The sequence below is a fragment of the Pygocentrus nattereri genome, chromosome 17, assembly GCF_015220715.1.
Source record: "Pygocentrus nattereri isolate fPygNat1 chromosome 17, fPygNat1.pri, whole genome shotgun sequence".
NCBI classification, from domain to species: domain Eukaryota; kingdom Metazoa; phylum Chordata; class Actinopteri; order Characiformes; family Serrasalmidae; genus Pygocentrus; species Pygocentrus nattereri.
In genome coordinates, this window is record NC_051227.1 from 39,179,867 (window position 1) to 39,324,045 (window position 144,179).

At 42.8% G+C, this 144,179-nt stretch overlaps 3 protein-coding genes and 1 pseudogene across 6 annotated transcripts; 2 read left to right on the top strand and 2 right to left on the bottom strand.

Moving 5' to 3' along the window:
- Positions 1-9,840: 9,840 nt before the first annotated feature.
- On the top strand, positions 9,841-96,358 carry caln1 (calneuron 1). Of its 2 annotated transcripts, none has more exons than XM_017724527.2 (6): positions 9,841-10,539; positions 25,702-25,826; positions 45,212-45,355; positions 53,240-53,352; positions 90,513-90,669; positions 95,338-96,358. In XM_017724527.2, exons 2-6 carry the CDS (start codon positions 25,709-25,711, stop codon positions 95,463-95,465), a joined length of 660 nt encoding a protein of 219 aa, XP_017580016.1. In that variant the 5' UTR covers positions 9,841-10,539; positions 25,702-25,708; the 3' UTR covers positions 95,466-96,358. The 2 variants fall into 2 exon arrangements, with proteins under 2 accessions (XP_017580016.1, XP_017580015.1); XM_017724526.2 differs by lacking the exon at positions 9,841-10,539 and adding an exon at positions 11,805-12,336.
- On the top strand, positions 87,665-87,804 carry LOC119265813 (annotated as a pseudogene).
- Positions 96,359-101,145: 4,787 nt separating the features above from the next.
- galnt17 (polypeptide N-acetylgalactosaminyltransferase 17) lies at positions 101,146-114,433 on the bottom strand. Of its 3 annotated transcripts, none has more exons than XM_037546343.1 (12): positions 114,053-114,433; positions 113,513-113,792; positions 112,942-113,125; positions 111,746-111,912; positions 108,884-109,058; positions 107,199-107,396; positions 105,883-106,003; positions 105,522-105,704; positions 105,294-105,431; positions 104,924-105,019; positions 103,164-103,325; positions 101,146-102,382 (listed from the first exon to the last, which is right to left on the bottom strand). In XM_037546343.1, exons 1-12 carry the CDS (start codon positions 114,053-114,055, stop codon positions 102,236-102,238), a joined length of 1,854 nt encoding a protein of 617 aa, XP_037402240.1. In that variant the 5' UTR covers positions 114,056-114,433; the 3' UTR covers positions 101,146-102,235. The 3 variants fall into 3 exon arrangements, with proteins under 3 accessions (XP_037402240.1, XP_017538864.1, XP_017538863.1); XM_017683375.2 differs by having other exon boundaries at positions 105,522-105,707; positions 105,886-106,003; positions 113,989-114,432; XM_017683374.2 differs by having other exon boundaries at positions 105,522-105,707; positions 105,886-106,003; positions 114,053-114,431.
- Positions 114,434-127,865: 13,432 nt separating this feature from the next.
- On the bottom strand, positions 127,866-140,112 carry flot2b (flotillin 2b). Its single transcript, XM_017683372.2, has 11 exons — positions 140,064-140,112; positions 139,099-139,180; positions 135,680-135,770; positions 134,511-134,634; positions 134,282-134,400; positions 133,413-133,526; positions 133,210-133,329; positions 132,052-132,266; positions 131,724-131,907; positions 131,440-131,589; positions 127,866-130,325 (listed from the first exon to the last, which is right to left on the bottom strand). The coding sequence occupies exons 1-11, from the start codon at positions 140,110-140,112 to the stop codon at positions 130,287-130,289; spliced, it is 1,287 nt and encodes a 428-aa protein (XP_017538861.1). The 3' UTR covers positions 127,866-130,286.
- Between the last annotated feature and the right edge of the window lie 4,067 nt (positions 140,113-144,179).

Genomic DNA, 144,179 nt, shown 5'->3' on the forward strand with positions numbered 1-144,179 from the left:
GAGATAGTGGATCAGGAAGTGCAGAGAATTAGTAAGGTGGAAGTGAGGGCAGCTTTAAAAAGGATGAAGAATGGAAAGGCAGTTGGTCCAGATGACAGACCTGTGGAGGTATGGAGATGTTTAGGAGAGAAGGCAGTGGACTTTTAACCAGGTTTTTTAACAGAATCCTGGAGAGTGAGAGGATGCCTGATGAGTGGAGAAGCAGTGCACTGGTCCCCATTTTTAAGAACAAGGGTGATGTGCAGAGCTGCAGTAACTACAGAGGTATAAAGTTGATGAGCCACACCATGAAGGTATGGGAAAGAGTTGTTGAAGCAAGGCTAAGGCGAGAGGTCCAGATCAGTGAGCAGCAGTTTGGTTTCATGCCCAGAAAGAGAACCACAGATGCTATGTTTGCGTTGAGTGTTGGTAGAGAAGTACAGAGAAGGTCAGAAGGAGCTGCATTGTGTCTTTGTGGATCTAGAGAAGGCAGATGATAGGGTGCCAAGAGAGGAACTGTGGTACTGTATGAGGAAGTCAGGTGTAGCTGAAAAGTATGTTAGGGTGGTGCAGGACATGTATGAGGATAGTGAGACAGTGGTGAGGTGTGCAGTTGGAGTGGTTTCAAGGTGAAGGTAGGGTTACATCAGGGATCAGCTTTGAGCCCTTTCTTGTTTGCAATGGTGATGGACAGGTTGACAGATGAGGTCAGGCAGGAGGCTCCATGGACCATGATGTTTGCAGATGACATTGTAATCTGTGGTGAGAGTAGAGAGCAGGTGGAAGAGAATCTGGAGAGGTGGAGGTTTGCACTGGAGAGGAGAGGAATGAAGGTCAGTAGAGACAAGACGGAATACATGTGTGTGAATGAGAGGGAGGCAGGTGGAAAGGTGAAGATGCAAGGAGTAGAGGTCGTAAAGGTGGATGACATCAAATATCTTGGGTCAACCATCCAGAGCAATGGACAGTGCAAAAAAGAGGTGAAGAAGAGGGTGCAGGCAGGATGGAGTGGGTGGAGACGGGTGTCAGGGCTGATGTGTGACAGAAGGATAGCAGCAAGAGTGAAAGGGAAGGTTTACAAGACAGCAGTGCGTCCTGCTATGATGTCTGGTTTGGAGACTGTGGCTCTGTCTAAAAGACAGGAGGCTGAGCTGGAGGTGGCGGAGATGAAGATGCTGAGATTTTCACTGGGAGTGACAAGGATGGACAAGATTAGAAATGAGCAGATCAGAGGGACGGTGAAGATGGAGCAGTTTGGAGATAAAGCCAGAGAGGCCAGGTTGAGATGGTTTGGACATGTGTTGAGGAGGAATAGTGGATATATTGGGCAAAGAATGTTGGAGATGGAGCTGCCGGGTAGAAGGAGAAGAGGTAGACCTCAGAGAAGGTTTATGGATGTAGTGAAGGTGGACATGGAGATGGTTGGTGTGAAAGTAGAGGAGGCAGTGGATAGGGCAAGATGGAGGCAGATGATCCGCTGTGGCGACCCCTAAAGAGCGGGCAGCCGAAAGAAGAAGAAGACGATGAGTTTCAGTTTTAAGTAAAAGCGCTTACTGTCCCATGTTTTTGTGTCACTACCGAAACTCAAAGATTTTTTTTGTTCTTATTTTAGCTACATCCCTGCATTTTAGGGCAGAAAGTGAGACCGCATGCCAGTCCCTCGCGACCGCATGGTGAGCAGGTGTGCAAATGTTCAAAGCTGTGTCTGGTACTGGCTAGTTTTGGTCAAAAAGTGGAGTGTTCAATCATTTATTCAGATAAAATAAACATTATTAAGATACAGCTAAGGTCAGTATAAAGTTCACAGTGTGCTTAGGCTCTGACTTTGAACCAGTTTGTTAGGATGATCCATATACTGTCCATGAGCTTTCAGTGGTGAATGTGATTTTCAAGGTTGAATATGAACAGCATGAAAATGTTTTTGGTGATGAAGCTACTTGGTATGCCAAGTCTGGATCGTCTAGCGACAGGTTTGAATATTTACAGGCTTAGAAGAGAATTAAAGATGTTAGCGTAGATGGAGGGATCTTTGATTCGATTAATTCAAGGCATGTAGCTCAACAGTGGAGAAACGACTTTTCCTTTTGAGTGTTTTGCCAGCCTCATCAGAGCGTGGTGTCCTTAAGAGTAATGATGTTTGTTTTTAGCAGAGTCCAAATTAGCCCAGGGACGGCCTTGCTTTAACAAAGATGCACTGTTTTGCTCGCACATGTGGACATGCTCGGGGAAAAACTGGTCACGACTGGATGGGCTGACACCCAGGGGTTCAGAAAAAACATAACAGAGAACTCTGCACCTGCCTGTCATCCATCTAGCTTATCCTCTACCTGACAACATCCCATAAAACTGCTAGGCATCTGAATTCTAGTTAGGAATATGTGTGGCTGTTTACATAAACATTTACAGTTGGTTTTATCCAAAAAGCCACAATATAAGAAACGTATGACCTTTATATGTGTAACATGCAATTATAGCCATTTTTCAATCAAAATGATAGAGAGTAATGTCTCAGGTAAAAGGCAATGTATTCATAACTGTTGTGTAATTACTTTTCTTTAAAGTAGCTTTTAAAGCCATTGGACAACTCAGACTGTTTTAAGCAACTCTAAGCAAAAAGCCCCATTCCTTTCATTTTCTTGCACTCTGTTTTGTCCTAAAATACAATAAACAAGATGTTTTTGTTGCTGTGCCTTGAAGAAAGTCCAGTCTGAAACATTCCTTACAACATGAGGTGGCCTTGAGGTGGTCGTAGGCTGAAAACGCAGATGTGGGTCATTGACGTCTCAAAAATATTATTGCAGAATAATAAACGCATCACTTTTATCAAATTATTCAACAACACCTCGTTTACACTAAACAATTTTCACTGCATCCACATGAAATTCACTTTAGTCTCTTTTTGCCTCAAAGTCTAAAAGTGATAGGTGGCGATTATGGAAATAAAAAAAGGTTATGTGAAATTGCAAATGAGAATCTGGCCTGATTTTATGTTTTAAATCTTTAAAACAAAAACTGTTAGGGCGAAATAAGGCATCTTTCAAAGCCCTCAAGTCACGGAAAAACTTTTGTCTGCAAGTTCTTTCTTCTTCAGATGTCAGGTGGCACAACCAAGAACAAATTTGTTTGAAAATTTGTTTTATTTTGACATGCTTTTATGGAAGAGTGGCCAGGGTACTGTATCATAAGGAAAGCCTTCAGGGGTCAATACCAAGGTCAGTAGCCCTTTCATAAGTTTAGAGTGTAATTTTTGGTTAGAATGGTTCAGTTTACCATGTCATGTGGTCTGACCTCAGGAACACCACGAAAATGTGTCATTATTATACTAATGTTTATTTATTTGAAAAAAAAATGTAAGTATAAACTCAAGTTCAAGGACCAAGGGTTCTGTGAGTGTCTAGGTAGGTGTTTAATTTGATGTCTGAAAAGTCAGATGGCATAACCAGATAGGTCAAATGGTGTAACCAGACCAGTACAGTTTTAATAGCTTGTGTGTGTGTGTGTGTGTGTGTGTGTGTGTGTGTGTGTGTGTGTGTGTGTGTGTGTGTGTGTGTGTGTTTTCATGCCATCACAAACAATGAATTCAGAGCGGGCTGTTATTTCAGGACTGTGTAGGCAACTGAGTGAATGGTGAAAAGGATGTTTTACTCTAACAATACCTATTATAGACGATTAATATAGACAACAACAGACAGTCACTCACACCCAGGGGCAATGTAGCACGTCCAATTGGCCTGACTGCATGTTTTTGGACTGTGGGAGGAAACCAGAGAACCTGGAGGAAACCCACGCAGACACGGGGAGAACATGCAAACTCCACACAGAGAAGACCCTGGTCACCCGGCCGGGGAATCGAACCCAGACCTTCCGTGCTGTGAGGCGACAGCGCCACCCAACCTTGAACCTCAAACCATTCTAAATGACTTTTTTTCCCTGTTGCTTAATCAATTATGTAGAATTTTGGAAATATATACAGAACTCCCCTGCAAGTGATCCTGTGACATCTAAACAGAGCAACATGTGAAAATGTGAATTCAGCTAAAAACCTGTGACAAGTTTGTACAGACAGGTTATCATTGCGTCAGTCAACTGGTAGTTGCTGTGTTAAATTATATGCACCTGAAACATGAGGATAAAGAGCAAAAGCAAACCTAATCATCAGCTGTGGATCCTGTCTTATGCTATAGCTGCACACAGTAAAGCAGTGTTCACCTTTGCCTCAGTTCAGGCACAATAGACTATAAACTTACGCGATCCACTATGTACATCGTTATCTAGTGCCTGGATTTTTGTCAGACAGAATCATCTCAAATCTGACAAACTGTTTCGCCCTAAACTAAAATGACAAATTGAATATCTAGGTTAAAGGTCATACAAAGAAATACAACCAACTCTTATTTGAAAGTTCCTCGCCTTCTGCCACGTGTGGCTGCTGAGGGCTAACAGTGTGCAACGTTCCCTTATAGTACTACCACTGTGTACATGTGGACGGTTCCATCTGCTTGCTGTTAATTCAGATAGATGCATTTTCCCGTGCATCGTGCAGCCGTCACTGGAGTTGGGAAGTGTTGGATCGGTGTGGATGCGTGACTTGCCTGGTTGTTTGTCACTGTTTATGGATTAAATGCTTTCTTCATTTGCCAAGATGGTTCATTTGGTTGCATGCAGCAGGAAGGCTGTGTTACTCTAACAGCACTCTGTTCCGCCTCTCGGTCCACATCTGTCAGTGAGCACAAGGTTGCCCTACTTTGCTAATGAGAATGAATGAATCCTTGTTTTGCAGTAATTTCTTTATGGCAAAGTTTCGACTTCTGCGCTCTCTCAGTCACGCACTACATACCACATAGCGTGAGTGATAGAGGTGTTAAAGGTACTGCGGCTCACGTAATTCGGTTTTTTTTGCAGGTAGTTGGTAGACAGCTGTGTTTGTGCTTTCCTTAGGTATTTTTTGGACCGTTTGTTCACACCCCACATTTTCACCCCTGTATGAATTTCCAATTTTAGCAGTCTAATGCCACGGATAATCCAGTATTAAAATGTTCCTCTTCTGTGATTGTCACATCACTGAACCTGCTTCAAGAAAGTGCTTTTTGGAGGCGTCCTCAATATCAGCAGTTGGTAGAAACTTTTAGGGCTTAATTCTTGGGTCAGCTAATCCTGTTCACCTCTGTATGACTGGTGATGTCTGAAGAAAAATCCAGCTCGGGGTGCAGGATGGATTACTGACTGCGCCAGTCCCCAAGGGCTTCTGACTTCCATAAGGCCTGAGGAGGCTCAAAGGCTCAGGACAGTCCACTGCAGATGTAAACATTAGATGACTGAATATGAAATGTTATCTGTTCTCAGGCCTCACATGTTTTGTATTGTTATTGGCTGTTGGGATTTTGTTGCTGCTGCTCGAATATGATGTTTTAGATGGTGCACGATAGTGGCGTTGGCATTTAACCTTAAACGCGTGTAGAACTACCTCTGCTTTTGCCGTCAAACAAGGATTCAAGGAGATTTTATTGTCATTCGCATCACATGGTACATGAGGTGGAACGAAATTAAGATCTCATGGTCCAGTTTACACCCAAGAGCTGTTATTAAAATAGATAAATAAATAGAAAGTACACAAGAGAGGGAGAGTAGGAGAGTAGGCAGTTAGCAGCAATATGAAGTCCAGAGTGCAAGTTTGCTATAGCAGCATGATATTGACTTAGAGCAGTGGATAAAGTGTCTAGATAAAGTGTCTCAGTGCGGTTTAAAGTGTCTCAGTGCGGTTTAAAGTGACAGAAACTCAGCCTGGCTTAAAGAAAAAAGAAGAAATGAGCACTGAAACTTGACTTTTCTCATTTGACAGATCAGCAGCACTTAAAGCGTTCGTCTTTGAGAGAGAGGAGAAAGTCAAGCTCCACTTTTGTCTCAGGTCTGAGAAAATCCACAGGTGTTTCTGTCCATCCTTCTGCTGTGAGAAGACCACTCAACAGTCTAGAAAGGATAAAAACCAGAAAAGAAACACATTTTCATGCTGAAAGTGAACGCAAACATTGATATGGACTATTGTTTAACCTAAGTTAATTTGATCGTTATGTGTTATTGCTCAAGTTTGAGGGTTATTGCAACACATTGATCCGTCCCTGCTCGTGTGTGTGTGAGGGACTGACTGATTCAATGTGTGTGAGTCAGCTGGTGGAAGCATTTAGAAGACGCTGAGGCAGAGAAGTGAGGGGGACTCTAATTATCACATCATAATATCATGGAGCTGTTCAGTGCGTGAGCAAGTGAGAGAATAATTCCGTGCGTGTTTCAGTGCGACCGGCCGAAATGGCTCATAATGTTCTCTCCGTGTTTTGGCTTTGTTTGCACTAATCACTTTCAGACGCTCCAGATCTTTTGTCTCATAACACAATTATGGTTAAAGCGGGTTCATTTTGGTTAGGCAATTATGCTGAATGACTGTAAATACTGTGGGGGGGGGGGCTCTGCGAGATGCGAGGGGTTCTTATCCAGAGCTCCTTACAGTGAAAAAGTGGAGTGAGGAGAGCCGGTGTTTGGAGGGTGATGTATGAGCCTGATCTGCTGCTCCTCCTCACCCAGCGCTGATTAATGAATACACACTGTCCCCTACTCGCCCCCTCTGGAGTGTGCGGAGCTCTCTGAGGCTGAACGTTACGGCTGGGGAGTCGAGTGTGTGTGAATGCCCCTCTCTGTCCTGCCTGGACCCCAAACGTCCCTCAACACATTCCTGACCTTGAGATGCTGATGTTTTCTCTTTTGCTCTCTCTCTCTTTCTCTTTTCTCTCGACCCTCTTACTTCTTCCCCTTTTCTCTCTTCCTCTCTTTCTCTTTCTTACACATTCTCTCTCTCCTGTCTTACTTTCTCTCTCTGTTTCTAACCCCTTCTTTCGCTCTCCCTCTCTTGCCTTCTATGCCCCCTTTCTTTATCCCTCTCCATCTGTGTTTCTGTTCTTTCACTTTCTTCTTCTCTTGCTTTCTCTGTTCCCTCTCTGTTCCCCTTCCCCTTTACCTCTCTGTCCCTGCTTTTCTCACCTTCTTTTGCTTTATTTCCTCTTATTCTGTTTCTTGTTTTCTCTCTGCCCATCTCTCTCTCTCTTTCTCTCGCTCTCTCTCTCTAACACACAGTAACACTCAGTGCTTTTTCCTCAGCGTCACATAAACATTCCTTGCAGTGTTAGAAAGGCAGCTTTCTAAGAATCTCTGATCTCAGTGCATGAGGAGACACGTGTTGTGGTTGAGGTGAGGATGTTAGGCTACACTAGCCTGGAGTCCATTAGAGATGGACAATATAACCTTTCTTACTCTTGTCATAATAAATTACATTAATTTATGCTTTTCTGAGCACTTTGAGTACTTAAGGATCACTGACCAGCTGCATGATTCTTTACCAAGAGAGTATAATTAGTCCTGTTTGTCTGGATCAAGCGCAGTACAAAAATCTTCTTTCGATGGGGAATGCGCTGGCGCCTCACAGTAGGAACGGCCTGGGTTCGATTCCCCGGCTGGGCCACCACGGTCCGTTCTGTGTGGAGTTTGCATGTTCTCCCTGTGTCTGTGTGTGTGTTTCCTCCCACAGTGCAAAGGCGTGCAGTCAGGCTAAATTGCCCCTAGGTGTGAGTGTGGGTGTGAATGTATATGTCTGTCTGCCCTGTGATGGACTTGTGACCAGTCCAGGGCGTATCCTGCCTTCCACACAGTGACTGCTGGCACAGGCTCCTGCTCTTCCCGTGACCCAGAAGAATAAGCGGTTTAGAAGATGATCTATTCTTTGAGCTGTCCTACCATGCACACACATTGCTGTTGTAACACAGAAACGTTTATTCCATCCTTTTTATTGTGTTTTTAAATGTTATTTCAGCTTTGCTGAAACCACAATCTAGCACAATCTAGCACAATCTAGCACATTTTTCAGTTTTTTTACCTACTTTGAAAATACCCTTTTATACCCATTTATATATAAAGAAACGGCCCAAAACGACTTGGAAAAAACTCCGGTTCCTTTGACTTGCATTAAAAATAAAGAAGGTTTGTTCTGTAAATTTACGATGTTTTCTTCCGACAGCAGCGAGATGTTTGAGCAGATCAAAAACTAGTTAGACCCTGTGCGCAGGACAGTAATCTGGGCTGTCTGAGAATGAACCAACACTGGCATGCTATCAGCAGGGTGCTGACCTCATCAAACCAGTGGACCAATATACACTGAACTCCTTGTTTCTACACTCATTCCCCATTTTACCAGCTCCGCTTACCATTTACGTGCACTTTATAGCTCTACAATTACAGGTGGGCCAACAAAGACAGTGGACACTTTTAAAAATGTTAGCAGCACTGCTGTGTCTGATCCACTCGTACCAGCAACACACACGAACACACCACCACCACTGCAATGCTGAGAATGACCCACCACCCAGATAATACCTCCTCTATGGTGGGGGTCCAGAGTGTTGAAGAGCATTGGTGATGAATGTGTGCTTGCTATGTAGGAGAGATGATTTAGGCTTTTAATGCTAGTAGCCATCCATCCATCCATTCTCTAAGCCTCTTCTCCATCAGGGTCGCGGGGGGTGCTGGAGTCTATCCCAGCGGTCATTGGGCAGCGGTCATTGGGCAGAAGGCAGGATACACCCTGGACAGGTCACCAGTCCATCACAGGGCAGACAGACAGACAGACAGTCACTCACACCCAGGGGCCATTGCAGCAATTGGCCTGACTGCATGGCTTTGGACTGTGGGAGGAAACCGGAGAACCCAGAGGAACCCCACACAGACACGGTCACCCGGCCAGGGAATCGAACCCCAGGCCCTCCTCGCTGTGAGGCGACAGCCTATGCTAGTAGCATTTTCTGATAAGCTGGTTTATCCTGTCAAAATATCTTATACACAGATTTATGTCGGGAACTACATATAAGCGTGTGCTATGGTGTGACCACTGTGAACAATGTTCTGACTCGGTCCAGTTGCTCTAGAACAGAGTATTTCACACCAAACCACTCTGAAAGACTTTGTTTACATCTTAACAGTTTGGTTACGCAGGAGGTGGAATTGTCCTCTGATCTACTTGCTGATTAGACGAACCAATTAAAAACACTGAAACCATTCCACCCATTAGAAAATGAACTGATGTTGACCAGTGACTCTACTGTTCATGTCCGTCCAGCTCGAACTGTATTGCCTCCTCGCGTAAGCTCTTAAAAACATGATTTACATGAAGCCACAAGACTGCAGAGCTTTAAACTGATCTGGGTCAGACTGAAGCTGGGCAGAACGGCAAAATGCAATGTCACAGTACTTAAAGACGTTTATGACGATATGCACGATATGACGCAATGATATATTTCTATCACATCTGTCAAGTTACACACTTAAAACCAGATGATTCTTCAAGGGTTCTTTAGTAAATGGTGAAGGGGTTTTTCAGACTGATGGAGAACGTGCTTTTTGAAAAAGGTTCTGTATAACACCAAAAAGTCTTCTTCGATTGCTACAGGCTTGACATCATAACAACAGAAGAACCCTTTTTGGTGCTATATGGAACCGTTTCCCAAAAGGTTCTATGTAGAGCCATCTACAGCACATTCTGAAGAACTAAATTACTAAAGAACCTTCGAGGAACCATGATTTTAAAGGTGTAGAACAGACAAAGTGAGCCCACATTTTAAAAATACTGAGGATTTCAGTCATTTGTATTATAAATTCACCCACTGCGCTGAACTGAATCCGGTTAAACTGGATCAAACCGTCTCTGTGACCAGCCGCGCAGTTGGTAAGTGGTTTGTAAGTACTGTCAATATTCACGACACACTCAGGAAAGCACGCTGTGATGTCATTCATCACGATGATGATAGATATCGTTGGATTGCCCAGCTCTAAGGCGCAGACAGGTTCAGTCTGCGGCTGTTGAAAACCTCGCTCTTGAGCAGCTCTGGTATCTTCCCACTTCTCTCTCCCTCAGTGAGGAGCGCAGGAGGGACCACCAGCACGGCTGAATGATGATGTGAGGTGGTCTGGGCAGCCATTCACGGGTTAACAGGAGCTGGAGGAGAAGACATCCGAGACAGCACGCGTCGAGCCTGCAGTGGCCCCTGACTGGAGATACACGCTCCAAATAGCTGGCGGGAAGCGGTCAGGAGTCCAGCTCCTGCTCTGACAGGGATTTATGGACTGTTTTTGGAATACTTTCCTGTCAGCCGACTGCTAGCGGTGAACACCAAAGCGTGCGTCCTGCTTTCCCTCAGCAGTGAATCAGCTGAGGCGCAGAAATTCGAGCTCCTCTCGCTCAACAATGTGGAGATAAGGGTCTGAACTGAGGGGAAGTTTGAGGGGGAAATTAAAACGGGACAACTGCTCGGTTCTCCTGACTGGACCTGGGACGTGTCTGAGCTCATGCTGGTGTGGAGAGAGGAGCAGAGCAGGGTTCGCTGAGGGAGCGGTAGATGCTGATCTGCCCGCTTCACCTGGTCAGAGGTAGCGGAGAAATTGATGAGCTCGCTTCTGGATGCCAAGGCGACGAGCAGCGAGTCGACGGCTCTGAATCGCTTCCAGACACTGGATTTCACTCTAAAGGTAAGAGAGGCTGTTGGGGTCTGGGAGTTGTGTCCCTGGTGCTGCGGTGGTCGCTGAAGGCTTGCAGGGGCGTGTGGCTCAGGTTACTGCGTGTGAGCTGCACCTGTTGGCTGAGTGCGGAGTCAGAGCTCGGTGTGGAGTCACAGCCTGCAGGGCGCTGGATTGGCCAATTAAGGTGGTGCCGTTGTTAAAAGCCCCCCAGGTTTGAAGGAGGACTGCGCTCGTCTGTCCTTCTCCTGTTTGCTGGTGCTCTTTCTTGGCTGTGGCGCGGAGCATTTGGGTCTGACTTGTCCTGATTCTGCTGCTGACGGCATTAATGTGGCAGTACCTGCAATAACGTTGCTGTACTAACCTGGGGTGTAATTTCAGTGTGTCTGTATATATATATATGTGTGTGTGTGTGTGTGTGTGTGTGTGTGTGTGTGTGTGTGTATAAGTGTATATATGTATATGTATGTATGTATACACACACACACACACACATATAAAATATATATATATAATTGACCTGAAAATTGATGGATGGACCAAAAGACTTGGGGAAAAAACTCTGGTTCCATTGATTTACATTAAAAGTTTTTTTTATATATTATATAAAATATGTAGTCATATAATTATGTCTGTATGTATGTACGTACACACACACACACACACGCACACACACACACACACACACACACACACACACATATATACATATATATGTATGTATATGTGTGTGTGTGTGTGTGTGTGTGTGTATAATCCATGTGTGTGTATGGAATATACATATTTATGACTTACATGTGAAGTATTAAGCCCACACCCAACATCATATAGCATGAGGAAAAAAAGAAAACTTATTTTTCTTAAAAATTCCAGTTGCATTTTACATTGTGGTGCCAATTTGTGATTAATGGTGCAATAAAATGTTTCAAAATAACTTACAATAAAATACTGTACGTTCACTTGCATTGAAAATTCCTTCTCCTGTAAAGTTAGCATTTTGGAGATGCAGAGTGTCGATCTAACCGAGACAGCATGCAGTGTGAGCCTCTCACAGTGTTTTCTCAGCAAAAAGCAATAAAATTGGTCGTAAAATTACAGCTCATGAAAGCTCTGGTTGCGTTTTCTGCAGGCCTAATATGTGGAACACATTAAACAAGCGATTATAATCAAGGCTGCATCCAGGTAACAGTGTCCTATTGATTTCTCCATCCTGCTGATTATAGCTCACAACTCAAGTGAGCTCCTCTTATAGACCGCCGGCGACCGCTCTGACAATTACAGGAGTGCTCTGCGCGAGCGCTGAAAGGGAAAGGAGAGAGCCTTCGCTCACAAATCACTTGAGGAGCAGGAGGGTGTGTGGCAGGCGGGCTCGCTGTGCCTCCGCTCTGAACTGCAGAGGAAGAGCTGCTAATGCCCCTGAATTCCTCTAAGGAACCTGCTGCTGCTGCTGCTGGCTGTGCAGTGTGCGTGGAGCATGAGAGAGTGAGTGACTGACTGAGGGGGGATATAGAGGACTCTACCTCGTCCCAGCTGCTGAAATATTAACTCTGGCTTTGCGGGCGCAGCTCGATGCTGCTGCTTCAGGAGTGGAGCGAGTCCAGCAGGCAGTCAGGCTGAGCCGCCCCAGAGGACCAGCCTGACTGCTTGTTTTGCTGAAGCCGGAGCAGGAGAGGAGGTCGGCCGTCGGATGGAGGTCACCGGTGCGGACCCCCGGACGCAGGAGGAGGGCTCGGAGGGAGACGGGACGCCAGAGAGCCGGGACAAAGAGGATGGAGTGCTGCAGTACCCCAGAGAGTGCGATCAGTATGGGTAAGAAACAGCAAGGGATCCAAGCACTCTTTTAGAACGTTTGCAGCAAGATGGCTTTTTGAGGTGGTGGAGCTGGATGGGGATACTTTTCATGCTTTTAAACATTTGACCTCAAATGAAGAAGTAGCTTACTCCGTTTTCTCTCTCCTCTTCATGGGCTTGCCTAGAGCTGTGAATTTGAAATGTGCTCACTCAGTAATATCTTGGATCAAGTAATGTGGCGTTCAGCTGATTCAGTGTCTCAGTGCTTTGGACTGTCGGTATGAGGAAGCTTTTTTTTTCTAGTTTAGAGGGGTGGACTTGATGTGGAAGTGGACTTTTGTATTGTGTGTTGCTCTTTATTTGTTTCCACTGATGCATTTTCCCCGTTAAAGACAGTTCAGGCTTTCCTTATAATAACGAGCTCCATTTGAATCACTTGCAGGCACCGCACGCCTCCTGTATCACTTCAAAACGGTCGTTTCCTCTTCTGAACTCCTTGATATTGATGTATGCTATGGAGAAGTTATTCCGACACATCAGAAGGATTAGCTTGTAAGGATTATTTGACAAAAATGCTGGCCTGGAAAGTTTTGTCCTTAGCTTAACACCATCAGAGTGCCTGTGATCAATGTGGCTTGTCTCTCTCAGTTTTACTCGTAGTTGGTAAATATTCCATTATCCCTTCTGAACATGGATCGATAAGCATTTCCTCTTTTTGTTTTGGTGAACACATCAGCATTAGTGCCACCCCCCCCATACCCCCCCCCCCACCCCCACCCCCGCCCGCCAAAATCAATGTCTACTTTCACTACTTTTTCCCTCTGTGCACCTTGTCACTGTGTGTTGTGCCTTGTTTCATTTTAATAGCGCGAAATGTGACACATGTGACCTTTCGTGCAAAAAAGTGAAGCATAGCATTTCGCTCTTTAGCGTGATGGCAGGTGGATTAGTCATGCTCTCCTCAGTGCTCCCTCAGGACACCTCCTGGCTCGGGGTTGCGTGCTCTCACACTTTGCCTGGAGGGCTCTGCTCTGTGCCCTCCTCTCCGTGTGCATCAAGAAGCAGACACAGCCGCTGTCTTATCCTAAACTGTAATCAACCAGGCAAGACTTTGTTGTCATGTCTTTAGTAAGGTTGCATGCTTGGTACAAGATATGCACATATTTATTTATTCATTCTGTGGTCATCATACATCACGTGTAAATTCTTGTACAGTCGTTGTTGCACTGCATCTCTCATCTCAGGTTATAGATATGATCACAGACTGTGGGATTTTTTTCTATTTCTATATCTGCCTGTAGAGAGGATCTGGTTTATTTATCCTTGTTATTTGTCTACACCCGTTTACGGTTACTGTGTAGAGTTCTGCGTCTGCTACTGGCTGCTAAATTTCCTTCAGGATCAATAAAGTATCTATCTATCTATATATCCATCCATCCATCCATCCATCCATCCATCCATCCATCCATGCATCCATCCATCCATCCAAGCAAGCTTGTATCCTACCGCAAAGCACTTCGCAACTAAATGCCTTTCATGACATGTTTGCCTAAAACATAGCCCTGCAATGAATATTTGTAAATTTGCTAAATGTAATAGTTTTTTAATAATTTGATAATAAAATACTGAAAAACTGAAAAGCCACTCGAAACGCCAGTCAGTAGCTCTTAAATGAGACCACGCTCTGCTGTGCACTGTTTTATGTCAGTCTGATGGAGTAAAAAGTTTGTTTATCCAACTAAATGCTAGCTAGTCAGTAGCCGTGCAGTAGCAGAGCAGAGTTTCTCAAATAGGGATGCACCGATATGCGAATTGTGGTCCAGTATTTTTTATGTACATATCTGTCAATATCAAATAACTTATTAAATGTAGAAATTGATATTACATCTGCTTAGATTAGCATTACAGAGTGTAATAAACTGCCTGAAAAGCAGATGTTTTAGCCTCTGATAGTACACAGTACTTATAATACATCACCGGATCATCCGTTTAAAATAACAGCTAAATCTGCCCGGTGCTGTTTTTTTAAAGCAAACATTGTCTGATGCTGACATGATCCTGATATCATTGGGAATCATTTACCGGCCGTTCTTCTTCAAAGCCACTTGCATAGTTTCATTCAGTGTCTTCTTATTTGGGATTTGTTCTACGATAAGAACAGAATCTACACTCAAGACCACAAAGGTGTGAACAGTTCTGCGGTTTAAGAACATGTCATTAAACAAATTTGAGAAAAAAAAAACTTAGGAAGACGCTGGGAATGTCTGTCTCTAGTCTTCAGAAAGCATCTGCCTGCGTGACACATCAAACAGGACGTGTGTATTTTTAAGAGGAATTCCCCAAATCTTTCAAAATTTCTTCAGAATTTAGCATTTAAGTCGTAAACAAGGTACCAACACAGCACCAATATTTTACTTGCTGTCCCAAACCACCAGTGAAGCCACACATGTCTGAGTTTTTATATGTCGTGTTGTAAGAAAAATAATTTTTTGGGGGGACTATTTTGCCTCACGGTGCCCTCCATGCAGAGCATTGTGAGGCACAAAGCTTCTCAGAACTACAGTAACACCGTGTCTCTGGCATCCGGCAGCGTATTCATAACCACTTCATCTAATAACCTTCTGTCAAGCAGCTTTTAGAGGCATTAAACTCTCCTGGTTCCTGTCACCACCACTGTGAACAGTTCTGTCACTGCGTCTCTCTAGAATGAAGCATTTCGCGTCAAACCACTCTGAGTGACTTTGTTCACATCTTTCCCATTTAATTCTGCGGATATTTCTGTTCTCCATTAAGGCCAGATGCCAATTTATCTTGTGCTTCAGTAGAAATCTCTTATTAAGCAGCTTCAGCAAGCGCTGACCCTGATATAGGGACTTGGTTATATTATCTTATGATAATATTGTGCTCGATATAATATATAATGGAATATTAAAAAATAACGTATTTGTTAGCCATACTACTGTTATCTAGAAAAAACAAAATTACGGGCAAATTACAGTGAAGTTTTGTCATTTAAGCTTAATTTTACTTGTTACTTGTTGTTACTTAAGTTGTATTGAACTCAGCTCCAGCGGAGAAGCAAGTTTGGAGCACCAGACGTTACTTTAAGACCTGGATTTCGCTTTTAATCTTGTGCTGCTTTTGTGTACGATACATGCATGACTTGTTTTTTTTCGTAGCTTCATGATTGATGACGTTTGCATGCAAAGTAAAATTCTGCTGTAATGATTCAAAAATGCTTTAGAGTGGTTTGTGTGCACTAAGCTGCTGTATGTTGGTGTCAGACGTGAACTGAAGCCAATATGAAATTGATTACAACTCTGCATCTTGATAATTAGCTTAATTAAATGTGCCGACCCAAACCGCTCAGCTGGGCTGTTATCATTCCAGGCACATGATTTATGTCCCCCTTTCAGCTGTTTGGACAAAATGTACACAAAGTGTATTGTAGTTTATTGGGAGCGCACAGAGCATTAAAAAGAAGAAAGACTTGGAAGCGTTCAGTGTAAAGCTTCTTTGATCTTGAAAATGTAGACAAACTCTGTTTTGTTCCTTATGATGGAAGGCCCTCGTCCTAAGCCCCCAGAAACTGCTAAAGCACTGTGTCCAGCGCCAGCAGCGTTCTCACTTTAGTCTTGAAGTGTTGTCCAAACAATATGCAAACTGCAGCCAGTGCTCCTTAAACCTACTTGAAATAAAGGATCCAGTAGTGTAAATAATAATAAAGTAGCTCTTAAGGATTAACGTTTAACCTAGAGCTGCAAGCTATAGACAAAATAGTGTTGCGATGATATGGCTAAATATGGCAGGTCACTTTGCATTATGTCATAACATGGATTTTTTCCTTCTTGGAAAAAAAAAGATTTTGAGGTTGAATGTTTCAAAACGTGCCCTTCATGAGTTGTTTTTTAAAATTCATCGTTTTTACGATGTCATGAAAACATTTACAGATCCCTCTGTTCAGCCTACAGCACATTAGCCGCCCAGTCTCATGAGGTCATTGAGTTTCAACAGCTTTTTTTTTTCAAAAGAGGGACAATAACAAAAGGCACAGTAACAAAAAACAACTTGTTTCATTCTAAGGGATAAAGAAAAGTTGGGAAAAAAAATATTATGATATGTTTTTGATACAAAAATGGTGCAGATGTCATAAGTGGACCTCAGGGGAAAAATAGTAAAAGAAATATAAGAACCCATGTAACACAGTAAGGATGAGATAAGATAAGATAAGATAAGATAAGATAAGATAATATGAGATAAGATAATTAAAGCTAAATCTCGACTATTTACAGGAAAATAAGGATAATAATAAAATAAAATAAGAGTTGCATAGGAATCTGTATTGCACTTAGCATATTGCACAATGAAAAATGTTCGCATTCTGAATGTAAGTGTATATTGTATGTGTGTATATTGTGTGTGTGTGTGTGTGTGTGTGTGTGTGTGGCCTACTGGGAGCAGTGCTAGTTGAATAGTCTCACAGCAGCAGGAAGGAAGGACCTGTGATGGCGCTCCCTCACACACTTGAAAACATGGTAAAAGACTGGTCTGCGTTATTTTGACCAAAATAATTTACCATTGATGGATTATATGAATACCTTGACTCATCAAATTGCAAGATATTGCAGCCTTCCACAATATCAGCTGTGAAAGTCATCACTGTAATACCAATTAATAAAGGGTAAATGTTGCTGAAGAGCAAATTATAAAGAGGTGAACTGGAAAAGTCTGGGAGAGAAGTATAATGTCCAGATGTTGTTACTGTTTGAATGAGACTAATAATAGGAACCATATTGAAGACACGATCAGACTTTATTGAGCGTCTCTTTCACCTCAGAGGACGATACATCTGCACGGCCAGCTGATTTAATTTCACCTTCTGATTTACAATCACCAATTCCATTAGGTCCACCTAGCCCGCTGTGGGTTCTGTGGGGACTGCAACCGTCTTTTATAGGCAGCGGCCAGCAATTAGCTGAATGTCCTTCAGCGGCCTGACGGCAGTCTGGGCCGAGTGAACTGGCCCACGTTTTACTCTGATTTGCACCTGGCTGTGACCCAGCGCCCATGCTGGTCCTGCACACTGTGTACTGGCTTTGATGCCAGAGCCTAGTGTTCTGGAGCCTATGAAGCTTCTATACTGTGGCCTTTCCTTCAGAGAATGTCTGCAGATCCGGGGGGACTCCCCTACTGGGTGTCTAGATTGTCCTCAGAGCCCAGACAAATTAACTTTACTTTAAATTTCCATCAATTGCTGTTGAACTCTGAAGAGCGTATATAACTCTGTTGGCATTGGGTCACTGCAAGTGGAGGAGACGGAGACCTTATGAGCGTTCTCACTTTAGTCTTGAAGTGTTGTCCAAACAATATGCAAACTGCAGCCAGTGCTCCTTAAACCTACTTGAAATAAAGGATCCAGTAGTGTAAATAATAATAAAGTAGCTCTTAAGGATTAACGTTTAACCTAGAGCTGCAAGCTATAGACAAAATAGTGTTGCGATGATATGGCTAAATATGGCAGGTCACTTTGCATTATGTCATAACATGGATTTTTTCCTTCTTGGAAAAAAAAAGATTTTGAGGTTGAATGTTTCAAAACGTGCCCTTCATGAGTTGTTTTTTAAAATTCATCGTTTTTACGATGTCATGAAAACATTTACAGATCCCTCTGTTCAGCCTACAGCACATTAGCCGCCCAGTCTCATGAGGTCATTGAGTTTCAACAGCTTTTTTTTTTCAAAAGAGGGACAATAACAAAAGGCACAGTAACAAAAAACAACTTGTTTCATTCTAAGGGATAAAGAAAAGTTGGGAAAAAAAATATTATGATATGTTTTTGATACAAAAATGGTGCAGATGTCATAAGTGGACCTCAGGGGAAAAATAGTAAAAGAAATATAAGAACCCATGTAACACAGTAAGGATGAGATAAGATAAGATAAGATAAGATAAGATAAGATAATATGAGATAAGATAATTAAAGCTAAATCTCGACTATTTACAGGAAAATAAGGATAATAATAAAATAAAATAAGAGTTGCATAGGAATCTGTATTGCACTTAGCATATTGCACAATGAAAAATGTTCGCATTCTGAATGTAAGTGTATATTGTATGTGTGTATATTGTGTGTGTGTGTGTGTGTGTGTGTGTGTGTGGCCTACTGGGAGCAGTGCTAGTTGAATAGTCTCACAGCAGCAGGAAGGAAGGACCTGTGATGGCGCTCCCTCACACACTTGAAAACATGGTAAAAGACTGGTCTGCGTTATTTTGACCAAAATAATTTACCATTGATGGATTATATGAATACCTTGACTCATCAAATTGCAAGATATTGCAGCCTTCCACAATATCAGCTGTGAAAGTCATCACTGTAATACCAATTAATAAAGGGTAAATGTTGCTGAAGAGCAAATTATAAAGAGGTGAACTGGAAAAGTCTGGGAGAGAAGTATAATGTCCAGATGTTGTTACTGTTTGAATGAGACTAATAATAGGAACCATATTGAAGACACGATCAGACTTTATTGAGCGTCTCTTTCACCTCAGAGGACGATACATCTGCACGGCCAGCTGATTTAATTTCACCTTCTGATTTACAATCACCAATTCCATTAGGTCCACCTAGCCCGCTGTGGGTTCTGTGGGGACTGCAACCGTCTTTTATAGGCAGCGGCCAGCAATTAGCTGAATGTCCTTCAGCGGCCTGACGGCAGTCTGGGCCGAGTGAACTGGCCCACGTTTTACTCTGATTTGCACCTGGCTGTGACCCAGCGCCCATGCTGGTCCTGCACACTGTGTACTGGCTTTGATGCCAGAGCCTAGTGTTCTGGAGCCTATGAAGCTTCTATACTGTGGCCTTTCCTTCAGAGAATGTCTGCAGATCCGGGGGGACTCCCCTACTGGGTGTCTAGATTGTCCTCAGAGCCCAGACAAATTAACTTTACTTTAAATTTCCATCAATTGCTGTTGAACTCTGAAGAGCGTATATAACTCTGTTGGCATTGGGTCACTGCAAGTGGAGGAGACGGAGACCTTATGAGCAATAGAGATGAGCTTTTCATGAAGTTACTGGATATATTCTGTCTTAAATAATGCCTTAAATTTAAGAGTAAATTTAGGTAGTGAATTTATTACAGGAGATTGTTATGGTTCCCCTAAATAATTCAAATACTGTGTAATAATTCAAAGTATCCACTTGCTACATTGGTATTTGTTTATTTAATATTTGGAAGCGTTGAGGCTTTTCAAGCCACAAAAACAGCCTAAAATTAATTTTCCTCAACAAGGACACTTTGAACATTTTTTTTAATGTACACTATATTGCCAAAAGTATTCACTCATCCGTCCAAATCATTGAATTCAGTCACTTCTGTGGCCACATGTATATAAAATCAAGCCCCTAGGCCTGCAGACTGCTTCTACAGACATTAGTGAAAGAATGGGTCGCTCTCTGGAGCTCAGTGAATTCCAGCGTGCTGATGTGTCCTCTGGAGTGACCAATCACGCTTCTCCGTCTGGAAATCTGATGGATGAGTCTAGGTTTGACGGTTGCCAGGAGACGGTACTTGTCTGACTGCATTGTGCTGAGTGTAAAGTTTGGTGGAGGGGGGATCATGGTGTGGGGGTGTTTTTCAGGAGTTGGGCTCGGCCCCTTAGTTCCAGTGAAAGGAACTCTTAAAGCTTCAGCACCAAGAGATTTTGGACAATTTCATGCTCCCAACTTTGTGGGAACAGTTTGGGGACGGCCCCTTCCTGTTCCAACATGACTGCACACCAGTGCACAAAGCAGGTCCGTAAAGACACGGATGAGCCAGTTTGGTGTGGAAGAACTTGACTGGCCCGCACAGAGTCCTGACCTCAACCCCATAGAACACCTTTGGGATGAATTAGAGCGGAGACTGTGAGCCAGGCCTTCTCGTCCAACATCAGCGTCTGACCTCACAAACGTGCTTCTGGAAGAACGGTCAGAAATTCCCATAAACACTCCTAACCCTTGTGGAAAGCCCTATGGTTTAAGAATGGGATGTCACTCAAGTCCATATGCGAGTGAAGGCAGATGAGCCAATACTTCTGGCAATATAGTGTATGTAAAATCATTTCACCTCAGAACAACTGCACTGCTTCCATGTGGCAATTTAAGCAAGAAGAGCAGAAATGCTTTAGAAAGTTTAAAGAGTTCACATCTGGTAAAAAATCTGACGCTATGAAAAATGCATAGAATTTGTGTAGTGATCCTTATCCAAGTACCAGCGATGTGTCCAGTCCATGCTGGCTCCAACTAAGCTCCATCCTGTAGCTGCTCTGGGTGGAATATTAGCTCTTTTGCATCCCTTTCTTTCCTAATTAAACAACTTCAAAGCGGATTAAAACTTGACAGCACAAACAGCAGATCTGTTCAACAAAACTCGAACACACAAGTTTTTACCGCTGTTGCTGAAGAGAAGAGAAGCTTTCACACATCGCTGGTACAGCACAGGAGCTGCTCTGCAACCACCACGCCAGCAAGATCATCACATTTTAGTGATGTTTTAAATTTAGTTTAGAACTAATTATTATATTATTTATTATTTATAATTTAGAACGTATTAAAGTGGGAGTGTAAGACGCACGTGTAGCACAGCCAGTGTGGACCAAAACGTTAAAATAGAAGCGCTTGTGTTGCATCAGATGGACGTCTATAAACACCTCAGATCCTGTTTTAAGCTTGCTTTTGAGTACTTCTTCAAAAAATATCAGCAAGTATTCAAAGTCTGTTTAGACCATCCCTGAATAATATTGAATAAAGTATGTATCATTATCACAGTAAATGATTGTAATTTATCAATCAAATTTAAAATTTGTGGATGGTTACAGTGTAAATAGTGTAACGGGGAGCGAGGAGGTGGACGCATATGTGGAGATAAGCGAGATTTATTAAGGGCAAATCCAGGGTCATAGTCGTAACAGTCCAGGGTCATAGAGCCAACACAGATGGATTGGGGGACAGACACCAGAACCAAACCAGCAGAACAGTACAAAGACTAATACAAACACCACCAGTACAACCAACACAGCAGATAACAGCTCAGACAAAGACCAGGGCCAAACACAGGGCTTAAATAATAACAGGGTAAACGAGGGACAGGCGGGAAACAGGTGGAGACTATCAGGGGTGGAGTCATGAAACGAGGGGGCTGGACCAAAACAAACGCACATGAAAGACCAAAACAAACGCACATGAAGTGGGAGGACCAATCGTGACAAATAGTCTCTCCAGTCATGCAAAAAGCTTTCTTAATTGCATGAAAACAATCACTCATTCAGTGGTTTCCTGAAGAATCATCAGTCAGATCATTGTGAGGTCAGAGATTTACAGCCGTACTTGAATCATCTTCATACCTCATATAGGTTTTTCTCTTATGAAAGGCTTAAATTTGGAGATGCTGAGTTGGGCTTTCACATTTCAGTGTTGTGCACTGGAGCAGGTGGGTAACCAGCCCACTGCAGGCGGGGGCGGGGCTTAGCACAGATATCCTGCAAATTAATGAACGGCCTAAATAAAGTCGAACGATCGTTAAATCATATTTATAAACAATATAAAATGACAACAATAAAACTATTCAAATGAATGAAGTCATTTGGTAGAGTTGTGAAGCAACCAGTCATATGAACAGCATGCAAATTGTCGTAGCTAACAGAGACATCGGAGCCTTCGGTCAGACGGCCGGCCACAGCTGCTGAGCCCAACACAACGCCAAAAATAACTATTCTGTGGTTCAGTTCCCGCTTTGCTTTTGCTAGGAATAAATGACGGATGGTGAAGCTCCTTCGCAGTAAGCCTGATGACCATGACTGCCGTGTTGTGAATACACTGTCAAACGTCTGATGTCCGATTGCCTTGGTGGAACTGCACCAGCCTGTGATCAGAATGACTGAGGGAACTGCACTTTTGTGCTGCCTTTTAGGTGAACTTGCTGAAAATGGGTGAAGAGATCCAGGCTAACCTCAAATGTGCCAAATAATGATGATCCATTGCTCTGAGTCTCTACTGTCACCATGCCCTCACAGGTTTTTGAGCTCATCTGTTCTATATAAAGACTAGCTAAGGTTTACAGATTGTTATTGCAGAGCAGAAGACACTGTCTGTATTTTCCTGATGTACATATTGTGTATTTTGTGGCATCTGCACAGGATACGACGTGGGAAACATTGTGCTTTAAATCCAAATGCTCTTTAACTGAACAGGCAGCAGGGGAGAATTGCCGGTCAGCCCTACTCAAGTGGCCGCGATAGCACACAGATCACTTCTAGCCGTACGGTTTCACCTGAAGGCAGGTACTGACGCTGCACTAACTACCCCACAGCCCAGCACAGAATAGCACTATAACACATCTGCACATCATTAAGCTAACGGCAACTTATTTAAAATAGATGTCTCTCCTACCATGAGCATGGCTCCTCCCAAGAGCCTCCTTGCCTCCCACACTCCCTTGGCAACACAAGCCAGTAATGGCACGCCACAATATAATTTCCAGTGTTGAGTTCATACAGTCTTTTATTTGTATCAAGCTAGACTTAAACTTAGAGAGCGCTACTGTAGTTTATTTCAGTAGCGATGCTGTGAAGGTGAAGGAAGAAACTCTTCGGTGACACCCGTCTCTTGCATGAAAAAGAAGTTTATTTGCATTTAGAGATCAAAGTCAGGATGAAGCTTTGACGAACCAACTTGGAGAGAAACGTGCCAAATGTTCTCTGCCCAGTCTCTTCAGGAGCAGAAATTACCCCAGTTGTTTTGGTCTTTAAGGTGTAGCTCACACCTGGTTCCTATTATAATAGCTTCAGCTTATTCTAAAGTGAGGGTCCCATCTCTCCCCTGGGACCCCAGAGCCCCAAACTCGGGCTCCGTCGACACACAGAGGCTTCTCTTTTCAGCCAGGGCTCCGTTGAAACATATGGAGCCTTCTGTACTTTCAGACAGCAAACAGCTACATGTGTATTAGAGCCCAATATCATATCAATATCATATATAACATTTTATCAAGCCTGATACACTTCACTATCTAACACATCAGTCCAAATCTCCCATGGGTGTTTAATTAGGTTGAAATTTGTTGACTGGAAAGGCAGCAGCAGATGATTTACGTCATTGTCGTACATCAGTCAGATTAACTTTGTACTGATTTGTAGTGAAACTTCCATCTAGGGCAGGGCTCGTCAACCCCAACGTCGAGAAGAGCCATTATGTCCTGTCAACAAAAATCAAACCACCTTAAGAGCCGCAACATTTTGCCATCTTGGCTGTAAACATGTCTCAAGATGTGCTAATGGACTAGTATAGGCATTTAAATATAAATGAAAACGTGGACCTACTTTGCTCTGCCTTAATCTTCAACGAGGTACTTTTCAGCAAAAGTGGAACAGTTTCCTGTAAAGCGATCTGTGAAGGCTGAAGTCAGCTTTTCATTCGGCGGCTTCTTGTTTGAATATTCCCGCTCCACCTTAAATGGTGCCTGTGGATGCCAGAATGTAACTACTGCACCACTTAAGGTGGAGCAGGAGAATTCAAACTAGAAGCTGGTGAATGAGAAACTGAGTTTTTAGTGTTGGAGAGTTTCTCATTGCAGATTAAACATTTCAGGAAACCGGCTGGAGTGCTTATAAACGCAAACTCCATGTTTCTCTGAATTATCAGTTCGTCTTAAATCTTTCTCTTTGCCTTTTTGTTAGCTACTAGCTACAGTGACCAGCAGTCTGTGTGCCAGGCTGCAGGGTTAAATTAAATTAAGAGACCCTTATTAGTCCCACAACAGGGAAATTTCACCTCCCCATTTAACCCATCCATGACATGAAACACCACATACACTCTAGTGAGCACACACACTAGGGGGCAGTGAGCACACTTGCCCAGAGCGGTGGGCAGCCCAATCCGCAGCGCCCGGGGAGCAGTTGGGGGTTAGGTGTCTTGCTCAAGGACACCTCAGTCATGTGCTGTCGGCTCTGGGGATCGAACCGGCGACCGTCCGGTCATGAGGCTGGTTCCGTAACCTCCAGTCCACGACTGCCCCAAAGGGTGAGTTAGCAGATATATGCTACATTAACTCCAGTGTTAAAGACCATTTAATGTGAAAGCTGTGTGATCAGCTTATTTGATTTTAGCCTAAAAACCGAATTCTGCTGTGGAGCCACAACCGGGCATTTAAGGAGCCACATGTTGCCGGCCGCTGGTCTTAAGGGCACAAACGGACACAAACCATGCCAGCAAAATGCCCCACAATATAACAGAGCTCAACACTCTTGGTGTAAAGCATTCAGGCCTGTTCTGTTCTCTACCACACATGCAATCGCTCACTTGTGGAGAATATGGTGATGGATGACTCATCTGACCAGATCACATTTGTCCACATCTGTTGACCAGTGGCTAAGGTTTGTCACCACTCTTAGATGTTCATTCATCTTTGAAACGACGTACGGTTTATGCTGAGAGTTTCTCTTTTGTTTTTTTTTCTTTTTTTTCACAAGCATCAGGCTCATCGAAGATGTACTTTCAACCAAAATTTCCAACCCTGTTTTTTTTCCATAAATCAAATAATAGCAGCCATCTGCTAGTTTGAATCTGTACATTGTATACAGTGTTTCATATACACAAAAAATTCTGTGACTCACAGTCTCGCAGATGTATTCTGCATCTTGTATCATTTGTTTACCAATTCGTGAATCAGCTGAGCTCATTAGGTTTACCTGTAGGCCTCTAAAAGAATTTTGATGATTGTTGATTTGGTTTCAGCGGTCATTCTGGCCAGTAATTCCCTTCAACAGACTTTATGATATTGGAGGACACAGGCCACCCAAAAGGCCCTTACAGTAAGCAGTTTTAAGAGCTCGAGCTTTCACTTTTGGAAATTGCCTTTTGATAAACATTACATGAGCAGCATTGAAATTAAATGTACCCAAATTGGAGGAAACAGGCCTAGTTCCACTGCAGAATCTGTGCTCCTGTTTGTGTTGCTCTCCTATTTGTGGATTTGTGTTTTGCAAAGTTACTGTGAAAAAAGCTACGACTTACTGCTTGCACTTATTTTGTTGTGAAAGAATTTCTAAATGAAAAAAGAGTGAAGCTGTGGGCTGCTGGTCGAAATCTGTTCAGTCTTGTGTTTACTTGTGAGATGGATGGTGGTATGCTGCAGGAAATCCTTTGTAAGCTGATTGTAATGGAACTTCTTTGATACAGAGCATTCTCAAGTGTCTCCCGTATAAATGCCCTCTTTAAAGTCCAGCTTTAGTGCAGCGAGCTCCTGAGAAATAACCCCAAGAAGCAGCTTTTTGGCAAGCATGGAAAAATCATCTCCAGGCTCTACTGTAAATGTACTGTCTCTAAACCTCTGGCCTTGTTTTGCTGTTTAGGGAGAAGATGCCCTTCCACCATGTGACGGCAGGGCTGCTCTATAAGGGGAACTACCTGAGTCGCTCTCTGTCCGAACGCAGTGAGAGTGACCAGCTTGCAAGCATCTCTGTGGAGGAACTGGACGGTGAGTATAGATGCTTCATGGTCTCGGAAGATACACAAAAACACATAACAGTTAAACACAATATGTTAAATGTGTTCTGCTGTGGAACCTCTGTTTGGGCAAATGACTATTCTCTGAGTCCTTCGCTGTTAAATACCGGCTGATACTCCCCACGAGGGACAAATGTAGCAGAAGTGTATTTTGTACGTGTTGCATCAGGGATGTAAATCTTTGAACTAACATGGAATCAATTCCATTCACGATTCATTGGTTTACAGTTTGATTCCAAAGTGAATTTTGTTAACAACGAGTTGATTTGATTCACTAAACCACCGTTCAGATTGGCACTTTCAGCAACTCAGGTACCTTTTAAGACGTTAGAATATTAAAAATATCAAAATATTAGCTGATCAGGCCACAGATGGCTTCTGAACTTGCTGTATTATGGATGGCATATTTCTGAGAATGACTGTTATGATATTGTGGCAGTGCCTCTTCTGCTTCTCTGCATGTCAGGAGGATATGCTGTTCACCTGCTCAGTTCAGTTTAGCCTGTGTTTCACCAAATAAAGCACTGAGTTTGGGTTCACTGCAGTGCCTTATGCTTAATTCTTATGATTAAGTGACCCTTATTAGTCCCACAACAGGGAAATTTCACCTCTGCATTTAACCCATCCATGAAGTGAAACACCACATACACACTAGTGAGCACACACACACTAGGGGGCAGTGAGCACACTCTCCCAGAGCGGTGGGCAGCCCGATCCACAGCGCCCGGGGAGCAGTTGGGGGTTAGGTGCCTCGCTCAAGGACACCTCAGTCATGTGCTGTCGGCCCTGGGTGTTGAACCGGTGACCTTCTGGTCATGAGGCTGGTTCCCTAACCTCCAGCCCAGGACTGCCCCACAATGAGTTAAGATGCTTTCTTAAATGTGTGAATCGGGTGGCGAGCAACGAGTGAGATCATCTTCACCATCATCTCTATGATATCCTGCCATCTAAGTGAGTTCAGAGCGTGATGGGTGGGTGAGTTAGGGCCCAAGTTCACCAAGTAAAAGCATGAAAGTGTCTAATGGGTGCAGCTGAACTAACTTCATGGCTTCACTATTCTAATTAGCTAACTCCTGTACAGCGCATCCACAAATGGAGAGTTGGCACGTCAAAGTCCAATGATAAAATTACATTCAAGCCAAAGTAAATGTAATTAGCTGGGTTTTTGTTGATATCGCAGTGCCTCAGCAGTCTATCTATCTCTCTGAGTTTCCTTTTGTCATTCGCAGTATTGATTTGCTTGTGGCTGCTTGAGCCACTCAGTCGGAAGAGAATATTACATGCATGTGTTAGCACTGCCATTTGTTTAGGTTTCTTTTGTTAATCAATTCATAACATTTAAAATGAGTTAATGGCAAACAAGTCAGCGTTATCCTGTTTTCATTTATGGTTGTTGCAGCTGCACTAGAAGGAATTCTAAATGCTGCAATGAGAAAGTGACACAGTGGTTACACCACTAGGTGGCTTGCTGCTTGTGGCAAAAAATAAACTCGAAGCACGCAAAAACACGCGCCTCCTAATTAACATAAACTCACAGGTAACACTGGCATTGCAGATATTCACAGTTTTCATTTTCCACTTTTCCATATTGGAGACCTATTTTTGAGTCCTGCTCCACACAGATATCCCTGGATTGGCTCTATCAGCCACTCAGAGCATAGCAGCTCTGTACAGAGCCCAATTTGAGTTCACTTAGATGATCAGTTCAGTTTGAGTTGAACTTCTTCTTCTTCTTCTTTCGGCTGCTCCCTTTAGGGGTCGCCACAGCGGATCATCTGCCTCCATCTTGCCCTATCCACTGCCTCCTCTACTGTCACACCAACCATCTCCATGTCCACCTTCACTACATCCATAAACCTTCTCTGAGGTCTACCTCTTCTCCTTCTACCCGGCAGCTCCATCTCCAACATTCTTTGCCCAAAATATCCACTATTCCTCCTCAACACATGTCCAAACCATCTCAACCTGGCCTCTCTGGCTTTATCTCCAAACTGCTCCATCTTCACTGTCCCTCTGATCTGCTCATTTCTAATCTTGTCCAGCCTCGTCACTCCCAATGAAAATCTCAGCATCAGTTTGAGTTGAACAACGACAGATAAAGATGGGCAACGGTGAAGTGCAACAAATACAAAGTGTGAAGAAAACGTAAGACCCAAGAAGGGCAGTGTTTGTAATTAGGAGACACTTTGGCTTTTAAATAAATGATGAAACATTAACACAAAGTGATATAATATTGAAAGGAACAAGTTTTTCTCATTAATGAAATAAACGTGTTCATGCCCACTAGCATTAGCCGTGCTAGCGACAATGATTTCAGCAGTAAAGTATTGTATTATGTATGAACGCCACCGCAGAGAGATTAATGAGTTTCCCTTTTTCCTCATAGTTGTAGACATATTCATTGTTATTGAGGACGTTTGTTAAAATATTTATTGCCACATATGTTTTTTTCTGTAGCACCCAGCTGTAGTAATACATCATATGCTTATATTTAATGCTTTAATTTGTTACATACATATGTTTGTGTGCTGGTGATTCAGGCCCAGTGTGGGTCTTGGTTTAATGAGCGGTTTTATTATTCAGAAGTGCTTTTGGTGTTTTGTTTTATTATTTATTGATAAAACATTTTCATAAATACCCTTTTCTATTACTCAGCATAAAACTCACAGCGGTTGCTGTCATCAGCACAGGGTTCATGAGAGGCAATGAAACAAACGCTCCAAGGTCCAATTACCCATGTTAGAAAGGAGCACTGGGTGTCTTGGGGCACTGTGGATATATAGCACTGGTACAAGTCATTTACCTGGGAGGTATTATTTCAGTATTCCTGCAAATATATATATATATATTTTACCACAGTGATGATATTAATCAAACAAAATATAGAAGAGTTCTGTATCATGACTTTGTGGCTTGTTTTTGTCAGTATTATGATGATGCATGCACTGTAAGATTCCTATCATTCCAATCATAATAGTACTACTAATGACAGAAAGCCTAACTGACAGGGTTGGGTTGTAACGGGATACAAGTGTCGGGAATACATATTCAGAATACAGAAATTCCGTATCTCTATTCAATCAAAGTGACATTTTAAAGGGAGTATTCAGAAGAGAGTCATGCTTTACATTTTTAGGAGAATAGTTTTATAATACTTAAAAAATATAACATTATATATCATCCATCGTCATTTATTAACCACCATGCACAGCATGTAAAGACATACTCTAGTAGGTTCCTTTTAGTAGTTAAGTCCTTGCTAAAGCCTGAGTAGACTGATAAATCAATGTGATCGGTTATTAATCTCAGTGTTATTGAGCTCTGCTAAAGCCTGAGTAGACTGATAAATCAATGTGATCGGTTATTAATCTCAGCGTTACTGAGCTCTGCTAAAGCCTGAGTAGACTGATAAATCAATGTGATCGGTTATTAATCTCAGTGTTACTGAGCTCTGCTAAAGCCTGAGTAGACTGATAAATCAATGTGATCGGTTATTAATCTCAGCGTTACTGAGCTCTGCTAAAGCCTGAGTAGACTGATAAATCAATGTGATCGGTTATTAATCTCAGCGTTACTGAGCTCTGCTAAAGTCTGAGTAGACTGATAAATCAATGTGATCGGTTATTAATCTCAGTGTTACTGAGCTCTGCTAAAGCCTGAGTAGACTGATAAATCAATGTGATCGGTTATTAATCTCAGTGTTACTGAGCTCTGCTAAAACCTGAGTAGACTGATAAATCAATGTGATCAGTTATTAATCTCAGCGTTACTGAGCTCTGCTAAAGCCTGAGTAGACTGATAAATCAATGTGATCAGTTATTAATCTCAGCGTTACTGAGCTCTGCTAAAGCCTGAGTAGACTGATAAATCAATGTGATCGGTTATTAATCTCAGCGTTACTGAGCTCTGCTAAAGCCTGAGTAGACTGATAAATCAATGTGATCGGTTATTAATCTCAGTGTTACTGAGCTCTGCTAAAGCCTGAGTAGACTGATAAATCAATGTGATCGGTTATTAATCTCAGCGTTACTGAGCTCTGCTAAAGCCTGAGTAGACTGATAAATCAATGTGATCAGTTATTAATCTCAGCGTTACTGAGCTCTGCTAAAGCCTGAGTAGACTGATAAATCAATGTGATCGGTTATTAATCTCAGCGTTACTGAGCTCTGCTAAAGCCTGAGTAGACTGATAAATCAATGTAATCGCTTATTAATCTCAGTGTTACTGAGCTCTGCTAAAGTCTGAGTAGACTGATAAATCAATGTAATCGCTTATTAATCTCAGCGTTACTGAGCTCTGCTAAAGCCTGAGTAGACTGATAAATCAATGTGATCGCTTATTAATCTCAGCGTTACTGAGCTCTGCTAAAGCCTGAGTAGACTGATAAATCAATGTGATCGGTTATTAATCTCAGCGTTACTGAGCTCTGCTAAAGCCTGAGTAGACTGATAAATCAATGTGATCAGTTATTAATCTCAGCGTTACTGAGCTCTGCTAAAGCCTGAGTAGACTGATAAATCAATGTGATCGGTTATTAATCTCAGCGTTTCTGAGCTCTGCTAAAGCCTGAGTAGACTGATAAATCAATGTGATCGGTTATTAATCTCAGCGTTACTGAGCTCTGCTAAAGCCTGAGTAGACTGATAAATCAATGTGATCGGTTATTAATCTCAGTGTTACTGAGCTCTGCTAAAGCCTGAGTAGACTGATAAATCAATGTGATCGGTTATTAATCTCAGTGTTACTGAGCTCTGCTAAAGCCTGAGTAGACTGATAAATCAATGTGATCGGTTATTAATCTCAGTGTTACTGAGCTCTGCTAAAGCCTGAGTAGACTGATAAATCAATGTGATCAGTTATTAATCTCAGTGTTACTGAGCTCTGCTAAAGCCTGAGTAGACTGATAAATCAATGTGATCAGTTATTAATCTCAGCGTTACTGAGCTCTGCTAAAGTCTGAGTAGACTGATAAATCAATGTGATCAGTTATTAATCTCAGTGTTACTGAGCTCTGCTAAAGTCTGAGTAGACTGATAAATCAATGTGATCAGTTATTAATCTCAGTGTTACTGAGCTCTGCTAAAGCCTGAGTAGACTGATAAATCAATGTGATCAGTTATTAATCTCAGTGTTACTGAGCTCTGCTAAAGCCTGAGTAGACTGATAAATCAATGTGATCAGTTATTAATCTCAGTGTTACTGAGCTCTGCTAAAGTCTGAGTAGACTGATAAATCAATGTGATCGGTTATTAATCTCAGCGTTACTGAGCTCTGCTAAAGCCTGAGTAGACTGATAAATCAATGTGATCGGTTATTAATCTCAGTGTTACTGAGCTCTGCTAAAGCCTGAGTAGACTGATAAATCAATGTGATCAGTTATTAATCTCAGTGTTACTGAGCTCTGCTAAAGCCTGAGTAGACTGATAAATCAATGTGATCGGTTATTAATCTCAGTGTTACTGAGCTCTGCTAAAGCCTGAGTAGACTGATAAATCAATGTGATCGGTTATTAATCTCAGTGTTACTGAGCTCTGCTAAAGTCTGAGTAGACTGATAAATCAATGTGATCGGTTATTAATCTCAGTGTTACTGAGCTCTGCTAAAGCCTGAGTAGACTGATAAATCAATGTGATCGGTTATTAATCTCAGCGTTACTGAGCTCTGCTAAAGTCTGAGTAGACTGATAAATCAATGTGATCGGTTATTAATCTCAGTGTTACTGAGCTCTGCTAAAGTCTGAGTAGACTGATAAATCAATGTGATCAGTTATTAATCTCAGTGTTACTGAGCTCTGCTAAAGCCTGAGTAGACTGATAAATCAATGTGATCGGTTATTAATCTCAGTGTTACTGAGCTCTGCTAAAGTCTGAGTAGACTGATAAATCAATGTGATCAGTTATTAATCTCAGTGTTACTGAGCTCTGCTAAAGTCTGAGTAGACTGATAAATCAATGTGATCAGTTATTAATCTCAGCGTTACTGAGCTCTGCTAAAGCCTGAGTAGACTGATAAATCAATGTGATCGGTTATTAATCTCAGTGTTACTGAGCTCTGCTAAAGTCTGAGTAGACTGATAAATCAATGTGATCGGTTATTAATCTCAGTGTTACTGAGCTCTGCTAAAGTCTGAGTAGACTGATAAATCAATGTGATCAGTTATTAATCTCAGCGTTACTGAGCTCTGCTAAAGCCTGAGTAGACTGATAAATCAATGTGATCGGTTATTAATCTCAGCGTTACTGAGCTCTGCTAAAGCCTGAGTAGACTGATAAATCAATGTGATCGGTTATTAATCTCAGTGTTACTGAGCTCTGCTAAAGCCTGAGTAGACTGATAAATCAATGTGATCGGTTATTAATCTCAGTGTTACTGAGCTCTGCTAAAGCCTGAGTAGACTGATAAATCAATGTGATCGGTTATTAATCTCAGCGTTACTGAGCTCTGCTAAAGCCTGAGTAGACTGATAAATCAATGTGATCGGTTATTAATCTCAGCGTTACTGAGCTCTGCTAAAGCCTGAGTAGACTGATAAATCAATGTGATCGGTTATTAATCTCAGTGTTACTGAGCTCTGCTAAAGCCTGAGTAGACTGATAAATCAATGTGATCAGTTATTAATCTCAGTGTTACTGAGCTCTGCTAAAGCCTGAGTAGACTGATAAATCAATGTGATCGGTTATTAATCTCAGTGTTACTGAGCTCTGCTAAAGTCTGAGTAGACTGATAAATCAATGTGATCAGTTATTAATCTCAGCATTACTGAGCTCTGCTAAAGTCTGAGTAGACTGATAAATCAATGTGATCAGTTATTAATCTCAGCGCTACTGAGCTCTGCTAAAGCCTGAGTAGACTGATAAATCAATGTGATCGGTTATTAATCTCAGCGTTTCTGAGCTCTGCTAAAGCCTGAGTAGACTGATGTGATCTGATGTGAAGTGCCATTCGTTGATGCTGCAGTCAGAATTAGGCATGAAGTACAGACCAGTTGCAGATTAGAATCGCTGACCTTTCTTTCTTTGAACTTGCTCAGAACAGCACTCACTTATTTCATAGCTCCTAAACTGTTTGCTGCTGCTCTTTGTCTGCTTTGTTCCTGACGCTTCCTTGATCTCATAAAGATGTGCAGCATCACTCTGATATCAGATTAGAGTCTTGGCATCCAAATAGTGGGAGGCAGCATTGGTAGACAGAACCGTGTGTTTGGCTGAGGATTTGCCAGAAACTGCAAGAAAACAAAGTGTATGTTCAAACAAGCATCAGACACAAACAGCAGCTCAACAGCTCAAACTCATTGATGCCACTTATGTATATATTCATGAGCTGCTTGCCTCTATATAGACTTATAAATCTAATGCCTTTGATGTTTGCACACACTTGCAGGGACAATAACGCTGCTGGAAAACTCCGCTGCTCTGTGAAATGACAATAGCAGCTTTCGCGGAGTCTCGCCAGATGTTCCCGAACGACCATGAAGTGTAACTGTTGATGCAAATGCGCATCGCTGATGATGCAGAGCCATCTGGGTGACTAGGTGTGTGCTTTTATATGTGAGGCGTTTAATGTTTTGACATCTGTTTGAAATTGATGTTCATCTTCTGATGGCTTAAGGCTTGCTAGGTGCCTGCTTGATTAAGGAGCTCCCACTGCAAATCTAGAGTTAAGTGGGATATTGGGTAGTAAACCGGGGATTTTCCTTCAGTTTTAGTTTTTTTTTTTGACTTAATTAAAAAGGATAAAAAACATTGAAGCTTTTAACAGTCACTTTTTTACAAAATGGGAGAATGAATTTTTAGAAGGTCACAGTATTATACTATTACATAGTCAAATAACATGCTAAATGATATACAACCCCAATTCCAGTGAAGTTGGGACGTCATGTAAAATATAAATAAAAACAGAATAGGATGATTTGCAAATCCTTTTCAGCCTGTATTGAATTGAACACACTACAAAGACGAGATATTTAATGTTCAAACGGATAAACTTTTTGTTTTTTTTGCAAATATTCACTCATTTTGAATTTGATGCCTGCAACACGTTCCAGAGAAGTTGGGACAGGGGCAACAAAAGACTGGGAACACCTGTTTGGAACATTCCACAGGTGAACTGGTTAATTGGAAACAGGTGAGGGTCATGATTGGGTATAAAGGGAGCATCCCTGAAAGGCTCAGTCGTTCACAAGCGAGGACGGGCGAGGTTCACCACTTAGTGAACAACTGCGTGAGCAAATAGTCCAACAGTTTAAGATCAACGTTTCTCAACGTGCAACTGCAGGAATTTAGGGATTTCATCATCTACAGTCCATAATATCATCAAAAGATTCAGAGAATCTGGAGAAATCTCTCTCAAAAGTCAGCATCTCTGATGGTGTGGGGGTGTGTTAGTGCCCATGGCAGGGGTAACCTGCACATCTGTGAAGGCCCCATTAATGCTGAAAGGTACATACAGGTTTTGGAGCAACATCTGCTGCCATCCAAGCAGCGTCTGTTTCAGGGACGTCCTGCTTATTTCAGCGAGACGATGCCAAACCACATTCTGCACGTGTTCCAACAGCGTGGCTTCGTAGTAAAAGAGTGCGGGTACTAGACTGACCTGCCTGCAGTCCAGACCGTCTCCCATTGAAAATGTGTGGCGCATTATGAAGCTCAAAATACGACAGCGGAGACCCCCGGACTGCTGAGCAGCTGAAGCTGGACATCAAGCAGGAATGGGAAAGAATTCCACCTACAAAGCTTCAACAATCAGTGTCCTCAGTTCCCAAACGCTTATTGAGTGTTAAAGGAAAGGTGATGTAACTCAGTGGGAAACACGCCCCTGTCCCAACTTCTCTGGAACGTGTTGCAGGCATCAAATTCAAAATGAGTGAATATTTGCAAAAAACAAAGTTTGAACATTAAATATCTCGTATTTGTAGTGGATTCAATTGATTGTAGGTTGAAAAGGATTTGCAAATCATCGTATTCTGTTTTTATTTATGTTTTACACAACGTCCCAACTTCACTGGAATGTTGTATTTCGCTGCTGTCGGAATAAAACCTTGTGTCTCCAAAATGGTAACTTTACAGGAGAAGGAAAATTTAACTCTACTTTTAATGTAAGTCAATGGAACCAGACTTTTTTCCTAGTCGCTTTGGGTCATTTCTTTTAGTCCATTCATCATGAAATTTACACACAATGTAAAGGGTAACATGCAATTCAAATTATGTCAAAAACTGAAAAACAAAAATGGAGATACGATTTGTCTGACAGCAGCATTATGTTATATGATATGTATTTGTCTTTTGCACACCATAGAATTAGGGGTGAGCGACGTGCCAAAAATCCCATATCACGATACTTAAAAAGGAACACAGAAACACAGACACAAAATACCAGCACTGCAACATTTAAAAACTACCAATAAAAACTGGCTGTAATTTTTTTTATTATTATTTTCACATACCATACTGTACTAAAATAAACAGCACTCCAATTAAACAGGCTTAATTATTCTACATATACCTGCAGTTGATCAGTGTTCTTTAAGTACTCGTAAAAGCTTAATATTTATGATGATAACAAAATGCACTGTGAAAACAATAGAATCTCGCCGACCCCTACGTAGAGCATATGCAGAAACATCTGAAACAGGGCATTAAAATCATGTTTTTTAAAGAGTTTTAATTAGAATTGGAGGATGGGGAAAAAATGAAAGGAAGTAATTATATCAAGCTAATAAAGCAATGTTAAATATGAATTTCACTAATTTAAAAAAATGACTGGTTTATTGAGCAATGTTGCAATTATTACAAAATCAGCTAATCAGTTTTTTTATACAGTCACAGTTCTGCTCACTGACTGCAGTCATTTTCAACAGTCATTACATTTACATTTACAGCATTTAGCAGACGCTCTTATCCAGAGCGACTTACAAGAAGAGCTCAGTCTGTCTAGAGAAAGTGTCTCTGCTAGTTACCAGTAGGTTAGAGAGAAAGACGGTCCTGAGCTCAGATACTGATAGAAACACAGTCACTGTAGATACAGAGAGAGAAGGAGCAGAGCTCCTACAATAAACTACACTACACTACACAGTGCAATACAATAAAGTATAATATACAAGTGCAGCTTATATTCAGAGCTCATTTAAGTGCTGTGTAAAGAGACGGTCTTCAGTCTGAGTTTGAAGACAGTGAGAGACTCTGCTGTTCGGACAGCCAGTGGGAGTTCATTCCACCACCTGGGCTCCAGTACAGAGAACATTCTCGACACTCGTCTCCCACGCGCCTTGAAGGATGGCGGGTCAAGCCGAGCTGTACCTGAAGCTCGAAGGGCTCGTGGTTCAGTTCGAGGTTTCACCATTGCCATCAGGTCAGGAGGGGCTGGTCCATTTTGGCTTTGTAGGCAGCATTAGGGTTTAAATCTGATGCAGCTACAGGAAGCCAGTGAAGGGAGCGCAGCAGTGGGGTGACGTGGCTGAACTTGGGCAGATTGAAGACGAGCCGTGGTGCCGCATTCAGGATGAGCAGCAGAGGCTTGATGGCCACATGGGAAGACCAGCCAAGAGCGAGTTGCAGTAGTCAAGCCTTGAGATGACAAGAGACTGCACGAGCACCTGGACGGCCTCTCGGGTGAGGAAGGGTCGGATCCTACAGATGTTGTACAGGAGAAACCTGCATGACCGAGTCAGATCATTAGATTTATTATGCTGCAACAAAGAAAATGGGGTCCATTGGGTTGAAAATAAATCTAAATAAAAGACAAATATAAATGCATTTATTAAGACACTTTTAAGTGCTCTAACGTGTTCAGAGAGCAGCACTGAGTATTTTTTGTTGATCTGTTCGCTGTGTAGTTAAGGTTTTCAGCATGGATGCTGGCAGAATGAGTGTTTTTTGCTTATATTTTCACTATCATGAAGTGTGAAAGTGTGCTAAGTATTGATTTAACAGTACAACCAGTCTTAGTTACCAAGTAAACATAACAAGCAAGTAAGGTGGCTAATCAGCCGATTTGACCCCTTAAGGCTCATCTTTTGATAGTTGCATACAATGAACAAGAAAAGTCAATTAAATCATTAACCACTAATATTTATGACAATTATCTGTCAGCTAAAATGTAATGAATGAATTGCGTTACAGGAGAAACTCACTGAATCACTGGCGTCTATATAAAATTATTTATTTAATGTCCAAAATGAGCCTCAAAGTTTTATATGCAATGTTGATAATGGTAGAATAGCAGCAAATCCATAAAAATAGGAGTTCTTCGAAGACTATTTTGCCTTATAAGACCCTACATGAATATCTCTGGATTTAAAAATGTGTTTTAGGCCAAAATCTTATTGCAAAGCTATTATTAAAAAAGAACATCTCAGGTTTAAAGCAGCATTTTTGTAACCATTTCATATAATGCATTTCTATGAGGTAGATTTTAGAAGCATAAACACTTTTTATACCACCACCGTGAACGTTTTTGGTTGTTTGTTTTTGGTTGTTTGTTTTTGGTTGTTTGTTTTTGGTTGTTTGTTTTTGATTGTTGTTTTTGAAGTTTCTCTACAGTTGAACACATTCACGTCAGACCACTCTGATTGACTTTGAATGGCTGAACCATTTAATTATACAGACATATTCATAAATCAGTACTGGGGGCAGTCGTGGGCTGGAGGTTAGGGAACTGGCCCTGTGACCGGAAGGTCGCCGGTTCGATCCCCAGGGCTGACAGTCCATGACTGAGGTGTCCTTGAGCAAGACACCTAACCCCCAACTGCTCCCCGGGCGCCGTGGATAGGGCTGCCCACCGCTCCGGGCAAGTGTGCTTACTGCCCCCTAGTGTGTGTGTGCTCACTAGTGTGTGTGTGTGGTGTTTCACTTCACGGATGGATTAAATGTGGAGGTGGAATTTCCCCGGTTGTGGGATTAAAAAAGTATCACTTCAGTGGAATTAGAGGAGTAGAGGTGGGTAATCCAGGTCCAAAAAGTGAAAACCCACCCCAGGATTTTCTTCCAACACCTTTGCTTTTTGGTTTGAGCAAATTAGAGAAGTCAAGCAGTTGGAAGAAAATCCTGGGGAGGGTTTTTACTTTTTTTTTCCAACTTGTGAATTTCATATACCAGCGAAGGAGATTCCTCCTTGTTTAGTTGTGGTTCCTCTTTGTGTTTCTCCTCATGCTCTTGGGGAACATTTCTTGCTATCAGCTAACACCATCAGCTCGCTCATTACGGATTCAGTCCTAGACTTTTCTAAAGCTGCTTTGTGACGTTGTCTCTTGTAAAAAAAAACACAATTACACAAATCAAATTTGATTGAACTCTGAATGATTCTGCTTGGATTAACCTTTGGGAGATGTTAAGCCTCTGGGTGCGTAACATTGGACAGGTTAACGTTAGAGTATTTATAGCAGTTCCTCCTGGTGGGGTCAAGGCAGGTGCTCTCACATGATACAGATTCTTTTTCAACCATCTTTAGGTTCCCGACTGCAAAGTACTGGGTGGGAAGCCTGTAGATCTAAAGCTGCTTTGGCTTTGAAGGCCACAAGCTCGAGCCTTTGTTCCAGTGTGTTGATGGGCAGCAGGCTAGGCTATAAATTGGCTAGAACCCTTTAAACAACATTAAATCAAGAGATTAAATGCATTAGGAGTAAAAAATATCAGTGGGCAGATGCTCATAAAAAGACTGCGAGAACATCACCCAGCTCTCCTTTAAGTTGTGTTTATGTCATCCTTAATTGTTCTGAATCACTCGTTATGAAATAAAGTTCATAACTCTGTTTTTATCAATGGAATATGAAAACCCACTCATTCCCGGCGGTTCACTGGCTTGTTTTGATGTATTTAGTTCTGCAGAGTCCAGTCATGAAGGCATTTTGAAGCCAAATGGGTAAAAACACACAAAAAAGCTGGAAACTTGACAGCTAAGCTGTTTTTTTTTTCTTTTGACATCAGAAAGATTTTATTTTGATTATATTTTCATCGTGTTCTTGCCTCTAAATGTTCCAAACCCAATGAGACCTTTGGTTTCGTGTTAGTGTAGTGCTAATGAGACATTTGAGACATTTGATGATGCTGTTAGTGGAGTCAATGGCTTCACATACTGACTCCACTCATCAGTCTGAAGAGGCTTTGATGTCCAACTCTCTAAGGAATTGTTTATTTGAACTGATTCTTTTCAATAGGCCAATTGAACTGATCCATCCAAATTAGAGCTGGGAAATGTGATGATATTTATGATCATGATAAATTCTATCGCAATTTTCTTTTCCAAGCATCTTGAATATTGTCAGTACTTCCACAACACTTATCTACTACATATTTCATTACATCCATCCATCCATCCATCCATCCATCCATTTTCTAAGCCGCTTCTCCGTCAGGGTCGCGGGGGGCGGGGGGGGTTGGTGGTGCTGGAGCCTATCCCAGCAGTCTTCGGGCGGAAGGCAGGGTACACCCTGGACAGGTCGCCAGTCCATTTCATTACAGCAGACTGTAATTAGTCCTGTTTATTTGGATTTAGTGCACAGTGTGGAGTTGTGGAATAAAACGAATTATATTCATTGTTTTTTGTAATATTTTTTAGATGGTACTGCTGGTTCTTTTTTGTTTGTTCCATGTTTTGCACAAATTTCTTGAAGTATCATGATATTGTATTTTTTGCTGTATCACCCATCTCTAATCCAAATCAGACCTTTGTTGGTGGCGTCTTCACGATGTTTATTTGTTAGTAAATGGGTGCAGAAGGCTTAACCTTAACCATGCAGTGCAGTGGAAGCAATTTATGAAAACCCATTAGTTTCCTCATACACAAAAAAGACAAACCGGCATTATAGCCTACAAAATAACTACGAAGAGCCCATGTCCTCTGACATTCACATCTGCAGCAGTAGCGCACATTTAGCTAATTCTTTATTTGTGTTGGCCTTGCTGGTTGTGTACAAGATCTGACAAGATCAAGATAAGATTTCTCACAAATTCGTTTTACAGAAATGGATCTTATCTTAATTTAGGGATTATATTATCTTATAGCATCCTAGTCTGAAGTTAGGAAATCTTAAAGATGCATTAAGCGAGAATTGGTATTTATTGCCTAGGGGCTCCTCCCACAGGTGCTGTTATGTCCATATGCCTGCATGATGCGCATACTTGATTCTAGCCTGATAACAGGACTTCTGGCGAACTAGAGAACTCCATGAGACAGGAATGTCACAGATAAGTCCTACTATGGCACAAAAGCCGACTGGAATGGCAACGACAGAGACTCCATTCTCTATACTAGAAGTCGGTACGCCATAGACATGAATTTGTAGCTAAGTCGGCATCTCTGACTTTGCATAATCAAAACAGTGTTAAAAATGTATGTTAGTTCGCTAGACACCTACTGCTCTGGAAGCAAAAACGGTCATAACAAAACTGAAGTGCAATAAACTGGAAATATGAATACGGTGAGAGCGCACCCTGCGGAGTGCCGTCGCTCTGCAGGTTCATTTTCCATTTTATAAGCTGCACTAACATTATTCCTCATAATAAACAGCCACATGTTGAACTCATTCTCCTCATTATTCACCACAACAAATCGCTGAATTGTTTTATTAGATGAGTGTTCACCGACATTCACATGCGGGTCGTTTTTAAAATGAAGAGTTAAAAAAAAGAGATCTCACAACTGAAACCAGCGTTTTGCAATATAAATAAATGTAATGTTATTATGCCAGTTATATTTATAACGAATTATGCTGCCTGTCAGAAGTTAAGACACCACTGGGGCTGTTCTAAAGTTAGTAGTACTGTTTTCTTATCTGGAGTTCGGATACGATTACAAACTTAAGGACTGTTATTCTGTAATAGCTAGTAGTTTAAATTCAGTCCTACCTAAAGTTGTCATTATGATGAGATTTCAGAGTTAGGATGTTTTTGTAATGCACTCCCCGATTCTCACATCCGGATGCCCCTGATGCTTTGATGAACTGAAGCAGGTGTGTTATGTTATGAGTTTTTGAATGCTTTAAAAATGGAGACTTTTATCAACAACTGTAAAGACTTTTCTCATATAGTGCCTTGAATTTGGGGGACAGTCGTGGGCTGGAGGTTAGGGAGCTGGCCTTGTGACCAGAAGGGCCAACAGTCCATGACTGAGGTGTCCTTGAGCAAGACACCTAACCCCCAACTGCTCCCCGGGCGCTGCGGATTGGGCTGCCCACTGCTCCGGGCAAGTGTGCTCACTGCCCCCTAGTGTGTGTGTTCACTAGTGTGTATGTGGTGTTTCACTTCACGGATGGGTTAAATGCGGAGGTGGAATTTCTCCGGTTGTGGGATCAAAAAAGTATCACTTAATCTTAATCTTAATTTACATCACTGCAAACCAATAAAATGTTTTAGAAAAAAAAAATTGGTTAAACTAGTTGTAAGTATCTTTTGCTGGCAAACCGACTTAATTATAAAATATTTTTGAAACACAAAAAAACATGCTTCACATAGGTTGAAGAACACATGGAGGAAATGAGAGCTTTGATTCGTGAACGGTTGAGATGAACGTTGAAGAGAATCGGTTTGGTCAGCTAAGCGTGATCTGGAGCCGTTGTTGGTCTCGTGTGCCGGAAGTGCTCTGTATGGTGCCGTGCTGCTCATTCCCAGATGGCCCGGCTTAAACTCATGTATCAGTCAGGCGAAATTATTCAGTGTTGGGCTTGGAGCTCCAGCAGCCTGTGCAGTCATGGTGTTCTTTAGCGATGTGACACGCCGCCTCTATTTAAAACACCCTTGGCTGCCTCCCGCCCGGCTGCCGCGAGTGCACTCCTCTGAGAAGGAGCTGGTTATGAAATATGCATCCAAACAGCCGAGCCCTCGCTAGTGTCCTGAACAGAGAGCCCTCTACCCCGCCACAGATGTGGGCAAAGTCAGAACGAGGCAGCGGCCCAGCCTTCTGCAGTGTATAAATAACTTCCATAAAGTGTTTCTGGCCGTTTTCGGTTTGTTACCCACCGGATCTCACCGATTCTCTCACTGTCTGTCTCTCTTCCTCTTTCTGTCCTTACACTACATGATTACGCCTTGATTACAGTGAGGGGTCGATGTAGTAATTGAACTATGCAGATGTCTCACAGTACGGAGCAACAGGCTAATAGACGACAGATTTAGTTAAACAGCTTTATGTCATTGTCAGTTCTCATTTGTCACACTTCTAAAATGTAACAGCAGAAATTCAGACTCTTAAATAATGTATATATTGTTGCATGGAGTACAGCTTTCCAGAATTCTAAGAGGCTTTCTGTCAAAACCTGCTGAGGCTGTAATAGTGTACTAATTACTCTGTCAAAACGGCATGAATATAAGTCTCTTCATTAGTGTAATATGTATAGTATGGTGGTCGCAGCCCATGTCAAATGTAGCATCGCATTGTGTTGCAAAGCCATCAGGATGTCTACACTGGAAATGTTACGTGCCCACATGAAGTCAAAATATGAACAGCCCACAAGCCTATTACAAATTTACTGATAGAGATGTGCAGCTGTGATTTGGGACGCTGATTTACAGAGTGTGTAACAGGTTATGTTTCACCCCCACATTTAATATCAGCAGCCTAAATAACAAATATGATTATTTCACCCTGGTGTTGGGGAGGTCAGTTAACAGAAAAGCCAACATTAAGGTGTCTCATCTCTCAAACTGTGAAAGTTAGACTTGTACCTACTAATAGGTGTAAATTTTAAGCTGTAACTTAGGAGTATGCTTAAATTTTCATAGCTCACCTCCAAGACGGGCAATTTACATTCAGTTATTGAGCTTATGTTCAACTGGTACAGCCAGCTAGTTATAATAAAAACCCGTTTACCATTGGTGCATTTATAGATTAATTTCATGCACACCTAACCAAGGCACTCGTGTTCCAACGCAGAACCATAAATAAACTTTAAACTTTAAAAAATGAGGCGTGCTGCATTGTCCTACATTAATACCACATGTATAGATATTATTTTCAAAAGCCGGAAAAAAGCGTCCTGCCTCCACACTGTTGACTTTCCGTTAGATTGGTGTGTATGAGCAGTCAGCGCCAACTATGGCCACCAAACCAAGACCTGAAGAAAAAGACCAGCTTGACCAGTCGTTTCAATTCGTACCAAATCCGCGAGTTATCTCTAAGTCCCGATTGTGAGTTGTGACCTGTGATAACATATCCGGACATCTATAATTACCTTGGAAATTCTGCGTGTGCACACACATCCCAGTAACTCGGAGTATACCTATCGTTAGAATCATATTCAATTCAGGAGAGTTTTATTGTCGTGGGCACAGCAGAGCAGGCAGTTATGCTGTACAATGAAATTCTTACTTTGCTGTTCCTCCATTGACCAAATATAATCTTAAGAGAATAAAATAAAAAAGAAAATATAAGAATAACTCTAAAATCAGTACTAAAAAGTAAAAGTAAAAATGTGCAAAGTTGAAATAAAATTAAAGTTACACGTGCAAATGTGCAAATATGTAGAGCAGCTGTTCATAAAGTGCATCAAGTAACAGACGTAAACAGTAAACTGTATTGTTCTGTGCAAGTAACAGATGTAAACAGTATTGTTAACCATTCCATCCTGGAATAACTAACGTTATTCCATCTGGGAAAAGGTCAGATATGTTTTGCCTTTTGTACCATCAGCTACACCATCAGACGTCACTGTAATCTCAAAAGTAATGTCTACGTAAGTATTTTTGAGGGGTTAATCAGTGTTGGCTTGATGTTGACTAAAGTTATGTACATCGGCAATTGTTCTGGCATTAACTGCATGCATTGTCTTAATAAGGTACACCAGGTCTAGACCTTATAGTTTGATCGCAAAGGTCCATCATAAATCAATGTCAATTATCAGTCATGAATGATACTCAACACATAAAAGGATCGAGAATTCATTCCTCACCTAACTGTGGCAGACCATTGAGAGCAGACGGTGGTGTGAGGAGATACAGTATCTGAAAGTGTTCCTGTTTATTCTCGCTATCCAAAGATTTCTTCTTTGCTGGCTCAGCGCTTTAGCCTCTTTCTCTTCCTCATAGCTGGGATGATATAAAAGCTTACACTGCTTTGTTTTCTCTTGCTGTTGTTGCTGCAACCATGAACCACGCAGCACACCATGCCTGGTGAGGAGTACCAAGACAACTATCTCTTGCCTACAGTCAAGCATGGTGGTGGTAGCATCAGGGTTTGGGGCTGCATGAGTGCTGCCGGCACTGGGGAGCTGCAGTTCAAACATGAATTCCACCATGTACTGTGATGTTCTGAAGCAGAGCACAATCCCCTCTCTTTGGAAACTGCGTCACATGGCAGTTTTCCAACACATTAACAACCCCAAACACACCTCCAAGAGGACAACAGTCTTGCTGAAGGTAAAGGTGATGGACAGGCCAAGTGTGTCTCCAGACCTAAACCCAGCTAAGCACCTGTGGGGCCTCCTCAAGCGGAAGGTGTCTAACATCCACCAACTCCGTGATATTATCATGGAGGAGTGGAAGAGAATTCCAGTAGCAACCTCTGCAGCTCTGGTGAAATCCATGCCCAAGAGGGTTCAGGCAGCGCTAGATAATAATGGACAATTTGGACACGTTCACTGTGAGGCGGACTCACTTGTGTTGCCAGCCATTTAAACATTAATGGTTGTGTGTTGAGCACAGTAAATCTGCACTGCTACACAAGCTGCACACTGACCACTTTAAGTTATGTCCAAGTTTCATTTCTATAGCGTTGGCCTATTAAAAGATATAATTAAATATTTGCAGAAATGTGAGGGCTGTACTCAATTTTGTGAGATACTATTTTTTTTTTTTTTGCCATTGTCATTGTTTAAATATCAGAACTTATAGGCTAGTTAGGTTAAATAGGTGGTATTGGTTCCGGTACTCTATATTGGCCGATGCCTAAGGATCAGGTATCAGAATCAGGAGGGAAAACGCGGAATCTCTATTAGAATTCTCTGTTAACTAGTGGTGTACAAACGGTGGTTCAGTAGTTCTTCCAGTCACATATCATATCAAATCAAATTGTCAATCATGTTGTGGTGTCCCCAAGTTAATCCAATGTTGTCTAGTGTATCCAGTGTTTCACATATGCACACACATCAATACACAAGTTCTGCAGAGAAGTAAACATGGGCTAAGAGGGCCTGATGGAGGCTTTGAAGTGAGATGCAGCGTATCTGTAGCAGCAAGTCTTGTCGCCTGGGCGATGACTAAATGAGTGCAGAAGAAAGTGGCAAATCGATTGCATTAACTGGAGTCAGCGCTGCTCAACGGCGTAAGACCAATCCCATAAAGAATGGGCTGGAGTGGAACCAGCGGGGAGGGAGATCGGGAGAGGAAGGAGAACAGGGATGCTGAGTTGTCCGCTTGTTTGTTTTGGCAGAAATCCGCGAGGCCTTCAGGGTGCTGGATCGCGATGGCAACGGCTTCATCTCCAAGCAGGAGCTTGGAATGGCCATGCGCTCCCTAGGGTACATGCCCAGCGAAGTGGAGCTGGCCATCATCATGCAGAGACTTGACATGGATGGTGAGTTCCTATTCTCGACAAGTGCACACACACACACACACACACACACACACACACACACACACACACAGGTTTGTTTTTTGTAGAATGCCATACATACTGTTTTTATTGTAAATATCTGTATATGTGATCATGATGTGTCCCATGTGCCTTGCACATGTAAATAACCTTAAAATTGGTCACAAATTAAATAAAATTGGACCTTTCAACAAATGAAAGATGTAGTTTTTACAAGGAATTTTACAAAATCAGGACAATTTAGTTGGTGTAACTAGTAAATGTTCCACCATATGAAACGTGTCTTCTTTGGGTTGAAAAAGACCATTCAGAACCGATTTCCAACCATCTGGTGGTTGGTCAGTGTAGTGGGTAACACCTCTGCCTTCTACACTGTAGACTGGGGTTCCATCCCCCACCTGGGCAAACACCCTAAGCTATACCAATAAGAGTCCTTGGGCAAGACTCCTAACTTCAGCTCCCTGTGTAAAATGATCAAATTGTAAGTCGCTCTGGATAAGAGCGTCAGCCAAATGCCGTAAATGTAAATTATTTCAAGCCCACTGAGATTTTGTGGTGTTTCTTTGGGAAATGTGTGGAGAAGAAAACTCCAACCACTATAGTTTGTGAACAGCAGTGAAGAATGTGTGCTTTGAAATCAGGGGTCCCACAGTAACATTGCCTGGGGACCACTAGCCCGGCTCTCCAAAGAGGCGGAGCGCTGGAGAAAATGCACGGAAACAAAGGTGCTTGTGATTTCTCTATGCAGTTGACAGTATCCAAAAAGCAGCTGCAGTGCATCATCCTGCACTCTTTTCTCATCAGCTCTCTTGTGTCCCTCATGGCTAAATAGTTCAGTGACGAATGGCGTGTAGTGGCTAACGGGCTACAAAATGATTGAGCGAGAAGAAAACTTAAAACAGGGACACCTGTTCTAGCAGAGGTCAAGGAACGCACTGCTAAAACAGCTAAAATGATTCTCAGTTTAAATACAAGTAAAGTCTCAGATTTGGAAATATGATTGGTGTTACGATCACAGGAGTTCGCTTTGCAGTTGTCGGTCTCTTCTGAGTTCAGTTGAATTATTACATGACAGATCTGTCTTATTGGAGTTCCCAAAGAGCAGCAGACAAATCTAAAAACGTGGTTCATGTTTAAAAGTGGTAGATGTTGTAAAACTTTAGTGAAATGAATGTGCCAGCCACTAAGAATTCACAGCAATGCCTCACACTCTAAATGAGCTGCATGGAAAGTCTCAGAGCAGGGCTTTGTCTCTAAAAGCAGGTTAATGATAGCATAATGGGCGGGGCTGTGACATAAAACCCTTTTCTGCCTTAATAGCCCCTAAGGTAATTTTAGCCAGAAGAAAAATATTTTCCATTAAAAGTAGCTGTATGAGTGGGCAAAATAAGCTTTATCAGAAGTATTTATCACTCCCAATAATTCAGCCGTCTCCTCCGTGATTATAGCCTCCTCACTATCATTCCGCTACACCATATCTTAATTTGAGGGGAACTTTGCTGCTGCTCTTGTTAGTTTGCTGCTGGTTGATTTATCCATGGTTCCCATGAAAAACAAATTTAAGAAAAATCAATTTTCTGAAATTTGTTCTTGAGGAAGGTAAGAGTGTTTGGTGAATGAGGTCTTTTCATCTTATCAACAGAGCCTTCAGTGGAACTTCTTGCCATGTAAAAGCTGTATATGAACATAGTTGAACGTTATTTATTAAATAAGAACTAAAAAAATGGTTTTATGGGGTAATTTGCAAATACAGTGTGCGGAAATATTTATTGAATAAACAGTGTATGAGTTGTAACACTTGCTAGAAAAGTCTGATGAATTAGTACAAACAAATTCAATTCTATATTGTAATAAAGAAATATATTTTCCAACCAAACCGCATTATATATTTCTATCTATAAGACAGACAGACAGATCAATTGATAGGTAGTCACACACACACACACACACACACACACACACACACACACACACACACACACACAGCAAATTAGACATGAAAACTAACAAGAGGTTGTGTGTATGTGACACTGTTATATACATTAATATACGTATTGTGTAAAGATGAATCCAGGTGGTGTAATTGTAACACCTAACCCCACAGTATGGAGGCCTAGCTAGCACTTGCTGTGAACCTGTCTGAATACGCTTCAATGCACTGCTGTGTTGCTGGAAATAACATGCGGATTAAAGTAATATGAGTCATGTATTGTAATTGAGTCATATATTGTCATTTACACAAAAACCTGAGTAACCGGGAAAACTTGACGTTGGAAAAAATGACATACAAGCCCTGGAATAACACTCTGTGGCACAGATCTCCTTAAAACACCGGCAAATCGCTCGGAAATGTGGTGATGCAGCCAGAAGCACCCGCCGCTTGACCTTGTATAACAACGTAGAAAGGCCATGTTATATTGTGCCCCATGTTAGGCTGCTCCCCTTTAATTAAGTAGTTATATATGTATGTTTATGTAAATAATTATTTAATGAAGACCAGATATAAGAATAAAATCTGGACTTCTTGGTTAGTGCTATAATGTTGAACCGTGACGATGTCTAAATTCCAATGAAATGGGCCTTCATGCTCAAATAATGATCTGATCATCTCTGCTTTGTCACTCTCTGCTGCCTGAGCGGCCTGAACTTTCCTGTGAGTCACTCAGGGTCAGGTTAATGCTCTTATTCAGAGGTGTGTTTACATCCAATATAACTGATGCCTTATTCATAACCAGCCAGACGGCTGTACGTTCAGAGTGCGACACGTCGTAGATGACAAGATTAGCCTGCTACTGCTTCATCTAATACACAGAGCGGGTCTTATTCCCACAACCATTTGCTTCATTTTATCTGAGCTCAGCGCCACAGAGCCGCACGTAAGGACGTCTTGAGGCTGTAGACCTGTAGCCGAGGCAAATATATATAGAGAAGATGGCATTTTCTTGCCGTGCACTTGACTGTGCCTTTGGAAGTTAATGGTCTGTGTAATGTGAGTGTGTATGAAGGCCATGCGTGGGGGAGAGAGCTGGGGCTCGCTGCCCTCATCATTAGCAGAAGGCTACGCTCATTTACACCTGCTCTCTGTGAGCCCGCAGCACTGCGCCCATATCGCGGCGGTCGTCTGTAGCCCCAACACTGGTGGCATTTAAAGCAGCTGCAACATCTGATTCAGCCCCACACAGACTGACTAAGCTAGGTGTGGCTCATGTATGCCAACGGTTTGGCTGCTGAATACAGCGCATGATGCAGAATACAGTCCGATGCAAAGCTGTCAGTGATCGCTGGTTCTATGCCGGGATGTCCAGTCTAGTCACCCACGTGGAAGCCCACTGAGATCAAGTGATTAGCGAGACTGATTAACATCGAATGAGACCAACTGATTAAGAAGTGGAATCGAGGTTCTGTCCCACGAAGCAGGATTTATGGCTTTGCCAATTAACTTCAAACTCAGTTCAGTCTAACCTTGGATTTTCTGTCTCACAGCAGTGGATCACTCTTTCACCAAGATAAATCACCATGGCAACTTACCCTGCAGGCTTAGTTCAAGATTTTGAATCATAAATGGCTCTGGTGATGGAGGTGGACCCCTCCGGTGGCGTTTTTCATTCTTTGTGATGTCTGTGGCAGAAATCACATGGAAAAAAAATGCTTTTCAGCAGAGGAAGTAAATTACATTACAAAGAAATTAAGAAAATTAAGCAGTTATCACTCTAAAAAGGATGGCTTGCAGTGGAGGCATTGTTTTTTTTCTCTTATGCTTTAGTTTATACATATTTATATTTATACGGGTTTCTTTTTCCTCCTCCAAGCAGTTAATCATAGCTTGAGTGACCTTAACCTGAGTTCATTTGAATTTGAACCGTCTCTGTTAAATGAGTTAACCACAGTTTTACTTGTTAGGTTTTCGTGAAGCTCAAATGTTGTCAGGAACCTCGTCTCTGTTGAACCTGCTTTGGCTTGCAGGTCCCAGGTGTGCTCTTGTATGGAATGAAAGTCTGCAGCCACCTGTTGCGGTTCAGGTTGAACACTCTTGCCCAGCTTTTCAAAATGGCTTATATACAAATGACTTTGCAGTAACTTCACTTAGAAACATTAGTAATAATAGTAACATATTAAGGTTTGTCAGGTTTATTGAGTTAACAGATTCACTGTAAACATTTGTGGTAAAATATGAGGCACTACTCCTACGTATTAACCCCCTTGTTGCTTGTAGCTTTTACCAGCGCTCATACATTTCAGCAACATTTTTTGTTTGTTTGTTTGATTTTTAAAAAGATAAACTGGGGAAAAAAGAGTACCAGAGGTGGACGAAGTACACAAATCATGTACTTGAGTTGAAGTAGAGACACCCAAGGTAAAATATCACTCCAGTAAAAGTAGAAGTTCCTCCTTTAGACCTCCACTTGAGTAAAAGTACTAATGTATTTCCCTTCAAATGTACTTAAGTATAAAGTAAAAGTACTAAAAGAGGAATTCTGGCTCTGATGTCCTGTTATCATTTTTATAATCAGACTGGCTTCATGAACTCATTTCAGGTGAAAGTCCTCCAGCGTCTCTCTTGGTAAACCAGTCTTTTAATAGAACGTCATTAATTAGTGACGCTGACGTCTATTAAAATGATCAGAAGCACAAAACACTGAAGGTAAACAGTTTCCATCAGGGAGAACCGAGTGGCTCTGAAATCACTTTTTACACACAAGCAAAGTTTCAGATTCAGATTTATTTACAACTTAGTTCCAAGTTTAAGTTGAATAAAAACTGGCTTTAAACTCAGGATCACAGATGAGCTCCTTTACTATGTTGATCTGTAGGCGTCTGTTCATAAACATAAACCAGCCCAAACTCATTTACTATAAAATGAAATGGTGTTTGTAGAAATTCAGAAAAAAGCCGCGTCAGTCTCGACTGCATATGTGGACATATTTCTATATTGAGCTCTATTTACACAAAGTTAGGTTAGTTCATCATTTATGTTGAACAGACTCTCCCAAAGTTTTACGCTGCTGCGCTGACGTTGAACCGCGTGCTGCACTGGGTCGGTATGACCAACAGGTCAAAACCAGCTCTAAACAAAGTGACCGCTGGGCCCTGATTGGTGCTCTGGCTTTGCGCTTCTTTCGTTTTGACATGTTACGTTTTTATACACACAGAAACCAAAAGGAACGACAGATTTCTCAAAATGTAGGAGGAAAAAGTCGGATATTAGACTCTGAAATGTAGTGGAGTGAAAGGAAAAAGTCGCCCAGAACGGAGAAACTTCAGTACAGATACACCAAAAAATACTTTAAATACTTAGAAACTAATTACATTTAGAAAGAAATCTGCCAGCATGTTTTTCCACATCTGCTAAGTTTAGTCTCAGAAGTTGTTTGCAGTTTCAGCTTCTCACAAACACGTTCAGTGAAGTTGAGGTCTGGACTAAACAACCTGTCAGACTGATAGTGTTAAGTAGTCTTCTCCCAGTGGAAGGATGGTCTACCAGGTCTTGCACAGCCATTAGATGTCCTATTTTTCTCTGCATATTTTCTAAAAGTTTTGAAATCTAGTTTTGGAAACTTTCCCTTTACCTTTTCTTATTCAAGTGGACTATTTCATATCTAATCTCCTCAGATCTCCTCAGAATTTTTTGAATGACATATTCTTAATGACCATTTTGACTGGAAATGAACTAAATGAGGGATGGTCTCTGGCTTTTGTTTTATGGTTCTTGAAAAGTAACAGTGAGAAGATTCACATTTCAAAAGAAAAACAAGGCCTCCAAACCTTTGACAAGTCTCATGTGCCCTTTGTCCCAGTCTCCAGCTTTTTAGACCAGCCAGGCCTTTACAGCTCACCCATTTGTCTGCCCAGTTAAAGGCCTTAGCACCAAGGTAATTGTCAATTGGCAGACAGTAGGTGAATATGATCAGTCACTGCCTTCAGACAGATGAGCGTCTCTGTGCCTGCGGAGTCAGTTACAGTCCTGGAATGAAGTTGGATTAAGTGCGGTTGACTCATCTGCCAAGAAGAGCAAGAGCTCCGATAGGAGAGGCACTCGCTGCACAGCACCGGCCAATTCGGTCAGGTCAGCGCCAGAGGAGGAACTGACATTTAAAAAAGCACCTTGCACTTTTGTTTATTCCGCTTTACCTCTTCCGCTGATGATTCATCTGCACTGACTCACAATGAAGAGCGAGTGAGGCAGCACTTGAGTTTAAGGTCCTTACTTGAGAACTTCATCGAACATTCTAATACATAACGGCCTGCGATAGATAATTCCCCTTAGGGCTACAAACCATTCAGAACCATTCAGTACCATTTAGTCAGGTCTGTGAAGGTCATTCCAAAAGCTTCAGCTTGCATTTCTTGACCCAGTTCATGTTGGATTTTGAGGTATGTTTTGCATCATTGTCCTGTTGAAGAAGCCAGAATACAGTATACTTTTTCAGTGTATTGACAAATTTGCTTCCAGAATTTCCTTTTATATATAGGACTCCAGTCTTCTGCCTACTTGTGCAATGTTTCCTATGCCAATGATCATTTTTACTTCATCAGTCCATGGCACATGTTTCCAAGATTCCTTCTGCCTAGATCAGATGGCTGTTTTGCATATTTAAGACCCGGACTCGTGTGGGTAATGTTTTCTTTTGATGACTCTTCCATGCAGATCATGCCTGTGGAAGCAATGCTGAGTGATAGCTCAAAGTTTGAGGAGTTAGAGTTTTTATTATGCTCTGGAATTGTCATCAGTCGACAGCTTCTAATGACAGTTCCTGACCTCCCTACCTAGTTCTAAAGAGTCAGTCAGTCTTGGCATATCAAGTTTTAAGTCCTGAGTCTTTACAGCTGGAAACTTTTGCACGTGCCACTGCTACTATTTACATTTTTTATTGTAAGTTAATAAAAAATTCCCCAACTATGCATTAACATTTTCAGAAACATGTAATTCTTCATTTTTAGGGTTGTTGTAGATGTCGTGTTCTTATTTTTACAACAAAAATAAACAAAACAGTGTATGTCATTTGTCCAGGGAATCCCAAACTGTTGCAGACATCTGTAGGTTTACTCTCTATAATATCATGCAGTCTCTCTTCTATACGTTTATTTATAGCCAATGGGGAAGAAATGTTTAAAGGGTTGTGTTTAGACTTTGCAGAATGTTTATTTGGTCCATTCAGGGATCGTCTATTCAGGGGCCAGTGGAGCCAGAATGACAGCACTTTTGGTCAAGGATGCGAATTTGCGTGTCAAAGTTCACCAAAGTCAAACTTGACGCAGAGTTTCGTCTGTGAAATCTACTCACCCCAGAGATCTGTGATGCTATTGGTTGGTTAGTGTAGTGGATAACACCTCTGCCTTTCACGCTGTAGACTGGGGTTCAATCCCCACCTGGGTAAACACCCTACACTATACCAATAAGAGTCCTTGGGCAAGACTCCCAACACCACCTTCGCCTTCCTGTATAAACTGATCAAACTGTAAGTTGCTCTGGATAAGAGCGTCTGCTAAATGCCGTAAATGCAATACAAAAACAAACGTGTTTTACCAAATTCCATTGCAGTTGCTTTTATATCACTAGAACAGGACTTTTAGAAGAGCAAATCTCTTCAGAGCTGATCTCTGCACGGCTGTGGCCTGGCAGGAACCAAGGTTAACACCCCTGCTTTAGTTTAACATGTTTCTATAAAACACACTGAGTGAGGCATGTCCAAACTCCTGACTAGTATTATTATACTATGACTGTTTACACTCCTTCAGATCTAATGCCATTCACATTGTCTGTGTGTCTGTCTGTTTGTATATCTATTTATCTGTCTGGCTATATATCTGTCTTCTGGAAGTAGCTGAGTGGGGTGACGACAACCAGTATGTTTGATTTAATTGCAGGAGATGGACAGGTAGATTTTGACGAGTTCATGACAATACTGGGCCCAAAGCTTCTGTCTTCCGAAACGCGAGAAGGCTTCCTTGGAAATACAATAGACAGCATATTCTGGCAGGTAAGCATCTCCAGCACAACATTTACATATCTTCACAAAAATGCTTATGCTCAAAATAAGGATCTACAAAGCATTGCCTGAAGCATTTTCTGATCTCGCTTGTGGATTATTGCTATCTTTAAATGTTGTATGTATGGTATAAGTCATGAATGGATTGTCAGGACTCAGCTGTCTCGAATCTGCCTTACGTACGGATGATGTACCCACATTGTTCCATGCTGAAAGGGCGCTCAGTGTCAGCGATCAGAAATGCTGATACGGCTGTGTAATCCTGCAGGCCTGGTGAGGCTAGTCCGATTAGGCAGGGTGATGGATGTGTTTAGTAGAAGCATGCTGGGATGGAATCAGGCGTGGTGAGAGAGGAGAGATACTGTACTAGCGTCTGCAGCTCCAGCTCCACAGCGTGATGGAGCGCTGTGTGACTCTATCGCGGAAGATGAAGTGCAGAGAATGCTGGGCCCAGTTGTCAGAGGGAGGTGCCCCTGACCTTGGCCAGCCTGTCAGGACATGTCAGTGCTCTCCATTCAAACAGCTGACAGACCGCAGAGGACAGAAAGACCTTCTCCATATGCGATCCATCTGATAGAGGATAAGAGGTTTTTTCTTTACTAGTGAGGATGTTCATTAAAAAAAAAAAAAGTCACATATTTAAAGTGACAATCAAGATTGGCTGCATTTGTCGAGCTTCTTTGGAATCCTGATTTCAAACTGCAGTAATAAAGATCTTCAGCTGTCTAAAATGTATAAAAGGTACCTTTAGTTTAGAAATAGAGCTACAAGGCTAACATTGCTAACAAATACTAGAACCCGATAGTCACCCAGATAGCCCGGAGCTTTTCTGTACATCACCAAAATACATCACCAAAACTTCTTTCAACCCATTCAGGCCACATACAGGTCGTCATTAAGGTTGCACAGAGTTGATGTGATTTAGCGCACAGTGCGAATATAAATAAAAATAAACAAAACTTCACCACCATTTCAGACTAAACCAAGGCTGTTATTCACAAGGCAGGACTGATCTTGGGTCGGATTATTCTACATCTGTGGTCGGCATTGTCATAAATCACTAGCGGAACAAATCAGAGCCGGGCCGGGGACGGGGCAAATGACTGGGCCCTTTATACCCTTTATTATTTAATAAAGCTCATCATAACATTGTTTTACAACATACACATGCCCGCAACAGCGGGGCTTACAAGCTTCGGCACCATCGAGGACATGAAATATAACACACCAAGAGAACAACAGAAACATTAGGCTACATGGTGACTAAGGATAAAACAACACAAAGCAGTTCAGCACCACGGATAGCGGTCGGATCATTTTGACACCCACTTTATTTCAAATCAGTAGCTTTTAAGTTCCACCTGTTCACAAACAGAAGTACTTTAGGCCTATTCACTACTATTTGAAGGGCATAAGACGAGCCTTGCGCTCGGCGAACTCGTCCATGATGCTCTGTAAGTCCGTTTTCTTTGCTCTCTCGTTCTCTATGGACAACATGGCATGTCCACTCAGTCTCTCCTGTCCCTCTGTGCTCCTCAAGTGGTTTTTAATGAGTTTTACCTTGGAGAACGAGCGCTCAGAGGTTGCAACGGTGACGGGAAGAGTAAAAAATAAAAGGAGGGCGGTGCAAACCTCACTGAATGTAGAAGTTACTGCTGGGTGGTGCGGAACAAGATTTTATTCAGTATTTTACACCCACTGCATCACTAAAGTCAGTCGGTCTTGTAAAGTTTTTAGAAACCATGACTCAGTCCTGACTGTGGCACCCTTTAAAAGCCCTGTGTAAGACTTGAATGATGGGTGGTGTGAGGTGGGCTGTGCCTTTGGACGTATACCGTGCTCATCTGGGTACAATCAGGAGAGGGTCCGCCTTCTCCAGCTCTCTTCGGCTGTGATAGAGGCCCGGCTACTTCAAATCTTATCCTCTCTCCCATCCGGGCCCCTTCTAGGCCCGGGCCGGGGGCGTGCTGTCCTCCCAGCCCCCCCTGAAGCCCTGTCATAAATACTGATGCTACATCAGCACTGGTTCCCTCGATGTGGTTTGTGAATGCAGATCCTGTTGTCTGGATTAGCTCCAGGTTTGTTTATTCATGTAGCTCACAGTAAGTCATGCTGTGTCCTAAACCACATTGATGAGTCTACATGACTTTAAAGAAACCATGGATACAGTTTGAGAGATGTTTTGATGATGTTTTTTACAGAGTTGATTTGGGTGACTATTGAGTTCCAGTGTTTGATAGCAATGTTAACCACTCCTGTTCTAAATCAATGAAGCAAAGTTTATCTTCCAAACCTGTCTTGGCTGATCTGAGGTAAGTGGAAAATGGTGTACATTTGGTTTTTCACCATTTCTTTTAAGCACAACTTCAACAGGGAAAATTTACATTTATGCAATTTTCGTCTTAAGACATGTTTGAAATGAAGGCACCTGTCTACAGACTTTTGAACAGTCCTAATTGTCATCTGTAATTATTGGCTGATCAACATGAAAATCATTTAAAATCATCCTGTTGAACTGCAGCTTACTCTTGGAGCAGTCATGTAATGCTGAAGTGACATATCTTGGTTGATTCCTTCAAACGAGCTGTTTTGTTGTTATAATCTGTCATTACGTCTTGTTCGGCTTTGGAAAGGTAGGTGCTAGGAAGTCACGCGGAACTCTGTGATTCCCACCAGGATCCAGTGCGACTAAGCACAGCAATTGACTCTCCTCTTTGCATTTTCTGCTAGGGCCATCTGACTCATTCAGTCCTGCTTTAATGCACAATAGAGCGTGTGATGACTAAGCTCTGCCCCCTCTGAGTGCTGTCTGGTTCAGTGCTCAGAGCTGAGGGGCTGGTGGGTGTTCTCAGCTCAGACTCCCGCCTTTCTGGCCTGAGAGCACAGTGGCAACATCTGAGACGACTGAAGTCAGTTCTTCTTGTCTCCTTGTCTCGTCTCATATTGAAATGCTGACTTCTAATTCATAGCATAGCCACTTGGTATAGCAACTTCTGTCTCACCATAATGCTATTATAAAAAAGCAAATTAATAAGCTGAAACAAGCAAAGGTTTGGGCACCCCTTGCCAAATGTCATGTTTTGTAAAAGTGAAAGTAAGTTAACACATACTCAGCACATTTCTGCGCATTTTAATACACCATTACTGTATATTTGCTGAATTGAACATGTTACAAAAAAATGTGTTCTGGGATTTTCTTTTTTTCTGTATTTCTATATTTCTATATTTTATGTAATGTGCCCTGAAATTTGCAGAAAAATGCCATATTTAAGTGTACCCTATGTAGAGGATGTGAATTTATTTTCACTTAGAAAATAAATACAAATTTGACTAGAAATGTTTTAATGTGTAATATGTTGTTTAGGTCAGTATTTTGTTGCATAGCCCTTCTTTTGGGCGGCATGGTGGCGCAGTTGGTAGTGCTGTCTCCTCCTAGCAAGAAGGGCCTGGGTTCGTTCTGTGTGGAGTTTGCATGTTGCATGTCTGCGTGGGTTTCCTATGGGTGCTCCGGTTTCCTGCTGCAGTCCAAAAACATGCAGTCAGGCTAACTGGACATGCTGAATTGCCCCTAGGTGTGAGTGTGTTAATGTATAACGTCTGTCTGCCTGCCCTGTGATGGACTGGGGACCTGTCCAGGGTGTCTCCTGCCTTCCACTCAGTGACTGCTGGGATAGGCTCCAGCTCCCCCCACAACCCAGAAGGATAGGTGACTTAAAAGAGAGAGAGAGAGTGTGTGTGTGTGTGTGTGTGTGTGTGTGTGTGTGTGTGTGTGTGTGTGGGTATCCCTTCTTTAGGATAATAGTTTAAAGTCTTTTAGACATGAGTTTGGATGACTGATGCTCAGCCAGGCTTGTTGAAATTTAAAATTTTGGTTGTATCTACAGTCCTTCTCTGAAATAAAGCAAGATCTTCCACAATGTTAGTGAGGTTTTGTGTGGTGGCCTTAAAACAGTAATACAGCAGTGCATGACGCTGAGGTTTGATTTTATATGAAACTTTTAATGCCTGAATAACTAATGACTGTGCTAACGTCACGTTATATTCACCAAAGACTGTTAGCTAGGTGGATGTTTCAGATTGGGAAATTCCATCGTTTACATCAGACATGTTCTCTGATTGTGAGCAGTTGAGGCTGTTATGCCTGGAACATCTGTGGTGGGATGATGGTCCATAAATCGAATATACACTTCATTATTATCATGATTGATCACTCATAAACATTACTTATAAACTTTACAAACATACTGTGATAACAGTTCTTTCCGTTTACCTGTCCTGCTACTGAAGGTAATCATCTTCTGTAGTTCATAAGGAGCTGGAGGCTCAAGGTGTGCCACGGCTGTCAGGCCCTCACTACCAAGCCTGCCACCATGAATCACAGGAGGAGAGGACAAACGGTGATGGGGCGAGACTGAAGGAGCTTTCTGTTTATGACCAAGAGCTCCTTCTCCAATCTCCCAGCAGACGCTATCTGAATACATTAGAATGCCTTCACTTTCCATAAAGCACAGAGAACGACCACAGCTCCTGAAGCACCAGTGGGACGGGTCTCTTCAGAGCACCAGGCTCAGCCATCGCGGGTTTAATTATGTTTTATGAATGGCTCCCCGGGCTTCTTGGAGGACACCGCCGTTAAGTATTTATTTGCTCCGGCGCTCTGCTGTATCAGGCCTGCTCCATCACAGGCTGCATCACTTCTCTGCTCATGCCTCTGAAGGCAGGGACATCTTTTACTTATTGATGTTGGTCATGTATATCAGGTCAAGCAGTAAATGTGAAGGTGCCTCGGTGGTTTTTTCTTGCATGTCTCATAATACATGTGTATACCAGGGAAGTCTGTGAGGCTGTAGATACACTGTAGGCCTAGCTGTGATAGATAGTTGAACGGGCTTGGGGCCATATATGATGATGTATGTAATATATATATATTAAAAAAAATCAGAGCCTGATTCTGAGTTTTTAATTGTAATGTTGATGGTGGTAAAATAGAGGTAAATCTGAAAAAATGAGCATCTTGTATGATTATAAAATTCCCGCATAATTAAAAGTTTGACATGGAAACAAAGTCATTCAGAGTAGTTTGGTGCGAAATGCCCTGTTCTAGAGAAACTTACCAGATCAGAATTGTTCACAGGTGTGATCGGAATCATCCGCCTGACATCTCAAAGCGATCACATGAAATGGTTATGCTGCCTGGTGTAATACAGTTTTGATAAGAGTTTTATTTTTTTAATACATTCATGGTACATGGAGGGGTTAAAGAGCACAGCAGTACCTTCTTTTAACCGCTATTTCACCCTGTTTTTTAACACTACGTCTAAAAGATCCAAAGATCTAGGTTCACTGGTCTTTTTGGATGGTCAATAGAAGAGCTAGAAATGTGTCGTGGACATTGTGTCCTGTGGTTCCCATCACCACCCCTGTAAAGACGTTTATCCACTATGAACCATTTTATATCAGACCATCCTAAGTGAGTTCGTTTACATCTGATCGACTGAAATAGAGAGAAATAAAATAAATAAATAAATAAATAAATAAATAGATAAATATCAGTGAAATTCTCCTTTAAATCCTTCATACGTCTGGTCCCTATCACCACTGCTGTGCACATTCCTGACACTGTCATTTTCTCTAGAGCAGAGCATCAAACCCCTTTGAAGTACCATCTTTGTAATTCTCGACCATCTAATTATGCAGACATTTGGAGAAATCAGTGGAGAATTTAACACTGAAACCCAGTTCCACACAGCCAGGGAAACGGAAGTCTCTGTCACTGATCATCAGGCTGGATGACAAACTGAAAAAATAACCTTAAGGTGCAAATTATTACAAATTGTTTCTACCTCAAAAAAACAGTTGGTGCGGCACGGTGGCGCTGTGGCCTCACAGCGAGGAGGGCCTGGGTTCGATTCCCCAGCTGGGTGACCGGGGTCCTCTCTGTGTGGAGTTTGCATGTTCTCCCCGTGTCTGTGTGGGTTTCCTCCGGGTTCTCCGGTTTCCTCCCACAGTCCAAAGACATGCAGTCAGGCCAACTGGACATGCTAAATTACCCCTGGGTGTGAGTGACTGTCTGTGTCTGTGTGTCTGCCCTGCGATGGACTGGCGACCTGTCCAGGGTGTATCCTGCCTTCCGCCCGATGACCGCTGGGATAGGCTCCAGCTCCCCCCTGCGACCCTGACGGAGAAGCAGCTTAGAAAATGGATGGATGGATGGATGGAAAAACAGTTGGTGATGATGGTGATGGCTGTGCTGTCCTTTTTCGTGGTCAGATAATTACTACTCTCATTTACAAATCCTCTCGAAATCGTAATTAGGACTAGTTGAAAGGGACAGTCGGTAACTTTAGAAAAAGATTCACTTTTGGTCCCATTTTTGGTTCATCAGTTAAAATGTTGAAATAGAGATTTTCAAGTTTCGTATGAATATCGTTGTATGTATCGTATGAGTATGTCCATTGTTTTCATTGCATGTAAAACTGATGATGAGAACAGAAATGTTTAAAAACAGCTTGGACTAAAATCTTTTGACGTTCTTTTACAAGAAAGGTAACTAATATGTTCACCCTCTCCTGTGAAGTTTCCCCTTTGAGAGATACTTGTCTATTTGGACTATCTGTCTCTGGACAGCAGTGATGTGCATCACCGTGATCCCCTGACTTACTGTGTTCAAATTAGCACTGATCACTTTATGTGTAATCTAAGTCTGACTGTAGTTGTAAATATGTTGATCAAAGCCTCCAGAACAAAACCAGGCATTTAGCAGAGAGGGCTGGAGAGAGCGCTTCCCCGTTGAACTAATTCCTCCTCCTTTCTCAAGTACGACAGCGGGAGAAAACTGCGTTTTGGAGACATTAAAGTGGCTTCTGCTGCGCCGCTCCTCCGCGTGAAGCCTTGCTAAGTGCCAGCTCGATAGAACTTGCAGATGAAGAGCCTACACTCGCCAATGGTTCCTTTCTTGCTCTCATCAGATCAGAGCAGTCAAAACCCGCTCGCATCTCACAATCCTCAGCTTCTTCAGCCTCCCTGTGGATCTGTGGAGGATTCGGCCTGGCGTCGCCGCACAAAGAGCACGGCGCGTGCAGATAAGAGAGCGAATGCACTACTCAGTGTTTTTAATTACTACCACATGTTATTAATCGCTCCCAGAGTGGGGGAACATACTGAGCCCAGCTAATAAGATGGTGATTCAGTTGAGGAGGTTTTGATGGATGGAAAATGACAGATCCATGTGGGCTTCCCTCAGTGGGACGTGATGAGAGAATTAGGGGTACCATAGATGCTGATTGTCTGTTCCCTCAAGCTGCGCTTCATATGTCTTGCTGACAGTCTGAAGGTTTGAGATCGAATGGCCCATAAAGAGCACCGACATTGACCTGGAGACATTCTCGGGCATCCCAACTGTTGCCCCGGCTTGTGGAAGAACGGCAGAGTTTTTCTAACTGAGGATAAAGTCATATCCTTTTGAAATATTAGCTGTATGCTGAAGCGTTGAGGCCTCTAGCAGAAGTGTCTGGTAGAAGGATGTTGAAAGCTGGCTTAGCCCCCAGCACAAATCTGATCAAAAGAAAATGGGGAGATGGCGGCATAGCCTTTATGCCTTCTTGCCTTTATGTGAGGGATATTATCAAATAGCTGAGGACAAGTAAAAAATAACCGTGTAACCATTTATATATTTTCCTCACTCTAGCTTTCAGGGGGAAAAAAATAATTGATATTTTTGTTTGAGCTGAACTTGAACACCTTTACAGTTTTCATCCACTTATATAAGGCTTCACAACATTGTGACTAATCAGAGTGATGGAGAGATCCAGTCGTGAGACCTGGAAGAAAAACACCGTCTCTCTGCCTTAGAAAGTTACTGATGCGCTTGCAGTTTGACACATTTTTATCTAAAATCAAGGCATCGCATTTTAAAATCGCATAGTTTGGCTTGTGAACATTGGCGCAATGGTAATTTCGAATAATTGGTCATCTCCTGTAACTGTTATGTGAATATTTATGCTTCCCAAGTTAGGATTTGTACCACATATGCACCCATATGTCACCAACGAAAATATCCGTCCGTCCGTCCGTCCGTCCGTCCGTCCGTCCGTCCGTCCATCCTCTAAGCTGCTTCTCCGTCAGGGTCGCTGGAGCCTATCCGAGCAGTCTTCGGGCGAAAGGCAGGATACACCCTGGACAGGTCGCCAGTCCATCGCAGGGCAGACAGACAGACAGTCACTCACACCCAGAGGCAGTGTAGCATGTCTTTGGACTGTGGGAGGAAACCGGAGAACCCGGAGGAACCCCACGCAGACACAGGGAGAACATGCACACTCCACACAGAGAGGACCCCGGTCACCCGGCCAGGGAATCAAACCCAGGCCCTCCATGCTGTGAGGCAACAGCGCTACCCACCACACCACCGTGCCGCCCGGCACCTAAAAATAACCTTGTTAAAATAAAGGGTTTAAAAGGGAGGGAGTGCATCAAAATTGGGACTTTATGCCAGGTACAAAGTGAATGTTTGACTCAGATTTGTTTCTTCCGATTAAATATTGAGAAGATTTCCATCTTTTTCTGTACAATTGTGATTTCGCAGAAGTGCCGTAGTTCCCGAAAGCCTCCCTCTTTCTGAAGTTAAACGTCCATATTGATGGTGAAATTCAGTGAAACGAGGGCAGGACGCTAAAATATCACCTCCTTATGAGGATTTAGTTCACTTTGCTTATCCTACCCTTTTTTGCACATCAGCCTGTCTTTATAATTTAGAAGCGCCACGCAGATTGTGTATTTTTTCCCACTTAACCATTATGTAGCTTTCAATACTGACAGTACTGCCAGTGTATTTATTAGACTAATCATTCTGGACGTGTGGCAATTCTGACAGCATGCAGTGAATGTTGTAAAGTATACTGGTGCTATTTTTCGCCAGACTGCCCTGTACAGGAAGTTTTCAAGTAGAGAACCGACATGTAGGTGGAATGGCTGATGAGAAGCTGCCAAATAGAGTGACACGAAGCGGCAGGAGGCAGATGATTATGGTTCTGCTGCTCCATCTCAACATTATGTACTTACACCCTCGACTAAAAGACAAAGCAGTGCTCTTTTCTTATCCTATTATTATACCAGTTGATTCAAGAAGTGATTGCTTTTTTGCAGAAACACGGGTGCAGACGATTTGAAAAGTATGTAGCAGAGATGTCCCATTTGGAGCCTCAAATCAAAGCTGATCCAGTGGGATCCCAGTGGGTCAGGTATTGACTGTATTTAGCCCAGTTCGATTTCCTCTCTCATGTTATGGCAGCATTTGCAACAGTGAGGCGTGTTTTCCAAAGTTACAAAGCTGCCTAAAAAACGAATATTTGCACTGCACATTGCCAGTGTTTCAGCTGTGTTTGACCTTTGTTTGGCCCTTATCCCACATCTTATATTTTCCCCCTGAGGTCCACTTATACTGTATCGTGGTTTTATTATAAAAACACACACACAATTCATTGTAATGTGACCATTTTTCATTTTCTCTGTATACCTTAAAATTGAACAGGCTTTTTGTCACTGTTCCTTAAAGACCTATATAGTTATATTAACTATGTCCTGTATTATCCCTCATTCGAAAAGCTGTCAGAAACACTGTTTATAAGCTCAGTATAAATAGGCAGAGCTAAACTGCTGTAGGCCAAATATATAATGTGTTTTGCAGCTTAGTTATCATATATATTGACTGGGAGTGAATGGTACGTTCTGAAACTTTAGCAATGTTTATATAATCCATCAAAGGTCTCAAACAGCCATTCTAGCAAATCTCACCTTAACTGAGTCGGTTTTACTAACTTTATTTGTGTTTCGAGTGTGCAAACCTATCAGCCAGATATTTTTTTGGGCCAGAAAACTGGATCAAGACATCTGTAATAAAGACTGTAGCACTGGAGAGCTTGCTGTTTTTGTTGTTGTCGTTATCATCATCGCTTCATCCTTGCAGTTGAAGCTTGTGGTGGTAGTTTGTGTCCCTCGCTGAGCTTCTCAATCATTAAAGTCCTCACAGCTTTATCAGTCATACTACCTCGGTGCCGGCTGAGTGGAAGCTGATGATGTGTGTCTTTGAAGGTTGACAAAGTGCAGACCCCCCGCAGCAATGATGGGTGGCTCCAGCCTTGTCTGAGGCTGGCCTCATGATTCTCTCTAAAGCTCTGTCTCAGTGCTGCCCACTCTTTGAACCACTGCTCTGCCCTGATGTCCACTGACATGAAAAGGCCAAGGCTTATTTGAAGTGAACCTTTCAAAGTACCACATCAGGAGGACAGATTTGTGGGGTGACGTTTGCAGTGGGTCAGAGGCAGACAGTTATTACTCTCTTGGCATGGCATCTTTTTTGACTCCTACATGGGCATCAGTTCAGTCCTGGAGGCTGTCCAGTGATTTAACTTGCCCTCAAATGCCTGTATACGATAAACAACTTCCCATTGAAAAGTTGAACTGAATTATTACATGTAAAAATGTAGTTTGGTTGTGCAAAAACACATTTTCACTTGTAAGAATTTCATGACACACACCGTCTGGCCACTTCATGTAGTACACCTCCTTGTTTTTACGCTCATTGTCCTTTTTATAGGCTCCGCTGACCATATAGGTGCACTTTGTAGTTCTACAATTACAGGCTGTAGTCCATCTGTTCCTCTGCATACTTTGTGAACCCCCTTTTACTCTGTTTTTCAATAGTCAGGACCCCCACAGGACCACCACAGAGCAGGTAGTATTTGGATGGTGAATTATTGTGAGCACTGCAGTGACACTGGCGTGGAAGGTCTGTGAGATTAAGAAACTCTGCCCTACGTCATTTATCACTGGTCAGATTGTTGACCAGATTTTATTTGTCATTCTGAGATCAGAAACTGAAATATGAAGAAGGGCCACACCAGAGGTCCACAAACCTTGAGTCCAGTTTCTGGTCCTGGGTTTTGTCATTCCTGGCAGTTAACTGAACTGATGATATGCTGGGAATTCTACACTACAGCTATTTATTTTACGGTGTTATTTTGTTGTTACGTCATGAATTGATGAACACTTTTTGAGTAATAAGCATGTAACCGATGTATGTAACCGATATTTGAAACAGATAAATCTAAGGGGTTCTTGTCCCAACTTCGACATTTTATAAATGTGACGCGGAGCGAGGTGGCGGACGTAATGTGCGGAGGTAAGCGACTTTTATTGAGGGCAAATCCAAAATCAGGGTCATAATGGTCCAGGGTCATAGAGCCAATACGTACAGATCAGGGGTCAGATATGACAAAACCATAATACAACCAACGGTACAAACACGACGAGCAAACATCCAACAGAGCAAGGACAAAGACCAACACAACGTGCAAACACTGGGCTTAAATACGACAGGGATAAACGAGGGACAGGTGGAAAACAGGTGGAGACAATCATGGGACGAGTTACAAAACAAGGGGCTGGACTAAACCAAAACGCACATGGGCAAAACCAAAACATGAACACATGGACTGGAAGGGGCCAATCGTGACAATAAATGAGGCAATAAAGCTTTCTCACTCATTTTAGAATCTAGAGCTTTGTTCATCTTTATGGACAAATGTCCATCCATCCATTTTCTAAGCCACTTCTCCGTCAGGGTCGCGGGGGGGGTGCTGGAGCCTATCCCAGCGATGTGTGTGTGTGTGTGTGTGTGTATTTTATTTTATTCAGGGTGGCACAGAGGTGAAGTGGGTAGCACTGTCGTCTCACAGAAATACCAAATTCCTTCTTTGTGTGAACATACCTGGCCAATAAAGCTTGATTCTAGTTCTGATTCTGATTATCTGAAGGCAAAGTTACATTATCGAAAATATTGTGATTGGCAGTGTAGACTGTGGTATGATCCACACACTTAATCAAACCTAATGCGATAAGGTCATCCCTGACAAGCCCTGACCAATTTTGTATTTAACAAAACGTTTTATTTGCTCCATTTACAGGGCTTAATGGTGGCAGCACGTCTTGAAATGCACTTTAAACGTCCTCTATTCCCCAGTTAACCCGGCAAGTGTGAAATCTCACCCTGCCAGAATTGGCAGCGTGGAAGCATGTTAATTTGCCAGCTAATTTGTTTTCTGCTTTTTACAAGAATTCCAATGATTAAGTAATACAATTAAGGCCAAACTCTGTCAGCTCAGCGTTTCTGCCCACCCTGTCCTACAGCAGAGGACATGCTAAGCATGGGCCCTTACTACTTCGAGAGTCCTCAGACTCCCTGTGGTCTCGCTTTGCTCCGACACAAGAGCAACTGAGTTTGATTCTCATAAATAACATGCATTAATCTTTCATGCCTGTTCTTTTGTGCCAAGCCTCCTTCTGGTCATCATTTTTAACTAATAAAATAAAATGAATATTGCATGAAGCGCATTGATTTGATGTAGTGGCTGGAGAACAGCTTGGTTTTTCTCTTCCCTTGTGGCTGCGGCCCCTTCAGTGATGAGGTCAGCAGTGGCAGTGTTAGAACTGCCCTTTCAGTCGGCCAACGGACTTATGGAGCATTATCGAGCGCTTCGTTGCTTCATGAACATAATGGGTTAAACATCAAATCCATCTTTCATTTCTCTGTTTCCAGTTCAAGACCCTATTAAGTACAGTACAGGACTATGCGGTGCCTCTGCGTCCGATCGATCTGTGTGCCCGTTTCTGCTGGACTTCGGCAACGTTAAATTTACACAAAGAGTGTGGACAACATCGAGGCTAAATGTCTGCCTCTCCTGTTTTCAGCTGTGTGACGCACTTTTGTTTTTAACCAGCAAACATGAATCGTAAGGTTTCCTCAAAGCTTTTTTTGCCAGAAACTTTGAGGCAAACCTGAAAAGCTTTCGCGGTTAAGTGTTCCAGCTTGCTGTAGAGAACTTTAAAGGCACTTGGCCTAATGTGTGCCTGTTGCATTGCATTTAGTGTGTGACACTGCTGTCCTTGCTGTTGACTTAAGACAAATTAAAAAGACCTATAAAAGCCTAGTGGCATATCAGAGTGAAGAAAAAAACTCTGACAGCTCGGTGCGCTTTTCTGCTGCCAATGTATTTTTATGTTACAGTATTAAAAAAAACAGCACAAAAGCAATAACAGCTAATGGCAGATGTTAACATGTTGGCCCTTCAACCTTCACAGAGCTGCTCAGAGCAGCATGACTGCTTCGTCTGTTACATCACAGCGGCACAGTTAGTTAGTAGGCACAGGAGTTTTCTCGTGTTTGTGCTGTTGTTTTCTCTGAAGGGTGGATAAGGTAGTTCTGTGTAGCTCTGTGGCGTGGACTGTTGATATGGCTGAAGGCTGACGGATCCAGTGACTCACAACCCCCCCCCCCACCCCCACCACACCCCCCCACCCCCCATGACTACCACAGTCTCAGTGGGCACACACTGGCACATAATGACTGACGCCTCACTCTGCGGCTCATGACAAGCGACAGCAGAGGGCTAATTGTGCTACGGGGGCGTCCGCTTTTTCGAAAGGAAAGGCTACAAGAAGGAAAAAAATATATCTGTAATCATTATGAAAAAAACGCCCCGGATCTCAATGCGAAATGTCATTACCGAAGCTCGCTGATGATCCAGACGGCTGTCACTTGCATAATATAGCCTACTCCACTCCAGGCTACATAGCTCTAATCATATCATCTGAGTATTATGCTCAAAAAGCTGAAAGCTGGATTTCTGGGAAGATGACACCGTCTGTCGTAACTGTTTCTTAATGGGACTTCTGTCATTCCTTTATCTGCTTTAAGGTGATGCTTGAGAAGCCTGGAGATCAGCTCTTTATTGCTCTGTTGACTATACGGGGACTTAGCCCTGTCCTTGACATCTCTTGCAAGTTGCAATTGCCTGAAAATGAGCAGTGCTCATATTTTAAACACCCATTCTTTCATCTGAATAGCTTTTGTCCAGTTGTTTACTATAGTTCAATGAAGAGATGCATATCAATATGGCTTCAATAAGTGATTTAGCTTGAGCTTTAAGTATCTGGTGGAGGACACTTGGGGAGGCAGGTAGAGCTCTGCCAAGAACAGGAAAGCTTCTTTTAATCATTTTTTGTTCTTTCTCCAAAATTCAGTCTTTCTTCGTTCAGTCTGTTGGCTACATTATAAGACACTATAGATGGCTTGCTTTGTTGACCCTGAGGAACCCACAGGACCTCAGAATTGATCGATATTATTGGCCAGCTGTACTCGGAATGTAGTTCTGTGAGAATAGTAAACAGTTTCACCACCACGGTGCTTCTCATACATATGCAGTGAGGGTGACTCAAGCACTTGCCCCTATTTTTTTGCTAAGGCCCTTATCCAGGGTAAATTAATCCCTTAAAATCCAAGGCTTATTACATGCTAAGGCGTATTATTCAGTAACTACATCAACTACAGCACAAATTGGCTGAATTATTCTCAGGTTATAGAAGTACGTAGTAAAACTTTGGACCCACTGGTGGGCTCTGGCCATTTAAGGGGGTAAATACAGGGTTGGGTTGTATAAAAGTATTCAGAATATGTGTGCAGAACACAAAAATTAGTGCTAATGTACATTATTTGTATTCAGTCCAAGTTACTTTTCGTAAAGAAGGTATTCAGGTGTCACGGTTGGCTCCTCCCAGTCCTGTCCATGTGCTCATGTTTTGGTTTTGTAACTCCGCCCCTGATTGTTATCACTTGTCCCTCATTGTTCCGTGTATTTAAGTCCTGTGTTTGCCCTTTCCGTTTGCCAGTCTTTGTACCTTTGTATCGTGTCTTTGTACCTGGTCTTCGTTTGTGTTGATTCTTGAGATGTCTTACCCTAAGTCTGTACGTGTCGGCTCATTGACCCTGGAATGTTCTGACTACGACCCTGGATTTGCCCCTAATAAATCTCGCTTATCTCAGCGTGTGCGTCCGCCTCCTCGCTCCTCGTTACAGAAAGACTGGCAAACGGAAGGGGCAAACACAGGACTTAAATACACGGAACAATGAGGGACAAGTGATAACAATCAGGGGCGGAGTTACAAAACCAAAACATGAGCACATGGACAGGACTGGGAGGAGCCAACCGTGACATCAGGATACATGCATACTACATAAAAATCCAAATAATCTACAAAAAAACATCATTAGATGAACAAACACTGATGTTTCTGCTAAAGCCTGAGTAGACTGATGAATCATTATGATGACACACCCAGTAATCTCACCCATACGGAGCTTTTTTGAGGAATGACTCTTCGGTAGTAGACGTTGCACCTTGGAGAGCAGTTTCCAGAGCTGTTTTTCTGTGGGTGGGAGGCCAAAACATGGAGATAGAAAGTGTGATTTTAAAAAATATCTGTATCTGTGAGGACAGCCCGGCCTGTGCACATTAACACGCTAGCAACAAGGTAGTATAATGTAACCATGCAGTTTAGATGAAAATGCAGCTCAACCTTTCAGCCAGCGCGGTTATTTTGATAAACCAAAACAGAGCTTGCTGAAAAGCAGACATGCTGTTTCTAACTGGCTGTTTCTCTAGATTTTCACATACTGCCGTCAAAAGTGAGATCAGATTTACACATTTTACTAGAATCTTTTAGATGATTCCCATAATATTTACTTTTGTGGTCTCCACTCTGTATTTTCCCTGTTTGCCAAGTGATCTAAACGTAATTGTGACAACTAGTCGATAAAAACATTCATTGCCAAAGATTTCCTATTATTCCTATTATTGATAACATTGACTACTTGTTGCGGCTGTAATTGCGAGGTTTCACTGACAGCATGTTGAAATCATTCGAATTATACATTTTGTACGCTCTAGATGGCGTTTTTAAAAATGTGATCGGTGTGCCTCTCTAAAAATTGAGGCACCTGCCCCTTTAAGGCCTAAACCCATTTCACCCCTTGCCCCTACCGCTTAGTCCTTACCCCTCAATTTTGCACATTGGCGTCTAGGAGTAGGGTGTCCTGATTTTGGTTGAGATGGAGGGGTAGCGTGAAGTGATAGGGCTCTCTAAATACTTTTTTTCAGAGCCACACTCCAAACGGAGTGTTATAAGAAAAAAAGAAAGACCAACAAGATGTCTCCGCAAGCGACCAAAGAAACACACAGATGTATTTTCTCTGTTGTCATTTCATTGTCATTCATTTTCTTCTTAAAAAATTGCTCGTAGTATGCTGATGTCTCGTTAACTAGTTGGCTAAATTTTCCATTCCACCTTAAGTGGTGCAGCAGTTACATTCTGGCCCCTCAGGCATCAGAACTGCTGGACTATTTTAGGGTGAAACAGGAAAATGCGAACAATTAGGGGTGGGCAATAATAATTGTTGCAAACCCACTCTTTGAAGGCATATTGTGGCATGCTAAAGTAATGGCTGCTGCAGTGCTGAATCCTGCCTCCAGTGTCCTCCTTGAGCCCGGGGTAGCACATGCCGTGCTACAGTGATGCCGACACCCGGGAGGAGGACGCCAACACATCGGGGAAGTCTCCATGGCAGAAAAAGAGGCCATCAAGACCCAGGTTCACCTGCAGCTGGCCGGCTGGCGGGAGCTGCAGGCTGCGTTCCAGGAGGCTGAAAAGCACTGGAAGCGGCTTGAGGAGCAGCAGGTGGCAACCCATCAGATGGTCAGGAGCCTGCTGGCAGAGCGGCAACCCTTGGAACGCCCCTCTCACCACTCCTCAAGCCTCCAGTCCCAGCTCCCCGGAGGACTGGTGCCCTTCTTCTCCCTTCCCATCCCTGCTCTGAGGAAGCGTGGAGCGGCCCTTCTCTCCCCTCCTATCCCTGCTCCAAGGGCGCCCGGAGCTCTCCTCCTCTCCCTGCCGGCTGCCGGAGACGTTGCCGGGGCCCCACAGGCACCCTAGGTCATCAGTGCAACCCTGTCTGTGTTGGCCCAGGTGTCCCTGGTGTGCCGGCCTCCAAGACTCACGACCGGCCATGTAGGGAGTCCCTACCCAGGGGACGCTACCCTATCTCACCCTCCCGCCCGGCGCTGGGTCTTTCCCCAGTGGAGTGCGGCGGCTCAGACTGGATTCCCAGCCTGAGTTGGGTGTTGGGGTATGTGGCATGCGCCCGCCCCCCGGGCCCCAACGATGATGGCCATGAGAGCCGGCAGGAAGGCAGGCCCGAACACTCAGCGGCGACGAACCTTGGCGAGGACGCCGGGGAGAGAGCCGTGAGTGTGGAGGGGACGGGCCGCAAAGCCCGAGCTCTACCGATGGACGAGAGTGACGAGAGTGACGGTGGGAGGAGGACAATATAAAATAAGGGCCTAAGGGTGTTTGCATGACCCTGGTGCTTGTAATTACACATGACAGTTTAACCCCTTAAAATCCCAGTCCTATAGTAACTATAAGGACTCCACTGCAAACTGGTCGAGCTGCTTTTAGGTTATAGAAGTTGTACCTCTGAGCCTCAACAGTAATTAGATTTCTTTGAAGCTTTTTATCCCTCTCTCTTCCTCTCTCTCCCTTTTTCTCTCACAGAAATTTGCACATTTGCTTGCATAAACACACACTACCCAGCTCTCTGTGGCTTTAATTACATCCAAGTCACCTTGGTTACCTTTTTTGTGGTATATTTCATTAAGACTAGTTTTGCTGTGCCTGCAGTCTTAAGTTCTGTGAAGAGGCCACTTGTGTGAACCTTCACCAGTAGCTCCGCTTCTTACATACACTTAAAGCACACACACACACACACACACACACACACACACACACACACACTTGCTTGGCACGGCTGAATGTGCTGCAGAAATAACAGCTAATTTAATTGCTTATTATTGCATATGATTATCTCTTGAATTTAACGAATGTTCTTGCCCGAATGTTTCATCATATGTGGCAGGCTAGACAAGGCCAGTGCATCAAGAGGAAAATGAATAGTGAGGCAGGGGAACAAAAGAAACTGAACTTTGGCTGGAAAATCTGCAGTAGTTGCAATTGTGGAAATTTAGGTGCACGCTATACTGTATTTGGCAAATCTGTAGCAAGATGAAAAACAACTATTTACTGCAGTAGATTAAATATACAGCTTTATGGTTTGTCATGCTTGGCATTACTTTTATACCAGTAATAAGTCATAAAATAATGTAACGTTGCTGGAATGAAACATCTGTTTGTCCTGTCTTGGTGGAGTCTAACCTACGCCTGCAGCTGTAGCTGAGCAAACTGCAGCAGTAACAGGTGCGCCTAACAGAAGTCATTAATAATAGTGTAAGTGTGATTGGTATGTATGAGTCATATAGCTTGGGGCTACACCAGTTCTGTTGCAGAATCATCTCAGCACCATACCACATTCATGGAACCGTCATAAGCCAGGTTTTGATCCAGCTGTCGGATGAAATTCAAGTGAGTACCTGTGAAATGTTGGCAAAAATATGCAAATTAGGCTGCGATTCCATCAGCTCTGTACAAGAGAGTAAAACTCTGTGTCATGTCTGTAAAAGCACTTTGGGAAGTATGGCGTGAGCGGCTTCCCAATGCTGTTCTTTTCATTTTATGAATATATTTATTTTTTAACCACAAGAATGTGTAATATGCCAAGATACACATAAAATCCATGAATGAAAATGCAGCTATAGCAGCTTGGGCAAAAAGTTGGGCAGGAACATTGCATCTTTTCAAACTGACGCTCACGCAACATCATTGGACAGTTGAACGTGCTCGGAGGAAAGCGCCAATTCTACTACGTCAACTAACAGACTCCTGCACTGACCAACATCTCGCTGAGTGATGGGGGGAGAGGCAGGGCCTTCGTACCCACCCAGAGAGCGAGGCCAGTTGTGCTCTTTTGTTGGGCCAATTGAGCCAAACGCTTCATTGTTCTAGATTTGTTTGTAAAATTAGCTGTTAGCAATATTATCTATCATTTAGCTTCCATTCAACTCCAATATGCCTTATAATCAGTGTATTTCGTATTAATTTAATATTTTTTAACAATATTGCATTTTTTTTTTGCTTACAAACTTTAATCGAGTCAGACATTAATTAGCTTTAGTGGAAGAATTTCAAAATGCCGAAATCACAAGACCGATGGTCCGAAAGCAGTTTTAAATCCGTCAATCGGTCATCAAGCAAAGGATAGTTAAAGGCAAAAATCAGAAGAACCAGTGAGGCTCACTTCAAAAGAATTACACGAAAACCACGATAAACGAAATGAGACAGACCAACACAAAAACAGCAGATGATGGGGATAATAATGGGGAAATTCAGGAGCCATGTGATTTCAGCTACAATGTTAGAAGGTCTACTTCTTTGATTTGTCTTGATTTCTAAAAGAATAAAAATCAGCTCTTCAATGTGAGTCAGCTCCCAACGTTCACCTAAAAGAGCCGACTGGTTCATGAGCAACATGTCACTGTTCTCTTCAGTGGCTCGACCTGTCATGTCTCACCACAGCGTTAGAAATTCCAAACAATAAAAATCTTGAAGAAATCATCACATGTAGTTGTTTTGAACAAAAACCAGTGTTGGCAATAATAATTTGCAACACTACATTTTCGTCATTATAAAAAAACAGCGAATCATATGAGGCTCTGCTGCTCTTAAGGAGAGCTATAACTGCAAACTAAATTGTGGTTAAATAGTGTAGTGAGTAACACTTCAGTACTGCTGGTGACCGGCGTGTACATCCATGCACAGACAGTAACATCAGCTCTCTCTAGAAGTTTGATTGCAATATACAGTGAATTAAATTGTGTTTAATTCAAGTTCATATTGCCCTTTTTTCCTCTTGAGCCTGTGACCCCCCCAAAAAAGAACTGTGCTCAGGCCTGGTTCCAACACTTCAGCGTGTATATCATAATGCAAATTCCATTAGAAACTGCATATTCCAGCTGTATCTATTGTACCTGGTTTCTCCAGATGGAAATCAAATTGTGATGATCTGAACTGAATTTGCCTGAAAGTTGAGCTCGTCTATTTGAATCCTTATGAAGTCCAGTGGCAACCGTTCCCTCCTGGTAAGGACGGTTGCTTTGCAGTAGCCATATGGAATTCCTCCACACAGATGCAAGAAACAACTGTATCTGACTGAAAACAGAACCAACCTGCTGAACCGTCCCTTTACAAATGCGTGTAGAGTAATGCGGTGGCCTACACTCCATCTGGGTGGATGGCAGAGGAGGCGTTGTGAATTTACATGCATGCGGTGGCAGCACTGTCTTCAGTGTCACGGGCGGCATGCATATGAAAGCAGGGGAGCAGATTTTAATTTCAGATATGGAAATAGGGCGGTGTGGGGACTCTCGCTGGACAGGGAAGCATTAAAGCCAAAGGATGACAGCCGTGTAGTCGTTTCAGCCATACAGTAACATTATATGTGTAACGCTGGCAGATTCAGAGACTGTCCCAGAAGAATCTGTGCACTGATTGAGTTTAATGAGTGACTCAACTCTGGAGTTTCAGCTCTTGTAGTTAAAAGAGAGACGTTTCCTCTTGCTGATGGATTCACGATTCATGTTTATTAATAGCTAATGGGATGGCTGCTTGCTGGTTAGAATGTATGCTCTTTGAAACTAGTGTGAGCTGCACTAACTTAAGGAGCCCTGCGTTGCCTGGAGCAACTCAAGCCTTTGAACAGTTCCAACACTTGTTTTTTGACACGAGAAGAAAAAAACTCATGGGTTTGTGTGAAATTATAGTGTTGCGTCCGCTGCAGTTGGTGTGCAAGGGACTGTGCTGTGCTGATTAGCTTAGGGGCTCATTTGCATATAGTCATAGTGCATATATAGACGACTGTTTATCATTTTATTTGTAAACAGCCAAAGTGTTGTTGATTACTGTAAAGAGCTTCATGAGGTTTGTAGCGTTTGTGTTGTGCAATATGTGTTATTCAGAGTACATCTATGTTAAGTTACCTTTGTGCTAATAAAGTTAGTCACTAGGTTTTTATAACTAAAGTGCCTGACCACACACAATCCAATTAAACCTCAGAAGTCATAGACCTTGGTTTGTTTAATTCCCTGCCAAAGCAGCCATTATGTGTATGTCATTCATTTTCCAAAACTGAGTTTCCAGTTTCCAAAAGAGCTGGTAGACCACCAACCGAGACCGTCAGATAAACAGTACTTAAAGCTGTCATATTCGAGAGTGTTAGATATCGACACTTCATTTTAGACTGACATAAACTTTTACTTCTTCACCCACTTTTTCTCCTCTTTCAGCCGAAAGCGCTGCTATAAAATGTTTTCATTGGCCGAAATTTCAGTGCATCCCTTTATATAAACTGTTCCACTGTATTTATATGCTTAGCAAATTGGGGAAACTGTTGGTTACATTTTCAGCTAATTAAGGGAATTCGTAGAGATTCTAGGGAATTCATGCTTGGAACAGGCTTTGAGCTGCTGTACCACAGAAAGGTCATGCTGATTTGCAGTCCGGACTCAGCGGTGGAGGCCCGGCCGAGCAGCCGTCTGGATTCGGCGACTAAATAACAAAGGAAAAGGACAGAGAAGCACGGAGGGAGCGAGGCAGAGGACACCTTGTGAGCGCAGCTGCAGCCTATTTGATATGACAGCATTGTCAGCTCATAAGTTTGACACAAGCCATGTGCCCTGGGTCACTTTGCGCATAATGAGAACGAACTAAGTTCTGAGGCTGAGGTCTGGGCTAATAGCTGATGCTGAGCTTATGCTGTATGGATGTGACATAATCTTCCAGTTGCCGGCAGATTTTCCGAGTCATGGCTGAATCGTATCGGGATCGAATGCTGTTTTTTCAGTGTGAGGGGTAAACAATGCCACACAAAGGCGTTGGATGAGCTGTCAGACGTTCTGATTAATTGATGATGTCTTACAGTGTGAGCAGTGTCATGACCTCATATGAATAGAAGAGCAGCTCTGACCTGCTGACTTTCGTGTGGATATCTATGCATAGACAGCTTGTTCTCAACAGTATCCAAGGTTGCCAGATTGCTTCCATAGTTTCCAGCCAAAAAATGTTCAAAACCTACCAAAATGCAGGAAGTATACACTAATACCAGAGTAAGGTCATTTTAAACATAATCATAAGCATTTAATCAATAATAGATAATGATGTATTGACCGCTGACGTCTTGCCTTCAAAAATTTGCAGATACGTCTTTGGTGTTGCTTGGTGGCAGCGTCGATCTTTAAAACAAACGAGTTCACGAAGAAAAGCTTTGTACGTAATTTTAGTGTCTGTGTTGGACGACTGAGAAATGTCTATAAAAGGAACTTCAGGAAAAGCATTAAAAACTTCAATGTTTCAAAGTAGGAACATTTTTAGTGTGCTGCATATGATAGGATCCATGAGCCCATGCAATCAGAAAAGCAATAGTGAATTTCCTTCTGTTTATTAGTGAATTTCCTTCTTTCCCTTCCAGTTTCCTTCTGCAGCAGAACTGTGTATAGTCAGTGTAGTTTATTTCAGTAGCGATGCTGTGAAGGTGAAGGAAGAAACTCTTCGGTGACACCCGTCTCTTGCATGAAAAAGAAGTTTATTTGCATTTAGAGATCGAAGTCAGGATGAAGCTTTGACGAACCAGCTTGGAGAGAAACGTGCCAAATGTTCTCTGCCCAGTCTCTTCAGGAGCAGAAATTACCCCAGTTGTTTTGGTCTTTAAGGTGTAGCTCACATCTGGTTCCTATTATAATAGCTTCAGCTTATTCTAAAGTGAGGGTCCCATCTCTCCCCTGGGACCCCAGAGCCCCAAACTCGGGCTCCGTCGACGCACACAGAGGCTTCTCTTTCCAGCCAGGGCTCCGTTGAAACATATGGAGCCTTCTGTACTTTCAGACAGCAAACAGCTTCATGTGTATTAGAGCCCAACATCATATCAATATCATATATAACATTTTATTAAGTCTGATACACTTCATCAGTAATGCTGATTGAGCTATATATATATTATATTTTTTTTGACACAAACGCACATCTATTATGTCAGTAATAAACTGGGTATGTTAACTGCTGATGTCAGTCAGGACGTTTTGATAACTGAGTGTAAGGAGAGGTTAGGCCTATTCACATCACAGCTGCAGAATTAATCAGTACTTTTTTAAAATACTGGCAAAATAATGACAAACCATCCCAAATTTTGTCCAGCCATAAAAACACTTTTCACCCCACCTTATCCAACCAAAACCCTCACGGTTTGGCAGGAATCTGTGCAATCTGGCAACACTGACAGTCACCCACATTAACCTAGCATTGGCTGGGCGAGGCCTGTTTCTTTCCATGCTTCAGCGTCAGTGGAATGCTCTTACAGCCACTTCACCTCCGGGCAGTACTGCACGACATGAGGGCCATTCTAGTGATGTGTGGTTGTTCAAGAACATGTTCATATTCTTATCGAGTTCGAAAATGGAAATTAAATTGCATAAGAAATAAGTGTAAATTAGTGTAATCATGTTGATGTTATCCTATTGGACAGGGTATAAATGTCCAATTAATGCCTCAAAATGTCAGTAATGTAATAAAAGAGACCAGCAATAAGTCAAAAAACGGTCGAAAACATTTTTGCAACTTTGGAGACTGAAAGACTCCCTGACTCATACGACAGATCTGAGCTCTGTTAGTGCCTAAAGCGAGCTACAAGACGGAAGATTCTAACAGCTGTACATGCATGCGGTTAGTTTCAGAAAAAGACGAGCGTGATGGAGAATCAAGGAACGCCCCCAGTCACTCAGGAGCTACATTAGAAGATTTATGAGGGAAGTTCATCTCACACTAGCAGACTGATCTGTCTGAATAATCACTTCCAATTTATTCCCTGTACCTGGACCTGCCATTGCACATTGGTATATTATCAACCATGCAAGAAATTGTGAAAAGTCGCTGCTGTTTTGTCCAATTTCTACTTTACGGAAAGCAAATGATTCTACATGCTGCTCGATTCTGTGTCACATCCATAAAGCTTTAGTGGCCTTACTTGGCTTAGTGGAAGCAAAATGGGTTTAAAGAAAAAGTGACTACACATCGAATTACAAGGTTTCTGCATTAAACAATGAAGTGTAATGACATGTTTGTTTGGTAGATGTTCATGATTTAGTGACTATATCTGGCTTTTATTGTAAACAAGCTTAAAACACAGCACGTATGCTGTGGTCAGCTGCAGCCGTTGTCAGCATAAAAAATTATGTAGTTTTGAGCAGGTAGGATCCGGGGATCCCATAATATGTAACACACTGGGTGAAATTCCCATCATATATTGGTTGTTGGGTAACACACTTGCCTATTGCATCATGCCTATCACATTTGTTCAAACAGCCTAAAATGAAAACTCTATGCTGATTTTCTCAGCATCTTCATGACTGTTGCCACCTTAAATACCAAAGTTTCACAGAAAACCCTGGGGACAGCACCCCAACACCCCCCCCCCCCCCCCACCCCCCACCCCCAAACACACACACACACACACACACACTTTAAATCAGGACCCAGATATATGAGAAAAACTAATACAAGGAACACTTGTGAAATGTTTTCTTACATCACTCATCCAAGCCATGTTTTTCAGCGAGGTCTACTGCTTACAGAGTCCTTTAAGATGCTCATCATAAGTGCTTCGGTTTTAAAAAGCTCATTTTAAAGCTCATTAATTTTGAAAAAAGAAGAAGAAGGCATATTGGCTCAATATCAACACTGGCCAACTTTCAAGTTTTCAATAACTGTTTCGGTATTGGGGGAAAAAAACTAAACAAAAAAAAACTAAAGGAACATCTGACGAACGTGCAACCTTCAGAATGATGTCACAGTTATGTCACGAGGTCTACTGTCGATGACTACAGTTCATGTCCACGTTTGTCTTCCTTTATTATGCTTGCTAAAAGAAGCGTTACATCAATAGGTCAACTTTACATTTACGGCATTTGGCCGACGCTCTTATCCAGAGCGACTTACAGTTTGATCATTATACACAGGTTGGTGAAGGCGGTGTTGGGAGTCTTGCCCAAGGACTCTTATTGGTGTAGTGTAGGGTGTTTACCCAGGTGGGGCATTGAACCCCAGTCTACAGCGTAGAAGGCAGAGGTGTTACCCACTACACTAACCAACCAACTTACTCCGGTGGATGCACGGTTTGGGCACCTTTATCTGGCCAATACAGTCGCATAGTTTGATAAAACCTTACAAGACAAAATTTCTCTTTTTGTACAGTGTAAGGCTGGCACCTATTTTGTCCTTCTAGTCTGTGAAACAGTGTCCTTTTGCTTGTCAGTGGCAGCTCTTTCTCTAGTCCCCGTCCCCCCGTCACCGCAGGGCTATTAGCACATGCTATGCTAATGCAATCGCTTTTATTAACACACCACTCTTTGACATGTTGGTAAGTTTTGATAATGGAGCCATAAATTATAGCTTTGAGGGAGTGAAGGGAGGGGGTGGCTTGGTCCTGTTGCATAATGGAGGCTGTTAAGAGATTGGGATCAATATTGTTGCTGAGCTGAGCTTGAATAACAAGGACATGTGGTGCACTCTTATCCAGGGCTTAGCCAGGCAGCCTGGCACATCATAACTCTTGCACTTGGGGCTTCTTTTTTCAATGGGGGCTCTATCAGATTAAAGTGCTCCTCATCCATAAATTTACCAGACACGCCTGTACAATTAATATGTGCACAGTGTGTGCTAGAAAATGCTCAGGCAGATTGTTGGTACACATTTTATCCAGGGGGGGGAGGGGGGGGGGGGTGTTTTATAGGGGGGGGGGTGTTGGACCCGTATAACTGCAGAGTTTAGTGTTCGCCTTGATTTAAGGCACCTCTATCAGTTTTATTTGGACTGCACGTCCTGCAATAGACATCACTGCAAAGAGACTTTCCAGAAGCCCAGGCTCAGACCACCAGAGAGCAAGAGGACAATATCAGGCTCTCCCTGATAGTATGAGGAAACCAGCCAACGTGAATCATGAATCATGAATGCTTCTGTGCCATGATGCGATTTTTTTATGGTTCTCATTCTCCTTTATGGTTTAGGGCCCGCCCACTTTCGTTTTGTAATTTAAAAGGTATTGGAAAAAGTATTGTTCAGGAATCAGTAGCGCAGTCAAGATATTAGATACCAAAAAAGTTTGGAGGATATTGTCAATTTCCCCGCTGTGGGACTAATAAAGGATTATCTTATCTTATCTTATCTTATCTTATCTTAATATTCAGACATTATTGGTTAAAATCATTGGTTGATATTTCCCCATGGCGTAATCATAAATCAGACAGTATGTTAGAGGTGTCTTTGAAGTTGCATAATGTATTATATTAAATATGACCCCCCCCAATATATTTACGTCATATCATTTTTAGACTTTTATAACTATGGTTATATATATATATATATATGATAAAAGGTGAGGATCTTTGGTTAAATCCATATTTTCTGTTCTTTGCACACTCATATGGCTGCTTTTGGGACTAAACCTTGCATCTCCATTTCTGTCATTCATCAAGTTTTTGACATAACGTGAAAACGCCTGTTGTCCTTTACATTGTGTGTAAATTCCATGATGAATAGACCAAAAGAAACAGCCCAGAATTATTTGGAGAAGACCCATTGATTTACATTAGAGTTCCATTGATTTACATTAGAGTTCCTTTGATTTACATTAAAAGTAAAGTATGTTTTTTTCCTTCTCCTGTAAACTTACCATTTTGGAGATACAAGGTTTCGTTCCGACAGCAGCGATGCGCCGTCCGTGTGTGTGTTTGTAATGTAATCAGTGTCTTTCGTGCTCCTTTCCTGTAAAAGACAGAGCAAACTCCACTCTTCCAATGTTCAAGACTGTCAAGCATGTCTAGAAATGAGGTAAACTAAGCAGCCTGCATATCGTTGCTGTTGGAAGAAAACCTCGTATCTCCACTTTTGACGTTTTTCAGTTTTTGACATAATGTGGAAACGCCTGTTGCCCTTTACATTGTGTGTAAATTTCATGATGAATGGACAAAAAGAAACGACCTAAAATGACTTGGAAAAAAATCTGGTTCCATTGACTTACATTAAAAGTAAAATAGGTTTTTTCCTTCTCCTGTAAAGTTATCATTTTGGAGACACAAGGTTTTCTTCTGACAGCAACGATATGATAATGTGAGACATAATGTAAGATGATGTAACACTGTCTACCGCAGGCTGTAGCTCTTCCCTGGATGAAAAACACTACAACTGTTTGCCTGCATATGTCTGTTAGGGTTGCCATGTGTCTGTTCTTTTTTTTCCACATGCCCTAAGGTAACCTAGCCTTAACACTGACCCCCCTCAGCCCCCAGGTTTAAATAAAACCTGCTCCACTGCTGGATGGTAAAGTCATTTAGCATCATTACGCCTTTCATGCCTTGATTAGGCTGAGTTGGGTGTGCTGTTGACTTCCACCTGTGCTTGATAACTTTGCTTCATATCAAAGTTCTTCACTGCTTGTTCTGCTCTAGAGCACCTAATTCAACACATTCTGAGGCACTCCTTGAACTTCCTTCAGTCCTCCAGGATTGAATCGTCTTTTACAGAGAAACTGTGGCTACCATTCTGAGACATAGATGATGTGATGTAAACCATATAACAAAAAAAACTACCCTACAGTGCATTTCTGTTAGCCATGTGACTCAAATTCAGCACATTCCCTTGATGCTTTCTTACTGGTACGCTGTTGGAATCTTTAAAAATGCCGCAGGGCATGTCTTCTTAATTCTGTTTCTGGTCGGTTGCTCTTGGTAATGGTGGAGCTGTGACGCAGGGTGGCTTGCTAAATGGCTTCTGGAAATGAGGAAACTGTGTCTCGGAGGACTGGAGCTCAGCACTGGCCCAGAGAATGATGTAGCGTGCGGTTTTTTCAGGTGCTCATTGCTGCTTTGTATTCCTGTCAGCGTGTCTGCTCAGAGACGTCAGTCACTGTATAAGTGTTTTGGGCCAATGACCAGTACAAGAGCGGAGGTGTTGGCAGCCTCTATGGACCTGTAGAGCTGAAGTCTGAATTTAGCGTGCTTGGGCCTCGTGAAAGTCCTGGCCCAGAGCAGTGGCCATAAGTTACAGTTTATTAGACTTCATTCCCATCCTCCTGATTGGGGCATGTGGATGTACGGGGAATAAAGTCACGCCATGGTCGAACAAGGTCAGACTGCCGGCTGGTAAATGTTAGGCAAGATGGACTCAGAGTTCTGTAGCTGTAAAAATGGTCTGAGCAGTGATTGATGACTGAAAAAGAGAGTGGCTGTGGGATGAAGCTGAAATCAGGCCATCTATTCAAGGGTCAGGTTTCATTTCTGCATTCCTTTATGCAGTTAAGAGTGGCAGTAGGGTACATTAATCTACAGCACCATAAAAGCGAAACTGCAGTATAGTTTATATAACGCAGTATATTTCATGAATTCAGATTTATCAAATATTCTTTTTATTATTTACTTGTTCAGTTATTCACTTGCTCTCACTGTCTCCTCCCTCTCTTTCTGCCTTAAACACACACACACACACACACACACACACACACACACACACACACACACACACACACACACACACATTTAAACTGCCATACCCAATTCAACTGTGTAAAATTTAAATACGGGCTGACCTTTGCATTGCATAAACATTTCATAACGACCAATCGAAATGGTCCATAATTACTGTCTGTGTACATATTTTTTTCTTAGATTTTTTACGACGTTGAAAATATATACACAAAAATGCTAAAGCTCGTGCGGTCAGGCTATAGGGCGAATGGCCACAGCTTCAGAGGGCCGCAGCAGCAGGGTTCCATTAGCATGTTGGTAATTGGTGTTAAGCAGACTGATGCTCAGCATGAAGCGTGTCGTTATGCCCCATACTGTTCTACAGCGACAGCTCAATGCAGACTGATAGGCTGTACCCCTAATTCCTCTAAGCTCAGTACACAGAACTGTCAATAATTCACCATCACAGGATATTAGCTCTAGCATTAGTTACGACATTAGTTCTAGCATCTGCTGATTGGCGTATTTGGCCAATGACCAGTTATTTTATTCACAGGCACGTTATAAATCATGCATTAGTGACAGGCCACAGTGTTGTATAATACATTTATGGCATTTGGCTGACGCTCTTATCCAGAGCGACGTACAATTTGATCGGTTTACACAGGTGGTGTTTGGAGTCTTGCCCAGGGGCTCTTATTGGTATAGTGCAGGGTGGTTACCCAGGTGGGGGACTGAACCCCAGTCTACAGCGTATAAGGCAGAGGTGTTACAATGTGTGTACAACCATAATACAATGTGCATTCGGACCAATTGTAATATTTGGATATCTGTAAGAGTTCATGACTTAATCGCTGGGAAGGAAAAGCGACACCAAAAAAAGGACAGTGCCCAAAAATAATGTAGTGCTGTAGGCTCACCTTTCTGGGTGACAGCACTGATGTTGCACAAAAGTATTGCAGCGCACAGAAGAATGTGTTTTATTATTAAAAAAGTGTTGGATGAGAAATGAAGGCTGCCTCTTAAGTCTTTTGATAGGCTAATTGGCAAAACACAGCAGCTGTATTTTGAGTGTTAATGATCCTGGTTCATCTCAGCTAGAGTAGCTAGCCTGGGTAGTGATGCCGCAGTCTCCTGCTCCTCACAACAGGTTCAAAGTATAACATACTTGCTTGCAAATACAATGAAACAATGGGCAACATCCCATATAAATAAAAATAATGCGTGGAATTAAATAGTTAAGTTGTGGCCACGACTTAGTAAGGCATGGGAACAAGACCATGCCTTACTTTCGCAGGGTTAGGCCACCCACACTGCCAATCTCTATTGAGGGGGTTTGAAGTGGAGAGGGTAATGACCTACAGGTATCTTGGGCTGCAACTGGATCACAGGTTGGACTGGTCAGCCAACACAGACATCCTGTACAGGAAGGGTCAAAGCAGGCTGTACTTCCTGAGGAGGCTGAGGTCCTTTAACATCTGTAGGAAGCTTCTGCAGATGTTCTGTCAGACCATGGTTGCCAGCTGTCTTTTCTATGCTGTGGTGTGCTGGGGAGGAAGCATAAAAAGGAGAGATGAGATACGCCGGGTGACGCTGGTCAGGCGAGCGGGGTCAGTGGTCAGTGTGGAATTTGACTCTGTGGTCAAGGTGGCTGAGACAAGGACACTACACAAACTGCTCTCCACTATGGAGGATGATGGCCACCCACTGCACACCATCGTCATGGACAGGAGGAGCAGGTTTAGTGGCAGGTTGCTGTCGCAGAGCTGCTCAAACCACAGATTCAGGAGATCCTTTGTCCCCAGAGCCATCAGGCTCTTCAACTCTTCCCAGGGGGGCCAGCAGAGAAGGGTGGAGAGAGAGAGGAGGACTGAGTCTGAATCTCATGCTTATCTTGTGTTTATCTATTCATCTGCACGTATAGACAGCGCGCTGCACATAGAGCACTTTCTGCTTACCTCACTGCGCGTCTTGCACATCTGGACACTTTATTAGGTACAATATATGCACATATTTATTTATTCTGAATAAAATGAATAAATGAATCTATCCATGCATTAGGATCTTGTTCCCATGCCTATCTTAGGGGGCAGTCGTGGGCTGGAGGTTAGGGATCTGTGACTGGAAGGTCGCCGGTTCGATCCCCAGAGCCGACAGTCCATGACTGAGGTGTCCTTGAGCAAGACACCTAACCCCCAACTGCTTGCCAGGCGCTGCGGATAGGGCTGCCCACCGCTCCCTAGTGTGTGCTCACTGCCCCCTAGTGTGTATGTGGTGTTTCACTTCACGGATGGGTTAAATGCGGAGGTGGAATTTCCCCGGTTTGGGATCAAAAAAGTATCACTTAACTTAAGAGGTGGCCACGCATTATTTTTATTTATACAGGATGTCACCAGCAGGGCTCTGTTTGAACTGTTGCCTTCAGGCAGACGGTACAGATCAATTAATGCAACTGCAATAACAACCCTCAATGCTGCAAAAAAAAATGTATCGATGCAATGACAGAAAGTCTGCATGTCTGTAGATGTAAGTCCATACTGGTGTGTGTTTAGGTAACGCTGCAGTGCTGATTTTATTTTCTTTTTTAACCTAAATTATTTTAGAGACTCTTGAGTGATGCACTGACTGGAGGGCACTTTAAATTTCATTGTACTTGTGACAATGACAATAAAGACCTAAACCTAAAACTAAATGTTGGCACCTTGAAGACTTTTACACATGCCTAGGTTTGATCTACTGCCCATCCAGTTTCCCTTCTTTTGATATATTCCAAATTTGATTTTCACAGTTACTTAGCTAAACAAGTATATGCAAACATTTAGTCAACATAATAAAAACGTCATTACAAATTACATGCAGTTGTTTTGTCAACATAAAATTAATACTTTAGTTGTATTTTGCGACTCTCAGCTTCATGTTCAGCAAAGTATCCTCACTGATTTGAAGATTAATGGTTTGACAGTCTGAGGTGTATCCTGCCTTCCGCCTGATAACCCGCTGGGATAGGCTCCAGCACCCCCCGTGACCCAGAAGGAGAAGCGGTTTAGAAGATGTGTGTTTGTGTGTGTGTGTGTGTGTGTGTGTGTGTGTGTGTGTGTGTGTGATTTGACAGTCTTCCAAATGTTCTTAAGCACTTGTTGAAAACCTTTTGGCCCAAAGATGGTTTGAGCAACTGAAAGGTTTAAGTGCTGATGAACGCTGTGACATAATTCTGAAGGTAGCACGTTCGTCAGTTGTTCCTGCAACCGTGCAAAAAGGCAGATGGGAATTGTCTGCGAATTCTGTTGAAGTGGAGGTGGATGTTCTCTCTCTGATTTGCACATTGTTAAAGCATCAGTGCAGTGGAGTAGAACATAGAAAGCTGTTAACTCAGTTCCAAAGCCTTGGCTTTGTGAAGGCCCTGAACGTTGTGATTCTGTGGTGGTTCGGTTCACTTATGGCTACACGTTCCACAGGTTAAAACACAAAGCAGAGAAGAGATCGTGCACCAGTGTGCCTTGCTGTGCTCTGACATACACACACATACACACACATACACACACAGTCACCTTTTCAGAGATTGGTCATTTCCTCCAGTTCTACTATTAAGCCTTGAAGGTCATTCTTACTTCTGTTCCTGATATATAATCGCCCTCCACAGTTTTGAAGAAGAAAAAGCATGAGTCTGAAAAGAAAGTGGAATTTGCTATCTACCCACAAGGTTGCTGGCTGAGGTAGTCCACTGCTCCGTAGCTGACCACAGGGGCAAAAATGACCCCAAGTTATGGCGCTTGTTCAGCTGTGGTTTGGCCAAAGGTCACATCAGTGCCACTGAGGTTTGCACCACCTCACCAAATGCCCAGAGCAGTCCCAGCTCCCAGCACTCCCACCCTGCTTTACATGGCAAATGCTGTCATTCTCCAGGGAAAGCTGTCAGTTTTACCTGGTTTGTAGACTCAATTCACAATTCGACACTATCATGATGTTTTGAGCAAATACTGGATGACAAAAAATGATTGTTTTATCTGTGTTTCTGAACAACCTACTAATGAGTCTTCAGCTCTGATGCGGGAGGCACAGCTTTGGGAGCGTACTGGATGACATTAAACCCAAAACAAAGGTCTGGCTCCCTGTTTAGGTCTCAAATGCAAAACTAACATTATACTGATGAAGATCACAATAGCAGACGATTCCCTCGCGTCCTCGCAGAAACACATTCTTCACCAGGTTTTGAAAGCTGTCTTGTTCAAGCTCGGAACCATCAGATTCATCCCCTGGTGGGGGTCGAAAGCACAACCGGCAGTACAAAATGTTCCTCAGTTACACATTTGCGCCAGAGTGTCATGCATTCAGCGAAGGAGCTGGACTTCATCTCCCAGAGGGCTAGGGGAGACCACGTGATCGATCATGTGCTAGGGGACTCCGTCTTAGAAAACTCCAACCCCCAGGATTCACAGACTGATCACGTGGTTTCCCCACGCACCTATCAGCGCTCTCAGTCGCCTGATTATTGAACTCCTTACACCTGATGTTCATCCTCTACTGATATTTAAGCAGGGAATCAGGTTGAGAACAGGTTTAGACAATCACTGAGCGTTCTCTGATACTAGCAAGCAAGCAAGCAAGCAAAATTTATTTCTATAGAGCTTTTTACAACAGGTGTTGTCACAAAGCAGCTTTACAGAACAATCAGTATTACAGAGAGAAGAGAAAAGAAGAAAGAAAATCCGGGTCCGAGCCCCCATGAGGAAGCCAGCGGCGATGGTGGCCAGGAAAAACTCCCTAAAAGAGGAAGAAACTTTGAGAGGAACCAAGACTCAGAAGGGGAACCCATCATCCTCTGGTCGACACTGGACAGCAAACATTATTAGTATGAAGTTTTATAGTAAAGTGGGAAAGAGAAGATCTGAGGGTGAGGACTGCACAGCGCTGTACAGCAAGAAGCTCAGTGGTGGTCAAACCGGTCCAGAAGGCTGGTGAGCAGCGGCACCAATCAAGGCAGAAGATACTACAGTTTGGTGTATTTCGTGTATCGACCGTTGGACGAGTTTACCCGTGTATGATTTGTGTTGTGCCCCTTTGGTACTGTTGCCCTTTTTTGGATTGCTTCGTGTTTTGGATTATTGGACTGGACTTTCCATTGTGAGCTGTGTTTTACCCTTTGTACCGTGTGGACCATTAAAATCACCTCATCTTATCTGCGAGCGTCTGCGAATCTGTCTGACACACAGAGGTCTTCAAATCCCCAAATATTACATAGTGCTGCTTTAAAAGAATGCAGCTGATATTGTCCATCGTGATGTTCATTGGTTAAAATGACTTGTTTTCTAACAGTAGTACAAAAACAATTCATATAATATTTACCAAAAAGGTGTTTTTAGATGTTTTATTAAATACTTTGAGAATTCTGTGAACAAAAAAGTGAATAAATGATAATATACTGTAATAATCTACTCTTGAAATATTCTGTTCATTAATTTAAGTCAGTTCTCGATGGATAACTCGACAGCTTTCTCAGTCATTTTGAATGTTGTAAAATTCCTTTAGTTTTATTTACAGCTTCCTAGTGTCCGACTTATTATTTGAAACCTGTGAAGTTGCTCAGGACTGACATTATAATCATCTGCATCTAAATTGCTTTTATTTTGTTAAAAATTGATTCCAAACTTTTGAAACAGTGATTTCAAACATCTGGTTCTTTTTTGCCAAGGGGTCTGAGGCACTTACATTTACATTTACAGCATTTAGCAGACGCTCTTATCCAGAGCGACTTACAAGAAGAGCTCAGTCTGTCTAGAGAAAGTGTCTCTGCTAGTGACCAGCAGGTTAGAGAGAAAGACGGTCCTGAGCTCAGATACTGATAGAGACACAGTCACTGTAGATACAGAGAGAAAAGGAGCAGAGCTGAACACAGAACAGTGCAATACACCACACTACACTACACAGTGCAATACAATAAAATATGGTATGATATATTTAATATACTTACCTGGCAGGGGCGACACCGTGATCACGAGGGTGGTTCACCCAGGGCGAGGCTCTGCCATTGCAAATTCCCCAAATACGGGAATCTTGACTGCATGGGGCAGTCGTGGGCTGGAGGTTAGGGACCTGGCCCTGTGACCGAATGTTGCCGGTTCAATCCCCAGGACCAACAGTCCATGACTGAGGTGTCCTTGAGCAAAGACACCTAACCCCCAACTGCTCCCCAGGTGCCATGGATAGGGCTGCCCACCGCTCTGGGCAAGTGTGCTCACTGCCCCCTAGTGTGTGTGTTCACTAGTGTGTATGTGGTGTTCCACTTCACGGATGGGTTAAATGTGGAGGTGGAATTTCCCCGTTTGTGGGATTAAAAAAAAAAAAGAGTATCACTGAATCTGAATGTGACTCTTACTCGATTATACAAGCATTGGTAGTGTTGAATACATTTTTGAATAAGTCCAGATTGTTCATCTTTTTGGATTTGCATATCTGTTGGGTGAGTAAGCATTATGTGTGGTGTCAGAAAGCTGTTTGGAACCTTGAGCCCTGATATTTAGTTCTTTTTTTAATCGTCTTTAGGAATAGCTGAAGAAAACATCTGTTCAACATTTTTCCTTTTGGAAAACTCAATGGCAGCCTAGCCAAGTTGTCATCATATTGATTGTCCTTGATTGTTTCTGTTGCATGTTCGCCTCTTTTTCAGCCTTAGGAAATTATTCCAGATGCCAATAATATTTCAGTGTTGATAGGAGATTTCCCTGTCTGCTCCTTCACTGTCAAATCTGCCCATTAAATCACAGAAGTAATGAATAGGAGCAGTGCTGGTCAGGCCTTCAGGAGCGATCCAGAATTTGGATCGAACGCCCTTGATTATTACATTTTTAGACAACATGGCTATTAAGTATAAATTAATCAGGACTAAAGGAGAAAATTGTACAAAAGTCTCAATAATTAATGTTTTTTTCTTCATTGTTTAATGTGCCCACCTTTTGCCTTTATTACAGCTTCCATTCTTTTTAGTTTGTTCCAGATTGCTTTCAGTGTTTCAAAGAAATCTGCAGGAATATTTTTCCACACCTCCAAAGTTCAGTCTGAGAAGTTGGTTGCATATTCTGCTTCTAACAATCCCAAGTGATCCCAAAACATTTACTAATGGTGAGATCGGGACTCTGGGGTGGTCAGCTCTGCCTTCTACGCTGTAGACTAGGGTTCAATCCCCCACCTGGGTAAGCACCCTCCACTATACCAATAAGGGTCCTTGGGCAAGACTCCCAACACCACCTCCGCCTACATGTATAAAATGATCAAATTGTAAGTCGCTCTGGATAAGAGCGTCAGCCAAATGCCGTAAATGTAAATGAATAGCTTTGTGTTTAATGGCAACACGAATTTACCCAGCATGCGTGGAACTTCTTCAGTTCTGTTGAAGAAGCATGACAGGTGTCTGCATCTGAAGCTGCTTTAACTAATGGCAAGAGTGTGCAAAGCTGCATCAAAGCAAAGTGGAAGTGCTTTGAGGAATCTACACTATTTGAGAGCTTTGCTTTATCAATGGTCACTGCATAATTGCATTTGTTATTTTAAAGTGTTGATGTCGTGATTCTACAGTGTGGAAAAACCCGTCTGTGAGGTCGATGTATCCCAGCGCTTGACTGGTATTGTACTTATAACATTGCTCAAAGTCACACTAACACACGTTGCACTGTAAATAAAGTCGTGGTTGAGGTTTAAGTGATATAACTTCTTTTGTCTCATTTCTACTGCCTTGCAAAAAGTGCAGTAAAATGATAACTTACAGCGGCACTGTGCATACTGTGGCTATAATAGTTTATAGCTTGTCAGATTTATTAGTTTGCCAACTATTATAATATCCTGTTGTGTGTCCTTATGAGCCTCATAAAACAGCAGCTTGGCCCTGCATCCATTTTTCTTCAGCACTCCAAAACTAGACACTGAACCTTCCTTATGTTACCGCACGGAATTATTTCCTCTGTTTGCCCCAGATTGTCTCTGTTGCTGGGAAATTTAAATGAAAAGTAAAGTTTAATTTGGCGCGCTCTGTTGTAGTGCTTAATTTCCTATCCGTAAAAGGCTCGATGATGTGGTGTGTTAACTTGTCACCAACGGCACTGTTGTCTCTCCGTTTCCGAAATGACTGTTTATCCTTTAACCTGACAGCTTTGTAAATAAGGCGTTGCGCTGATCCGCCAGCATTGTAATTACCTCTCCCTGAAAAATCCGTTCGCACGATGGATGATGCCTCTGTGATTAAATAAATATGGTACATAAGCAAAGTTTCATACAGGTGACAGAGAAAAAGTCTGTGCAAGATATAGAACATAGGTTTAGCAGGAAATGCACAGATGGCTATAATTTCTCACTGTCATTTGCAAATGCCACAGATCGTGCAGCCTGAGACCAGGGCAGACTTCAGTTTAACTCCATGGGTGTTTGCAGTTTTCACCACTTGGTTGTTTTTAGGAAACCCTGTGAAACTTGAGCAGTTTACAGCTCTGCACAGGAGCTGTAATTTTATTTACTGAATGGGCAGAAAAGGAGAAAAGAGGAAGAACTGAATGTGGTTGAAGATCCTTGAGTCCAGCTAGCATGTTCTATTCATATATTCAACCTTCCTTGATTAGGAAGCCTTGAAGGAGTCCTTTCAGTTTGAATGCGTAAGCCTCGTGAATGCATTCAAAAAAAAAAAATCTCCAGATATTGACTCAGGCTGCTGTGTTGACAGTGACAGTTCAATGTTTTTTTTTTTTGCCTTGCCTCCCTGAAACCCTGAGATGTCAAGGTTTTATTGAATACGGTCCCTGATGTTGTTCACCTCCTGTTTTGCAGTTCGACATGCAGCGGATAACATTGGAGGAGCTCAAGCACATTCTGTTCCACGCCTTCCGGGACCACCTCACGATGAAGGACATCGAAAACATCATCATTAACGAGGAGGAGAGCCTGAATGAGAATTCAGGCAACTGCCAGACAGAGTTTGAAGGAGGTGAGTGTGTCCTTGAATGTTCATACAAATTGAATACCCATTAAGTAAGTGGGGACATGATATCCAGCTTTGCTTATAGATGCTTTTAAATGGGCAGTTAATGTCAAAAAAGCATAACATGCTCTCGTAGTCCGAATTAGGCCGTTGGAAACAAAGATCTCTTATATAATATTACCACCTCACTGGTGTGCCGTGCTACTTTCACCTCGTGGCTGACCATTCCTAATAATGACAATAGAGAATCCATTCCTTATGTAGGCCTTTCATGGCACATTCATGGCCCATGTGCTCTGAGATCTGCAGCTTGAGCCAGAATATTCTCCAACTTTTCAGAGTTATTAAAACAGGAGGAGGAAATTAAAGAACCTGGCCTGAGCAGCTCCTTTCCATATTTATGAGGGGAAAGTCACTCCTTCTCTCCCAGGGCCACCCGTGTCAAGCTGAAGGTCCCTCTAGTCCAGAGTCACAGAAGAATTTACTACAGTACATAAAGACTTGCTGAAGCAGTTAAATGAAGGGTCCACCCGTTTTTATAAATGTGTTCTATGCCTTACAGGCCATCAGTGGCGTGCGAGTTTATTACCGGACAAAGTTTCGGCATGCCTTCTACTAATAATGTAGAAGAAATAGGACTCACGGTTTGGACACAAGGCCACATCTGGCTCAGAACAATTCCAGCCTGAAACTCAGCTCTAAGAATAATCCTGCCTTCACCCATGAACATGTGAAGAGGGAATAAACACGGTCAGTTCCTGGCATGTTGAGGGTGTAAGCGTTTCCCTGTTCTGAATGACGTTTCTGGCAGGAGGCTTGTCAACATCTGCACTGGCTGAATGAACTGGCTGAGGGTCAGTCTGTTTTTAAATACGTCAGTCTGATGCTCTTGATTTGAATAGTACGTGCTGGGTGTCTTTGTGCTCTTCAAAAGGCTCGACTGTTTGTTCACTATATACAGTTCCTGCCAATCTTCCAGCTTGAACTTAAAGGCTTGCTGCTGAGCCTTTTGACAGTCAGAGAAATAAAAGATAGACACCCTGTCTTGCTGTTCCAGTAGCTCGTTAGCCACATCGCATTTTTTTTTTGCATTGCTCTTTAAACAACCCAGACCCAGAGGGCCTGTAAAAGGCACACATGCACCAATAGCCAGTGCAGATGCTTGTCCTGGGAAAACTATTTATTGCACCGATGCTCACAAAGTGAGGGAACAGGCAGGGCTCAGCATTAATGTTTGTCTGATTGTTCAGGGCAAGTAAAACATCTAGGTGAAAATCTCTTGCCTTTATTGATGTTTGCAGGGACAAACGATTTCTCTGAGCAATTTCTCTTACAAATAATCGTTAAAATTACTACAGATGAGTTCACATTTAAAGCACACATGTATAGACAGCTTTTGCTTCATGACATGACTTCAAGAACAAGAACAAGTAAATATAATAATAATAATAATAATAATAATAACAAGAGCAGCATAAAAATAAATGTGTGGCCCTGTGGGAATACATATTCATATTTATACCTGAAAAATGTCTTAAGAAAAGTCTTATTAGGACAGTAATTGGTCCAATAGGGCAAGCTGGTGGAAATGGGCTCAGTGCAGTTATAGGTTTGAGAGATGGACTCTCATCTAGTGGAGTCTAGTGGACATTTTCCCCTAGATCTCTAGGGAAGAAATTAGAGAGAAACGCATGGAGCACATCTAAATGTATGTAGTAGATTTTGTACTAAAGAGTGTAAATGAGATTTTTCGGGAAGCTCTTAAGGCTTTCAGTGCGGAACACACAGCACAGAGTGTCAGCCAGACCTGCTAAAGTGATCAGAGACATCCTTCCATACTCTTCCTGCACAATAACTCTGCAGCTTGTGAGCAGCAGCAGATGCCCGCTGCCCTAATAGCTCACTCATGCACACCTTCTGCTGGAAGCCCTGTGCCAGCATCAATCATTCATGATATCACCTGGACTAGGCAGAAGCCCTGGAAACACATATGGCCAAGAACAAGAATGTTTTATCTATTTACTGTGACAGTAACTGCTCATCTTTTTCAACACAAAATGTGATCATTACACTGTAAAAGAACATGTTCTAGTACTGGTGTGTATGCATGTGTGTATACATGTTCTAGTGTAGTGTAGTGGGTCACACCTTTGCCTTCTATGCTGTAGACTGGGGTTCAGTGCCCCGCCTGGGTAACCACCCTACACTATACCAATAAGAGTCCTTGGGCAAGACTCCTAACACCACCTTGGCCTCCCTGTGTAAAACAATCAAGTTTTAAGTGGCTCTGGATAAGAGCGTCAGCCAAATGCTGTAAATGTAAATGTAGTATTGTAAGGAATATTGCTGATTGAGTGAAAATATGATGCTTAATCATTCTTAACCCAGCATTCATGAGCTATAAGTGTAGATTAAATTATGGAAAATTAAACATAGAAAGGCAGCCTGCTGTGGGGGAATGGGGCCAGGAACAAGTTCTTGTCAGCTGTTCTCATACTCATAGATACATATAGGCAAAAACAGGGCGCCTGTGTTCACTGATTATCATGCCTCCACCGTAACCAGGCCATGGATTGGCTGCAGGCAGAGAGACTTGCTGACTTGCTGCTCTGTGCCCAAGGAGGACTGGAGTGGAAAGGGATGATCACAGAGTGAGGCTGCCATGCAATCTGTCTAATAACCACCACTCTGTTCTCAGCCTGGATCCCTGGTTGGCCCCAGACACTTGTGTGGCACTGCCAGTGAAGCCACAGGTGCCCCATGTGGACTTCCATTTTTGTCCCTATCCTGGCTTTTCTCCTGTGGAGAAGCGCCCTTTAGCCTCTATTTGGACAGAGCAGAGTTAAGAGGAATAGTCTGACCTCAGATGTGGTCAATCAGCCAAGATATGTGTGATGTCTGATTTGTGCCTCTGTAATCACACATAATGACAACCCCACTAATCATCACACACTTAAAGCTACAAGAGATGAAAATCTATAGAACACACGGTTAAAACCATCTTCTTGTTTCTACACCCCCCACAGACCCACCTCAGGGCAGGTATTATTTGAGTGGTGAATTATTCTCAGCACTGCGTTGACGCTGATGTGGTGGTGGTATGTTAGTGTGTGTTGTGCTGGTTCAAGTGGATCAGACACTGTCCACTGATCCAAACACTGTGTCCACTCACTGTCCACTCTTATTAGACACTCCTATCTTGGTCCACCCCCTGTCAGTGATTTTATAAGACACTCCTCGGCACCACACAGTGCCACCGAAAAAAGTAATGACAGGAATCTGATGCTAAAACAGGAATCAACGCTGGTGCTTTTCCAAAATGAAGAGAATTATTAAATGTGAAGGTCACTCATAATTAGCTTCTGTGGGCAGGAATGTAAATGCAATATGTATAAAGCACTGAACTGTTAAATTTAAATAACAAATCAAGTAATTCTGTATCGCTCAGAGCAATGTACTCAGAGTCAATACTTAGGGCAGTATTATAAACCTCTCCTTATGCCTATACCTTTTCCTGGGTTCCTGAAAGCACCACCTCCAGATAAACTAGCCTACAGCCAGGGTGTTCACTGTGCTCTATTGGGATGTAAGCCATAGCAAGTATTTTGATCCCCATAATGGCATAATGGCATTACATTTACAGCATTTGGCTGACGCTTTTATCCAGAGCGACTTACAATTTGATCATTTTACACAGGGAGGCCAAGGTGGTGTTAGGAGTCTTGCCCAAGGATCCTTATTGGTATAGTGTAGGGGGCTTGAACCCCAGTCTACAGCGTAGAAGGCAGAGGTGTTAACCACTACACTAGCCAACCAATGACATACACTTATCATCTATAATTTAAATACTGAAAGCAGCACCTGGAATAAACAGCCAACCTTAGTACTAGAGAGTGAAGTCAGGATGGTCCTTAGTCATGCTAGCGGACTTTAAATGAACTCTAACTGGCACCTTCTGGGAGCATGATTTGTGTTAATAGGTTGGAATTGGAGGCAAACCAAAAAAAATAAATAAATAAAAATCATTCCAATGTTGTTGTAGTTCACCTGTTTAACTGCTAGAGGTTGAGAACTTTGAATCGTGATTAAAGCACCTTTAAGTCATTTTAAATAGACGTGTTATGGGGTTTCTGACATTCTGTGACTTACTGCTATCTGTAAAATTAGACAAACGTTCATCACAGAGATAAAAACAGCAGCAATTAGCAACCTGGTGCCAGAAATGTATTGGCACTTTTGATCATATCTTGGCTAATCATCTATAAAATTAAATTAAATTGTGTAAATTTGATTATATACCCTGCCCTGCGATGGACTGGCGACCTGTCCAGGTGTATCCTGCCTTCCGCCCGATGACCGCTGGGATAGGCCCCAGCACCCCCTCGCGACCCTGAGGACCCTGAGAAGCGGCTTAGAAAATGGATGGATGGATGGATGATTATATACCAAACTGGTGCCTTAAGTAGTTACCTAATGTGGTACCTCATATTACCACTAACATGAATGATGTGAGTTTGAGGACCAGGGTAGAGTGTAGGTAGCACATACGCTTGTGTCTCTATTGGATTTTCTGTAGTTTGCCGTCTTGGCTGCTTTCTACTTGACATTGCACTGACTCACAACTGACCTTTGTGTCTCCTCTTGTCTGTGTTTTTGTGCCGTGTCAATTTCCAGTCCATCCCAAAAAGAAGAACCGGCAGACGTGTGTGCGCAAGAGCCTGATCTGCGCTTTCGCCATGGCCTTCATCATCAGCGTCATGCTCATCGCAGCCAATCAGATGCTGCGCAACGGCATGGAGTAGCGGAACCACTGTGAGAGGGGGCGGGGGCGGAGCCTGCATGTGCATGTCCGTCTGTGACGTCATTTACTTTTTGCCTACAAAAAAAAAAAAAAAAACTCAAACCTGAGAACATATTTGATCAAAGGAAACCAAACACCTCGGCGAAAGAACAGAGGAGGGTTTTTTCTTCCCCCGCAGTCTTTATTTATTGATTTATTTATTTTATTCCTGTTGTTGTCTTGCGTGACAGCCAGCAGGGGGCTGTGTTTCGCTGAGCCCCCTCCACCTCACTGGCAGGGACTTTAAAGGGCTGACTTTGCTTTACTACCCCCCCCCCCCTTGTGCCACCTCTGTTCCCACGATGCAATAACATACAGGAGTCTGCAAGCGCCTCTCCACCCTGTCGTCTCCATGGCTCCGATTTTCAGCAGGGATCCGCTGATGAGCTGCTCTCAGGCGCAGGCCTGCCGCCGAATGGAAGAGCCACCCTAATTGGACGCTCATTACATGCTTAGCAGAGAGGAGCTGCAGCCTCTGCCCCATAGCCTGGCTGTTGTCTCTAAATGCTTTTTGGACGTTTCGGGAAGAGGTGTGATGCCAGGGCAGGAGTGAACTCACTCGTCTTTTACAAAATCCATAGCTGTCAGCTTCTGTTCTTCATTTACAGCGTTTTGCAGACACTTTTTCAAAAACAACTCTTTCAGTTTTCTTTGGAAAGATCGGTATGCTGAAGAAATGTGTGCCAGCTGTGGTCCTGGTGGTCCCATGCCTTGTACATTTCCATGTTTTCCCTGTTTTAACACTGAACAAGCAAGAAGTGGGTGTATTAGGCCTTGTTCAGACTGACAGCCCAAATCCGATTTTCTGGCATAGCCGGATTGTATCCCAATTTTTGACAGTCTGGACAGCATAATGAAAAGAAAAAAAACATGAAATCCAATTTTGGCACATCAGATTGAAATCATATGTGGTTTGAAATGCGATTTCAAAGGGTCTTTTTGTGTCACTCGCAACACAACAAACAACAGCGATGTCGAAGCCAGAGTGATGGAAGCGCCTCCCTCTCTCCTGCATCTGTGTTTGAAATCAACATCACCTGCGTAGCCGCTGTGTAATTACTGATGCATACATCGTTACCACAGCAACCCGTGCGGATAGGTTGGTGTTGGCTGGACGCACAAATCCGATCTGATCAATTGCAAATAACGGTGCAAACAGTCGTTGTCAAATTCGATTTCCCTGCAGTCTAAACATGGCCTTAGAGCAAGGAAAGCTTTTAAATATGCAGGGCAAGGTCAGCGGAGCAGGGTTGGGAAGCATTGTACTCAAGCAGGGTTTCTCAACCCAGTCCTCAGGACCAACCTGACAGTTTACATTTTTGCTCCAGCCTAGCTTTTAACGCTTGAACCAAGCCATTAAGAATACTCAGTAGTTGGAACAGGAACCAGGCTAGAGGTCTTAACTTAGCAGAGCTTGTTGGTTTTTTCACCCTTTTTAAAACCCGTTACATTTATGATGCAGAATGTTCGGCCAACCACTATTCAGACAGGTTTAGTTTCCTATGGAGAGGTGGATTAATACCAGTTTACCACAGGACATCTGTGATAGATTGAGAATTCACAGCCGACAGTCAACCCCACCGCATAAAATTAAACTTCTTTCTGTAGTTTTATCGTTCTGAGCTGTGCACAAGAAATAGGGCAATATACATCGACGTGAGTGCGCAAGTAAATGTTTCTTTGAGTGCCTCCATGCTTAAGAAACTCTTTCTCCACAGAATATATTAGTGTTATACTGCCAGGTTGATTTGCATGGGATTAATATAACCCGGAGTTTATGTATGGTTCAGGTTATAGTAGGTAGACGGCACTGGATTCTGTACAAAGCATGCAGTCTATAAAAATGTTCAGGTGGGACCAAAACGACTGAGATTTGCTTTACTCCACTTCCTCATTTCAGACTAATCCCATCCGAATAATGCTTACAGGTGAATCTGGCATGAAATCTCACGGCCGGGTTGGCTCTACGTCGGCCTTCTTGGAAGACGCCTGCACATTTTAGCTCTTTGTCCCCATTTTGTCCCTCAATGCCTCCTGATCAAAGCGTCTCAGTGTCATCCCTCATGCGGTGGCACGCTCCCCCTGAGCCTACATCTTCTCTTCGTCTCTTTCCATCGCTACACACCCTTAGTAACCATTACAGTGATGTTTCACTCCAAAAGCATCATCTTGACATCGCACGTTCACTTTCTAGTGTCATGCTGCTTCTCAGACTTGTCTTAAACCTGCATTGCTCGGGCAAACACGGCTATAATTGTGTCTTTGAATCTTTTCACAGCCATGCATATGTGACCACAGTCCGTCTAGTATTCTGCCCAGATTCCCTAAAGCCACTGCAGAGCTGCAGGATTTTACAGCATGTTCTGAATGAGGCCATAGAAATGTCACCCAAATCACAAGCTTCTTCACCAGCTGGATTCACACGACTCCAGTGGACAGCAGAGCATCCCGTTCGACAGCCAGTCCCGCTCTGTGCCTGATGCAGCTCAGGACGTCTGTTATTTCATGAGAATGTCAGTCTCTTTTCGTCTCTCATGTAGGAAACCAGTGTTCTCCACCTTCATGTTTGTTTTCGTAAGGACTGATCCCAGAATGCATGTGATCTTGTAGAAGTGTGTAAATAGACGTGTTAGGCAATTTATGTATATGCATGATGGTCTATGGGTCGGTACACTCTGCACAGACAGTGTCGGCGGGCTCAGAGGAGGCGGCTGAACCCAATACCCGTGTGCCAGCTCTCAGCTCCTCCAGCAGCCTCTGACTAAAGCCATATTAGTCTGCACAGATGTACCGAAGAACGCACCCGTGCATTTTCTACTCCTTTAACAGCGAGAACTACTGTTATGTTCATGAAGAGACACAGTTTAGCCCTTTTGCACTGAAATGCTTATGTACTAGAAGAGCGAGAGAGAAAGAGGAAGGATCCACACCAATACAACGGCTCCACCTGGTGGTCTATGTATGAATTGATTGTTAATAATTAACACGGTGTTTGTCCTCATACTGTCTTTGTCTGAACCAGATTATAACATTAGTTTCGTAGCATCTGAGTACATGAAGACCAGGGGGGAGTTAAGACACTGTATCATATGAGTTTGCGTATATTATTTGAGTACTGTGGGGAAAATGTAGATACATGTTAGTCAGGATAGAGAATGTTTTCATTAGCTGATCAGAGAGAATTGCTTGGTTTATCTTTACATTTCAACATTTTTGCAGACATTCATTTTTGTTTTTGTGAATGTCGATAAGCGACATTGTTTAATTATTGAGAGAAGATGGAAAACTGAGCCAATGATTCTGAAAATAATTATAATAACCATATTTATAGTAAAAGTAATACTACTACTACTAATAATAATAATAATACTGAAAAGAGATTGTGATCCTATGGGAATATGTTTGTGGAGTAGCATGGTGGTTCAATGACTTGTGTCCTGTGTAAGGAAATGTATAGAATTGCTATATTTACAAAAATAATCTCACATACACACAGACCGACAAAACTTTGCATGCAGAGTATCTAGCCACATAGAATATAGAGGACAGAAATTCTTATATGATGCCCTAAATGATACTGTAAATATTAAAACCTGTATAGAATAATGCATTTATGCAATAAAAAGGTTTTTTATAGTAATTGCTTGAATGTGGGCGCTCTTTATTCACCGTCTGGAAGTTGATTTTAATAGCATATGCAGTCTGTGTAAACCAGAAAAGGCCAGTATTAGTTTCTCTTGGTTTTTTGTGACAGTAGACTGTTTTTCTTTTGTAGGCAAACAATTATTGTCCGCAGAAATATCACGATAAAGGAAATTCACTTACAAAGTACCACATGTGAGCGTTACAGTGCTTTACCTTCTATATTCTGAATTTTAGCATCTAAGATCAATAATTTTACTCTCTACAAAAGCATGGATCTCATATATTGGAGGGCTTTTGTTGCATGTACCTCAGGATTCATTGCCAGACTGAAAATGTGCCTTATCATCATTACAAGTGGCGTTCAAAGTGTGTATATGTCCAGTTAACTGGTTCGTGCTGTGATGTTCTCGAAGTGCAATTTTTTTTTAATGTATACATTTTGGAGCTAACCATAGATTATAATGATTGTACAAAGGAAAGTGCCAGATAAAGGCTAAGTATAGGTACAACTATTCATTTGGCACATGAAAGAACCAAACAGATCATTTGCATAATATTATCGCCTATTTAAATGAGTGCAAAATTCAGCAATATCAATTATCAGCCCAAGGCTGTGCTGTGGACGTAAAATATCATTTTGCTAATATCCATTAAATCCAATTCCCCAAAAAAGTTCACTTATGGAAGCTGTGTCATAAATGCAGTGTATGCAGTTCGGAGCTAAGACAGTGATAATAATTTGGGCATCATATTATTAAAGACCCTTGCAGGCGTCTGAGGCTCCTTCTGACCCTGCTGCACTGTAGACTTGTGAGCAGCATCATTAGCATGCACAGCCCATGGCCTTGTACGTTAGCTCATCCTTAGCATGTCTGAAGGAAGGCTTGTGGCGAGGGGGAAGCTCAGCTGCTCCTGCCCGACGCTTGGGGTGAACCTCCTCCTCCTCCTAACCGTCAGGATCACAGGAACACTGCGCTGCCTTCACGCTCTTAATCATCAGTGACCAAACTCGCATTGCGCACACTTGATTGTCAAAGTCAAAACAGCCAAACACGAGCTGGAACGTATTAAAATTCATTAGTAAATTGTAATTTGGCTTCTCCAGAGCAGAAATGGTTTTAAGATCATTTATCAAAACATCTGGCAGGCCGGTATTAATTGTAGTCATCATTAAATACCTGGCTTATCAACTCTGTGTTACGGTAAATCAGATGTGCCTGTGATGGAGTAAACATATTTTAAAAGATCAAATGTAAAATCTATAATTGATAAAGTTGTATAATTGTATATACACTCACCGGCCACTTTATTAGGTACATTTATTAGGTGCTAGTAAAAGGCTGGACCCCCTTTTGCCTTCAGAACTGTCTTAATTCTTCTTGTCAGACTTTCAACAAGGTGTTGGAAACGTTCCTCAGAGATTCTGGTTGGTTATTTGAGTTCCTGCTGCCTTTCTATCATCTGGAACCAGTCTGCCCATTCTCCTCTGACCTCTCACATCAACAAGGCATTTTCATCCACACAACTGACCGCTCACTGGACATTTCCTCTTTTTCGGACCGTTCTCTGTGAACCCTAGAGATGGTTGTGTGTGAAAATCCCAGCAGATCAGCAGTTTCTGAAATACTCAGACCAGCCCGTCTGGCACCAACAACCACGCCACGTTCAAAGCCCCTTAAATCCCCTTTCTTCCCCGTTCTGATGCTCGGTCTGCACTTCAGCAAGTCGTCTTGACCACCTCTACACGCCTAAATGCAGTGAGCTGCGGCCGCGTGATTGGCTGATTAGCTATCTGTGTTCATTTTGATATCTGATTTGTGTGTGAACAGCTCAGACAGCACATCTTTTTATTCTGCTTATACTTTCATAAACAACTGATTACAAATGATGTGATTATGTATGCTTTACATAATCTATAATCTGTGTTTCATAATGCACGTATCCTGTGTGTTACTTACCTGTGGTTATCAGTAATATCACTCAGCCTTCAACAGCAGCACAGTTCATAGTTTTATTCAAACCAGAGGATCTTAAAATGGAAGACGGTATGAGGAATTTCCATCACCAAATCTTCAACATGAGCAACAGCGGTAAAAGTCTGTAGTAACATCTTCAGTACATGATTCATTTACACACACCTTATGACACTCACTCTAAAATTCAAAAATATCTTTTAGGATGCATCTTAAAACCAGTTTTGTGGCCTGTCTTTACTTTATATTCTTTCAGAGTGGCCCAGAGAAAGAGTATGACCATTACACGAACAGTTCAACGGAAGACCTAACTCATGACATAGGCCTACACTGTACAGGTATTTCCCATGTGCATATCAACAGGTCATGCTACTGAGTGCTACTTTATATGTAGAACAAAAAAAAAGGAATAAGGAAACATCCATGATGTCTAACTTTGTTAAAAAGGGGGAGAAAAACCAGGATCCATTTACATTAGGATATGAAAAATAACCTACACATTCACTATTATAAATCCCTATGAATGAGGATCTTCTCCTGGAATGGTGAACGGTTTTCAACATAGAAATTAAAGGAAAGATCCAACAAGCCACTGGCTTCCAAACGCGTCACAACATTTAAAAGGGAAGCCACTTACAATGCAAAAAAAATAAAAATAAAAACAAAAATGATTCACACTTGATCAGCACACGGCAAGCATGTCAGTTTTGCTGTATAATCTCATAGCACCACTGTACTGATTGTGAGACAACTGTTCCGCATTACATGTGGCTTCCCTCGTCTTTCATGCTGGCTCTGCCCTGTCAATGACTTAAGTCTGCAGTACAGAAGTAGCTGACCACTTCTTTTGAAGAACACAGAACTGTCTTTGGGTCTCAGGCAGTCATAACTTGTTTTGGCAGAGCACGGAGCACTCCTCACATGCTCCGGAGCAACGTTCCATGCACCCCGCTGCTGAGACCAACTCACGCTGAATCAGTTCTGCTCCACTGGAGTCCAGAACACAAAGCAGCAAGCTAATCCACAAACTGGACTCGTTTTCAAGTAATCCGGACAGTTCCCGGCAGGACTCCCGTCTTCCCGTATGCGCTGGCCTTATCTGAGGCAGGGTGACTCACTGTCCCCGCTGCTGCCTCATTGTGTTCCTGATGTTCCACCTCTGACCCGTGCATGGCCGCAGAACCAGCGCGTAGCCAAAGTAGACGTTCGCCTGCACCACCTCTAGACAGCGTCCTGTGGCTCGGTTGACGATGGGTTGATTCTACAAGTAAGAATCAGAAAAGGGTTATGTTTAAACCTTTAGAACCACTGATATCAGCCATGTAAAGCTTTGTTGCAAATGCATTCTACAAGTGATTCTAACATGACACTAGTGCTCTGTTAACTTCACAACTTTCCAAAAATTTGTAGAAAAACAAAAATAATTTACAGGTTCCCAGAGGGATGAAACGATATTAAGCACAATTCATCACAACATCTAAAAGACACAATTTTTTGTAGTATGTAATTAAAGTGTAGAGACTTTTGCCTCGCCCATAAAACGACTTCCGATTTTTGACAGCAAAAATATTAACCAGTAATATTATGATTCACCTCCCCTCCAACCACCCTCATCTATCATTAAGCGAAAATGCTTAACGAGCACTGAGACCCTTCATCATACTGTGTTTCCTTCCTAAAAATGCCAGGGTACAGAAGGAAAATGCTTTTCAAGCTCTGACTTCTATATCCAGAATGCCTATGACCTGGTGAGAAACTGCAATAAATGATAGCATACCGTTTATCATTTTATAACTTCTTACAGTAAAAAAAAACTTAAAATGCTGAATGAAATAATGATAATTAATGTGCCAAGTGATACCAGACTTGTACATCCAACAAGCAGCGGTCCTCCTCCTTTAAATCTAGCTCCCAGTCCACATCCAACACAGCTGGTCCAGTTAATCAGCATCCTCTGAAGACTCTACAGGAAGGCAGGTCTCTACAACGAGAGGCTTAAACATTTTTTGCTTTTTGTTGTCTTGTAAGCTTCAAACTTTTACCTGTGCGAAGTTCCATGTTTTCTGACGTACGTTGGAGACCTTCTCGCAGTTGACGAGCTGAGGGAAGTTGCTGACTCTGTCGTCAACCACGCAGCGCGTGTCCTCCCCAGTGCTGCCCAGTGGCCCCAGGAATAGGTAGCCCTCCTTAGTGTAGCGGCCCAGCTAGAAGACACAAAGGACAGTCCCGTGATCACCAACATTCCTCCCGAGATCTAATTTCCTTGTTCCGACTTGCATCTAGCACACTACCACCCACTTCCCTAACACTACTGCATCCGATCCAGTAAATCAAGAACTTCTGAAGATATTAATAAGCTGGAACAGGTGTAGTTGGAAATGGACTCTGCAGGAAGGTCGATCTCCAGGTTCAGAGCTGCTGACCACTAGTCTACTAGTAAGAGAACTTCCAACATTAAGGAAGTTCTCAGTCCCTGGCCTGATTTTAGAACATGCCATGCTCTAATAACAAGTAATTGAGCCCACCATGATTGTTAGGGGGCGCTGGATTGTGAAAATCTATGAATTATAATCCTTATATGGCACATTTTCTCTTATGTCCACTGATCACTGGTCATTGTATGTTACTTTGAATAATCTTAAACTAAAATAGCTTAATTATCCTGAAACTAAACTGTGGATTGTTCCACTTTCGCTGTCCAGAGGTGCCTTTGTAATTAAGTGTGTTCAGTGTTGGACACTAACAAAGTACTTTCGCTGTATTTTAAGGAGTTGTATTTTTTTTCCTTTCACTCCACTGCATTTCAAAACTGCCTGTCTTTGACTTGCTTCTTCTGTCGTTCCTCATTCCTCTTAAGCAAGAGAAAAGTGACTGTAGTGACTTAGTGACTGTAACTCGGTCTGTGCACCTATATTCACTGATATAGCGTTTTGTGTGTGGTCAGGGATGGACGATACAGGCATATGCAATGCGCGATACATATGACATTGATCAAATTTTGTGTGGTTTGATATACTGGCACTGACTAAAAGTAAGTTCCTTGTAACAATCACTTAATTTACTCTGTGATAAGAGTCTGGAGCAGGTATTAAATGACTGATAATGTTAGCTGACTGCTGTATGACGAGGTTTCTCCCTTTTTGACCATTATCTGCATGCCTAGCCTCTACCTTTAAGCTTTCGATGCTTTGAGACTGATGAGAGATCACAGGAGTTTTGATGTTTTGATATTCTATTCTATATCTATTTGATATCTGAGTCTGGTTTGTGTTGCAGGAAAAGTACTTCACCAGAATGCACGAGTAACAGAAGCCTATCCTAAATTAATATGAGATGTGTCATTTTTATTATGAGACCTTTGGATCCCACTGCATATTCAAAAGCGATCAGTTTTGCTCTTTCACTCTAGTGTAGTAACTCAAAGGCTATGTCTATTTTCGCTCTTGTGAGGGGAAAACACAAAACTGTGTAGCACAGAGGTCTGAGATTGAGAACCTCTGGATTGGGCTACCAAGTCACAGAAAAGTCACTGACAATATAACGTCCATGTGGACTGGAGCAGTATTACAATACACCCTCAGTCACATATTAAAATTCAAAACAGGCAACGCAGATCTTTTCTTCCTCTTTCAACCATTTTGATATTTTGTTGCTTAGCTACGGCTGATAAAAAAGAATGCGCAAAAATTGTGTCATGAAGCAAACTCCCCACAGGCATAACCTATTTTTCCAACTGCAGCGAGAGGCAGAGAGAGCGTTTTGTTTGAGGTCGGGTCTTTGGAGCACCGGAGTGTGACTGTACCTGAGGGCCCCAGCCATGGCAGGGGTGGAGGGTCGCCGTGTGGTTCTCCTTCACGCCCTGGTCCACACACAGATGGGTCACATTGATGTTGCGAATCTGCCACCCAGATAGAGACACACATGAGAGGCTGAGCAGACGGCTTTGGCCCGTTTTCCGCTAGGAAGCGTATCATTCCCTGGGGACTCTTTTAACATCAATTGACAGTTGTTCCTTTTCACTCTTCAACTGGCAGGCTGGTACAACTGAAAAAAACGGAGCTTGTGCAAAGCCATATGCCCGTTTAATTAATGTTGTTTCTCCAAGATCTCTATCCTGACGTGACAGCTTAATAATTAAAACCACATGCCGAATTGTTTCATGTCATACTCACTTCTCCGTAAAAAAGAGTGCTGTTGTATCTCCTCATCTCAGGGTAGATGTTGTCAAGGTACCACTCGAAGTTCTTGCACTGGAGGCTTTTCCTTAGTGCCACACGCTCTGATATGTCACCATAATCGATGCCATGGTTCTACACACAGAAGAGGCAGACAGGAACGTGTACTATAAATATTCAGAGGAACCTGCAGCATATTTCAGCGTTAATTCCTTTTTTCCTCACCTCCATTGGAATGTTCCAGGCCAGGTAGACGTTTGACTTGTACTCATCCATCCACACCTCCGCTACCCGCAGTGCGTTGCGCCTGGTGTGGAAGGCGATGTTGCTGTGATAGGGCTTTTTTGTCCTGGCAATGTGGGCCACCCTGGAGCAAGGCAGGACCTCCATACTGCCCCCACACAGCCAAACCTTGCATTCATATGCAAACACACACACACACACACACACACACACACACAGTATTAGTCATGTCCCCTCCTGTTCCAACCTTTGAGCTTTGCCAAACTGATGCAACTTGGGTTTGCACTGCTTGGCAGCAGTAGTCAGTGCTCTACATAAAACAGAGAGATGTGGTCAGCACACTAACCCTGATTCCAAGCTCTATATTCTCTCCACCATACACGTCCATCCCTGAGTCCAGCAGGCCCAACTCTCCAAAGTAGTCCCGGTTGGCCACAAAGGAGCAGCCTATCATTGCAGGTGTCCTGAAATGCACAGGTTTTACAATTTTCATAAATTCTCTGATCTGTTTTCTCTAAACAGTTTACAAGAGTTGAGATGAAATTAGTGATTCACAAGCTATTCTACAATTAACAAGATTTCATTTTTTTAAATATTTAAATCATTAAAATGTAAATTGATTCAGAGTGGTTGGATGTGAAACGTGCCATTTCAGAGAAATTTACTGAGTCAGAATGATTCACAGTGGTGGTGGAACAGGATGACCGAAGCATTTAATGCCTCTAAAAGCTACATCGGAGATAGATATTACGTAAAACGATCACAAATGCTTTCCCTGATGTCTGAGGCATTGCTTTACGGGAGCGAATATGTTTTAAAAAATCATGGCAGTGAGCTATATGCAGGACATGAAACCCCTCCTGGAAAAAAGTCTGTTTCTCTACAGTGCATCAATGCACTTCAAAACACTCTGACTGCATGATTTTGTTTACAGCTTACCAACGACTGATGTTCTTTCAAAAATGTACAGTCTCTTACCTACAAATGACTTACTACTCCTCATTCACTTAATCAAGACATTAGGAGCTGAGCATAACGAAGAATCAGCTAGTTGTACACTGCTGACATTTAGTCAAACCAGAAATTACTGGCTGCTATCTGATCTAAAAAATATCATATTTATTTTTATAACGTTCGTGTTGCTTCCAAACTTTTGGCCTGTTGTGTGTTTTAAGCCAGTGAATTTTCAAACTCCAGTGGATTTTAAAATTTGTCTCCCTATGAGAACAGAGCTGCTGCTCACAAATCGCTGTGATGTCATTTATACCGGCCATGCTGCTCGTGTGCTTTTAATGTGACGGTAGGTGAGCGTTCGCTTCACTCAGTGCTTCAAGTATATTTTTTATATTTTAAGCTTCCTGCCACTAAAAGCATGTACACAATACCTTTGCCTCTGTGCCACATCAGCTCTGGTGGAAACCGAACTTACTCTAGCCTAATTAATCAGCAGCGATCAGCAAACAGAACCGTCTAGCCTCCTTAATCTTTTAAAACACTACCTCCACATGTGGCTCTGAGCATGAAAACCGTTTTGGAAGCCCTGCTTTAGGCCACTGACTGAGCTGATGAGCTGGAATATGTTTTTTTAAACCTGATTCCACGCCCTTTTATCTGAAATGTTGCCAGGGTGGTCTTTGAGAGCATGTTCTGGAAGCGTACCTGATGGGGGCAGAAGTGTCTCCTTCATCCCACCACTGTTTAGGGGGACTGATGTACATGCACCACAGCTCCCAGTTGAAACCATGGCCAGAGTTCTCGTAGCGCTCCAGCTCGAAGGTGTCATCTTTAATGTTGTCTATTGAGGGCAGCACGATCCTCTTGGGGTTCTCCTTGATCCTGGACAGAACTGGTTCAGCCCTAGCAAGAGAGAGAAACAGGAGAGGGTTTTAGCTCTTCTTGCTAAAATTATAACACTGCTCTCAACACTTCTGCTGCATCCGAGCTGCAGTCAGACAGTGTCACCTGGCATTTCTCTTCACAGACAGTAAGACGCGAAGGTTGCTTTGTTTACAGTACCGTGCGAAGGATGTAGAGGCCTCCTGAAAAATCTGATTTAAAGCTGGTAGGAGCTTATTTACTCAAACATAATAGCATAAGAATAAATACCAATAAACATTAATACAATAAATTATGATTTTACAACCATCAGTGTGTTTGGGGTCACTATTTCCAAGCCCCTCCTCAAGGCAAGCCCAGAATTTCTAGGTGAAATCCGATTCCTGATTTGGCTGACCAAAACTTGACCAAAACTCACCAAACCTGTTCTTCTAACCACCTCAGAGCCAGAAAGTTGAGTAAAAAGTAAGAAATTCTTGTCACTATTCATGTGGATTCCAATGTTAGTGTTTTTAAAAGCAACAAAACGCACCTACTGCCCTGAATCATAGTACAAGGTCCATATTATACACCTTTTTTTAGTTTGATATTAACACTAGGGCTGAACAATTCATCCTGTTTTCTATCTTAATCACCTTTCTTCCAATTATCAAATCGCAAAAGCTGCAAACTTAATTATATCCTACATCTCGACTAGTTTAAGCAAGGAAAGTTGATATAATAACAATGGCATATATCAACTATTCAGCCTGCAGCGGTTTGGCTCCGTCCATTCATGCTCAAGTTATAAGGAGTGTTTCAGCTCTTTTTGAGTGATGTACAGTACAGAGTAGCCAATCAGAACATCAATCAGTCTTAAAGGCAAAGCAACAAAACAACCTGCTTAATTTTAAGGGATAAAGAGAAGCTGAAGAACAGTCATGTAAGTATGAATTATGGGTACATAAACCATCACAAGCACTGTAAGTGGGCTATACTGGATGTGAGGGCTGTAACAGTGATTTATCTGCTCTGACTGGCTGCATCATGTCATTCAAAAAGCAGTCTGGAATTAACATTCCTTATCGCTTTAAGACGAATGGGCGCTCATATTGTTACTGTGAAAAAACTGCATTTAAACCCAGCGGTTCTCTTTTACATCGCGTGGACATTTCATAAGGAATGGGTGAAGAGAAATGCTCCAGAATGGCTTAGATTAAAACCTTTTTGTATTAATGTACATTTAAAGTTAAGAACATTTTTGCCTTCTCCTGTAAAATTGCTATTTTTGAGATCCTGGATGAATTTAAGTCCATTTTGCAGTTTAGTCTAGACTAGAGTTTAGTTAGACTAGAGTACATTTTGAAACATTGTGCTGTGTTTACCAACCTATTTCACTCTTGAATGCTATGGCACCAGCAGTTTTGTTGGCTGGCCAAAGATATTTGCGCAGTACCGCATATGAAGACTTCAGGTCTACAGAACTAGTGTGGAAAGTTCCGAGTGCTTCTCCTACAAAAGCTTCTTACCATACAGGGGTGAACTCCACGTGGGCGTCGAAAAAGCCCGTCACCTCTCCCGTAGCCACCTTCCAGCCCTCGATCCGAGCGCGAATCAGACCCTCTCTCTTCTGATTGCGCACGATCTTGACGAGGCCCGGGTAGCGTTTGTTGACGTACTCCTCGAGCGGCGCCTTCAGTTGTTCTGTCACGTGCACACAAACGCAATCAGAGGGAAAACAGAAGGTGAATTCCTATTCACAACATGAGAGCTCTCTGCCTGCGCTTAAGCCACACCAGAGGGAACAGGTTTCTTGTGCTGCTGTTTTTCCATCCCTTTGATCTTGTGCTGAAGGGATATGCATCCCCCCACCACCCCCTGAAAAACACTTTCTTCAGAAAAGGTTTGTTTCTTTTGCATCAAGCTGCCGTCTACACGCCGAACGCCAGACCCACTCTCCATGAACCACTTGCATTAGGAGAGCAGAGAGGCCTGTGTTGCTCGTTTGTTGGTCTGCTCATCTCAACAAAAGCAATCGCTTCTCCGCACTTTGATGGATTGTTGGCCCTCTGCCACCGGCTCATGCCTAGAGCGTTCTGGAAATGGAACTGTCTCTCGAAGGAAGACTAGCGCTCGCAGTGTGATGGATTAGACATGGACACCGCTATTCACAACAAGAGCATGGAACAACCGGAATACCTCTCCCAGTTATCAGGGACGACATTCAAAGTCAGGATATTGGTGGTGGATTATGTATCACAGAGATCGATATGAAAGGTAAATCCCATGTCCCTATTCTCCTTTCTAGTGGATGGAGACACAGTACAACACTAGGCATCTCCATCCAGGTCTGCAGAGCAGCATCCAACACAGGATTTCTTCTCCTGACGCTTGGGGCAGTCGTGGGCTGGAGGCCCTGTGACCGGAAGGTCGCCGGTTCGATCCCCTCGGCTGACAGTCCATGACTGAAGTGCCCTTGAGCAAGACACCTAACCCCCAACTGCTCCCCAGGCGCCGTGGATAGGGCTGCCCACTGCTCTGGGCAAGTGTACTCACCGCCCCCTAGTGTGTGTGCTCACTAGTGTGTATGTATGTGGGTGTTTCACTGCACGGACGGGTCAAATGCGGAGGTCTAATTCCACAGTGACGAATGTGTGTAAGTTCTATTCTAAGCTTCTGAAGTCTTTTTTTTAGGTGCGTTTCGTGATTCAAAGTCTAGAGTTAATATAGACTTTTTTAGTACTGCTTAAAGCTACACTAAGCAAACTACACTTCACCACATGGTGGGATTTTTATTCTGTAAGATTTGGAAAATTCTCTGGTGGAAACGTACATTTGCCTGCAACTTTGGGGAAGAACATTTTGTAAAGTTGGTTGTTCTTCAAACCCCTTCCCTGAGAGGATGAATCTGATGACTGTGAGCACGTTGAAGAAGCATTCAAAGAGAACTTGGTGAATGCTGATTTTGCATTCAAGCTGGATCTTATTTTTAAGATATGCTTGCGAGATAAATATGTAAAGACACGTGGCATGGTCTGAAAAACTCTGCCAAATCTGACCTGTTGCCTCTGATGTCTGAATTAATATTGAATTATTACTGTGTTTCATTTTTTTAATCTTAAATAGTGCTGCTTTAAATGTAATTACATAACTGCATAATTATGTAATAGCTAGCTATGGATATTTCTGCTATTTAATCTGCTGTCCTCCGTTATTTCTATGAGTTCTCAGCACTATTGCTGCAATTCTTTGATATGCAAAGATCACGACCTAACCTAGGGTTATATTTCGTTTTTAGTTCCTTTTAGAAAAACCAAACATGAATAGGAACATAAATCATACATCAGTTGAGTTTAATCATTACTCCAATTACACAAATCAAATCTAAGGTCTTACGGCTCAGACGTGCTCGCTCAGAAACAACAGAGCATCCAAAAAAGTCTTTTATACACTGATAGAAACAGAAAGCTCCAATTCTACAGGCTGACACATTTTACTGTGGCCTGTGTGGACAAGAACAAACCACAACTTCTTTGTCAGCAGATTTAAATAAGTTTAAGGGACATTATGTGGTTGGTTAGTGTAGTGGGTAACACCTCTGCCTTCTACGCTGTAGACTGGGGTTCAGTGCCCCACCTGGGTAACCACCCTACACTACACCAATAAGAGTCCTTGGGCAAGACTCCTAACACCACCTTCAGCTCCCTGTGTAAAATGGTCAAACTGTAAGTCGCTCTGAATTAGAGCGTCAGCCAAATGCCGTAAATGTAAAATATGCAAATTCCCAGAATGGTGTTGAGACACTTCGTTAGATCTCAAACGTTATCCATACTTTAGCACTAGGGGTGCAGCTACCCCTGTTTTGGCTTGTGCTGCTTATTGTCTATTATTTTCCAATATTTTCTATTAGCTTTCTATGTTATACTAGGTCTGATGTTCTGTATTCAAATTTACCCATTCAGCCTTGATTGCTGGCATATATTGAACAGGAGAGGTCTTAAATTCCAGGTGGCACAAACGGCATTTCTGACATTTTTCTGATGTTAAACGATGATAAGCATAACGTTTCCAAATGGTAAACAATAGTTTTCTTTCAGCAAAACAGCACTGCAGACACATGAAGATCGTGATGAGTATCTCTACTTACGAACACAAACATGGAGTGCAGAATCTGCATTTTCAACAGAATGTTTGTTTCAGTGACTTCATAACTCATAATAATTCACATAAAACATGCTTTCATGATTGCTGGCAACAGCTGTGACTTCTAAGACTTAATTAACTCTGCTAGTTGGTGGGTGTTATGGAACAAGGTAGGAGATACGTGGTCCAGAGCTAACTGCTTAACATGACCATGAACGTCTATTACAGTCCATCTGTGCATTCCTCACCGTCATCACTGTTGTCATCAACCAATATGATCTCCTTCAGAAGGTGCGCCGGCGTATGATTGACAGCTGAGTGGACGGAACGCAAGATGACCGACAGTGCCTCATTCACAAAGATGAAGATGAGGGAGATCTGCGGCAGGTCTCTGGGGTAAAACACCCTTTTGCACCTAGAGAAACAAACACCACCACCCCAAAAAAAAACAGCCTGCTTCATTATCACTGACATAAAATATCATGGCAATCTCAAGAGGCAGTGCTGGAAAGCTTCAGAGAGTCTTTCATTCGGTAACAAAGGGAAGAAAGAAGCCCTGTACTGCTCTGTTGGATCACACACTTTTGCGCTAACAATCGCTGAACTTGTAGTGGGAGTGTTGTGAAGTCTATTTATAGAGCCTGCTTGAAAACCGCTTGTTTTGGACTGTGGAGTCAGTGGCCACCCCTGTGCTGGGATTTGCGTTAGCCCTCTCAGCCTATCTACGAGGCTCAGACATGCCAAAGACGCCGCAGGAGATGTCTGCCTTATATACCAGGGAAAGCAGAAAACTATCTGGGGCATCTGCAGGTTGAGAAGCCAGTACAGCCTTTCAGAGCTGGAAATGTATCTCTGCTCTTAACCCTTCCACCTTTATTGAAGGAGTAACAAATAGTTTGGGATATTATAGAGATTGTGGTGTAAATTAGCAGTGACTGCGGAGATACTATGGGCTTCTGAAACACTTTTCTTGTTTAACTGGTCGGTTTTGGTTTAGGGCAACGACAGAAGCCTTCAGTGAAATGGTGGGAAGCACTGATAAGGAATTCTGGGCCAATACCATATCTGATATTTTTCATGTACATGTCTGCTGATGCCAATACCAATGCCGATATATAATAGTGAGTCTAATATGTCGAGACTGGGACTAGATCCACCTTAATTAGCCGTACAAAGAGAATGACAGAGTATTAAGTTGTTGTATAGAATTAAAAATGCAGTAAATTGAATAACATGCAGACATGAAAGGTAGTACCCCAGCATCACCTACACACTGCTCTTCTGGCGTACAACCAATACATCAAACATCTGCCCGATGCCAGTTTTCCTATTTTAAGCCTATACCGATGTGGCACTGACATCATCAGAATAAAACATTAGCAGCGGCTGACAGGTCAGCAATCGAAGCTTTGATTGATTACGTCCAGCAAAAAGTCCCACTCACTTGCTGGGCCGATAATCCGGGATGGACCTATCCAGAGAGATCCTGTCACTCAGGAAGGCGTTGTAGCCATATTTCTCCCGAAGATATTTGGCTTCCTTCTCCTCTGCAGGAGTCAGGGTGGCGGGCAAGCCCCCTTTGCCCCTGCCTCCAAAGCCCTCAATGAGTCCAAGAGACTTGGACAAACCTGTTGAACACAGGCCAATAAGTGAGAGTCACTGTCCTGCTCTAAATCTCTCAATATTCACAACGCTCCGATCGTGAACAGACTGCAGGGGGTCCATCTCTGCTCCACAAGATCTATGGCATTTCTTGTCCCACACTTTGGAGATTTCCCTGCTCAAGAACACCTGATTCCACTTCAGCGTTCCCGCTCCAGGTTTAGTAGGTGTGTTTGAGCAAGGGAGTCCTCAAAGTGTGCTGGACATACAGAGAGACATACAAGGGGATACACGATGGGCAGGGAGAGCTGACAGATGAGACCCTGCAACTACTCCCTTCAAGCATGACTGCCTTAACCATGCTGGTGATGTCTGTAATTACAGTCACAGAAGGGGGGGAAAGAGGGGGTTACCATTAAGCTGTCTGTAGACAACATCTTCCAGAGAGCCAAGTCTCTTCAGCAGGACCTCGTGAGTGATGCCTGTGTCCACAGCAGAGCCGTTCAGACGCGTTTGTCCTCTGGCATCAGTGGGCGCCTGCTGCCCGCTGCCTCTGCCCGTCCGCACAGTGCACTTGCCCCAAAAAGTGAGGAAACCCGCCACGGCGAACGCGTTCAGCACCAGCAAGATCTTCCATCTCCTCATCACAAAAGCCATCAAAGACGTTGGCGTTCGGAACCCTATGAGTCGTATCTTCAAGAGAAGCGGCACAAATAACGAAGCCCATGTTGGAGATGCCTTCAAGAGCTCTAGCTTCTGTTCACCAACAAGCAGCTCTATCGCTCACTTACTTATTATTATTATTATTATTATTATTATTATTATATATTACAGTACTGATATTACAGTCCTATCAGGTATTAAAAAGAACTGTGTTAACTGGACCCACCTGGACTGACTTTAGGCTACTTAATCCATTCAGCACAGTTTATGAATCCACAGTCGATTCTTACCATTTCGTCCTGCTCATCGCATTTCTGCTGCTAGAATCTGACGAGCCTGTCCACGAGCCGTTTCCACGCGTGGAGACGCTTCTTCACATGTTAGCGCGTCTCGAAGCCTGCAGAGGAGAGAGCCACAGAGGTCACATCAGTAGAGATGCTGGCGGCGGCGAAGTGATGATCTGAGGCTGGAGAGATTTCAGCGCAGATGTGAAGAGCCGCAGACGCAACATCGCTCCGCGTTCGGTCCAGGCGACGCAGAACGGACACGGAATAAACGGGACGCGCTAAGGACTGGAGGTCTGCTGCACCTCCGCCGTTAAGCGAGGACGCGGGGACGGAGCATGTTTCGCCCGACGACACGTTTTCTTCTTCTAATACGCCTCGTTAAACCGTTTTGCCTGCGTTGTTTTCTTTCCTACCCGTATTCCGTCAAACTAACCAATCCTAGCGCAGGAGGCGGGCTTGTCGGAACACGGGTGGGAAACGAAATAACACGGTTTGCCCACACAAGGCTGGAGAGCGTGAAAGAGCGACCTAAAACATGACATGGACACCGTGAAAACCATAAAGGAGCTGCTACCCCTTCAAATAAGAGCAAAACGTCTTTGAGCAGCGCTTTTGTAGTGAAAATGACTCTAAGATGAGAAATCAGTGGTGTTTACCAGCCGCAGCCCTGGGTTTACATTCATTACTTGCATGGATGGAGGTAAATTAGATCAAACTGGTCGTCTGTTAGAGACGGATCTTAACTTGACTTAACTCGTTTTAGATCACATTAGAGCACCTGTAGCCTAAACCAAGGCTGAAGTGCATCCTTTCCCCCTGCGAAAGACATGGCACGGTCCCCATTTACTTAGTTAGCTGTGGTTTTAATATGCCTTTAAATATACACTCACTGGCCACTTTATTAGGTGGTAAAAGGTTGGACCCCCTTTTGCCTTCAGAACTGTCTTAATTCTTCATGGCATACTTTCAACAAGGTGTTGGAAACGTTCCTCAGAGATTCTGGTTGGTTATTTGAGTTCCTGTTGTCTTTCTATCATCTGGAACCAGTCTGCCCGTTCTCCTCTGACCTCTCACATCAACAAGGCATTTTCATCCACACAACTGACCGCTCACTGGATATTTCCTCTTTTTCTGACCGTTCTCTGTGAACCCTAGAGATGGTTGTATGTGAAAATCCCAGCAGATCAGCAGTTTCTGAAATACTCAGACCAGCCCGTCTGGCACCAACAACCACGCCACGTTCAAAGCCCCTTAAATCCCCTTTCTTCCCCGTTCTGATGCTCGGTCTGCACTTCAGCAAGTTGTCTTGACCACCTCTACACGCCTAAATGCAGCCATGTGATTGGCTGATTAGCTATTTGTGTTAACAAGCAATTGAACGGGTGTACCTAATAAAGTGGTGAGTGTACTAGACCAGATGTACTTAACACATCCCAGTACACATAGCATATAGTATAGCTGGTATACAGTTACAGACTATCTCACACCATCTCCACAGTTGATTAGCCACACCAATGGTCAATTTCTGACCACAGAGTCTGGCTGGTTGTTTTTTAAGTGGGGCAGTTGGGTGTACTGAGACTGGCCCACCTCCCAACTGATAATTGGGTAACAGCAGGCCAAAACCTGACCCGTGATGAATGAGGTATACGGTGTATGACAAACAGATTGGTTACAGAGTGTAATTGTACACCCGTAAGCCAAGCTAAGCTGTAAATGGGCCCATAAGCTAAATGGACCTCATAAAGTGGTTGGAGAGTGGAAGTGAATGCCGTGGAATGGAGGTCTAGAAGGCTGGATAACAGCCCTAATTCCTGCTCTCACAGCATTAATGCGTTTGATTATTGGTTCCAGAGTTCGATTAAGGATGAATTCCGCTCTTGTGAGTGCATGGACTGCTTTGCCTGTCTACAGAGCCGCTTATATGTGCTCCCATTACAGGCGCAGTACTGAAAACCTGTGGAATGAGCTCTGAAACTGTGAATGTGTCCGTGGGCTTGTGAGATCAGGGGAATGAAGTTCAGCCTGCTTTGTGGAATATTCTGCTTTAGCTCCAATCCAGCTGAATATAAACCCAGCGTCGCTTCTCAGCTTCTCAAACTAAACTTACTTTTCATTTGATCTGTCAAATTCAAACGCAGCTGAGAAACATTGTCTTTGAACTTTGCATTTTTTTGGCGGGGGGGGGGCGTATAAGCATATAAGGGTGATATAAGATATAAGATATAAGATGAGATATAAGATATAAGGGCACTGTATTTGTTTCCCTCATCTTGCAGGTATGCACACAAATGATGTGATGCCTGCATAGGCGTAGTTGTCACCCTTTGTTTGTGCTATTAACGGCTGAGTGGGTTTTGAGGAAGCTTTCCTCTCTGTTGCACCTTTAAATTCCATGAATGTGGGAGGAAATAGGTCACCCAGTTAGTCCAAGGAGTGGAAGCGACAGGCTGCGTAGCTGAAGCCTTGTAGAGCTCTACCCACCTACTTCAGTTCCTCTCCGCCTGTTCAAACACTGCATTCCTGCACAAACGTGGGCCAACTATATGTGTGAACTACGCCGAGGGAAGCCGAGATTTGTTGCACAGTGAGTAGGGTTTCAGTACGAGCACCTACAGCACCTACAGCACCTACAGCACCTACATTAAACGTTACAGGCTGCTTGTTTCTAAACACAGGACATAAATGATAAGCTTGGTTGCTGATTTTCTAAACTAAACCACATCAGTGACCGCAGTTCTTTATTCATCCTGTCTACTCAGTATAATTAGGGCTGTCACAGTTATTACATAATCAACTGATTGCAATTATTTGGACTGACCGCAATTATTGTCCACGGCTGATAAGCTTTCACAATCGTGTGTTTACATCTCGACAAACAGAAAACACCTTTTCATCAGTTAGGTTGTAAAAAAAAGAAAAGACAGAAAGAAAAAGAAAGAAAGTGTGCTTATTTAGACAAATCCTGACTAAATCAACATAAGCCTCAAGCCAAGCTGGGTCTCTCATCAGGAAACATTAAATATCTAATCATGTACGCTTGTGCTTTAAGATTTACATACAGTGGATAAAAAAGACAAATTATAAGTCGCAGTTATTCATATGGCAGATAATGGCTGGCTAAGATTTCCTGATTGTGACAGGACTAATAATGATGATTTTGCAAGCCTACTTTTAACAAGTTTCACATTTCAAGTTTCTTATTATTTAGAGAATCCAATGAAGCCAGCAGAGCATTTTGTCTCAAGTGGTCTTTCGGCCACTGTGGCTGACCACTTCATCAACACCCGCTGCTTCCCGTCATAGGCAAGTTTGAACACCACCAATCAAACTGCAGGGTTTGTTGATTTGTGAAGTGAAAAGTCAAAGTGTGCGTTTACAAAACATGTAAGGACAATCATGCCAAACGTTTTTTGAGTGTTCATGGTCCGACATACAGCCACTTCCTTTACTAACCCTTGAAGAGTCGTCTACAAAGAGCAACGCGGCATTTTTCTGCAGTTTAGTGCACAATTTCTATTAGTTTGCTGAGCACAAAGTAAATTAAATATAAAACGGCCACATAAGGCAAACAAAAAGGCCACATAAATGCCACATAAATGCCCCCTCATGCTAAATCCAGCAAACAAACCGTAATATAATCGAATCAACTGCGTATTAAAATGCGCACAAGTGTGTTCTCAGTAGAGTGTTCACTTATTTTCACTTGGAAACGAAGACTAATTTGGCCAGGAGATCCCAAAACCCTGGAAAACAACAGGAATTATTTCAGACTTCGTTAAAACGGCATTAATTTCTGATGAAAGCTAAAAATTCCAAATGTGTTATGATCGTCTTGTTTGTTTGCATGTTTGACAGATGGTTTGCTTGTGTGTCAGAATATTGCTGTATCTCAGACGTTCCCAGCTATTTCCCACATGGCCTCATATGATTGGTGCTTCTCTTGGGCTTTATGAGTTTGAGTCATCGGATATGCTGTAATGTAATTACCCAGAGTCAGAAGCTAAATTGGAATTTGGGGGGGGGAGAGGAAGAGAGCAATTTTAAGTCCATGCAATATTCAAAGTGCGAATTAACTAGAGCATCTTCACTTTAAAAAAAAGTGTTGCCAGAAATTGTTCTTTGAAGCGATGCCATAAAACTTAAGTCTTCCAATCTGGACCTTGAATCCAGTTTCCGGTGCTGTATTTTGTAATCACTTGTAGTCAATTCAACAGTTAATTTCACTGATACATAACAACCTCTGAAGAAACACTTCCGCTTCCATAAGGAGGTTCTCCACTGACGTTTAGAACCATTTTTGTGAATGAGGTGTGTGAGAGTTAAGAACCTTGTCAACGTTTAAAAGGCCTCCGCATAGCATAAAGGTTCTATCCCAATTAAAGGATTTTCCTACATTTTAAGAACCATTAAAGAACCGTCATTTTTAGAGTTCTTGATAGATATAGGGATTAGGGTCTTTGTGCGAGTGAGGGGTTCTCCTTGCTGCCACGTCACAGAGCCCAGAAGATAAAAATACACTAAACAAGAAAAGCTTTTGGTTTTATCTTCATCTAAGTATTAAGTTTCTTGTTCCTGATTACAAAACAAACAGGAAGCTTCCATAATGGAGCTGAACACTGACATCGAAGTGGAGCGGATAATCAGAGGTGGACAGCGCGGCATAACAACGCTGCCTTAAAATAACTCGTGATGGGCACACCCCTGATATCACCGTGTTATGATTCCAAGGTAACCACAGGCTTTGACGAGGCCGTCAGGAAATGATGGGCTTCTGTGGTTTTCAGCTGAACGTTGGCTTTGTTTACGTTTGTGAATTTGGTATCATAAACAGTGTGGAACAACCAACGTGAACAATGAACAACACATCCTTGTAGAACCACCCATGACCACACTTTCACAGATGCGGGGGCCTGTAAGCCATGAGAGCCTGTGCATTACAGTGATGTGAGCATCAGGAGCCCTCAGGACTTTGCAGGCCTTCAGAAAAGGTGATAAACATGTCTGTAGATTTTAGGCCAGTTTTATCCAACTGTGTTTGAACTCTGCAAGTATTCAGAACCATTAGCCTACTGTGTTTTGCACACAGAGGAATCAGACCTCCGCATTTAACCCATGCATGCAGTGAAACACCCACATGCATGCACACTAGTGAACACACACACACTAGGGGGCAGTGAGCACGGAGCAGTTGGGGGTTAGGTGCCTTGTTCGAGGGCTCGATCAGCTGAGGGGATCGAACCGGTCACAAGGCTGGTTCCCTAACGTCCAGCCCACGACTGCCCCACTATGATAGTAATACTCTTTCATTGATAATTTTAGATGACTTATACATATCAACACATCCCCTCATATCACATAAACACAGGCATGTTTCTCCACTCCCACATGCAGCGATACAGCAATACACTTACAATTAGTTCAGAGCAGTATATACATTCCCATTTAACCATTTCAGGTAGGCACATTGTTCACACCAATGCATGACTGTTCGTGGTCATATTGTACAGGTTTTTCTATTCACAGCAGCACGTCTGCTAGTTGTTCGACTGCCACTCCTCATCCTGCCAAAAACAGCTATTCAGCTAATGCCAGTGCCCGCATGCCGTGCTGCAATAGTTGGCCAGCCCAGCGAGGCTTCAGGTTGTTATCTATTGGTCTGAGGTTAGTGACAGATTAATAACTTCATCAAAGCCATTTTGTGGGCTATTGTGTGTCTTTCTGTACAACGTGCAATCTTCCATAGACTGCCTTTACAGGGACACCAGCAAGATAAACTAGAATTTTGATTTTAAGTGAGAAATGTGGGTCCGTGGTTCAGTATTAGTGACATCCCTTAGCAGGAATTTAAAGTATAGCAGCTATCAAAACACCATTATTGCCTGTTCAGAATAAGTGATGAAGATCAAGATTGTTATTTCTGCTAGAAGTAACATGTCCAACTGTTCTATTCCTTTGAGGTATGTATTGGACGTGCATGAGAAAAAAATGAGAAAAGAGATAAGCTTCAGGCCAGGCTTGGCAAGCACTGCTTCAAGATCTCATCTCTCTCCTACACACACAAACCAAGCGCTGCTGGCTGTCAACATGCTACTTTTCAGAATATTCTGGTCATCTGGTCTTAGTGCTGGAGAAGAGCTCTGATAAATGTTATTTAATTACCGTAAATAAAAGTATTAAGTGTAAGAAATGTCAGAAATCAGGATGTTGACTAACAAATATTTCATAATAAGCCAGCTAATCAAACATTCTTTACCTGGCATTACTTAACAGAAATGGTATTTTTGAAGTGTCTCCCCCACTTGAATTTTCATTAATTAGAAGACTGACACCACTATCTGTATTTCAGCACTTCATGCAATAAATTTGTCTTATGATAATTTATACGTTTGAATAATTTGCAGGATATCTCAAGATCACTCTGTTCTCATACTGCTTTTTTGCATAGGGTGGGTTTTCTTGAGTTTGGGGAATTAGTTTTGAGGGACCCAAACGGATTTTGACTGTTTTCAACTGTACTTATGATTCCAAGCGTCATCCAATAATGTGTGGAGTCCCTCAAGGCTCAATTTTGGGGCCTTTAATATTTAACCTAGTGTTTCTCAGCCCTGGCCCTGAAGCTCACTGCCCTGCACATTTTAATGTATTCTCTCTTTTAGCACACCCGATTCAAGTGAATAAGGGGCTGTTACTGAACTGATTAAATGGATCGGGTATGCTGGGAGTAGGGAAAACGCTTAAAAGTACTTGGCAGTGGGTCTCCAAGACCAGGGTTGAGAAAAACTGATTTAACCTGTAGTTATGTGATTCTTGCAGTCCAAATTGAGCTACATCTGTCTGTAGCACCAGCTACTCATACATCCTTCAGCAGCTCCCTGTTAGACAAGAGCTTAAGAGGGTTAAAACTGTTAAGACAGAGGTTTTCTTTAGTGGAAGTACAGAAATAATGCACTCATGTTTTTAGACTCCTTGTCTCTAACGCTAAAAACTATATCGGGAATCTAGGAGTCATTTTTGATGGTGATCTCAATTTCACAAGCTATGTCAGTGATGTGTGCAGAAAGCCATACTGTCACTCCCGCAGTGTCTAAGCTCCATGACACTGGACTGCTGACAGTGAGAAATGTAGATGCTTTTGTGTGTCAGCTAGACTGGATTACTGTAATGCCCTCTTATCTGGCCTTCTCAAGAACTCTATTACAAATTTCAGAATGCAGCTGACGGAAACATGACAAGCACCAGGATGAAGCATCACATCTCACCACCTCTTAAATCCCTTCATTGGTTATCTGTAATCTGTTTTATTCTCCTTGCAATTTAATTGCTGATTAGTGTACAGTACTTTATATTGATTATAAAGCACTATAGTACTGTGCAAAAGTCAGAGACCACCCTTCATATAGTCAATTCCTAGTGAAAATGCCTTTAAGTACAAGCCATTCATTTCTCAGGAGGGTTTCTAAGGAGATTAGATATCAGATAATCCACTTGCATGAGAAAGGAGAAAGTTGAAGGAAAAAAATTGGGGGAAAAAAAAAACAGGAGTTCTAAAACACTTCAAGGATACAGAGAAATCGGGAATCCGAACAACCATGCAAGACCTAGAAGACCAACCTGTCACCATCAGATCAACAGGGCTTAAATATCCACAGGTGTTTCGGTCCATCCGTCTACCATGAGAAGACACCTCAACACTTCTTCTTCTTCTTTCAGCTGCTCCCTTTAGGGGTCGCCACAGCGGATCATCTGCCTCCATCTTGCCCTATCCACTGCCTCCTCTACTTTCACACCAACCATCTCCATGTCCACCTTCACTACATCCATAAACCTTCTCTGAGGTCTACCTCTTCTCCTTCTACCCAGCAGCTCCATCTCCAACATTCTTTGCCCAGTATATCCACTATTCCTCCTCAACACATGTCCACACCATCTCAACCTGGCCTCTCTGGCTTTATCTCCAAACTGCTCCACCTTCACTGTCCCTCTGATCTGCTCATTTCTAATCTTGTCCAGCCTGGTCACTCCCAACGAAAATCTCAGCATCTTCATCTCTGCCACCTCCAGCTCAGCCTCCTGTCTTTTAGACAGAGCCACAGTCTCCAAACCATAGAAGACACCTCAACACTACACTCTTTAAAAAGATGGTTCTTCAAGGGTTTGTTGGTAAAGACAGTGGTTCTATATGGAACCATGATCACTCAAATGTCCATTTCACGCTTAAAGGGGTCTTTGCATCATGAAATGGTTCTTCAGATTGATGGAGAGGGTGTTGTCTGTTTAAAAATGGTTCTAAATAGCACTTCCACTATAGCTATGATGTCAAGCTTGTAAACGTTTTTGGTGTTGTGTAGAATCCTTCTGTAGTACCATATGCAACATATTCTCCAGCAGAAGAACCATTTCACCATACAAATAATGCTTTCAGCATGCAAATTGTTCTTTGTGTTTTTGGTTCCACACAGAACCACTGTTTTCACTAAAGAACAATCCTTTTTAAGAGTTTATGGGGCTGAAAAAATGTGTAGCTGTCAAGAAGCTGTTTTCCTGAGGAAACATTTGCAAATTGAGCAAGGAAACTTAATGGCCTTTGACTAGAAATGAAAAAATGAAGGGTGGTCACTGACTTTTACACGTGATACACCACGTATGTAAATATGAATTATCTGTTGAGCTATAATAAAATAATAATAACTCCAAATATACACATTTCTTCTGCATTTCCATCATCCTTATCACATAAATATTAATACCCTGTAAGATATATTTTCCAGAATTAAAAGGCAGTTATATCAGAAAGTGCTTTATGTGTTTCGCACATTCAGCTGAGCGACTCCACCTGTGATCTTCATGACTGTGGAGAGCGCAGTGATGGAGGAGTCGACCTTCATAATTGCTCCCCTCGCCCTCATCGTTAGAACCGTGAGTAAGAAGCACAGCAGTTAAGGGAGAGTCTTTTCCTCGAGGCAGCTCTGACATCTGCCATCCGTCAGCCCTCAGAGGAGACAAGGACGGAGCAGAAGAACACACACCTCCTCCCTCTGTCGCTGTCTGAAGGCCCTCTCCTAGAGGACATGGATATGTTGAGAAGAAGGAGAGAAAGTCGGGATTAGCGCAGAGCTGCCGCTGCCTGCTGGGACTCGCATTCTCCCACGCTGCTCTCCTACCGGATTAAATATTGAGAGGATTAGAAGCGAAGCTAGAAAAGCTGACATTGGTGCATTAAGGATTAATTAGGCGGAATGTTCGCCTTGTAGGTCTTCAAGTGAGATGTTTCACACTTCCAACCAGCCACTCCAGGAAGCTCCAGGAAGTCATTACCATACGTGGTGAATCTGTTATCCAAACGTTAGTGAAGCCTGTGATGTGCACTGACAGCTGCACATATGAACGTACTATATCCTCTCCCTGTCACGTCAACAAAACTAATCATGTAAAAGTATCGAAAAGCTCGAGAAGCTTGAGCGCAAAAGTACCAGGTCAGAGAAGTTTGTTGGATGCCTTTCTTCTATTTTTCTGATATCCAAATGTGTTGTGCTGTCCAGGTTGTGAGCAGCAGTCAAGTCATCCAGGTCCAGTCAGCGACAGACCACAATTAAAGGGCCCATATTATTAAAAACCTAATTTTCCTCACTGTGTATGCAAGCGCTGCTATAGTTTCAAAGCATTCTATATACGGAAACTAATCTGCAAAAATAAGCCTGGTGTGAATTCACTATTTTTGTGATGTCACAAAAACCAGTGCATTTACACCTATCCACCTATTCAGCCAACAGCAGTTTAGCTCCACCCACTCATACTTGAGTCATAAGCAGTGTTTCAGCTGAGCTTTTTGCATATACACAATACAGAAAAGCCAATCAGAAAGAGGATTGTAGGCAATTAGGGCAATTAACGACCAAGTGAGTAAAAGCTCATTCTTTAAGGTTCTACTTTGCAAATAACAAGAAAGCTAGCCTAAAATCCATAAAAATCTACTTAAAGTCAACTTAAAATAAAAATACCTGGTTACTTCATATCTGTGGTCATATTAATCACATTTCACCATGTCGTTGCCCCCCCCATCTGATTTTTGGTGCTGTGGACCAGCAGGCAGGGAAAAACAATATTAACCAATGATATCGTGCTTCTCCTCCTCCTCCCACCACCCCTTCCTGCTATTGAGTGAAACACTCAGAGACCCTGATACTGTTTCTCCTGGAAATATGTCACAGTGTGGAAAGAAAATTCATTACGATTTCCAGTTCACGCTGACTTCAGTTCACTTATCTGAGTCCCGCAAGACAACAATGCATAGACCTACTGCAACGCACATCCATCACACGCCCATTTAAGACATGCCACTTCATCCAGAGCCGTCGTGTCTCCTCGAGCTCTGAACGGTTTTTCAAAAGGTCTGAATATTTCAGTCATCAGGCCGAGTCTCAAGTCACATTCTAGAAAAAACGTAGGACTCAGAAAATTCACAGGAACCAGATGTGCAAGTATTTTAATGCCTCCAACAGCTGCATCACAGAAACGTATTACACAAATGGCAACACATACACACTATTTTATGATAGTTTTGAGAAGTTTTTGGCTAAAATGTAGTTTTTAAAACACATTCATGACAGCAATGTATATGCAGGGCGTAGGCCCTCCCTGAGGGTGCTGGAAAAGATTCAAACACATCTTGATGTTCTCCTAAGCTTCGTCAACTATTTGGGTTGTTTTATTTATTTTTTTGCTAGAACAGGCATCCGATGATTGATTAGCAGTTTAGAGGTTAGTGTTACTTTGAAGTAAGATTTTGTTCAGTTACGGCTGTCACAGCGGGTGAAAGTGCCCTCCTTCGGTGCCCTCCTTCACTTATGGTGCTGGAAATGACTCTAGTATAATCGCAATTGCATTTCTTACTTATGTATTCGATCTCAGGAATGTTATAAGCTGTATTATTACAATTACATTATATTTCTTTTATTTTTTGCTTGTGTAAAGCTTTTTGAATTGTCACTGTGTAGAAACGGTGTGAAATAACAGTTTTTCGGGGAGATTTTTCTTTACCTGTATTAACGTTACATGTAAGTCATTGACAACAGGCGTAGAGTCACTGGTTGTTTTTTGGATTGCAAATAAAGTGGCTGCGTTTGAACTGTAGACGTTGTCGACTCTTGGTTCTCATCCCTACCACTATGAAGAAATCAATAAGTTTCTCTACCAAACACCATCATATCAGACCCCTCCCAATGACACTGAACGTTGAATTATGCAGGCACGCTGAAAAATGAGGGGAATTCCTCAAGAACCACCTCAGTTATGAGTTTTTTGTTGATGTTTTATTAACGAAAAATAGCAACAATACTACAACTGCACACTTTCTAAGCCACTTACCGTCCTGTGTTGTTGGGGGTCCTGGAGCCTGTCCCAGCACTCACTGTGCAGAAGGCAGAAAGCACCCTGGACAGGTCACCAATCCATCGCAGGGCAGACAGACATACACATTCACACACACACACACACCTAGGGCCAGTTTAGTATCTCCATTTGGCCTGACTGCATGCCTTCGGACTGTGGGAGGAAGCCCATGCAGACACAGGGAGAGCATGTGAACTCCACACAGAACGGACCCCGGTCGCCCGGCCAGAGAATCGAACCCAGGCCCTTCTTGTCGTGAGGCAACAGCACTACCAACTGCACTGATGACAGGGTGTGGCTGCACCAGGGGCATGGTCATTTCATGAGGTGTGGTCATGCTGCTGTAAGAGGGCATGTCCTCACTGTTCTATTGAGGCATTGTTGTTTTGTTGCCGGGGGCGTGGTCACGTCTAGGTGATCAAGGCAACAGCCCTCCAGAGAGTGGAACTGGTGTTTACTCTGACATTGACCTTGAAGTGGTTTTCCTCTATTGCCGTTAACTCGTTGACTCTATGGAGCAGACGCTGACACCAAAAAGAAAAAAATGGTTTGAAAGGCGGGGGAATCGTGACCCCATGAGAAGAGGCAGGTTGACCTCTTACAGGCTTCATCCTATGGCACATCAGCAAAGTGGCCTGCAGCTCTGAACTACGCTGCTCTAGAAAGCTAAGAGTTATATAAGCGAGCTCTTCTCCGTCTCTCTGTGCCTACGTGCTCCTCACACGCCGGAGGCTGAGCGCGTTTGGATGGTATCTAGGTTATCGAGAGATGGAATTGCACTGGGCCAATGATGGTTTAGAAAAATGTGTGGGTAAACGTGTGGGAACAGTTCAAAGCCTGACGCGAAGATTAAAGTGACGGCGGGTGTTGACGGTGGCTCATCAAAGCACATCAGTAAGTGCTGAGCTGAATTTGAAATTGCCCCCCGTTCGACATATAGTGCACTCCATATACTGTAACCTCGTTCATTCACGCTGTAACCCGGTGAGGAGCAGGGGGAGTCCGCAGCACTTCAGCAGCCTGGAGCTTTTCTGCACTCCGGTCTAACTCGGGGGTTTCAGCCCCAAGAGGCTTAGAGTGCTGCTACCTGATTTAATACTCCTGATCCCACTTAAAGGGAATTCTACTCTTTTTCATCTTCAAACTTTCTGCGTAATTAAATTATTAATATGTAAACAAAGTTGTTTAGAGCGGTTTGGTGTGAAACGCTCTGTTCTGGAGAAACTTGCCGAGTTGTTCACAGTGGTGGCGATAGGAACCAGACGTCTGAAGAGTTTAACGCCTCTGAAAACTACATCAGAGGAACAAGTATAAGAAAATGGTTATTAATACATTGACTGGATATTATTTAACGAGCATTTTGAGATAGGACTCTGGCCTAAAATATACAGGGAGCTTCATTTCAAAACACTGTATATCCATTCGTAATAATTTTGGATGTTGAAAATCAAAATGTTAAACTGATTTTTTATTGTCATTATTTTATTATAGTATTTCTTTAGTTTATACCTCAAATAGAGACGTTATTACCCATAATATAGCAATAAGATTTCATGTACGTCTAAAGCCCGCTCCCAACATCATGTATCATGAGAAAACAAAAACTGAAAATGGTCTATAATGCGTTTTAAACCGCCCCCTTTTTAAAATCTGTTCACGGCAGTGAGGTACATGCAGGGCACTGTAAGGCAAAATAGTCCTCAAAGCAACTCTTTTTCAGATATAGCACTATTTTTCCATCAACACTTGATTTAAATACTCAGAAGACACGTGTGGCTCAGTGCTTTTGGACAGTGAATAAAATGGCTATGTTTACATTGTAGGTATTGTGAATGTGACTGAAGACATGGTTCCCATCACCACCACAGATCAAACGGATCAAACTATAAACAAACATAATGCAGGTATTTCCCTCCCCTCTTTGTTATCCTTGAACACGGCCAGGATTGCAGTGAGATTCCCGTAACCCATCGATCAGGGCTCACTATTCTTATCCACAAAGGGTTAATGTGACTGAGGTTCTCATTTCAGTCCAGCAGAGTTCGACTCATATAGCTACTCCGCTGTTTGAAGACGGAGACCAACTGATTAAACAGGTGGAATCAGGAGCTTCTGCTTGACTGGAGTGAAAACCTGCAGCCACATCAGCCCTTGGTGGATAAGATGGGTGACCGCTGCTCTGCGTGGTTCTTGACGGCAGTCATGTAGTTTCTGATCGCAACCACAGAGTGGCAGTATCAGATAAAAAAGGCCACGAGGAATAAGACATTTTTTTGGAGAGGTTCACTGTTGGCTTCTCCCAACGAGAAAAAGAGAGCTCAAAGAATATTCAGGATTTAGGAGAAAACCCTTTTACCAAATTTAACCATAAAAGTACAGGTCACTCGCATAAAGTTTTGGGGAAAAAAAAATGCAGAGACGAAAATATGATCACATAACATTTATTGTATTTGGACATACATGCACTATAACCATGCAGTTAAATTAGTAAGAAAACAAAAAAAAATCTTTACAAGTGGCTTATTTTATGTTCAGGGCTAATATGACACATTTCAGAACTGCAGCCTTGATTTTAAACAAACTAGTTTGCACTTTTTACATTTCTAACACAGCATGATTCATTTCAGAGTAAAATGCCATACAGTGCTTTTATATCACCCGAAACGAGGCCTGTGTCCGTAGTGCTATGGCTTTAACAGTCCTGAATTTCAAATGACTTTAATAAAAAAATCAAGCCTAAAATAAATCTAAATCGGCTATTTAACTAAATCTGCTATTTTACCTAACAGGGCTTAATCTGTGGCTTAACCTAGTCCACTTTTTCACATGATTCATGAGTAGAAAATAGGAAATAAGAGGCTGTTTTGGGTTCAGTTACTCACTTTGCAAACACAGAAAACACATAAAACAAATTCCATAATTTTCACATTTCACATAAATAAATCATTCGTCTAAGAATAAAAAGTCCTGATTTCTTGGCTTGGTCAACATAAGTGCATGAGAAATAAACAAGGCAGCAGGTACATAACCGTTTCTGCCTCTCATAGCACAGGTGAGCACGGCACAATATAGACATCAACAGAATCTCTACCAGCAGCGTTTCCAGACTCCAGTCCTACAGCCGACCTGCACGCTGCGGTCTGGCGTTTTCCCTTCACTCGGGCCAGGTTAGAACTCCTCCTAGAGCTGAATCACAGCAGGAAAACACAACCCTGTGCAGTGCAAGTGAACTGCAGGACTTTGGAGCCTACACCTGCCTACTGAGAGCCAAAAGAAGAAAAGGACATACCAACTTTCACAGTGACAGATCACACTTATAGCTAGATACGTTTAGAAAACTGGACACTCGTTATCCATGTAGTAGTGATTTGAGTTTTTCTGACCGTTAGAGTGATATAAGAAGAGGCAGGGCCATAGCTATGGTTACTTCATGATAGTTCTACAAAAGTTTTCGTTACATGGCTTTCGTGTATATGAAGAATACAAAAACATTTGAAAGGAAACAGATTATACCCATTTAAATACGACGATATATCATTCAATCAGCTTCTCATGAGTCACATGTATCTGCCAGATTAGAGCTGCAATTAATGGGCCTCTGCTGCCTCTAATGCCTCCTTCTTGTTTTTAACCTTCAACCCCTTAAACTGCAAGAGTCCACGCTTAAATTCCTCACTGCCAAAACTACATGACTTAATAAGTCTTAAAATTACTAATGCATTATAAGCCTACTGTACAAGGGGTTAAGAAGGCAAGAGGTAGCGGCGTTCGGAGTACCATGTTGCCGTGCCCGTGTCTAGGAACTTCGCACGAGGGCATGGTGACGGTGGCTAGAGGCAAAGCTGACCCACTGACCCACCTCCACTTTGTATTCTAAAGCTGAAAACATTAAAACTCGCCTCAAAAACAGTGCATTGACCCTAAAAATTCACAATCCATTCATGTAAAAAAAGTTAAAAAATAAAATAAAATCAAAAGACGGAATAGGTAAAAACATGAGCACGAACTATGAAAAAATTCCATGCAGAAATATCTGACCTTGTGTTTGAAGTCTGTTTGTCTATCCACCTACCTACAAAAGCTGCAAGCAACCATGCAGCACATGAAAGTAGCACTTGGTTGATCTAAGAGGACGATGGAAATTACCCGTAAGGCAATGTTATCACCAGAGAATTCACTGCCCTAAAATGCTACACGCTACTATAGATCCTTCAGTGCAAATGGCAATTTCCATATTTCCTGAATAATGGAAAGAGTGGTCAGCGCTGAGTCAGTTTCCTGGACAAGGATTAAAGTCCTGGACAACAGCATTGGGAATGGGCTTAATCCCTGTCCAGAGAACTGCCCATGTTTTTTTTACAATGTTTACCAGACAAACAGTCCTATAACTTAGTGTACGGCAACAATAGTAATTGTAATCTAAAGCTAACTCACAGTTTTAACAGATATTGTAGCGTTTATGTCGTGTTACAGACATAATCAAGCAAAAAGCATAACTTTGGAAATATGACGATGGGTTCACATGCTTATAAAGTACAACGCCAAAGTGCAAAAAAAGAAAGACTGTGTGTCGGTATCTTCCAAGACGCACCGTAATATGTCCATTCATTCATAACTGAAAGTAAAAAATAAACTCGAACATGAACAGTACAGGAGGAGCAGCAGTACATGCAAATATTCTGGTCCTATAAAATATTAAGGCACCAGAGGTATAAAAATCCACTTGTTTTCTTCTTTTTAACTTACTTTTTTGTTTTTTTCTTCTTCTTCAATAAGTTCAAGTGTTCCTAAGGCATTCTTAGTGAGTGCATAAAACATACCAGCGGGAAACGAGAAGTGATTTGTCTCAAGCTTCAGCATTGGTCATCTTCTGCAGCAGAGGGATCTGTTGAAGAGGACAACGTTTAAATTTCGCATTTAGACGCACGCACATGCTGTCCTTAGTCCATCAAGGCTTCACAAGGCTCTTAATCCTCTACACTTAAGGGACTTGTGGGGTTTAGAGGGCTATTAGTCGTGAAATAGCACCACAGTGAAAACACAGAAATTAACAGCAGTGAAAGCACTGCAGCTCTCTTTCATACTGGAGTTTAAAGCCCATTAGCAACCCCGACTTGGCTCCCACCTGAACTTTAAATATTTCACACTGAAACAAGGAAAAATTCTGAAGAGAGAGCAACGAAAAAATCACACGGCCATGTTCACTTTTAGACACTGAAACAGAAAACGTGGGTGTGCAGAACAAGTTCAAGGATTCAAGGAGATTTTATTGTCATTCGCATCACATGGTACATGAGGTGGAACGAAATTAAGATCTCATGGTCCAGTTTACACCCAAGAGCTGTTATTAAAATAGATAAATAAATAGAAAGTACACAAGAGAGGGAGAGTAGGAGAGTAGGCAGTTAGCAGCAATATGAAGTCCAGAGTGCAAGTTTGCTATAGCAGCATGATATTGAATTGAGCAGTAGATAAAGTGTCTAGATAAAGTGTCTCACTGCGGTTTAAAGTGACAGTGTTTGTAACAGTAATTGTTCTTGTAAGTGTCAGTGCAGTGTGTTTAGTTGGAATTTAAGAGCCTTACAGCTTCTGGTATGAAGCTGTTTCTGAGTCTGGTTGTTTTGCACTTGATGCTCCGCAGTTCATATAGACATACAGCTATGTCACATATAAAATAGATCATGCAAACTTGTAACTAGAGACGTCTAAAGCCACCAGTATGCTTACAAAACGATTTCGAAGCAAAGCCGGAACGATACAGTAGTTTTAGTTCATACAGTGCAGTGTGACCTGCTTACTGGACAGAACTCCTAATGATGCACACGTGATTTGCACACATGGTGTCACATGGTTGCCTGCAGCTCAGCATGGAGTCTCTAGCTGGGAGACCTTTTGAGCATATTTCCGTGTTCGGAAGTAGTTGGATTTTGTTTAGCTCTTTCATCGTTTTAAGTACACCGCTGGCTTAAGGGTTAAGGCTCAGATGCACCCCTGCCTACCTTGGTCAGATCCACGCCTGTGAGTGCGTTGACCGACACAGGCAGCTCAGCCAGCAGACGATTCACTTCACCCGTCACTCGGCTGCCTTCTCCACTCAGTATCACAATCTCATTGGTCCTGGACAGAGGGGCCGAAACCTTGGCAGCAATCTGCGAGAAGGCACAGAGATCAGAGATGAGCACTTGACACCCAACTTCAGAGCTTCTGCTCAGTTTTTCTGATCAAATTGAGCAGCAGACTTCTAATACAGTTTCCGACAAAGTTCTAAAAATCGTTCCTTCACCTTTGGTAGCGCTTCCAGAACCAGCGCGGTCTTGGCAGCCTCTCCGTACTGCTGGTAAGCTTCCGCCTTCAGCCTCATCCTCTCTGCCTCAGCCTTCCCCACCGCCTCAATAGATCTGGCCTCCGCCTCCCCGACCTTCCGAATTTTCTCTGCCTCGGCCTGCGCGGTCAGCACCTTCTTCATCCTTTTGAAGGGAAGAAACACTTCATCATTCATTTCAATCAATGCCACTCTGATCTATCTCCAGCTGGAGAAACACAAAAAGAGCATCGGCCTGCAGCGAGAGCCCAAAGAATCTCTCTGGAGTGTTTGGTCAAAGTGAACGTACTTCTGGCCCTCAGCCAGCTGCTCCATCTTGTAAGCTTCAGCCTCGGCGGGCCGTTTGACTGTAGCAACCAGCTCCTTCTCTGTCCTATCGATCTCCTTCTCCTCGATGACGATTTGCTTCTTCCTCTGCACCACTTCAATCTCGACCTCCTCCAGACGGATCTTCTGCTGCTCCTTAGCCGCTTGTAGCTCATACGCCAGCTGAGCTTCTGCTTTCTGCTCAGGCATATACAGCAATGTGAAATATGATCAGATATGAAAAACTACATTTCTACGGTTTTCTACGTCTATGCATTTCTAGCCTTTTATAAAATCTGGCACATATGTTGATATGGAATCTGATAAAAGGATATGTAAAGCTTATCTAGGCAGTATGTATTTGTTTGTTTAAAAACAATCAACAACTGAATAAATACAAATGTTATTGTTATGAATGTCTTTAATCATTTCCAAACCGCCCAGCATTTGCAGTTACCAATACCTGCTTTAGCTAATTAATCCTTATTATATTAACTTAAATGTGTGCCGGATAGAATTGAAAGGGACATTCCACCAATTTTTCTAAGACGTATAATTTCACATATCAAACGCAGTGGCCGGAATGCACTGAAAAGTCAATAACCAAACCTACTGTTCTTCTAAGCAAGATATCTGCTTTTCTGAAAACAAGAAATTCTTGTTATTTTTACTGTATGCGTGTTTTTTTAATCCCACAAACGGGGAAATTCCACCTCCGCATTTAACCCATCCGTGAAGTGAAACACCACATACACACTAGTGAATACACACACACACTAGGGGGCAGTGAGCACACTTGCCTGGAGCGGTGGGCAGCCCTATCCACGGCGCCCGGGGAGCAGTCGGGGGTTAGGTGTCTTGCTCAAGGACACCTCAGTCATGCTGTCGGTGCTGGGAATCGAACCGGCGACCTTCCGGTCACAGGGCCAGATCCCTGACCTCCAGCCCACGACTGCCCCAATTTTGTTTCCAGATACAAATGAAAATTTTTGCCTGTAGAACTGCAAATAGCAGTGTCTGAATATCCCTATGTACTGCTGTATACTGTAAATTACCTTTCACAATATATAAATCAAGGGATGCTTACAAGAGTCCAACCGCACTACAGCAATCTAGGGAAGAGCAAAGGATTTAACCTGACCTTGGTGTTCACTTCCTGGTTGAAGGCAGCTTTCTGTAGCTCCAACTGTCGCTTGGAGTCAGCCATCCTGGTGTCGGCCAAGAACGTGACATCCATCATTTCTTTCTTGCACTCTGCTTCCTGGGCAGAGTGAATGGAAAAGCATGTAAATTAAGAACTCGTGTGATCTGATATAGAAAGAGCTGCAGTGAGAGGCATCTTACTTTTATCCCAGCATCTCTTTCTGCCTCGGCCACACCAATAGCCGCGTCCCTCTGCACAGCAGCCGTCTGCGTCTTCCCCAGAGAGCTCAAATAGTCTAGCTTATCGTAAACATCCTACCAGGAAAAAAACACTCATCAGCATCTTTCAGATGATCTTCATCGCATTTAGAGAGAAGTCATTTGGAGTGTGAAGTCATGTCACACAGAACCTCAAGCAGATCAAGAAAAGAGCGAGAGAGCGAGAGAGAGATCGAGAGAGAGAGAGAGAGAGAGAGAGAGAGAGAGAGAGGGGGGGGGGGGGGGGGGGGAGATCGAGAGAGAGATCGAGAGACATCGAGAGAGAGAGAGAGAGAGAGAGAGAGAGATCGAGATCAAGAGAGAGAGAGAGAGAGAGAGATCGAGATCAAGAGAGAGAGAGAGAGAGAGATCGAGATCAAGAGAGAGAGAGAGAGAGATCGAGATCAAGAGAGAGAGAGATCGAGATCGAGAGAGAGAGAGAGAGAGAGAGAGAGAGATCGAGATCAAGAGAGAGAGAGATCGAGATCGAGATCAAGAGAGAGAGAGATCGAGATCGAGATCGAGATCGAGATCGAGAGAGAGAGATCGAGATCGAGAGAGAGAGAGAGAGAGAGAGAGAGAGAGAGAGATCGAGATCGAGATCGAGATCGAGAGAGAGAGAGAGAGAGAGAGAGAGAGAGAGAGAGAGAGATCGAGATCGAGATCGAGATCGAGAGAGAGAGAGAGAGAGAGAGAGAGAGAGAGAGAGATCGATAATAACACAGGGAAGAAAATAAGAGAAATCCCCCAGGAGGCAGCTGTGTTTGATTTTGCTTCAGGTGACCAAGTGAAACCTTCAATGCAGTGCTTACTTTAATAGTGAAGCTGAGGATCTCAATGCCCATTCGGCCCACGTCAGGGGCGGCCACCTCACGCACCAACTGGGCAAACTGGTCCCTGTCCTGATAGATCTGCTCTACTGTTAGTGTGCCTGTGAAGTGTTGAGAAACAAGCTGAAGAGTGCATCGACACAACTGACAAACGTCAAATTACAGGAAAAGTGTGAGCACAAAGACCATTTATGCTTTGCAATGTTTTCACCTAAAATCGAGCGTAAATGCCCTTCAAGGGTTTGTAGTACCACAGCCTTGATTTCCATCACAGATTTCCCCAAAAACTGCTCGCAAGCAATAGCCAGCAAGTCCTGGTCAGTCATAACCTTCACCTAATCAGAATGCAGGTTTTAGGATGTTAAAATTGTTAACATAAGAACTAAAAACAGGTTGAATCATTTATAAACAGAAAAAAAAAACACAAAAATATACAGTACACAGCCAAAAGTATGTGAACCCCTCTATGTTACACCCATATGTACTTGTTGAGCATCTCGTTTCAAAACCAAGACAGTGCCCCCTTTGTTGTTAGAGCAGTCACCACTTTTCTGGGAAGGTCTTATGCTAGATTTATGCTGGGCACTGGGTGATTGGTCATTATTTTCAAAAGGGGTCGAGGCGCAGGCCAGTCATGTTCATCCACGCTCCAAACTCCACAATCCATGTGTTTATGGGGGGATGTTTAACCATAAAGTGAAATGGGCTCCTATAACCTTTTGCCACAAAGTTAGATACGCACAGTTCAATAAAATACCACTGTACGCTGTAGCGTTACGATTTCTTTACAGTGGAACCAAAGGGGCCAGATTAAACCATGTAAACAGACCGTTATACTTCCTCCACTAAACTTTACATTTAACACTACGCATTCCTGTAGGTAGAGTTCTCCTGGCATCTGCCAAACCCAGATTCATCCATCAGACGGTGTGTGATTCATCACTCCAGAGCCCAATACCAGTGTGTTTTACACTACTTATATACAGCCAATGCCTAGTATTGTGCATGTAGCAGGTGTTGCAGCCGAAGGCAGACCATTTTTATGTGCTAAGTGCTTCAGTTCGGTTTTGTGAGTTTGTGTGATCTACCAGTTCACAGCTGAGCTGTTGGCTAGGGCAGCTCTAGCAGGGCGGAAACTTGCCACATAAAAAGTTAGAGATCTACAGTACAACCCACTTTACTGCCAGTAATGGTTGTATGCTTGATGGTAAAGCAATTGGGTGTGGCTGAAAGAGCCAAACCCACAAATTAAAAAGGATATCCTCATACTTCTGGTCATATAGTGTATACACACAGAAAACATACGCATGTATTTACATTATGTGAAGGGTCATAGAAATATAATAGACCATAAAATAGCACCGTTTAATGTCTGTTTACCTGAGCCACCCCGGTGACTGTAATGGCAACTCCTTCAGCTGTTTCCACACCTTCACACTTGGGTTGTAAAGTCATAATCTCCAGCGTGATTCTATGAGAAAAGTCATTACAACTAATTAATGAAAATTCATTACAACCAATTTATAACTTCATAGTTAATATTTTTTACAGGCACAGTAGTTCAGTGGCCTGTCCCTGCTCCCTAAATATCAGAGGAATTGATGGAAAATGTGTGCAATGTTGTTAGACAAAACAAATATGTTTACCCCAGTGCAAGGAATCATAGGGGCATCCACTGTTAGAGAGAGCCTTACTCTTAGTCAGAGGAATAAGTGCTACTGCTGTTCATAGCAGAGTACTTTAAATCAGTGAAGTCTAAATGTGATTTGACAATAAATATGACATTAGAGCATAACGAGTCATATTGTTAAAGGCACAGAAGCACATAAGGAGGCGTGGCACTGCCAAAACACACAGGCTGGTTTCTAAATCATAATCAGATCAGACCGCTGCAGAGTGAACTAGATACAATTCCTACAGTGGATGTTCAGAGATTTCTACATAATCAAATAAATACAAGAGACAGTAGGAACCCTCTAAGCTCACATCGAAGTGTGTGTACCATTATTAATATTATTAATATTTCTGCATATTACAATTTCAGAGAGAAACTTGTCAACTCACAATGTCTACAAACCAAATATAGTTTTATTTACTATCCAAAACCTACATGCACACGCACCTTCCGTTTATATGTATTGTGGTTTATATATGTAATCAGGCAGCATGTTTGTGTGGAAGAGTTTTTCCAGGCATTAAACCCTTTGGACATCTGGTTCTCATTACCCAGGCTGTGAAACAACTGTGACTCTAGAACAGAGCGTTTCACATCAAACCACTCTAAGCAACTTTGTTTACATTTAAACATTTATGATGCAGACATTTTAATAAAATCCCCCTTTAATCCCCAAATATTAATCAGTGTTAAGTCTGATTCAGACTACATTTTAAACAGGACAGTATTTTGGGTGTATGCTTGCAATGAATGACTGTGAAAGGTAAGAGCAGATTCTTGGTATCGTTTTAAATGATCTAGAGAATAGAAACCCATCCATCCATCCATTTTCTAAGCCGCTTCTCCGTCAGGGTCACGGGGGGATGCTGGAGCCCATCCCAGTGGTCCTCGGGCGGAAGGCAGGACACACCCTGGACAGGTCGCCAGTCCATCGCAGGGCAGAAGATTTGCATGTTCTCCCCGTGTCTGCGTGGGGTTCCTCCGGGTTCTCCGGTTTCCTCCCACAGTCCAAAGACATGCAGTCAGGCCGATTGGACGTGCTAAATTGCCCCTGGGTGTGAGTGACTGTCTGTGTCTGTCTATCTGCCCTGCAATGGACTGGCGACCTGTCCAGGGTGTATCCTGCCTTCCGCCCGAAGACCGCTGGGATAGGCTCCAGCACCTCCCCCGCAACCCTGACGGAGAAGCGGCTTAGAAAATGGATGGAGAATAGAAACCATGGAATCTAAATAATTATCCAGCTGTTTAGATGTTCAGGTTTCTATTACACTTGCAGTATCTTGAAGTATTTAATGCTTATTGAATTTTATGCTTAGTATCCCAAACCTTTGGTACCCACTTGGAGAGCTGATTTAACCACATCTTAGTAGAAGGAACTTGTGGCTTTACGTAGGGATGCACAATGACATCAGGATAGATAATTGCTTAAAAATCAATATCAGCGTCAAGCAGTTTAGATGATGATGCATTTGTTGTACTCTGGAAGAGCCGAATGTTTAGGCGACTCTGGGCTGCTGCTCTACAATATCTGCGTTATATTCACTTCACTGCATTTGTAACCCCATACATTTCTTTGTAATCCTAATGCAGGTGGATTTATATTCATGTAATATATAATATATAAACATTTCCATATTGACAGGTTATGCATCGAGAAAAATACCAGATGTTGGCCCACATTTCCCATATTGGTGCATCCCTAGCTTTGGCCATAATAACATGATATGCTTTTAGCAAAGTAAATTGAATTGAAGACAAATGCAGCTGGAGATAAGGAGAAATTGGGAGTTATTCTCTGTATGGCAGGATTAGTCCTTTCCAGTAACCCTGTGTTTGTCACAAAACCAGAATGTGTGTATTATAGTACTTACAACCATAGAGCACCTTTAATTAGCACTTATACGTTTTCTATAGACTGAGATAAGATCATTCCTTATTATTATTTCTTGGGATCTTTTGACATATATTGGGACCATGAGGAGGTCTATTCATGCTACACTGTTCCAAGGTTTGGCAGTATGTATGGAAAAGGCATGGTTTTCCATAATTCACAAACACCCATGCACCATGTTTATGCACCAAGAAACTGGATTCCTCCTACAGGTTATCGTGTGAGGGTAAGCACAGCACGGCTGACAAACCAGCTTAGTTTGATCTATTACACGTTTGGCCATAACTCGAACCAATTCAAAAAAAGTCTCGACATGCTTGCTGTAGCTTTCTAAGACACCGGCCTGGAGAAGCCACGCTTCCAACCATGTTACGGTCTCGTAGGCGTATCTTAACATCTACCCCTACACAAAAACGAGCAACACAAAGCAACTGGCTGTGTCTGGTGCCGTCAGCACAGCTATCTACTGAACAGGTCAGCATGCCGCCGCTGCTATGTTAGACATGTCTGTACGTGACACGCCTCAGCCCAGGCTGTCTGAACCCCTCTTTACTCATCCACCACCAGCATGACATCCCAGAAAGACATGAATAAATCAACGTCCCCTCAGCAGGGGGATGCTGCGAGCGCACGAAGCTGCAGTGTACGTGTAAAATAAGTGCTCTCTAGTAATCTAAACAATAAATGTAGATAGCATGGTCATGAATATAGGAGTACAGAGTACAGAGCATGTGCATTTATTCATTTAACACACTTTATGAACTAAATAATATTTAAACAACTAAAGAAATACAGGTTGCCTATGATGGCATAATCCTTTTCTTGCTTGGTGCTAGCCAGACGAATTAAATGGGCACTCAGGCCAAAATGAAAAAACTCCACCGCTGCTGCATCTGTTGTACGCATCCTTACTCCCTTCCTACAGTGGTGCTACAATAATCCCAAGGGTGTGATTTTCTGTTCTGAAGACTAGGCACCCCCTCCAGATTATGTATTTAGAAAATGTTTGAACAACGTGGGTGGATGGAATGAGGATGGGCTGTTCCAAATGTTTTTCATCCGGGTTCGAAGCCAGATAGCTGGAAATAATAAAATAATAATAAACGGCTGAATATAAATAACGTCTGTATTTATGTACCAAGGAGGCTGAAGGATGCAGTGCTGCACCCCCCCCCCCCCCCCCCCAAGTTCTGGAGAATAAACATCAACAACAACAACAACGAGGAGCCTTACTTTTGTGTGTCTGACAGGAACCACCATGCCCAGGCCCATCCGCCCACCACATAGGTCTTCTCATCTGAACCACTACAGCCACCTAGAAGGCAAGAGAAGAGAACCGTGATTCAGATGTGCTCAGACTACATTTTACATTTACGGCATTTGGCTGACGCTCTTATCCAGAGCGACTTACAATTTGATCGTTTTACATAGGGAGGCCAAGGCGGTGTTGGGAGTCTTGCCCAAGGACTCTTATTGGTGTAGTGTAGGGTGGTTACCCAGGTGGGGGGCTGAACCCCAGTCTACAAGGCAGAGGTGTTACCCACTACACTGACCAACCACCACACATAAAGAAGACTTAAACGCCCTGCATCACAAACCGAGGGACAGGCTGGTCCCCTCAAGACGAGGCCGGGATTGGTGTCCTGTTCGCCGGCTTCTTGTTCGAATTCTCCCGTTCCACCTTCAGTGCTGCTGTATTAACTGCTATGCCACTTAAGGTGGAACGGGCCAATTCGAACAAGAATCTTGGCGAACAGGACAGCAAGCTCAGCCGCGCAGGTTACGCTAGACGCCGGACACTGAGCGCCAGTTTAGACCGTGTTTACTGGATTCATACTCATTTGAAAGGGCAGTCGAGACCGGCTATCTAATGTCAGCTGCCCAGCCCAGTGAGGGGGGAGAGAAGGCACGACATGACAGAAAACACGAACACACAGGAGCTCCAGGCAGCTTGAGCTCATCACGCCCGGCTGTGGCTCATTATTAGAGCGAACCCCAAGACGTTAGGCAGCCGCGGCCACAGCCCTGCTCCTGGAGATGAACTGTAGCGATAATAAAGGCTTCGGATATGCGAAATCCGACCGAACGCTGCCCGTCTAACTCGCACTACGCCCGGGATGAGACTGCTAGCTAGGTTAGCCAGCGCAGCCCGTTAGCCAAATAAAGGAACCAGCTAGCAGGGATGCTAACATAGCTACCTGACACAACGAGGGCTTCATTCGGTCCGACGGTCAAGCAGCTACCCATCCTCGCATATGCGGCTCACCTAATCAATAACGTTGCTCAAACGAATAAAATAACTAATAAATAACGTTTGTCTGGCCGGTCACAGAAAGCGCTGGCTTGTTTGGTCTCCTCTCAAGCGGCTGCCTCCGCCCCAACGAGGAAACGTTTGGCATCGTCCTAGTTTGTCAACACGGCTAGTCCTGCCCACCGAGCCGCGCTCAGGGTGGGAGCAGGGAGGTTGTAGGTGAGGGCGGCACGACTTTACTTTACACACGGTCTTAAATTCTATTCATGAGCCATATCAGCCCAGTAGCACAGTCCCCCAGCTGCAGCTCGCTGATTCTAGTGGACCGAATAGGGGTAACTGTAGTTAACTGTGTATAACTGGTAATAACCATGAGGGGAACAAGTGTTCAGACAAACGTGGACCGTTTTTGTTATATAGACCAGTCAGTGTCATTGTGTTGGTGTACCAGTGTACCAGTGGTTGGGATAGTGTAGTGGATAACACCTCTGCCTTCTACACTGTAGACTGGGGTAAACAACCTACACTATACCAATAAGAGTCCTTGGGCAAGACTCCCAACACTACTTTCGCCTACCTGTGTAAAACCATTCAATTGTAAGCCGCTGTGGATTAAGAGCGTCAGCCAAATGCCATGAATGTGAATGCAATCACCCATAACGTTAAAACCGTCTCCAGGAGGATCGCTCTTACATGGAGAGGGTTCACATCCTCTCCGTGCAGGCTCTCCACTGGTGTCCCACATGGCTCGGTGCTGGGTCCTCTTCTCTTTGTACTAGCTCTCTTGGTGATGTAATATCTGTAATATCTTCTCATGGCTTCTCTTATCACTGTTATGCTGATGACACTCAACTAATGCTTTCTTTCTCACCCTCTGACACACAGGTTTCCAGTCGACTCTCGGCATGTCTGTCTGACGTCTCTTCATGGATGGCAGCTCACCACCTGAAGCTTAATCCTAGCAGGACTGAGCTGATATTCTTCTCTGCATCCTCATCATGATCTTACCATCTCAATCGAGAACTCTCTGATTGTTCCGTTTGTAGAGGCGAGATGTCTTGGTGTGACTCTGGATGGTCAGTTATCGTTCTCAACTCACATTGTGAACCTGACTCGGTCATGTAGGTTTCTCCTGTACAACATCCGTAGGATCCGACCCTTCCTCTCCCGAGAGGCCGCCCAGGTGCTCGTGCAGTCTCTGGTCATCTCAAGGCTTGACTACTGCAACTCGCTCTTGGCTGGTCTTCCCATGCAGACCATCAAGCCTCTGCAGCTCATCCTGAATGCGGCAGCACGGCTCGTCTTCAATCTGCCCAAGTTCACCCACGTCACCCCACTGCTGCGCTCCCTTCACTGGCTTCCTGTAGCTGCATCAGATTTAAACCCTAATGCTGGCCTACAAAGCCAAAAATGGACCAGCCCCTACCGACTTGATGGCAATGGTGAAATCTTGAACTGAACCACAAGCCCTTTGAGCTTCGAGTACAGCTCGGCTTGACCCGCCGTCCTTCAAGGCGCGTGGGAGACGAGCGTCGAGAATGTTCTCTGTACTGGAGCCCAAGTGGTGGAATGAACTCCCACTGGCTGTCCGAACAGCAGAGTCTCAGGACCGTCTTTCTCTGTAACCTATTGGTATCTAGCAAAGATTCTTTCTCTAGTAGACAAAGCACTTCTTGTAAGTCGCTCTGGATAAGAGCGTCTGCTAAATGCTGTAAACGTAAATGTAAATCTCTTTGTTTCTGCGCTCATTGTCCATTTTATCAGCTCCACTTACTATATAGGAGCACTTTGTAGTTCCATCTGTTCCTCTGTGTTCCCCCTTTCATCCTGTTCTTCAGTAGTCAGGATCCCCATAGGACCACAACAGAGCAGCTAATATTTGGGTGGTGGATCATTGTCAGCACTGCAGTGACATGGTGGTGGTGGTGTGTTGGTGTGTGTTGGTGCGCTGGTACGAGTGGATCAGACGAATTCATTCTTAAATGTCTCAATGTCACTGCTGGATTGAGAATTGTCCACCAAAAAAAATCCTGCCAACAGCACCCTGTAGGCTGATGAAGGACTGCAGGATGACCAACACGAACTACGCAGCAACAGATGAGCTACTGTCTCTGACTTTGCATTTAGAAGGTGTACCGAAAATTGAAGGAGTGTCTAATAGAGTGGACAGTTGATCAAGCATTAAAAGTCTTTAAAAAGTCTGTAAAATGATGCAAACCTCTGCTTTCAGTAGCTGATGTGACCCCTTTGAGCAGCAATGACTTCACCCAAAAGGTTCCTGTAACTGTTGATCAATTCTCCACATTGACTTGGAGGAATCTTGGCCTATTACTCTTTATAGAACTGCTTCAGCTCAGCTATATTGGTGGTCTTTCTTGCATAAATGCCATGTCTTAGGTCCTGCCACAACATTTCTATTGGGTATTAAGGTCTGGACTTTGACTCAGCCGTTCCAAATGCAAAGTTTCTTCTGCACCAACCGTTCCTTGTAGACTAACTGATGTCTTTAGGGTCATTATCTTTATGCAGAACCCTCCTTCTACTGAGGTTCACTTCACTGATGGAGAATTCTCATGTAGAATTTCTTGATACAATCCAGAATTCATAGCTCCATCCAACTGGCGACCTGTCCAGGGTGTATCCTGCCTTCCGCCCGAAGACTACTGGGATAGGCTCCAGCACCCCCCGTGCGACCCTGACGGAGAAGCGGCTTAGAAGATGGATGGATGGATGGATAGCTCCATCCACTGATGGCAAGCTGTCTCGGTCCAACAGCAGCAAAACAGCCTTCAGGTTCTTGTGCCCGGATGGAGCGTTCAATTTTTCCCAAACATAACTTCACTCATTTAAGCCATAAAGATCTGTTTTGTATTCACAACATAAACTCATGGATGAGTATAAACATTTTAAAACTGAAAGCTAGCAAAACTGAGTTCTTATGATTATGATATTGATTAATATGTAGTTCATCTGTCCTTGGCATCCGTATTGACAGGATTTCACTAATATGTACAGCCCACATCTGCAATCTCTGAATTATCTTTGACCTCACACTCTTCTTTGACTCTCATATCCGTCCTGTAGTTAAGATAGCATTTTTGCATTGACGTAATACTGCTTGTCTCCAGACGTCCCTCAGCCTAGCATCTGGCCTCCCTCAAGGCCCTCCATAGGTTACAGTATGCACAGAATACCACAGGTAGGATTGTCACCTATTCAGTGAAGACCATATCACCCCTATCCTTCAGAGTCTTCACTGGTTACCTGTTACACACTGTGTTCAGTACAAAGTTCCTCTTATTACATATAAAGCTCTGCATCGCCTCACTCCTCATTACATGGTTGAGCTTCTATCAAGTAATTTAGGGCTTCTTCATGTTACAATATTTAACTTGACCTCTATGACCCAAATTATGCCTCCTCTCTACCTTCATTTAAATCTCTGTCAAAGATCAGTGTTTCCTTTTGTACTTGAACGTTATGCCTCAGGATGAAGGCCACCCACTGCACACCATCGTCATGGACAGGAGGAGCAGGTTTAGTGGCAGGTTGCTGTCGCAGAGCTGCTCAAACCACAGATTCAGGAGATCCGAGAGAGAGGAGGACTGAGTCTGAATCTCATGCTTATCTTGTGTTTATCTATTCATCTGCACGTATAGACAGCGCGCTGCACATAGAGCACTTTCTGCATACCTCACTGCGTGTCTTGCACATCTGGACACTTTATTAGGTACAATATATGCACATATTTATTTATTCATTCTGTGTTCATTATACGCCGTCACCTGTAAATTCTTGTACAGTCATTATTGCACTGAATCCCTCATCTCAGGTTATAGATATTATCACAGACTGCGGTATTTTTTCTATTTGTATATCTGCCCGTAGAGAGGATCTGGTTTATTTATTCTTGTTATATGTGTACACATGTTTACGGTTACTGTATAGGGGTAGGGTCATACACTACAAGACTAATATACGAAACGTCTGCATATATTTAGCACTATGTTAACACTGCTATACCTTATCAGCTACATTGGCCTTTAGTGGAAATGAGACCATT

What these genes read in the sequence shown, in the direction of transcription:
- caln1 (XM_017724526.2), top strand. Translation starts at nt 12,215, where the DNA reads ATGGAGGTCACCGGTGCGGACCCCCGGACGCAGGAGGAGGGCTCGGAG. An exon ending in AGAGAGTGCGATCAGTATGG is followed by an intron (nt 12,337 to 25,701) that starts GTAAGAAACAGC and finishes TTTGCTGTTTAG; the next exon opens with GGAGAAGATGCCCTTCCACC. An exon ending in TAGACAGCATATTCTGGCAG is followed by an intron (nt 53,353 to 90,512) that starts GTAAGCATCTCC and finishes CCTGTTTTGCAG; the next exon opens with TTCGACATGCAGCGGATAAC.
- galnt17 (XM_037546343.1), bottom strand. An exon ending in TGATGACAACAGTGATGACG is followed by an intron (nt 109,059 to 111,745) that starts GTGAGGAATGCA and finishes TGCACGTGACAG; the next exon opens with AACAACTGAAGGCGCCGCTC. An exon ending in GCCATGGCTGGGGCCCTCAG is followed by an intron (nt 103,326 to 104,923) that starts GTACAGTCACAC and finishes TGTGTCTTCTAG; the next exon opens with CTGGGCCGCTACACTAAGGA.
- flot2b (XM_017683372.2), bottom strand. Translation starts at nt 140,112, where the DNA reads ATGGGTAGCTGCTTGACCGTCGGACCGAATGAAGCCCTCGTTGTGTCA. An exon ending in AAAGAGATGCTGGGATAAAA is followed by an intron (nt 133,330 to 133,412) that starts GTAAGATGCCTC and finishes CACTCTGCCCAG; the next exon opens with GAAGCAGAGTGCAAGAAAGA. An exon ending in ACCAGGAAGTGAACACCAAG is followed by an intron (nt 132,267 to 133,209) that starts GTCAGGTTAAAT and finishes ATGCCTGAGCAG; the next exon opens with AAAGCAGAAGCTCAGCTGGC.